The sequence below is a fragment of the Mesoplodon bidens genome (assembly GCF_964165515.1).
Source record: "Mesoplodon bidens genome assembly, contig: HAP1_SCAFFOLD_298, whole genome shotgun sequence".
NCBI classification, from domain to species: Eukaryota; Metazoa; Chordata; class Mammalia; order Artiodactyla; family Ziphiidae; genus Mesoplodon; species Mesoplodon bidens.
Window position 1 is genome coordinate 185923 of NW_027671473.1, and position 144179 is coordinate 330101.

Below are 144179 nucleotides of genomic sequence, written 5' to 3' on the forward strand. Positions count from 1 at the left end.
TGCTAGGTCTTAGAGTTCCATCCAGGTATAAAATATGCCAAGACCCCTGCCCTCAAGTAGTTCACATTCTAGTGAAGATAAGACATGTGAGCACATAGAGTATATTCACAACACAGAATAAGAAGACCTATGCCATGGACACATATACACCAGCAAACATAAAATAGATAGCTAGTGGGAAGCAGCCACACAGCACAGGGAGATCAGCTCAGCGCCCCGCGACCACCTAGAGGGGTGGGACAGGGAGGGTGGGAGGGAGGGAGACGCAAGAGGGAAGAGACATGGGAACACATGCACATGCATAACTGATTCACCCTGCCACAAAGCAGAAACCAACACACCATTGTAGAGCAACTACACTCCAACAAAGATGCAAAAAAAAAAAAAAAAAAAAAAAACAAGAGCTATGCCAGAGGGATGAAGCATGACTGTCTTCATAGACCTAGAAAGCACAGATGCAATTACCCTGGTAGAGAGGGCCTGGGCAGAGAATCGCAGGTAGGTGAACCTGTGTGCACAGAGAACATGGTATGTATGAGTAGCTGCAAGTTTTCAACATCCGTGGAGCAAAAGAGTTCTTGCAAAAGTAGTGGGAGACGTGGCTGAAGAAATTGGTTGAGGATGAAGCATAAAAAACCCACTGAAGTGTGATCTTTTTTTCCTGAGGAGGCATGGGGGAGCCCTGGAAGATTTTTAAGCTGTTTGAGGACATGGTCAATTCTCTGGGTTTCAGAAAAGTCCCTCTGGAGTCTGGGATGTGGTGAAAGTTGGGCTGGACCTTTCACCACTGGGCATGCTCAGTCGCTCAGGAAAGGTTTTTGCTTTGCCTTGGGAAATTTTTCACGCCGCTCTGGCAGAGGAGCTCGCCCCGCCCACGGCTTCTCCTCACTGGATTGGTTGAACTCAGGGAGGCTACCAGGAGGCCCAGTTGACCTCCCAACTCCACACCCCCGCCCCCGCCCGTTAACGCTCTGGGCGAGCGCTGCCTTCAGCTTTAAATAACAGAAACCTGGATGTGGGTAGATGGTAAAAATTTGGAGCCCCTCCCAAATGAACTCTAGCCATGTGGCTTGCTTTGTCTGATGAGATGTTGGCAGACACATGGCAGGTGGAGACTTGAAAAGTGTGCTTTGGGGCTTTCTCTCTCCTGTTGCTCTTGGAAACCTGTACCCACCACACGTGGCCTGGTCTGGCCTGCTGGGTGATGAGGGACCACACCAGGCAGAATCAGACATCCCAGCTGAGGCCTTTCTAGACCAGGGTTTCTCATTCTCGGTACTATTGACATATTGGATCAAACAAGTCTTGGTTGTGGGCAGCTGTTCTGTGCACTGCAGGATGTTTAGCAGCATCCCTGGCCTCTACCCCTAGAGGATAGGATCACCCCCACCCCAGTTTAACAACCAAAGTGTGTCCAGACATTGCCCAATGCCCCCTGGGTGGCAAAATCGCCCCTAGGTGAGAACCACTGTCCTAACCCAGCTTGCCTGGCAATGACCAGGCAGGCATGTACACGAAGCCACCCTAAACTAGCCCCAGCCAAACCAACCAGACCAGTACAAGGGGCCAGCTTGATGCCTGGAATCATGAGAACTAATAGTTGCCATTTTAAGTCACTAACTTTTGAGTGATTTGCTCCACAGCACAAACAGGTACATCTGACCACAGTGGCTTAAACTGATAGGATTGATTTATTTATACAACAGGATGTACAGAGGTAGGCAGTTCAGGTACAGTGCAGAGCACAGTGATGCCACTAGGCTCCCACCCAGGCTTTTCATGTCTTTCCACTCCACTGTCCTTTGAGGTGGGCTTTGGTCTCTTGCTTGTTACCTGGTGATCCCCAACATGGCTGCTCTAGCTCCAAGTCCGAGCTCCAGGAGAGGAAAAGGAGACAAGGCAAAGGGACAAAGAGAAAAACTTTCTCCTAGCAAAGCCTTGCCTTTAATTCCAGAAGGGAAGCCCTGCCCAGGGCCTTCACCTGCATGTCACTGGCCAGAACTGAACAACACAGCCAGGTCTAGCTGCAAGGGAGGCTGGGAAATGAGGGCATTTCCCGTGCTGCTTATACAGTAGAGGGAGGCAATGACTAAGGGGCTTGTAGTGTCTGCTGCACTGTCTCACTGGGGGTCGTCTTGGTTTCTTCTTCTTTTTTTTTTGCCACACGGTGTGGCTTATGGGATCCTAGCTCCCTGACCAGGGATTGAGTCCGGGCTCTTGGCAGTGAAAGCGCAGGGTGGACTGCCAGGGAATTCCCTGGGTCTTGGTTTCTTGTCTCTACCTGTTGCTTATCTATCCTGGCCATCTCTTTCTAACACTGGCTTTGTTTCTCCAAACACAGTGGGAGAAATGGCCACCCCAGCTGGGAACTGCATCAAGACTTTCAGCTCCAGGCCATTAATGACCTGTGTGGTAACTCCATGTCCCACTTCCAAATATCAAGGGCACAGGTGCTGATTGGCCCAGCTTGGGTTCGAAGAGAAACCTGATTGGTCTGGCTTGGGTAGACTATCTACTGATCAGCCAGTCAGGTGTGGCCAAGAGAGCAGCAGTAGGTAGGGTAAACCTGGTTGGGGAATGTGCATTCTCAGAGAAAGGGGTGTGTGGCTGAGGAGACACCTAAAGAACCATCTAGTTCAAGGAGTGAAGAAAGGACATTGCCATTGTGGGTTGCAATGTTGATATGATAAAGATTAACACGTCCTTTGAAAGACCTCAAATACAGTGGAGCCACATAGGCATTACATTTAACTTATGCAAATTCAAATATTTGTATTCAACCAAAGTATTTTTTTCTCACACAATTTGGCTTCCAAACATGAGCCAGCTACTTAACTACTGCCTGACCAAGTGATCTTTTCTGGTGCTGGAGATTGCTGTTTTGGATTTGGGGGATATGGTACAGTATAAGTAATATGTTCTTTATGGAAAACTGCTGGGATTTTCAAGATTATTTTTAAGGTCAGGTGATGCTCACCCTTCTCACTGTGTAAGAAGTACTTTTAGAGGAAGATGATGCAAATCATTTTTCCCATTTCCTTCTAGTTTTAATCAGTATAAAGAATGCATTTGGTTTTAAAATATCAAAATACTTTTATTGTGGCTTTTTAAAAATAAAAAATAAATGATATTCATGGCTTCTGGCTCTTCCTCCTGTTTTGTTTGGTGGTCTCTGGCTGTACAAGAAAGGCAGGGAGAGAACAGATGGCTGGAGAGAAGGCAAAAATGAGGGTCTCTTCAAACACCACGGGAAAGGGGTGTGTCCACCTGGGCAGTGTGTGTTCTTTGATGACTGGGTACTTGGTCTGTCCTGATGGCCTGGGACTTGACCTACTGGGCTGTCTTGGTGCGGCAGAATGGGCAGCGTGAGATGGAGTTAGAAACCTGGGTTCCAGACCCAATTCTTGAATTTACTAGCTGTGTGACTTTAGATGGGCCATTTAACCTCTCTGGGCCTCAGCTTCCTCATTTGTAAAATGGGGAATATAATGCTCTTTACCTCCCAGGGCTTGAGAGAGGATTAGATGAGAAGTGTTTTGAACACCACAGAGCGCCATATAAACATGACTCACTGTTATGGAAGCGATAAAACTGGTTGCTGTTCACATTTATTATAATCAATTCAGATATAAATGCACTATACCATGGCCCCAACAGCCCTGAGGTTACCATTCTGTCCTGTGGCCCCAGTACACGCCCTGGGTTTTCTCAACTGCGGGCTTCTCAGAGCTCCTTGGAGGTGTGACATTTGGGTTTGTCACTACCCAAACACATAATTGCATCGACCAGGCCTAGGAGTCTGAATTTCAAACTTATTCTTCATATGCCTGTGTATGTTTACTTTCATAATATCTGTGAAAAGAACCCCTCTCCTCACACACTCCAAAATACAGTATTGTGCAAAATACCAGTCTAGGAAGCAACACACTAGGGTAGCAACCTTTAATGTCCTAAAAAAGCATCTTAGTAGTTTGACGCAGAAGAGTTACACTGACTCATGGAGGATCACGCGAGGCCCAGCGGGACGACGTTTCTAGTTCCTTCCACCAGGTTTAGAAAACAGAAGGCTCTGGATGGATTTGCTGGACATTTCTCTCTTCAGCATCTCCCTTCCTTGGTCCATCTTTGGGGTGCCTTTTCTGGCTCCAACCTACAACAAGCAAGAGCAACAAATGCCCAAACTCTATAATTGTAGGGAGATCCCCAAATATTTCTCAAATGGCATTTTTTTTTACTGAAAATAAAATCTTTGTTGTAAAAAGTATTTATATACACACATAGACGTGAGCAAAACGAAGGTAAAATGATCCACCATTATCACACTACCCACAGGTAACCTTATTCACATTTTGGTGTACACTCTTCCCGATACACAGATAACGATTTCTTCTGACATTTGCATCTTTTTTTGAACCAGGAGTTTCTGATGATAGGCAATTTCATTGGGATGGACTTTCTCTCGAAAAGCTGTTACTGAACTGAATGCCTTATGTCTCTGATGTCTTAGGAGGGTAAAATGCAGCATACTCTAGGAGGTCTGTCTAACCCTTTTCTGAGCACTACTCCTGGATCCAGGCAGCCATGTGTGTGACTCTGTCCCTGGTCATAGCTGATCGGGCACTTGGCATGGGCTGGGCTTTTAAGATGGTCACTCCCAGGATTTGGGTTATGGGTTCTAAGATGCTACTTGCTTCCTGGGCTGGTCCTTTGAACTGGGGGACCATGAGGTCATTCCTTCCTGTCACATGACTGGAGAGAGCAGAGATCAGGGGAGCCACACAGAGACACAGAGAGGAGATACGGCCTATGTGTGCATGTGCGCATGCTTATGTGTGTGTAAAAGAGATGATGCCTGAGATCTGATGGCTTACCAGTTCTATTTCGAGGCCAGGCTCTCTTTCAGCTCCCAGTTTTTATGAGGCACTCACCCCTATATCCTTAAAAAAGCCCCCTCCACCCCCCTTTTTTTTTGCGGTACGCGGGCCTCTCAGTGTTGTGGCCTCTCCAGTTGCGGAGCACAGGCTCCGGACGCGCAGGCTCAGCGGCCATGGCTCACAGGCCCAGCCGCTCCGCGGCATGTGGGATCTTCCCAGACCGGGGCATGAACCCGTGTCCCCTGCATCGGCAGGCGGACTCTCAACCACTGCGCCACCAGGAAGCCCAAGGCCCACTCTTGGGGAAGGAGTCGCCCAAGTTACACTTGGCAAGGAACCTGGAGGAAACCTTTCTGTACTGAGGAGATCCTAGACACCAAACTTCTAAGCTCAGGCTGGAGGGCAGGGAGAATGGGAAGCTGGCTCTTTGCTCTTAGCCGAAGCACCATCTGCCCTGATTCTGTTAAAGCCAGAGGTAGCGTGAAGTTCCAGGGTGTCTCACATCTCAGAGAAGCACAATGTTCCCACAACATCTGGGGCCCATCGCAATATCTCCTCTGCCATTTCACATCCGCAGGTGGTCCTCAGACAAAACCTAGATGTAGGGCAGTTTCTGCCTACTCCCAGCTCAGTCATATATGTGAGTGAATAAGTAACAAACTTCCAGTCGTTTCCACTTTGCAGGGTGGCAAACGTCTCAGATCAAGTGGGGCCCTCAGGATGCTCTCTATCCTCTTAACATCCTGCTCTGGGGAGTAACCACCTTCTGGTCTTAGCACAAGGATGCTGGTTGAGAAGCTTCTATTTTTCAAATATATCCCTCACCTAGAATATCTTCGTTTCTTCCCATGATAATTTGGTTGCCTCAGCATGACTGTGGCCTTTTATCAAACTTGAATGTCTCCTCTCTCATATTCAACCAAAATGTGTTTGGCTTTCTAGCTTCCTGAGAGCTCGCCTCTACTGTCTGCAAAGTGGGAACGTGGACTGGCTTAATTCCAGTTCCAGGGCTGATTTGTCAATGGCAATGTTTCAACATGTTCAAGATTTCATAGTCTTAATTCTCAACTTTGAAGAGAATTCTAGAGGATGCTTCCTTGAAATTTAAGAGAAATGCCACTGGAAATGTATCAGGTTTATTACCTGGAGGTTTATAACCTAAAGGAGGAAAAGCTAGCACTCCCCTGGGTGTCAGATCTGCACTGATTCCCAGCTCTCCTACTGAGCTGTGTGGCTCTGGACAAAGAAAGTCTCTGAGCCTCTGACACCTCATCTGTAAATTGGGTATAATAACAACACCCACCCCATAGGGTTGTTGTGAAGCTTAAAAGAGATACTGCACGTCAAGTGTTTGGCTCTGTGCCCGGCACATGCCAAAGGCTCAATACATAATAGATATGGGATAACTGTCCACTGGGCTTCCTGCTGACGTCCTAGGGTTTTCTCTCTTCTCTCTTCTGGCTCACCTGGAAATGTGAGTTCTGCATCTTTGAGTTCTTCATCAGCTCTCCAAACATTCGTCTCTTTAACACAGAAAGAATATTGACAAAATTTAGCTTATGTTCTTATTTGCCTTTTGCATCAGAGAAAAATGGATTTTTCTCAACTTTCAGATGCTACCCATTTGGATGGAATGTTGAGCCTTCCTAGGTGAGGAGGTGAGGATAGAGTTCTGCAGAAGCGGGTGTGGCTTTGGGGTAACGCTACACTGTCCTGCTGCACCTTTTAGGGAATCTCTGTTCCAGATTCCAGCAGAGAAGGAGGTGGTCAACCAAGAAGGCTATGAAGGATACTGTATTCTTCTTGGAGGACAGATCTGCTTTAGCTGGAAGTAGAGCCTCCTAGATCAGTGGAAGAGGCTGTAGATGTCCAGTGGCTTTCCACCCAGTGGAAATGTTGAAAGCCCCAGTGGCTAACCTCCCTGGCAGGGACTACAGGGGCCTGTTGGGAAGCCAGCATCACTGAAAACCTGGAGCTTGCCGCTCCCCTGGGGTTTGATGACTATTGCTGACCCTGATCTGCTCAAGACCCTGCACCTCAGGGGCAGCTCATCAAAGAAAGAGCATCCCCTAGGCACTGGAGACACAAAAGTGAGAGGGAACTGGGGTCTCCCTTGCAGACTGACACTCCGCAGGTGAATGTGCAGTGGTGTCAGGAAGGAGACGTTCTCCTAGAGCCCTGAGCATCCACTGGGGTCGCCAACCTGATTCCTACAGCAGCCAGGAAAGTAAAAGAAGTGGGTGAAGTGAGCTGGGGTGGTGGTGGACAGCAGCAAACACACGAGCCCAGCGCCTTTCTAAGGGGCCTGGAAGATGGAAGCTTGTGATGGTGGCTTGTGGGTCTGTGGGCCTAGGGTCGCCAGATCTTCCAAGTTTCCCAGAGAAGATGGAAATCCAGAGTATTCCAGGAAACTGCCCTATTTTGAAATGTAACTTAAAAAAAACTCCCATGAGCCAAATGGAATATATCTGTGGGCTGCCATCTTGCGACACCTGGTTCAGAACCTCCCTGCTTGGTGTCTAGTTGGTGCTCAGTAAATGTTGGAGGGGTTGCCAGATAAAATACAGGATGCCCAGTTAAATCTGAATTTCAGAATGAAGCCAACAAATTTGTGAGTGTGAATATGCCCCGTGTAATATTTAGGACATTTATACCGAATAGCTTTTGTTGTTTATCTGAAATTAAAATTTAACTGGGCATCATGTTTTTGGTTTGTTTGTTTTCCCCTCAATCTGGCAACCCTACCGGGTAGTCACACAACTCAGGGAGGAAATAAGGCTGTCTTTTGGGACAGGGAATAGGTGCTTATGAGACTCTTCCATTCTCCCAGAAGGATGCCGACTCTACCCTCAGAGGACTGTCCGTGAAGGCTGATGGGCCCGTACTGAACTGACAATTGCCCTCCAGGCGTTTTCCGTGGAGAAGCCTCGAGCCTGCGGCCACTCGGTATTTATCACAAACTCCGTTGAGACAATCACTATCCAAATGCCCAGATATTACAGAGCAGGGGTTAGTTTTAAACCAACAGCCTTCTTCTCTCCCACCCCATCCCCCGCCTTTTTGTTTCCAGAACCGTTTATCCAAGCAAAATCCCATGAGGAACTTGGGGTATAAGATAACGGAGAGCTTCTCTGGCGGGAGAAAGGTGTGTGTGCTTTGAGAGTCACACCCTTCCATGGCACCCAAAGGCTCCAGGGAACCCCAGTTTGAACATTGCTGCAAAATTCCTTCCTGGATTAAGTTCCATCAGTGGGCAGCTGGGCACTGAGGGCAGAGCCTGGCCCCTGTGCACCTGCTTTTCCTGAACTTTACTGAACTCACTGGGATGTGATGAAGGGGGTGCGGGAGGGTCTTTTTCTTTAGCCTTCTTCTATCCGTATGCTGCATAGGCCTGGCCACATGGTTCTACTTCATCATTGTGGGCGGAAGAGCACCACCTGAAGCCCCTCCAATCCCACGCCCCTCCTACACAACATCTACCAATTGTGGGGCTTCCCTGGTGGCGCAGTGGTTGAGAGTCGACTTGCCGATGCAGGGGACATGGGTTCGTGTCCCGGTCCAGGAGGATCCCACATGCCGCTGAGCAGCTGGCCCGTGAGCCATGGCCGCTGAGCCTGCGCGTCCGGAGCCTGTGCTCCGCAACGGGAGAGGCCACAACAGTGAGAGGCCTGCGTACCGCAAAAACAAACAAAGTAACAAACAAACAAAACACACAAGTGGCACGGAGGAAGCCAGAATCTTGAGAATACCTGGGCCCAAGGAAATCTTGGAAGATAGTGAGTTAAAGAGAATAGTGAGGATAATGACGATGGTAGGAGAGGGTGAATGCTTTGTGGTCCTATGTGCTAAGGCTTTTGTATACAAGCTCCCATTGGGAAGGCTACGAGCTAGGTGCCATTTTTATTCTCATCTTAAAGAAGAGGGATCTGAGCTAATTAAGCAGAGGGAAGGTTAGGGGGTTTTCCTGGCTGAGACCACAAGGCAAAGCAGTGGTCACGCCGCTAGCCAGGACTTGATTGGCTGGAAATTTGATTGGCAGGAGAGCTGAGCGGCTTCTCCTGCCAGAAGCAGCCGGTGCCCTTCAGCCTTTCTTACACTTCAAGCCCTAAGAAAGGGCTTGCGTGCTTCCCAAGTGGCAACTTCTGTGCATTTAAAAATTTCCTCTTGAAAATCCCAGCCTTACCCATTCACAAAAAGTATCTGGGTCCTTTCTTGGCCGTGGCCCTAGTCGTATTCACCAAAGAGAAGAGCATGTCCCATAAGAGCTGGCGGCTTTGGGAGGACCGGGGAAGGCGTCGGCTGGCTGGAAGCTCCCTGAAAGAATTAGAGGAGTCCCCACCCATCCATGAGCTGCCTATTCTTCCCCCTTAGAAACGGGGCTTGTGATGTGCCAGGCACTGCAGGCATTTTGCCATTTAACCCTCTCGCTGCCCCACGCAGTAGGCCCCTTGCTAACAGTTTTGGTTGCTTTTGTAGAGGAACCTGTGATACAGAGGTCAAGCCACTTACTCAGGGTCATTCGGGGCAGCGGTGGGGCTTGACCCCTATTTGTTTGACTCCAAATCTGGCCTCTGAACTCTGAGAGACACTGCCGGCTTCTCGAGTGATGCGGGAAGTGGATTCGAGTGAGCACGGCCTGGGCCGCGGTTCCCGTCCCTCTGCCACATGGACAGAGCCACAGGCCCAGTTCGCTGTGAAGGCCCAGCATCTTATACCAAGTCTCATTTTCACAGCCAGAGATATTAGTGTGGAAATAGGACTTTTGATTCTTGAAAGGTCTGCTTGGTGAAGAGATGGTCAAACATTAAAACTACAAACTCCATTTTTTTTGGGGGGGGGCAATTCTGAAGCTTAAGATGTGTCATTTCATCTCAGTGCTTCAACCTTGCCACCTCTGTGAACGGGTGAAGAGTTTCAAAGTTTTATACAGGAGGCTAAAAAACTAAGGCTCCTTGTGAAAATACTAAGTGTAAAACTTAGAAAAGAGGAATTCTACTTTCTGTTCATTTCTGCTTAAAGACAACGAAGATCTACTCCCTGGAAGGAACGGATGCCAAGACAGATGTATACAAGTGCCCTTTAGGATCCAGCAAAACATAAAATGTAATATTGTTTTCTTCCTGACAAACAGGGATTTCTGACAACATATTAACAACAAGCCTGAAATGCAAACCTGAGTCCTGGAGTGAAACCCCCAGGAGCAATGGTGCGATGTATCCAAGGGGGCCACCCTGGTAAGGGAGACACAGAAGGAAGGGGTGTGGAAAAGTGAACCTGGGCGGGGGAGGGCAGCAGGTGGGGAGGAAATCCTGTTTCTGCCACTTAGTAGCCAGGGAAGGGTACCCTCTGTCAAATCAGCTTTCCCCTCTCTGTAAGTTGACGACACTTGCCAGCATCCCTTGCGGGTTGATGGGAGAGATGAAGCATGTGCAGTGTGGAGCAGGTGCCTGCCTCTTGGTAAGTCTTTCCCCCAGTTGTGAATTCCACGAATTTGAAAGCTACTAGCTGTAGCTCTTCTGGGGACCCTGACACAGGTTCAACTTGGCCATTTCAGACCCTTCTCGGCTGAGGGATGTCTAGCGCCAAACAGGCAGGCATGTCCCTTGCCATGCGTGTGAATGAGGCAGCCCAGGAATAAAGCATGTGAAGCCTGATTATGTAAATCCTCAGGCTTTCAGTACATGACAATGGCCTTTTTTGGGCCCTTCGCTGTCCCATTCTGTGGTCTGGTGTCTCTGCTTTGGGGCCTAGTCTGCCAAGCCCTGGGGGCGGGGGGGGCACTTCGGGGAGGGGTGAGCTCTGCAGAGGGCACATCAAAGGGAAAGTCACAACTCTGTCACTGGCCCAGCTCTCCCTGGCATTGCTTGGTGTGAAAGGAAACTGTCCTCTGCCTGAGGCAGCCCCATGTCACACAGAGACTAAGGCCTGTGATGTTTAATTCACAGCAGTGAGCACTGGAAACACTTCATCCAGGCTCCCTCAGAGCAGGACAGCCACTTTTCATTTCTGGGGCTCTAAGCCAGACAGACTGCTGTCTGGAAACCTATTGCCTGGAAGGTTCGCAGGATGGGGGGCAGGCTTCTGCAAGGAACTATCTGACCATCACCTCCTGGTTGAGCAGAAGGGCACCCTTCTATGACCTTGGCCTCCTTAGAGCTCATGCAGGCAACAAACACACACATACAAATACACACACATGCCAACACACAGCACATACTCACATGTACACACATACACGCAAGCATGCGTGTACAAATACACAGCCCCAAGTCAGAAAGACTGGAGTACTATTCTGGCTACTCAGAAGAGCAAACCCAGATCTTTATTCTCAGAGAGCTTATTCCTCGGTGTATCCCTGGCACCTGGCAGAACAATGACAGTCAGAATCGCCGCCTTTGAAAACACTCGGGCTGTTCACTCAACTGATTGTGGTCATCATTGCAGGAGGTAGGGAAGTCAGATCATGACGCTGGACACCCTTAAACTCAGTACAGTGCTGTGTGTCAATTATGTCTCAATAAAACTGGTGGAAAAAATAGTTATCTGGATAGAAAGAACAAAATAAAATACACGAATTATCGAAAGTTAAAAAAATACAGACGAGCTAGACTATGAGTCTCAGAAAGCACTGTTCACAACAGCCAGGACATGGAAGTAGCCTAAATGTCGATGGAGGAGTGGATAAAGAAGATGTGGTACAAATATACAGTGGAATACTACTCTGCCATAAAAAAGAATGAAGTAATGCCATTTGCAGCAACATGGATGGACCTAGAGACTATCATACTATGTGAAGTAAGTCAGACAAAGACAAATATCATTTGATATCACTTATATATGGAATCTAAACAAAATGATACAAATGTGCTTATTTACAAAACAGAAACAGACTCACAGACTTTGAAAACAAACTTATGGTTACCAAAGTGGAAATGTGTTGGGGAGGGACAAATTAGGAGTTTGGGATTAACATATGCACACTATTATACATAAAATATGTAATCAACAAGGACTTACTGTATAGCACAGGGAACTCTACTCAATATTCTGTAATAACTTATATGGGAAAAGAATCTGAAAAAGAATAGATATATGTGTATGTATAACTGAATCACTTTGCTGTACACCTGAAACTAACACAACTCTGCAAATCAACTATACTCCAATATAAAATAAAAATTAAATTAAAGAAAAAGAAAGTTTAAAAAAATAGAGGCAAGCTAGACTATGAGTCTCAGAGAGGTTAATCTAACACATATATATGGAATCTAAAAAAAAAAAAAAAAACAAGGTTCTGATGAACCTAGGGGCAGCCAGGAATAAAGACACAGAGGTAGAGAATGGACTTGAGGACATGGGGAGGGGGAAGGGTAAGCTGAGACGAAGTGAGAGAGTGGCATTGACATATATACACTACGAAACATAAAATAGATAGCTAGTGGGAAAGAGCTGCATAGCACAGGGAGATCAGCTCAGTGCCTTGTGACCACCTAGATGGGTGGGATAAGGAGGGTGGGAGGGAGACACAAGAGGGAGGGATCTGAGGATATACGTATGCATATAGCTGATTCACTTTGTTACACAGCAGAAATGAACACAACACTGTAAAGCAATTATACTCCAATAAAGATGTTAAAAAAAAATGCTGCCTGAAGTCACACAGTAAATGGCAGAACAAGAGTCTAAACCTAAGTCTGCCTAATGCTAAAGCTATTCTGCCACCTTCCTTTGCAAAGAGTGAATGCATTCTTTGCTGCCTGGATCCCACTGGGGCCTCAGTTGGCTGTTTCTAAAGGGAGCTGAGGGGCAGCCTCAGAGGCTCTGCTCCGAGCAGGGACCTCTCACCTTCTGCTGCCTGATCGCCCTGGTGACCCTCTTCTCCTGGTGCAGCCGCTCTTCCATGTGCGCCAGGGCCTCCTTCAGCAGCGCCTTTTCTTCGGCCTCTTTGGAGATGTCGTCCTTCAGCTTTGCCACCTGTGACTGGTACATCTGAACCGACACTTTGCTCTGCCTGAGCACACAGGAGAGACAAAGTCTCTTTTCTCCTCATCTTTCTCACTCACCACCAATGCTACCGACCTGGGAGATCCTCAGAACACTTCCATATATGCCTGGCTTCGCGGTTTCCTTACAAGTGGGGGGAAGGCTGAAGATGTGGGGACTAGAGGGCAGAATAAATAGCCCATTGGCTGTGGACGTGCAGCACGAAGGGGGCAACGGTTATGCTACCAGCCCCTCCCAATTTCCCAGAGAGGGTGGGGGAACGGATACCACTGAAAATAGGGTGGAATTACGAAAAGCACACACATGGTGAAACATCAGACACATTTATAAAAGGTGCACCTTATTCCTTAACAGTAGGGTACTTTAACTGCTGCTTTCTTGCCCAGAGACTTGGGTCCATAAGGCCCTGAGTCACCATCCCGCCTCCCCCCTCCAAACCCAGGCCTCTGTCCTCTTGTCCTGGTCCCTACGGGTCTGCAGCTGCACCGAGGTTTAGCCTGGAGAATGGAGGCCTGGGCCTTTTGCCGGGGACACGGGCCATACTTGAGCTGTTCAATGTCCTCCTTGTATCGTCTCAAAAGCTCTTCTTTTCTCTGCAGCTGGTTCTTGAGTAGGGTGATCTTATCAAACACCAGGTACAGGTCTCTTTGTCGAAGCTGGTAGACTCTCTCCCTCTCTTTTGGGGAGAGGTGTTTCATGGACACGTGACCTGACATATCTTTGATGTTCATCAAAGTCCCGAGGGTTTTGCTCATATCCATGTACTACGAGAAAGCATTTCTCAGGTAAGAGGCCTGGCCCAAGACCGCTGGTGGCCACTTTGAGGAGGCAAACATCTAACTCTGTTTCATTCATTTTCTGCAGTTGCAGAGAAGAAACACATGCTTTGCAAATGAGTGCATTTGGGGTTTTTAGTACGACTTTCATTTTCCCCCGCATCCATTTACACTATGCCTTTTTGAGAATTGGGGTGGGGGAGGGGGAATGACAACAGACATAAACATTCATTCTTACTACCCAGTCTTCCAAGGAATTGGGCTCTGCAATTTCCAGCCCATGCTGGGAAAGGAGATGGGTCTCGTGGAGCTACTGTAACAACTAAACATGTATGTGGAGTTGATGTTTAAACTATCTGCAGGGCACACAGGTTTGGACAGGAGGGGACTGATGCTGGGTATACCTACCAGGTTTTCACTGAGATCTAAAGCGTCAGCCACATCCATTTTCCCTGACTTCTCAGAGACCATGATGGACCCTGGGCTGGAAAGGCCATTTTGAGGCTGAAATTAAAAAAAAGAAGAAAAACTCTCTTGGCATTCCATTATGATTTTCTACATCCAGAATAATAACCCAAAGAATAATGGAAGAACTGGAAAGTTACTAAAGAATAATTTGAGAGAGTTAATTTTTTTAACATCTTTATTGGAGTATAATTGCATTACAATGGTGTGTTAGTTTCTGCTGTATCAAAAAGTGAATCAGCTATACGTATCCATATATCACCATATCCCCTGCCTCTTGCATCTCCCTCCCACCCTCCCTATCCCACCCCTCTAGGTAGACACACAGCAACGACCTGCTCTCCCTGTGCGATGCAGCTGCTTCCCACTAGCTATCTATTTTACCTTTGGTAGCGTGTGTGTGTATATATGTCCACGCCAAGAGAGTTGGTTTTAAATCCACTCTGACTCTGTGAACTGCTTTCTTTATGACTGTGCTCCTACCCCTTCAGAGCACAACTGCCTTTGAAATGATGCATCACTTGTGCCGTTCTTTGGCCACTGTCTCGTCCGTCTTCCCTTTAGGCCAGTGGTTCTCAACCGGGGGTGACTCTGTCCACCCTACCCCCTCCAGGACATTTAGCAATGCCTGGACACATTTGTGGTTGTCATAATTGCTGCTGGCGTCTAGTGGGTAGAGGACAAGGATGCTGCTAAACACCCCATGATGCATAGGGCAGTCTCCCAAACAAAGAGTTACCTGGCTCAAAAAATCAGTACCGCTGATGTTGAGAAGACAAGCTCCAGAAAAATGGAGACCATGTGGCTTTTGCTCACTATCTCCCTCCTTGTGCCCAGCATGGCACCTGTCACCGAGTGGTGCATAGTGGTCATGTTTGTTGAATGAACGAATGAAGGTTAAGTGGAAAATGGCCTCCCTCCTTTTTACTAAAGGAATCTCATTTCTGTGCAGCAGAAACCATACCCTCACAAAATTCGGCCCAACCTTCTCCTAGCTCTGGAACCTGGTGGGTGGGCATCCCTTCAGACCCTTTCCAGAGACAATGCAGATAGTGTTTGCAGCTGCATCTCCCTAAGACCCCAACCAGCCAGCTGGCTGCTGGAAGCCCAACTGACTGCATGGAAAGGCCACCAGACTGAATAGGGGACCTGATCTGAACGACTACAAATAACCATAACAAGCCTCCTTAAAAAATAAATTGGCTTTTAATGCTTGCCATGAGCCTCTCTTAGCCCTAGCATTTGTTGGCACTACCCTGAAACCCTCTGAGATTAAAAACAAAACAACTACAAAAATATAAATGCCCCCAAAGTGACTGTGATAGATAAGAGTGGACATATTTGTCTATGTACCTATGGAGATGAGAATAAAAGAGGGTATCTGAAGATGACAATAAACCGGGCAGATCTGCTGCAAAAAGAACCTGAGATGCTGTTCAGTGTCTTCAGCTACCCTGAGCTGCATCCTCTGTACCGCTCCAGACGCCCCCTCTTTTCCTGAGGGAAGGGTCACTAAGGAAGAGCCTGGGCTACAGGATCCAAGCACACAGTCCCCACCCGGTCTCTGCAGGCTCGCAGACACACCACCAGGGACACACCCCTGGTGTGTCTTCAATCATTATTCTGTGACCTTGGGTGAGGTACTTGACCTCCTGAAGCCTTACTTTTTCTTATCTGTTAAATGGGGACAATAATAGTAACTATGACACAAGGCTGCTACGATGGTTAAATGACATAAGGCATGGAGCCGGCTGAGCTCAACGCCTGGCACACAGTAAGCAGTTCACAGATGTCAGCTATTCTTCCTCCTGCTCTTTCCTTTAATTACTGCCAACCTTGGAGGATTGAGAGTTGGGAGGTTTCCTGCTCTGTGGTGTCAGTGGTGGGATGAGGGCTTGTTGCCAAGGGGAAGGTCAATCTTGGAAGCAGGACCATCAGGACGTGAGATCCAGCTGAGCTCCCCACCTGGAGACGGTCCCTCTACTCCCAACCTCAGAGAAGGAAGATTCGATTTTACCAGGAAGACCAACACGTTTCTGAAGACTCACATCTCTAGACGTGTGAGCAAATGTCTAGAAAAATTGTAGGAGAAAATGCTGGTACAGATAGGATGGCTTTATTATGTTTTCCAAAAGCTGGTTTAGACTAGCTGCCGCAGCAAGCCACGCTGACCTGAGCTGTCCATTGTCATGTGTCAGTCAAACACCTGATCAAACATCCATTTAGGATACACGGCACCTTCAACCTAACAATCAAATTACTTCTGAAAATCCTGGAAAACACAAACTATGCTCCCTAAGAAAGGAAGGTTTTCTTGGATAATACTCTTTAAATACTGTTTGACAATAATAACTATCATCTATTAAAGTGCTCGCTATGAGCTAGGCACTGGGATAATCACTTTACATGATGATCTCCTTTAATTTTTCCATCATCATTTTACAGCTGGGAAATGAAGTCCCAGAAAGGTTAGGAGCCTGCCCAAGGTCACAGAGCTTGCAGAGCTGGGATTAGGACACAGGTCTCTGATTCTAGAACTTGTGTCTTCTTAATCATCATGGCTCCCTTCTGCTGCCCTTTATGTGTTCATGTTTTTCAGTTTATAGCAAAAAGCAAATGTTAGGCAAGCTCATGACATACTGTTGTACATTAGCTTGTTGGATATTTTCTGCAGAATACAACATGTGATGTGAAAAGGAGGGCCCAGAGATTGACCTGGCCAGCATCAGTGCAATGCTATATCATGCTGTACATGATGGGAAGCCGCCTTTCTATTCAAACATTGGATCACTATTACGGCCAGGCACCGACCAGTCCATACAGGTGCCTGCCCATCAGGGAGGACCTGGCCTCGAACCAATGATGTATACAGTGGTGCCAGGGCACACGGCTAGTGTCTGTCCTCATGCCCACCCTCCCCACGTGTCAGTCAATGCAGAGACAAAGTTTCTTTGGTTACCGTTCCGATCTCTACTCTTGAAAAAGTTGGCAAGTCAGGTTTTACATCCAATATTTTCCGAACATTTTTTTCCATCCCGAGGGTCTTTAAGTCTAGAAATGATCCATCCATGTGGTCCTTGTGATCTATAAAAGAAAAAGTTTACACTCAAAAGAAAGGCTCAGGAAGAAGTTACTGCATGTAAAAGTCACAGCTGCTATTTACTGGACTCTTACCACAGGCCAGTACTAATTAGCTCACCATCCTCCCTTGGCAGGTGAGGCATCGAGGCCCAGAGAGGTGACATGACTTGTCCAAGGCCACACAGCTCATATGAGGCTGCAGCCTCCCAGGGCGGGGGCACTGAGGGGGAACCTTCGGCCACAGGTGTGAGGATGGACTTGAACCCAGGCTTCTGTGTCCTAGCCCAGGGCTCCACCCAGCAGCAAGCTTGGTTTCTTGAAAGCCCTATTCCCTCTAAACAGGGTATTTATCCTGGGAAGTTCCCCAAGGTTGGTCCTTGCACACCATCCATCTATGAAAGAGTCCCAGGGGAGGCGCCATCATTCACCTGGAGTGATCACTGCTCGGCTGAGGCCCCACTGGGCGTGGGCACGCGTGGGTGTGCAGAGTTGGAGGGGATGGCGTGTCAGAATGGAAGAGGTGGTTGGGTGAATGATGCCTCCCCCTCAAAGATGTCTGGCTCCTAATCCGTAGAGCCTATGAACATTACCTGACAGGGCAGAAGGACCTTTGCAGATGTGATGAGGGTAAGGATCTTGAGATGCGGGCTTATCCTGGATTAGCTGGGGGGACCCAACATAGGCGCATGGGTTCTTACAAGAAGCAGACACAGGGAGTCTGACTACAGACAGAGACGGTGTTGTGACAGAAGCAGAGAGTTGAAGGTGCTCCTCTGCCGTGAGCCAAGGAAAGCGGGGAATTTTTATTTCCTCGCCTTTTCCAGTCTAGAGACTAGAAAAGGCAAGGAAACGGATTCTTTCCTAGAGCCTCCAGAAGGAACCAGCCCCTTGCCTTTACCTTAGCGAAACTGATTTTGGACCTTTGGCCTCCAGAACTGTAAAAGAATAAATATGAGTTGTGTTAAGCCCCTATGTTTGTGGTAATTTGTTAGAACAGCCATAGGAAACTAATATGGGGGGTGAAGGCAGGAGGTAGGATGAGAGGTGGGGAAATGCAGTGCATGTTCTGGAAGAGCTTAATTGGGGTAGAGCAGATGATGGGGGAGGGGAGGAGTAGAGGGAAGAGTCGGGATGGAAAGCTGAGCTCAGTTTGTGGCCAGCCTAGAACAGTAGCCTAAAGAGTATAAACTTGATTTAAACATCACTGAAATGTCACGAGTGTGACCTGTGTGCCCGGCCCTCTGCCAAGCAATCAACGCATCACCCCACTGTACTGTCCCGCCATCGCCTCCTTTTACACACGAGGCGGTCGGGCTCTGAGACCTGTGGCTGCTGGACGCCACACAGCTGGCAAATGGCTGAGCCAGGGCTTGGGATCACAGTGGTGTGACTCCAGGGTCTGAGTCACTGCTATTTCAGCTTCTGATGGAGCAGTGATCTGGCTTAATGAAGGGTGATTTTTTTTTTCAGAAAAATAACCGGGATGTATTAGAGACGAAGGAGCCAGCAGCATTTCTCAACTGCAGCATCTCGACGTGTTGGGCTGGACAGTCCTCGTTGTGGGGGCCGTCTTGGGCACCGTAGGATGTTTAGCAGCATCCCTGGCCTCCACCTACTGGCTGCCAGGAGCAACACCCACCCAAGCTGTAATTATCAAAGATGAGAGGGTTTCAAGAAAGCAAACCGAGAGGGTTGGGTAGGCCAGAGAGAACATGGCGGGGGGAGCAAGCTGGGCCTTCAGTGCAAGGGGGGCCACGTCAGTTGCCAAAGAGGCAAAGACAATGTGGGAAGTTGGTGGTGAGCACACAGAGTGTAATGCACTTCAAGGTCTTAGTGGGACAGGAGTACAAGCAGTAGAAAAGGAGCTAAGGAAGCAGTGGTCCCAGTGAAGATACACCAGCTTGAAGTGCATGTTTGATGATGAAGAAGAAAGATGGAGTGGGAGGCTGTAGACGCTGAAGAAGGAGGTCGTGATTCAGGAGCTTGTGCACAAGGTCGTCTGGGAGGGAGAGAGAAGGGGAGACTCAGGGAGGGAAGAGCTGCATTTGGAAAGAGAACGTAGTGAGGGAAGATGGAGGGAAAGGAGGAAAGATCATGTGGAGAGAGACAGGAGGGGAGCTGAACCGGCTCGTGCCTGGGCCCTTGACCTCTGACAGTGCCACTTGTTGAGAATTTCCAGCTTGGTAGAGTGAGAATAATAATATTATAATAATAGCTATTCAGTATTAACCACTTGCCGTGTGCCAGGCACCATGCCAGAAGTTTAACACGTGATATTTTCTGATCATTACAAACAGCCCAGCAAGGAAATGTGTTTGCATTTATAGGTGAGACACAGACGCCCAGCAAGGTTCAGCTATGGAGCTGGTAAGCAGTAGGATCAGAAGAATTCAGACCTAGGTCTGTCATTCTCTTTTCAGAGAGACTAGAGGCTGGAGAGTGAAGGGCTGGGCTGGCTGATGTGAAGGGTGCGTGAGGAGAGGGGTGCTGGGCGGATCCCGAGATGGCAGAGATGGGTGATGCGGACTTGGGCTGTTGGAAAGAGGGATTTTCTTCTTTGGGAGAAGAAGCAATTCTTGATTATAGTTCTGGATACAAAAGTTACACATGCCTGTTACACAAATCCAAACAGGGCAGAAACCCATAAAGTGGAAAGTGTCCCCCCGCTGTATCCTCAGTGGCCGGCACACAGTAGGGCTGCAATAAATAGTTGTTGAATGACTGAGTGAAAGTCATGGCTCATGCAGTCTCATCATGCTGGGATAATACTCTCAACACTTTTATGTCTTTTCCTCCAGATTTCACCTGTGGTCGGATATTGGCATTTGAATAAAAAAAAAGAAAAAAAAGGGGAGAACACTGTGCATATTGTATTACAACTTTCTTTTTTTTCACATAAAAATACTGCATATCTTGGATATCTGAGAAAGAGCGATTTTCTATGTATGCAGGGAATCCTTTTATTTGCAACAAAATCTTGCAGAAATAGACACAATCAACTGAGCTTGCAAAGATCAATGTAAAAAGTCCTTTCTTTCCCTTATCAAAAGAAGCTGAGAAACCAGGCAGGAGGAGAGGGAAGCTGACTTTTAAGGTCCTCCTTACATGTTTCCTGTCTTCCAGTGGGACCACACAGTAATCCTTCACCAATCAGATTTTTTTTTTTAGGTCACAGCTTTTTTATTTTTTAATTGAGATATAGTCAATGTAAAATATTGTATGTTTCAGGTGTACAACATAGTGATTCACAATTTTTAGAGGTTATATTCCATTTATAGTTATTATAAAATATTGGCTATGGGCTTCCCTGGTGGCTCAGTGGTTGAGAGTCTGCCTGCTAATGCAGGGGACACGGGTTCGGGCCCTGGTCTGGGAGGATCCCAAATGCCGCGGAGCGACTAGGCCTGTGAGCCACAACTACTGAGCCTGCGCGTCTGGAGCCTGTGCTCCGCAACGAGAGAGGCCGCGATAGTGAGAGGCCAGTGCACCACAATGAGGAGTGGCCCCCGCTTGCCACAAATAGAGAAAACCCTCGCACAGAAACGAAGACCCAAGACAGCCAAAAAAATAAATAAATAAACAAATGTGGGGTTTAAAAAAAAAAGAAAAGAATTTAAAAAAAATTAGGAAAAACTGAAATTAAAAAAATATATATTGGCTATATTCCCTGTGCTGTAAAATATATCATTGTAGCTTATTTATTTTATACATAGTAGTTTGTACCTCTTTTTTTTAAATTGGAGTATAGCTGCTTTACGATGTTGTGTTAGTTTCTACTGTACAGCAACGTGAATCAGCTCTATGTATTCATATATCCCCTCTTTTTTGAATTTCCTTCCCATTCCGGTCACAAAAGGGTGGAACGCTTCATGAATTTCTGTGTCATCCTTGCACAGGGGCCATGTTAATCTTCTCTGTATTGTTCCGATTTTAGTATATGTGCTGCTGAAGTGAGCACAGTAGTTTGTTCCTCTTATTTCCCTACCTCTAACTTGTCCCTCCCCCTTTCCTGCTCCCCACTGGTAACCACTAGTTTGTTTTCTATATCTGTGAGTCTTTTTCTTTTTTTTGGTTATATTCACTAGTTTTATTTTTTAGATTCCACATAAAAGTGGTATCATACAGTATATGTCTTTCTCTGTCTGACTTATTTCACTAAGCATAGTACCCTCCAAGTCCATCCATGTTGCTGCAAATGGCAAAATTGCATTCTTTTTTATGGCTGAGTAGTATTCCACTGCATATATATATATATATATATATATATATATATATATATATATATCACATCTATTTTTTTGGGGGGCCACACCATGCAGCTTGTGGGATCTTAGTTCCCCAACCAGGGACTGAACCTGGGCCGTAGCAGTGAAAGCGTCAACTCCTATCCACTGGACCGCCAGGGAATTCCCTACTGCATCTTCTTTATCCACTCATCTGTTGATGGGCACTTAGGTTGCTTTCATGTCTTGGCTATGGTAAATAATGCTGCTATGAACATTGGGGTGCATGTATCTTTTTGAATTAGTGTTTTCCATTTTAGGGGAATAAATACCCAGGAGTGGAATTGCTGGATCATGTGGTAGTTCTATTTTTAGTGTTTTGAGAAACCTTCAAACTGTTTTCCGTAGTGGCCACACCAATTTACATTTCCACCAACAGTGTACAAGGGTTCCCTTTTTTCCATATCCTCGCCAACACTTGTTATTTGTGTTCTTTTTGGTGACGGCCATTCTGACAGGGGTTAGGTGATATCTTAACCAATCAGATCTTTAGTAGTGACCCCAATCTCCTGGGCTGCTCATGACATGATCCAACAATAGTTACTCAACCTGGATTTCCCTGAGGGATTTATTTCAGGATTTTACAGACCTAGCTCGTTACATGCGTTTTTTCCCTTAGGACAATATTTTAAAAGGCAGGTAGTATGGTGGTTCAGAGCAGGGGCTTTGAGGTCAGAGGGACCTGGATGGAGTCCCAGCTTTACCACTCGGCAGCTAGGAAATGCAGCCCATTGTCAAGAGCCGAGGAAGAAGGCCTGGGAAGAGAACTGAGTGCTCATGGCTAAGAAAATCTGACTAGCTGTCAAATAGAGATGCGGCAGGGGTCACAGGTAAAGGCACCTCGGCGTGAGTAAATCAATCTGCCCTGCCTGTGCGCATACCCATCTGCTTGCCATCCACATTTAGTTCACATTCAATCAACAAGTATTCAAGGCTGATGCGGATGGCAGCTACCATTTCCTAAGGCTTATGTGTGACCCCATGATTTGGGTACCACATCATTTAATCCTCACAACTACCTGGTGAGATCTTAACCCCATTTTATAACCAAGTAAACAGAGGCACACAGAAGTCGAGACCTGCTCACACAATGAGTAAGCGCACACTTGATAGTCACACCTTAACAGCTGGTCTCCAAAGCCTGAACTCAGACTTATTTGCTCTAATGCAAATGGGGCTTTGCTGGGGCGAGGCCCGCGGCACGCATCAGACACCCTTCACTCCAGGGAATGAAACTCTCAGGTTTGTCTCTGTTCAAGTTAACGACAGAACCTGTCCTCTAGGAACGGGGCATGTACCTGGTACCCCTCTGGATCTTCAGAGGGCATGTGGGGTCACAGAAAAATCACAAGTGCTAGGATCACAACGACCTCAGTTTGAGTCCTGACCCTACCATGTACCCGCTGTGTGACTTTGAGCAAGTTTCTTAATGTTATTGATACTCAGTTTCCTTACTTGCAAAATAAAGATGACAATAGTACCTGGCTCATTGGGCTGTTGGAAGATGAAAGTACACAGTACATGTAAAACAACTAACACAGTGACAAGTACCCAGGAGGAGTTAAACAAACCATCGTTCCTACCCTCCTCTTAGGAACTGTGAACACAGAAGGCTCTTAGGACTGTTTGTGTATGGTGATGAGTGACTGGGGGATCCCCTGCTGGCCTCAGTAATGGGAAGTACCTTGAATCACTTATCATGGTGGACTAACACATAAAAAGTTTTTGAGCCAGCTTCATTTTTTTTTTTTTTTTTTTACGGTACGTGGGCCTCTCACTGTTGTGGCCTCTCCCATTGCGGGGCACAGGCTCCGGACACACAGGCTCAGCGGCCATGGCTCACGGGTCCAGCTGCTCCACGGCATGTGGGATCTTCCGGGACCGGGGCACGAACCTGTGTCCCCTGCATCGGCAGGCGGACTCTCAACCGCTGCGCCACCAGGGAAGCCCATGATGGCTTAATTTCGCAACCCATGTTTCTTTACGGGAATGTATGACTAGATTTAGAGACAGAGGCTTCAGTGACTCCTGAAGCCTGGGGAGGGGACAGTGCACACATTGCTTGGCCCCGCTATTACTAGGATAGAGATCATGGTCTTTCCTTGTTTTAGTTCTGATTTTGAAGAACAGCTAGAACTGTGGGCCACATCTCTCTTGGTTTCACGCACACTCAGACTCTGCCATGATTACAACAACAGTAATACAGGGGTTGGGGAGGGGTTGGGTTGCCGGGAGAAATGCAGCGCCCCTGTTCTCTATGCTATCTGTGAGGGGCAGGCACTTACAGAAAAGTTAATCTTGATTTTGCCTTTTTTTTTTTAATACTTTTTTTTTCTTAAACCCCACATTTGTTTATTTATTTATTTTTTTGGCTGTCTTGGGTCTGTTTCTGTGAGAGGGCTTCATCTAGTTGCAGCAAGCAGGGGCCACTCTTCATCGCGGTGCGCGGGCCTCTCACTATCGCAGCGTCTCTTGTTGTGGAGCACAGGCTCCAGACGCGCAGGCTCAGTAGTTGTGGCTCACGGGCCTAGCTGCTCCACGGCATGTGGGATCCTCCCAGACCAGGGCTCGAACCCGTGTCCCCTGCATTAGCAGGCAGACTCCCAACCACTGTGCCACCAGGGAAACCTTGCCTTTCTTTTTAAACACATTTAAAAGAAATTTGCACCACCTTCTGGATTACCTTAGACATATCCTGGCTGGGGTTGTTTAATCACCGGAGTTGAAAATCACTCCTCTATTCTCATTCATTATTGCAAGAATGTCAAGTTTGTGCAGCCTCCCTGGAGAGCGCTTTGGCAAGAAGGATCAACGGTAAATGTTGGAGTTTCCCAGGTGTGGCCCTGGGCTCTCCTTTCTCATTCAATACTTTCTTCCTAGTGATACCATTCACACGTATGGCTTTAATCACCATCCATCCATCCACCCGTCCATCCATCCCATCTGACTAAGCACCCGCTATGTGGCACATGTTCTTCTGGGTTCCGGGGCCACATCACTGATACGGTTGGATATCCAGGGTGACAGCTGCGTCCTTGGCACCTCACTTTGGATGTCTACAGGCACCTCACACTCATCTTCCCTCTCAAACCTGGTCCTCCTGTGGCATTCCTTACTCTGGATTTTAGTGAAGGAACCACATCTGTACTTTTAACACAAGCCAGAAACCTGGAGACCTGTAGCCCCCTTTCTCTCCATCACTTCCCTTCTAGCCATATCTAACTCCATCACTGAGGCCTGTTGATTCATCTCTTAAATGCCCCTGGAATCTTCTCTCTTGCTCCGTCCCCTCCATTGCCACAGTGAGGGCCACCATCGTGTCTTGTGACAGCCTCCTAACTGCTCTCCTGGGGTTCTGTGCTGGCCACCTTCCTGTACATTTTCCACTCGTGGCCAAGATGACTGTCTCCAAATGCAAGCCTGTTTCATCAGTTTCTTCCTTAAAACCTTTCGTGGGCTTCTCTCTGCTCTCAGGTTAAAGCAGAGCTTCTTACCAGGGCTCTGCAAGCCCCCGGCCACAACATGATACAGCCCCTGTGGACCTCCTTCACCAGTCCCTGCCCTCCGCCTCCATTTCTTTAAGCCCCTTGAGTTCTCCATGCTTCCTTCGATCCCACCACGCTGCTCCCTCCACCCAGAATGCCCTCCCCTCCCCTCTTTGGCAAATAACTCCTATGCACCCTGCAGTTGCCCTGCCGTCCCTGACCAGGTCAGAGCCCTGCACTTCTTCAAAGCAACTGTCATGATTAAAGTTTTACATGTGAGAGATTTTTCAGTTAATGCCCCACCCTATTCCTCCCTGAGACCCTAAGATCTACAAGCACAGGGAGAGTGCCTGTTAGTTCCCCAATATTTTATAATGAAAAATTTCAAATGTACAGCGAACAGGGAGGAATTTTACAGCCAACATCCATATACCCCATAACCTGGATTCTACCTGTTTCTGACCCCATTATATTTCCATCCTGCACTGTGCCTGGTATCTAGGAGGCCTGCGATAAATCTTTGTTGAATGAAAGTGGTTCATATCCTTCCACATCTAGGATGATAAAGATAAGATGAACAGGTATGTGTGAATAATATTTATGTCAGACTCATCTATTAAGTGTGAAAAACTGGAAGCAACTTAAATGCCCATGATAGAGGACTGGCTAAATAAATTACGGTACATCCTTCAGAATGGGGTTCCTTGCCATCAGTGACAGCGATGATGTAGATCTGTGTGTATTGACATTGAAGGATGCTCCAGATGTACTGTTAGGAATGAAACTAAAGGAAATTGGGTATAATATGACATTATTCTTTTGTAAAGTTAAAAAATCAATATACGTGGATAGGTAGTGCCTATTTTATGCCAGGTACTATTCTAAGTACTTTACATATATCAATGCATTTTAAGCCTCACAAAAATCCTACGGGGTGAGTATTCCCTATTATCCCCATTTTACAGGTAAAGAAACAGGCACAGAGAGGGGAAGTAACTTGCCTAGAATCACACAGCTCTTTCCATGGGAAAATGCCCTGGAAGTTCCACACAAACTATGATAGTAGTGACGATACCAAACGCTAGTGAGGATGTGAAGCAACAGGAACTCTCATTCATTGTTGGCGGGAACGCAAAACAGCCACTTTGGAAAAGAGTTTTGTGGTTTTCTTAAAAACTAAACGTACTCTACGGACTTCCCTGGTGGCGTAGTGGTTAAGAATCCGCCTGCCAATGCAAGGGACACAGGTTCAAGCCCTGGTCTGGGAAGATCCCGCATGCCGCAGAGCAACTAAGCCTGTGTGCCACAACTACTGAGCCTGTGCTCTAGAGCCTGTGAGCCACAACTACTGAGCCCGCGTGCCACAACTACTGAAGCCTGCGCACCTAGAGACCATGCAACGCAACAAGAGAAGCCACTGCAATGAGAAGCCCGTGCACCACAAGGAAGAGTAGCCCCCGCTTGCGGCAACTAGAGAAAGCCCGTGCGCAGCAATGAAGACCCAACGCAGCCAAAAATAAATAAAATAAAATAAATTAAAATTAAAAAAAACACCTAAATGTACTCTAACCACACGATTCAGCAACCGCGCCCTTGGTATTTACTCAAAGGAGTTGAAAACATGTCCACACAAAACTCTGCACGTGGACGTTTATGGCAGCTTTATTCATAACTGCCAAAACTTGGAAGCCACCAGGATGTCCTTCAGTAGGTGAATGGAAAATGGAATATTATTGGGCACTTAAAAAGAAAAAAAGAGCTATCAAGCCATGCAGAGACTTGGAGGAAACGAAAATGCATATTACTAAATAAAAGAAACTAATCTGAAAAGTTGTATGATTCCAACTACATGATATCCTGGAAAAGGCAAAAACTATGGCGACGGTAAAAAGATCTGTGGTTGCCAGGGGCTGCGCGGGGGCTGGGAGGGAGCACAGAGGATTTTCAGGGCAGTGAAACTATTCTTTTTTTTGGGGGGGGATAGGTTCTTTTATTTGAAATAAAAATGTCCAGTTTTGAAAAGAAAAGAAGGTTTCTAAAAACATAAGTCCTCAAACCACAGGTTTCCACAGGTTGACGAGTTGAATTCCTGAACACTGCAGAGGGATTACTGGAGATGTTGATTACTTAAGGCACTAATAGGAAGGCACTGAAGAACAGCAGGGCCAGGCTTCAATCAGACAAATGTGCGCTGCCCTGGAGGAATTGCATAGGCTGGCTTTGAAGGTGGCTTCTCCTTTGCTTCTTTTTATTTTGTTAAACTTGTAGCTTTACTTTCCTCAATTTCTAGAATATCAGTTTCTAGATATTTGGGTTTATGGGTTATCATCATTTTGCTTTATTACCACGTCCCTGATCTGTAACTTCACCCACCCCACTTCCCCTCTATGGACTCCACAGGTGGCTTTTAATGAATTCTCTGTCCTTTCTGTTACTGTGTAGTTACAGAGTGACCTGAGAAGTGAAACTCATAAATCGAGTTGACCTAATACCAGGGCTTTGTGCACAGAATCCACCAATCTGCTCAGAGATGGCCTGATCTGAACCACGTCCCCCACCATGCTCCCTGGCTTCTGCTTAGGGCAGTAGATTTGGGATCAAAGGCACCTTCAGGACTGGACCATCTTCCCGGTGGAGCATCGTGATTTACAGGGCCTCTGGGTCCTCCCCGGGGTGGGCCTCATTATTGGTGGACCTGCTGGTCTCAGGACTTAATGAAGCTCAGGTTGTTGATGTCTCATCGCAGAAAGAATTCAGTGAGAGACAAAGTGATAGGTAAGACGTGGACTTATTTAGAGAGAAACACACTCCACAGACAGAGCGTGGGCCATCTCAGAAGGCGAGAAAGGCCAGGGCAGTGAAACGATTCTGTATGATATTATAATGGTGGATACATGTCATCACACATTTGTCCAAGCCCAAACCCATAGGATGTACAACACCAAGAGTGACCCCTACACAGCACTGTAAATCAACTACACTCCAATAAAATTAAAATGAAAAAGAGTGAACCCTAATATAAACCATGGACTTTGGGTGATTAGGATGGGTCAATGTAGGTTCATCAGTCCTGACAACTGTACCTCTCTGGTGCTGATGCTGATACATGGGGGAGGCTGTGTATGAGTGGGGACAGGGGGTACCTGGGAAATCTCTGTATCATCCTCTCAATTTTGCCATGAACATAAAGCTGCTCTGAAAAACGTCTCTGCTCTCTCTATGTATATATAGGGTTACTTCTGAGAGAGAAGATTGAGCATAATTTCGATTTTTCCTGTTGACTCTGTCACGTCTCCTTTTTCTCCAGTAATCACGTCGCACTTGTGTACTTGTTTCCAGGAACACTGGTTCTCAAGTGGTGAAGCAAAGTGAAGTCTGGAGAAGGGAACACTTGGCCACATACCTAAGAAGCCTCCCTCAACAGATGTCCCATCGTGATCAGATTCAACGCAATAGTTCAGTCATGTAACTATGTGAGAAAAGAGTTTCAATCACCTTTGTCGGAGCTGCAGAACTGGATCCCCATCTCGTGGAGGAGATGCTCCGTTTCCTCCAGCCAGGACAGTGACAGGCGCAAGATGTCCAGCGCCACCTTCTGGAGCCCTGAGACAGGTGGGCTCACCTGCAGGTGCTGCAGGAGGTCGACCTCCTTCTTCAGGTCATTGCTACAGCAAGACATTGTCATGCATGCCTGGAAAGAGATGAGGTCGTGAGGAGCCCGGGCACCATCGCCAGAAATACCACCTGACGCTTGTGACCCGCACAGAGCAGTGTTCTTGACGGGCCCGTGAAGCAGGCAGGGCCGTATGTTGGCCGCCCTGTGACGGCCCAGTTCTACTTCCCTTTTTTGGGGGGCGGAAGGAAGGAGGCAGCTTTTATTTCACGTGCACTCTAATTGGGACTCTGGATGGTCAAAGAGACCCTTTGTTTAGGTATAGGCAATTCCAAAGCCAAATTGCCAAGGACGATTTGGCTGAAAGGGGAAGCAAATTTGGTTACAGAATTCCTGCTGAGATCAACACACAAGCTGGTCATAAAGTGCGGTTTCCTGATTTGAAAGAGTGCTGACAAGCCAACATTTGCCCAGACTCCCCAGATAGCAGCTGCATATTTCCAGAGAAAGCAGAAGCAGCTGCCTGATGTGATAAGCTGGATCCCAGCATGGGAGCCATGAAGTGGGGGCTCTGCCAGACCCTCTGGTCCAATAAGGGTAAGAGCAGCCTTCCACTGCTGGGACAGAAAAGAAAACTGCAAATAAAGAGCAGAATGTTTCTTTGGTTTCTCTGGAAATAACACGGGGCTGTTTTTTTTTTCCCCCGGGGTCTGGGGCCTCCCAAAGGCAGTACTTGGAGTGTGTCGGGCAGCTTCTCCTTGGCCACACCAAGTTCACCTGGGAGGCATTTCTGGAGGTCCTTTGTTTTCTGATCTCAAACAGATTTCTCCAACAAGAGAAAAGGTGGACTAAAAGCAGAGCTGGACAATTTCCTGAACAAGGAGCACAAAAATGAGACACAGGGGACATTTGAGGAATGGAGAAGGGGGCACCTGGCAACGGTCTAAGGATGTCTTCAGCTTCTTGATGTTCTGGGTGATTTCCTCCTCTTTGCAGCTGCTGAGCTGGGTCTCCTTCTGCAGGGTCTGCTTTTTCTGCCAAACGTTGATATTGTCCTCTGTGACCCTGCTGCTCTTCTCTAGTAACTGGTGAGAAAAAGAAAAAAAAAAAGATTTAAAATGCAGGGTGGGGCTTCCCTGGTGGCGCGGTGGTTGGGAGTCTGCCTGCCGATGCAGGGGATGCGGGTTCAAGCCCTGGTCGGGGAAGATCCCACATGCCGCGGAGCAACTGGGCCTGTGAGCCACAACTACTGAGCCTGCGCGTCTGGAGCCTGTGCTCCGCAACAAGAGAGGCCGCGATAGTGAGGCCCGCGCACCGCGATGAAGGGTGGCCCCTGCTCGCCGCAACTGGAGAAAGCCCTCGCACAGAAACGAAGACCCAACCCAGCAAAAATAAATAAATAAATTAATTAAAATGCAGGGTGGCTCTGGGGGGAGGGGACCTGGAGGGCTTCAGCTTAAGCTCAGAGGAGGGAGGTCCTGGCGTGTTTTGGGGATGGCTCTGGAGGGTGGATATTGGCTCTGTCACCGGGGCATGTTTCCCAGGATCAGAGATGGTTTTTTAAGAGCCAAAGGCCTGTCATGTGGCCACAAGTGTGTTCTAGATTCTTCTGCATTCTGGGAGGGATTCATCACGCTGAGCCTGATGCTGTGGGCTCCTAAAAAGGAGGTCGTCCGAGAGAAGCCCGTGGTGTGATCTTGTGACCCGCGCGCTGACACCCAGGATTGGAGAGGATAAACGGAAGGATAATAAGGCATCGTTACAGCCAGAGGCCCACCCTCACTGCCATCTGCCACTTCAGGAGGAACGAGCGAGCGAGGACGCACCGTCCATGCTGAGGCCGCCCCTTTCCTCGCGGGGCTAACGGAGGTTCACCGTGCGGGTCTGCCGACCAGACACAGTCCTGGGTGGTTTAATTTGATTTTCACAGAAACACTGCAAGGGAGTTTAACTGGCTTTTACTTTAAAAGCCAGGAAATCCCAGAAAATCAAAACAAATTTCATGGTGTAGCAACAGTGTGAAAAATATGTGCCACCAACAAAAAACAGGAACATATGCTCCCAGTGTCTGGAGCCCCGGGTCCCTGAAGGAGAAAGTGGGGAAGAGAGACGAGCTGTCTGATTGGAGACAGGTTTGTCCTGGAATGGTTTCACGCGTCCGCAAGTGGCCTTGAGGACCTGACCTCTGAAAAGCTCCAGCTGCAGCACAAAGAAAGGGAAGGGGATGAGGTGAGTGGCGCAGCTGCAGCTGCAAGGCTAGGGGAGGCACCTCCATCGCTGGGTCTGGGAGAAATCGGTGAGAAGGCTCTGCACGCCTTTAGTGGTCATTATGGGTAATTAACACCTTCACCTCTCACCGGAAGGGGCAGTGCCCACACAAGAGAGGGGGACAGCAGGTTTTAATGACTTTTCAGGTGTGCCCGCTTAACCTAGCCGACGCACACGGTCAGCACACACACGTCTCGGGCTCTCGGAAGAGCCACTTGCTGCCAATTATCCAGTGGGAAGTCCAGGGCCAGGAGTGCTCTTCCGTAATTGCTACGTTGGCACCAGGCTGTGAGATAAACATTGAGGCTGCCAGCCCGGGTAACTCGTGTCATCAGCAAGGGCTCCTGGGGAGAGAAGGTGGAGCTGCCTGCTGCCGTTTTGTGCCTTAGACCTTGTGTCCTGAAGACGACGTCTCCTGTATTCCTCTCCAGGTCCCCGGAGCCTGGTGCAGTGCCTGGCACACAGCAGGCACTCAATAAACGTTCATCGAATGCTTAGAACAGAAACACCTGTCAAGTCAGATGTTCAAAGTCCTCTCCTTCAGTTCAGCCAGTTTTTACTGAGTGCCTCCCTGATGCTGGTGTCTTCATATTATGGATGATGAAACAACGCAGTTAAATTAAATAAGGGCTTCTAGAATGACGAGTTCAAGATGCCCCAGGCTCATGAGACTTGAACGGCAAAGAAGCCCAAGATTCTCTGGAAATTTCCCAACGTGATGGCCCTTGGCCTGGGTTTTTGGCTCACTGGCAAAATGTGGTCATGAAAGGCTCTAAAACAGAGCCCTGAAGGACCACAAGGGCCACGGAATCAATGAGAACGTCAACAGGTCCTAAGACACAGGAGTCTGCTGCACACCAGGGAGCTCTGGGAAGCCAAGTAGAGGAATTGTGACTCTCCTAAGGACACCTCTGCAGTCATCCTGCCAGAAGCCAGCCGGGTGATTGGAGGGACTCTGGGTCGTCTGCTGGTTTCATGGCCAAGGGAGGGTCCTAGCTCGCCTGAGGAAGAGGTTATGTAGAGAGGGCCCTGTGGGCAATGGCCCGCGTTATCACCAGAGGCGCCCTACAGGACTGCTTGGTGGGGGGTGGGGGTGGGGAGGGACAGGTCCTGCTGGACGGGCTGAGTCCTGTGGTCACTGGCCTGGGGAAGGGCAGGACTTTAGGCCGGGAGTGGGCTGTGGAGACAAGGGGGTGAAGCAGGAAGGCCCAGGCAGCGCAGAGAAGCCTCGTTCGTCCTTTCTCTCTCGAGTCTAGACCTGGAGGAATCTCAGTGTCTTTGAGGGTCTTCCTGGATGACCCCTGACCAGAGCCATGACCAGGCGCTCGGCAAGTGGCGCAGATCATGCCCTCAAGGCGGGTGTGCGCCGTGAGTGCAGAGTGCCAGCAAGGTGAGGGGTAGCCCAGGTGCACGGAGGGAAGCCCAGGCTGGCGGGCTCTCTGCCTTGCTAAGGGGTCGGCACCCTGCAGGAGAAAGGACACCGGGGGTGATGGTGTGGAAGTTGGTTGAAGAGGCTTTAAAACCTACCTGAGGGTCAGCATCGTCCTTTAACTTGTGGGTGCCTCTGAAGTTTAGCACGTGGGACAAATTCCGGTCACACTGATGGTTCAGGCTTGGATGCTACCAAACACAAGGGCTTTGGGAACTGGGCTGGGTGGGACGGAGGGCTCCTTTGAGGATTGTGGTTCTTAACCTTTTTTGGTGGTTTACAGATCCTTCTGAGCATCCAATGAGTGACGAGGTGGACTCACTCTCCCAGAAAAAGAAAAGCACAAACACATACATGCAAAACGTTCTTGGTCCCCCTGGAGCCGTGGCTGCCAGGAGAGGATGCCTCGTGGAGGGGGTCCAAGATGGGCTGCCCTCGGTGGGCTGTGTTCTGGAGGGCCAGTGCCCCGTCTTGGGTTCTCCTTTGCTCTCCCTTAGCCTTTGGTGAAGGCTCGTTTGCATGTTCTGGCCCTCATGTCTGTGCCACGTGTCAGAGGAAGGGCCACTGGGCCATCGTGGGTCAGAGTCCTGGGAAATGGCCCTCTCCCCACCCTGCCCACCTCCACCTGGCATAAGCTGTGGTATTCTGGGTTTTACTTTATTAAGAAAAGTGGCAGGACTTCCCTGGCGCTCCAGTGGTTAAGATTCCACGCAGCCACTGCAGGGGGCACGGGTTCCATCCCTGGTTGGGGAACTAAAATCCTGCAGGCCACGCGGTTCAGCCAAACAAACAAACAAACAAACAAACCAACAAACAGAAATGTGGCATTTCCCTGGGGACACTGACTGTAGCATCTGTTTGGGGTCCCAGAGGAAGAAAGATCGCTGTAAATGTCAGGACAAAAAATGTGAAGGAGAAAGTGCTAGAAACACCACCGGGGTCAAGAGCTCAAACCCTTCCCAAGAGGGAACCGCACAGCTGGTTCCCTGGGGTGGGCCTTGAGCTGGGACTGGCTGCTTGGTCAGGGTCTCAGGCAGCAGCAAACACTGGAGTGGGCAGCTTCCCAGAAGGAAAAGCCTCTTTAGTGAAATCCACGGGGACGCCGAAGCCGCACAAAGCCCTGCCCCTGAGATAAGCGGGTGAACTAAGCCAGGCCGTCTTCCTCCTCATTCATCCCTGCCGGCCGCTTGGGTGCGGGATTCCGTGGAGAGCACGGGCCCGTGAAGGGGCTCTGCAGCACGCCTACCTGACCTACTGCCCTTTCCAAATTGGCTTTAATGAGGTTTTCTCTGTTCCTCATTTCTTGCAGCTGAAGCAATTTCCTTCTGGAATCCTGCCGAAGCTTCTCTTCCACCTGAAAGGATGATGAAAGCGTGGGCTTGCTGCTAATGTGATCATCATGCCCTCTGGGGAAACTCTTCTGGGGGGGCTGCTAATGGCAGTGGGGGAGTCCCTGAGGGGTAGGGACAGCTGCAGCCCAGCAGCAGGGGTCACAGGCATGCACAGGGTGGAGGCAAACTCACAGGGAGTTGCCCCCTACGGGAAAGGGCCGAGCTCTGCACCCGGGACTCAACTATGTTCTACCGCACACTCCCATCCCAGCTCGGTCCCAAACAAGCCGTACGACACTCGGAAAGTTATTTCACTGCTCCGTGACTCAGTGTCCTCATCTGTCAAATGGGGATGATGATACTAGTATCACTGCATAGAGTTATTGTGGGGATTCAATGTTTGGAATAGTGCTTAAGGGCTCTGTGAGTGTGTTAAGTACTGTTGTAACCTAGGAAAGGTGGACAGGAATGTCCGCCGTACAGTCTCGTTCTAATAACTCGTGATGGGTACTTGGAAATGTTATGATTGGGTTTATTATCATAACTGTTTGTCGTTACCACTTTGAGCACACTCACTGGTGGTAACCTCTCTGGAGGCTTGCTAAAGCAATGTCTATTAAGAACTGCAGCCTGCCAAGGAAGGTATTTAAAGTGGAGAAGCTTGCCTACTTTTCCCCCCTTGCTTGGGTAACAGTCAACGCACGGTAGGCTTGGGAGTGCTCCACGCTACCCTTGGCTGGCCAGTGTAGGCCTCGCAGCTGCTTAATTCTTGGATGCACCTGCTGAGCCCTGGGCCCTGGCACTAACAGGAAATGAGGCAAACTCGCATAAATAAATGGAAAGTTTTTGTGCTGAAACAAATTCACAGGCTGTTTTTTTAGGGATCTGAAGAGGGGGATCACAGGGATGTAATAAAAGACCCAGAAAAGCCCTTAAGAGCTTTCTTCTGAGTAGTGTGGTCCAGTGGAAGAGCCTCTACCCAGCTCCGTTACCTTGGAAAAGTCATCTAAGCTCTCTGGGCCTTAGTTTTCTCCCAGGTCTAAACATGCTCTGACTTCTATGTCAGCAGCCTTTTTCATGTGCTGCAAAAGCCAAGTCCAGCCTTGGACTCTGCCCTTATCTGTGTTCTGCATGAACAGCCCCCGTTCCCGTCCCCAAGCCTCAGAGTCACCTTCAGCGGCCGCCCTGCTCCCTCCCTCACACTCGGTGGTCTCACGCCTGTCCTCCAGTCCCTCTAACATGCAAGCTGGACTGTGACAACTGGCCTCCTCGCCTCGAGTTTAGATTCTTCCAGTGCAATCTTAACGGTACTCTGAGAGTTACCCAGCTGTAAGGCAGCTCTGTCCAACAGAAATTTCTCCAGCGGTACAGGTACTCTGAGCGAGGCTGTGTTGTCTAATACGGCAGCCACCAGCCACATCTGGGGATCGAGCACTCGAAATGGGGCTGGTGTGACGGAGGAACTGAACTAAAAATTTTAGTTAATTTTCATTAATTTCACTGTAAACAGTAGCATGTGGCTGTTTGCTACGCCAGCGTCACTGAAGTCAGACGAACCTGGAGTCAGACAAAACCGACTGTGCCATTGGGCTAGTTACTTTACTAGTAACTAGTAGCCTTGACTTTCTCATCTGTAAAATGGAGAGGATGATTTCTAGATCACAGCGCTGTTGTGAAGATGAAGAGATGAAATGTTCAAGGGAACGCCTAGTACGTGAGAAATTGTAACGATCATTTTCACCCTGATTACTGTCCACGAATGTCATTGCATCAGCCACTTGTTCAGAAGCCTTAGGAGCTCCCCACTGCCTGTGTGGTACAGAGCCCAAGTGCCTGAACTAAGGCAAAACACCAAGCTAGGGATTCAAGAAGACCCTACGAACTCTGAACGAGGTAAATAAAACTGAATCCACCCCTAGATAAACCATAATAAAACTGCTGGAAATCAAGGGAAAAGACAATCTTAAAAGCAACTGGAGAGGGCTTCCCTGGTGGCGCAGTGGTTGGGAGTCCGCCTGCCGATGCAGGGGACACGGGTTCGTGCCCCGGTCTGGGAGGATCCCGCGTGCCGCGGAGCGGCTGGGCCCGTGAGCCATGGCCGCTGGGCCTGAGCGTCCGGAGCCTGTGCTCTACAACGGGGAGAGGCCACAACAGTGAGTGGCCCGCGTACCGCAAAAAAAAAAAAAAAAAAAAAAAAAAAAAAAAAAAAAAAGCAACTGGAGAAAAAGACAGATTATGCAAAGGTACAACAGTTAGGCTTACAGATGACTTCTAAATAGAAATAATAGGAGCCACAAGACAATAGTGACATATCTAATGCTGTATCTAATGTGCTGAAAGAAAAGAATTGCCATTGTAGAATTCAATACGCAGTCAAATGTGTTTTAAGAATGGAGGTTAAATATACATCTCCAGACAGACAAACAGGCACATTTGAGAATTTGTCATCAGCAGAGCCACCATGAGGGAAAACATTAAAGGGTATTCTTCAGACACAAGAAAAATGAACCCAGGTGGGTGATCAGAGATGCAGAAAAGACAAGCAACAGTAAGGGTAATGTGTGGATATGATACTGACTATAGCAAAACACTACTAATGTCTTGGGGGTATTAACTATCAAGAGGAGTTTAGAAAATGACAGCAATGGCTTATAAATCTGGAGGGGGTAAGTGAAGTTAAGGTGTTTGAAACTCATTGCACTGTCAAGGAGAAGGGCATAATTATCAACTACTATTGCCTCTTGGTAAGTTAAGAATGCAGGGCTTCCCTGGTGGCACAGTGGTTGAGAGTCCGCCTGCCGATGCAGGGGACATGGGTTCGTGTTCCGGTCTGGGAGGATCCCACATGCCACGGAACGGCTGGGCCCGTGGGCCATGGCCACTGAGCCTGTGCGTCCGGAGCCTGTGCTCCACAACGGGAGAGGCCACAACAGTGAGAGGCCCACGTACCGCAAAAAAAAAAAAAAAAAAAAAAGAATGCATATTGTAGTCTTCAGGATGACTACTAAGAGAATAGTAGAAGAGTGAAAAACTTAATTAATGTGTGATTTTGGTGAGTCAAGGATGAATGCTATTGTCTTACTATTACTAAAAGAATAGTAAAAAAGTGAAATATTTCCAAGCTAATAGAGGGGGAAAGTGGAATAAGAGAAAACCATCCACTCAGAAGGAGGCAAGAAAGGAGAGAAAAAGGAACCACAGATGGTACAACTGGTATTGAGCAAGAAGGTAGATTTAAACCCCAGTACACGAGTAATTACATAATATAAATGGACTAAAAGTCAAAGATTGTCAAACTGGATTTTGTAAAAATGATACGCTATTTGAAGGCATATGTCTAAACCTTAAGACAAAAATTGACAGAGAACATATGAAAAAGATATGGTATGAAAACTCTAACCAACAGAAAGCCAGTGATGAAGCTAAATGACAAAGGAGACGTTAAGGGAGAAACACTACTAGAGATGAAAAGGGACATTTCATGATGATCTAAAGTTTTGCTCTACAGGAAGTGTTAGGATTCTAAATTTATATGCACCTAGTAACACAGCCTCAAAACATATAAAGCAAACATCGTTCATATTAAAAGAAGAAACACACAAATGACAAACATGTTGAGATTTTTAAAAACATTCTCAATGATGGAACAAAAAGACAAAAAAAAATCAATATGAGAATTTAAGTTGGAAAAACATCATTGGCAAACTTGATTTAATGGATCAATTCTTTCTTAGATAATTTCACAATTAAGATTTGAAGGCAGTCTAGGGTAGTGGTTACTCACAGGAGCTTTGGAGTCAGGCAGACCTGGATTCAAGTTCTGCCACAACTACTTTATGCAAGTGAACTTGGATAACTTCCTTCACCTCTGTGTCAGTTTTCCCGACTGTAAAGTGGGGTTAATACCAGTATAGACCGCATGGGGTCATTGTGAGGATGAACAGAGATGATGCAGGTGGAGTGCTGGCCCCAGAGTGGTTCCCAGGCCGACCTGTCCCTGCCATACCTTGCTCTTTTCCTGCAGCGTCATAGAGATCAGGCTCTGCTCGGTACTGCTCCTTTTCAGCTCCACCCTGAGCTTCCTCATTTCTTTTTCCATGTCATGGATTTGCTGAAAGAGTTCCAACAACAGGGAAGTCAACTTCAGAACTCATTTCATCCGGTTCATTAAGGCAGAAACCTAGTCTGGGATTCGCTTCATTCCTTCCCTTGGGGGACAATTCCACATCTTTGAGGCAAAGTAGACTTTCTTTAAACGGATGCAGAGAAAGGGCTGGGTGAGGGAAAATTTGAGTTTCTTTTGAAGATCAGCATGGATCCTGGATTAAACAGTATAAGATACCTATCCACTCATTAGAGTCTCTTTCCTTGGGGCACATTTTTGAGTTCAATCTAAATAAGGGCTGTTTGGAAGACACAATGGGCACAGTTTGGAAGCAAAGAACAATGACATTTTTCTTTTATCTCATTTGAGGCAGAGAAGTGTGCTCCTGACAGAGAGAAGAACACACGTCTCCTTTCCCCGTCCCAGGCACCGTCCTTCCCAACGGATGGAAAACGTATGCCTGGTGCTGTGCACGAGGGTTCGGGCCGGTACAGGGGGTGAACATTTATATTGAGTTGTCATCTTTTCACTGTATTGATTTTTATGTTCACCTTCCATACAAGGCCAGTGATACATTTGCTTTTTATTTTGTTTTTATGAATTGTTGTAAAATTGAATGTATTTAAGCAAAAATAATTCAAGAAGAGTTGTGTTAATAACAGTGATCAGGGCCGTGATAAAACTTGTGACAGTGGATCATGAAAGTCTGGGCATCAAAGTCCAGGGGTAGGGACCACGTTGAATTTCTAGCAGCATACGGTGGCCACCTCCCGTCCCTTTCCCCAGGGGAATCCTGATGAGGGGCCTTGAGCCAACTGCCCAGAAAATCTGGGGAGAGTGTGTTTTCCATGGTCTTTTCACCCATCTCTTTGAGGCTAGCAAATCAAAGAATTAGGAGACTACATTAACAGACAAACACCCAGAAAGCCCCAGAGCTTGTGCTAGCTAATGAGCCAAGGAACCCCTCCAAAACACTCAAGGTCACAATCTAGGCTTTCAGTGGACACCTAGGGGTCAGGAGGTTCAACGCACGGTTTTGCAGAGTTTTAACTCTTTCTCTTGGGCTTCCCACTTCTCCTTCTGGGCATCTTCCTTCTGTAACTCTTCTTTCAGCACTGAGCACTGTGGAGAAAAAGGACAAGGCCACAGGGGCTTGGCTGGGGGTCCCAAGTACCTGTGTTCACGCCCAGGAGTGTTTCCTGCTGTATAACCCAATCACACCTCTGAATTCTGAGAGGTAAGACCATTTGTGTGATGGGAGCACGGGATCCTGCAGTCGTTCCCAGTTCACCCCTCTCATGAGTTCTGAGGAATAGAGCATCCAAATTCCTCTTCAAAGTTAGCAAACTTCACTGCAGGGGAAATCCAGCTTTGCAGAGTCTGGGTACTTAGGGTGCAGGAATTGGGATGTTTTCACGCTGTGACCGGTGAGGGTGGAGGGGCCCGAGCCAGTGAGCTCGGGTCCATCTTACGGCTTTTGTGCAGGTTGAGTCTCAAAGACACAACTGCGCCGACTGGTGTGGAGGGGTAAACGGAGCTGTCTTGCCCGAAGGCGGCTCGGCAACAGGAATTAACGGCATAAGAATGGATGTGCCTTCTTTTGACCCAGCAATTCCCACTTTAGGAATGTACCTTAAGGACAATGACTGGAGAAATAAGTACATCTGTAGTTTCAAGGATGCTCTTCACAGAATTGTCAGTAACAGTGGAAGAAAAAAAAAAAAGAGGAAACAACCCAAGTCTTGTTTAGAACAGCAGACCACTTTATAACACTGGGTACATCCAGGAGAAAGTATGTAGCTTTTAAGACGAATAATAAGAGCGTTGATTTATTAGCATGGGAAAATAGTAAGTATTTAAAATTTTTAAAAATGTGCATAGTATAAATTCACTATAAAATGATTGATTGATTGATTTCTAGGCAATATATAGAAATAAGACTGGAAGAACATACATGAAAATATTAACACTGATTTCTCAAGGTTGCATTTCCTCTCCTCTCTTTTTATTTTTTCTTCTCAATGTCATCTACTTATTTTTCTAAAATTAACACACATGATGTATGTCATTAAAAAAAAAGGCATATCAAATGTTCACAAGAGCAGAACCCTTGGTGGTGACGAGCCCTTCTTCTACTGGCCAGCACAGTCTAGACGAGAAGGGACCTCATTCCGAGGTCAACGAGGAAGGGGAAACGGGGACATAAATCATCCAAATGCATTTCAGGAGGTAGAAGAGCCAAGCAGGTGCTGTCTTTGCAGATTCCTTCTACTTAGCACCACCTCTGCATCCCCTTCCCGTCCCCAACACACACACACACACACACACCCCACATAAAACAGCTATAGCACATGCCTGGGAAGACACTCTGCTTGGGAGAAACGAATGCAGAGGGCTTGGCCAGGCAGCCAACCCAGGGCAGAGGCAGAACAGCACAACTAAAACCAGCCTCCCACTTCTCGGAAAACGATTTTGTCATCCCCATTTCACAGATGGGGAAATGGAGGCCAAATAAGTTACAATAAAAGAAAGCTCTGGGATGGGACCCTGGTCTGTCTGATCCCAAAGCTCATGCAGTGCCTTTCACCAGCTCCAAACTGGATATGGTACTACGTACCAGGTATTACTTATTGTGCCTTTTCCTTGGAACCTCAAGATCTGTTCTCACCCCACCCCCATGCAGACCTAGCTATCGGGTAGCCTCTGGGAATCTCTGAGTTGCCACCTGAGATGAAAGCTTTGAGGTTTTACCTTGATTCACAGAAACAGGCACATCATACAAATACTGAGAAATCTTATCCTATAGAGGCAGGATTCTAAAGTTAGCATTGAAGGCGAGAGTTGCAAATAGTCAGTTACATGTAAAAAACTCTTTGCTTGCCTACCACGTTCATCTTCCATAGAGACATTCTACACACTAAAGTCTAAGGAAGAAATGAGAGTCTGCGTGTTTGCATCTGGATCTTCAGATATTCTGCTTTGAAGACAATTATGAGAACCAGTGGTGCTGGGACCATGATGCAGCCGTGTGGTCATCCTTGCTCACAGAGAGATCGTATTCTGCTTAATATTAAACGTTGAAATGGCAGTATATGCTCATAGGTGTGTTTGTTGCTGGGATTAAACAAACTCATTTATAATAGGGGTTAGAAAATGTTTGCTGGATTTGAAAATATATATTGCTTATTCTGAGCCACATACACACTGTCCTTTGAAAGGCTTCAGAGAAGTTGGCCACCTGCCCAGCAGCTACCCTCCCTGTGTCCTTGGGCACTGGCCTCATCTCACCACCGTGTGTCATGTGACTCCACTGTGTCTGCTTTTTGCAGCTACAATTTGCTGATGACCCGACACTCACTCTGGAGCTGAGGGCTTCGAGCTGGTGATCCTTTTCTTTGTTCTCACTTTTCAGTTGATTCACCTCCTGTTGTAGTTGTTGAACTTGACCATCCTTTACTAACACGTCTCTTTGCAAAGATGACACCATCTCTGTAAAAGAACCAAACCAAACCAAAACAAAAGACTCATGGAGGTCAAAGAGGCAGGAAGGATTATTGGCAACACCATGGCTGTCAGCCAACGTTTGGACAAGACCTTCCAAGTCTGGCCCACCACCGGTGCCCTCCTAGAACTGGGGAGGCTTTTTCCAAGGGTCCCAGAGCAGGAATGGGAATGAGAGCAAAGTCCACGGAACAGGGTTTGAGGCTTCAGTGAGAATGAGGGGCAGTCAGCACCAGCGAGAGGAGAAGCCTTTGGGGGCCCCTTGTGGGCACAGGCCAGGCAAAGCTGGGAGGAGAGGCCACACCATGGGCCTGGGGAACAAAGGCCCAGCACAGGGAAGGTCCAGGAATTCTTCTCCAGAGGCCAGGAGACGGGCGTGTGGCAGAGGGCACTGCTGGACGCTATTGATGGGGTGGTGGTTTTCACACTCCTCTGAGTTTGGACCCCTCTCTACCACTTATTAGCTTGGTGGTCTTGGACAAGTTATTTCACCTCCCACTGTCTGTCCCACACAGAGTTATTGTAAGGGTCAAATGATGCGGTATGTCCCAAGAACTCAAAGTGGTTAAATTATGTTTGTTACAGGGCGCCTATTATTTTTCTCGGCAGCCAGCTTCCAAAATGGCCCCAATGATCCCTACCACCTAGAATTCATGCCCTGTGTAGCCCCTCCCACCCTGAATAGGGCTGCCATGGGTAACCAATATGATACTGTGGAAATGATGGAATGTTTCCTCCCAGGCTGGGTCATAAAAGACACTGTGGCCTCCTCTTTGCTCTCTCTCGAATCACTCACTCCGGGGGAAGCCAACTGCTGTGTCATGAGGACACTCAAGCAGCCCTAGAGAGAAGCATGTGTGCTGAGGGACTAAGGCCTCCAGCCAATAGCCACATGAGCAGCCATTCGGAAGGGTGATCCTCCGGCTCCCCCCGAGGCTTTAGATGACATGACTGATGCCCCAGCTGACATCTTGACTGCAACTCATGAGAACTAAGTCACCCCCCGCTCAAATTCCTGAACTACAGAAACTGGGGCAGATAATAAATATTGGTTGGGGTTTTATCCATTACATTTTGGGGTAACTTGTTATGCAGCAATAGATAACTACTGCATTACTGTAGCACCATTTTTTTAAACATCTTTATTGGAGTATAATTGCTTTACAATGGTGTGTTAGTTTCTGCTTTATAACCAAGTGAATCAGTTATGCATATACATATCTCCCCATATCTCTTCCCTCTTGCATTGTAGTATCATTTTGAATAAAAGTGGGAAGAAGGGTGCATAAATGCAGTGGTATTGGGTTATCTCCTACAGTTGTTTTCTTGAAAGAACATCAGGCCTAGTTTTAGTGGTAGGTATCAATCAAGAATGTCTATGAAATAAAGCACAAAATGCTCCAGAATTTCATTTTAAAAATGAGCTCTGCCTCCAGGACACAGTTCAGTTACTTGGAAATCCCTCTGGGGCTTGCCACACTTTGAGTGGGTCCAGCCCATCTCAAGCGTTATCCCAACCCAGGTCTGTCCGACTCCCTGATCGGAGAAGGTGGGATCTGAGACAGGCTTGATGCTTGGATGAGGTTTCACTGGGCGACATACGGGAGGAAGGTGAGGACCAGCGAGTTCATCCTTCCATTCCTGGTGCCCAGAACAGCACCTAGCCTGGGGGAGGTGCTCAGAAAATATCTGAGGACATCCCAAGTGAGGGAGGAGCATAAGCAGAGACCTGGGCGTAGCAGGGGGTGGGGCTGGGTGTGATTAAGTTGCAGAGTGAGGCAGAAGAAAAGCACAGATTCATACAGAGATGGGGATTCACGTGCGACTCAATGCTATGCCTGCCTTCTACAGCTGTGGGCATGTTTCCTGCTATGCGCTGGCTGCTTTCAGAGTGATGTGCCCCTCCGAGGCTCACTGCCTCCTCCCTGTCACCTGCTTCTCTCCCTCCCCTCGTCTGTGAGTGGTCCCTCCTCTTCAGGTCTCTAGACATGTCAGTTTCTGCTTAAAAAACTCCACTGGATTCCCAACACCCTTGGAATAAAAACGCAGACCCCCCGACGCTGCCCAGCCTCACAATCCCCTGTTCACTCCACGCAGCCTCGCTTGCCCTTGGCTTGTCCTTGCCCACCTGAAACAGGTCCTCTCTAAAAGAAGGACATAGCCGTGGAGGATGCAGCATAAACTGGTTAGAATCGGCTAGGTCCAAGGGGGTGTATGATTCGACTTCCAGGGGAACTGGAGCCTCATTACAGGCTTATTGTAATACATGAGCAAAATGACACACGCACCAGCACCAGGACTCTTCCGAGGCTGACCATAAAGGTCAAAAAGTGGGTGGTGGGGCTTCCCTGGTGGCGCGGTGGTTGAGAGTCTGCCTGCCGATCCAGGGGACATGGGTTCGTGCCCTGGTCCGGGAAGATCCCACATGCTGCGGAACAGCTGGGCCCGTGAGCAATGGCCGTTGAGCCTGCGCGTCCAGAGCCTGTGCTCCGCAACGGGAGAGGCCACAACAGCGAGAGGCCCGCGTACAGAAAAAGAAAAAAAAAAAAGTGGGTGGTGGCCCAATGCCTGGAAATCCCCGCCCCTTCCCCAAACTATTAGAGTTGTCCCAATCCTCCCACTCATTAGCCTATAAAATTACCCAGCCCATAAAAACTAACCGCCCCATATTTGGGGGCCTCTAGCCTTCTGAGATGGCCCACACTCTGTCTGTGGAGTGTGTTTCTCTCTAAAGAAATCCACTTCTTACTTTGTCTTTCACTGAATTCTTTCTGCGATGAGACATAATGAACCTGAGCTTTAGTAAGTCCCGAGACCACATGCGTGATCTCGATTAAAAGATAGTGGGTTCTGACTGGGTTCGAGTCCCAGCCCACGGGTTCAAGTCCCACCTGAGTTCCATGGTTGCACACCCACTAAGCTGGTCCCCCTTGGCCTCCCCCCTTGAAGCGCTGGCCACCACGACACACAGTTTATTTTCTCCACAGCACCATTGCTCTGTGAAGTGGGCTTGTTTATTCATCCGTTTACTTTTATTGTCTGTCACCCCCTCCCGAATCTGTGAGTACAGGAATCTGACTGTCTTGCTTGGCTCTCCCTCCCCGGAGCCTGGAACGGGGCCTGACACCTAGTAGGAGCTCAAGAAACATGTTGAAGCAATGAAGGAATCCAGGGAATCAAAGCTCAGTCACAGCTGTGTGTTGGCTGCCCCTCTCCCAACCCAAGCCCTTTATCAGGGAACCACCTCTGATCAAATTAGAAAATGGTTTCCCTTGGGCCCAAGTGCACTCGGCTGAAATGGGTGAGACAATGGGTGCCTTAAAGGAGTGACCCCAGTTTGTCCACGCTCTAGTTTGCACTCAGGCTGCTTTGTGGAACCACCCAAGCCACAAGGCGACCTGTGTTCTCCCTGGTGGGGCCAGTGCTCAGGAGACCTTGTAGCCAAGAGATACCATTCTCTCAAATATTTACCAGGCCCTGCCCTCGGAACTGGGTGGCAAGAAACCTCCACTGAGGGAGAACTCTAATGCACCGACACGGGTGATCCCTGAGGCTGCACCCAGGTCATGGGCACAGGTGTGCTGGTTGACTGGTGATGTCTGCAGGGGGAGGGCAGAAGCTCTGGGGCCTGAATGCAGAAGGGCCTCACCTGACGTGATGGCGGCGTCCCTCCTTAAGTTCTCAACCTCGTGCTTCAGGGAGGTGATTTCTAATTTTCTCTCAGACAGGGTCTGGCACAGCACCTGGTTGTAGCCTTGCTGTAGGGCACTGATCTGTGGAAGGAGGCAACACACAGTCAGAGGGGGCCAGCCAGGCCTGCAGGACACGCCGGTACTTCTCCAACGTTGGGCAAAGAGTCGGGTTGACATTGGATCGGGGTGTTGGGGAAACCAAGGTTTTCAGTTGTCACTAGTGGAAGGGGCAGGAGGGGCCTGTTCCTTCAGTGACCACCATGTCATCGGTCCTCGAGACACGAACCTTATCTTTGTGGCCACCCAGGGGCTCCGGTGCTGCTGTCTTCCTATGACCTGTGGGTTTTCAGCCATAAATAGACCAGTTGTTGGTTCCAGATCATCCAGCACTGACTGGATGCACAGCAAAGTTCAAGAGCCGGGAGCAGGTTATGAAATGAATTCCCTCTAATGAGAATAGAGGGTAGTTTATACCTCACAGAACACTCCAGAGTTTACAGAGCCCGTTCACACATGCTACACTGATACTCGTCACAGCGTTGCTGAAGGCTGACGTTCCCATTAATGTGCCCATTTTGCAACGGAGCCAGGTTGAGACTCAAAGAGGCGAGGCCCCCTGCTCGGGATCATGTGGCTGGTCAGACGTGGTGTCTGATTCAAACCCAGTCTTTAGTTGCCTGGTTCCTCCTTCCCAGGTGGCTCTAGGAATGAGCGTGAGAAGTTGGAGGCTGTAAAGCATGGCATGGACTCGGGAGCCGGACTGTGGCCTTCAAGTCCTGTCTCTGCCAGTTAACGGGCTTTGTGAACACAAGGAGGACACCATATTCTGTTTCCTTTTGTTCAGTCTGTACGCGGGGTGATGGTAGTCCCAACCTGATAGGATTGTGAGAAGTATTTTAATAAGTTAACATGTGTACAAGTGCTCAGATCATGCCTGGCACACGGCACAGGGGGATGAGCTGTGACGGTCCTCTCCTCTGACTACCCACGGGGTGTTTTTTTTGTTTTGTTTCGGGGGATTTTTGTGTTTTTTTTTTTTGCGGTACGCGGGCCTCTCACAGTTGTGGCCTCTCCCATTGCGGAGCACAGGCTCCGGACGCGCAGGCTCAGCGGCCATGGCTCACGGGCCCAGCCGCTCCGCGGCATGTGGGATCTTCCCGGACCGGGGCACGAACCTGTGTCCCCTGCATCGGCATGCGGACTCTCAACCACTGCGCCACCAGGGAAGCCCTCACGGGGTGTTTTAGCTTCAGCTTCCCTCGTCCGTCTCTGGGGAAGGTAGTTGGTAATCTTTATGTGTGCATTTGTAAGCCTTGCCAGGCTCACTTAAACGCCAGTGTGGTTGTTATTAAGAGGAAATACAGGGGCTTCCCTGGTGGTGCAGTGGTTGAGAGTCCGCCTTCCGATGCAGGTGACGCGGGTTCGTGCCCCAGTCCGGGAAGATCCCACATGCCGCGGAGCAGCTGTGTCTGTGGGCCATGGCCGCTGAGCCTGTGCGTCTGGAGCCTGTGCTCTGCACTGGGAGAGGCCACAACAGTGAGAGGCATGTGTACCACAAAAAAAAAAAAGAAAAAAAAGAGGAAATACAGGAATCGTGGGTGGGAGGACCACAGGTCGGCTCTATCTATGGCTGCTGTGAGCACCCTCTAAGTCCATGGCTCAGAGCCCCCTCAAGGGCGGGCCCCCCTCCAGGGGTCTAGGTCTACACGTGGGGTGTGGAAGGCTCTCCATCAAAGGCAACGTTGGTAAGGGCCCGAAAGTAGCTGCCAGGCCTCGGCCTCCACAGAGCAGGTACCCGAGAGGCCAGGAAAGAGAGCTGGGCCTGGAACCCCCTCCCTCTCGGTCTGATGTGGCCAGACTGCTTGTTCTGAGTGGCCAGGACTTTCCCACCTCAAGGTGCACTGTGGGCCTTTGCCCTGTGATTTTTCAGATGTGAGGCCTCAGTACTAACACAGGGACACGTTTATTGGGGCATAAATGCCACACAATCCGTAGACAGGACAAGAGCTAGCTTGTTTTGTTTTAGTATTTTTTTTTTTTTTTTGCTGTACGCGGGCCTCTCACTGTTGTGGCCTCTCCCGTTGCAGAGCACAGGCTCCGGACATGCAGGCTCAGTGGCCATGGCCCACGGGCCCAGCCGCTCCACGGCATGGGGGATCTTCCTGGACTGGGGCACGAACCTGCGTCCCCTGCATTGGCAGGTGGACTCTCAACCACTGCGCTACAGGGAAGCCCCACTAGCTTGTTTTGATAGATCAAAATGGAAGTGACAAGGAGAAGGGTGCAATTTCTTTTCTTTTCTTTAAAATAAATTTATTTATTTTATTTATTTATTTTTGGCTGTGTTGGGTCTTTGTTGCGGTGCACAGGTTTATTGCAGCGCCTTCTCTTGTTGCAGAGCATGGGCTCTAGGCGCACGGACTTCAGTAGTTGTGGCACGACGGCTCAATAGTTGTGGCACACGGGCTTAGATGTTCCGCGGCATGTGGGATCTTCCCAGACCAGGGCTCGAGCCCGTGTCCCCTGCACTGGCAGGCGGATTCCTAACCACTGTGCCACCAGGGAAGTTATGGGTGCAATTTCATTGTTCTCCTAAGGTAAGTTTGCCAGATTTAGGGGAGGAAAAATGGATGTTCACTTAAATTAGGATTTCAGATAATGAATAATATTTCAGTGCAAATGTGTCCCATGCAATATTTGGGACACACACTAAAACGAAATTCTAAAATTCAAATTTAACTGGGTGTCCTTACTTTATCTGGCAACCCCACCCGAAGAGAGTTCCTAAACTTCAGTCATTCATATACCACTTTCACCATTTTTCCCATGTCTCTTGGCTAGTCCCACTATAATTTCTTAGCATTTTTCGTAGAAGCAGCTCCCTTTTTAAACTTAAAAACGTGCATTAAATTAAATATAACTGTTATAAGAGTAAATAGAGACTCACTATCTTAAATAAAAATAATCCCTCCAAAAGAAGAAATACAGGAATTTCCCTGTTTACCATCAGACCAGGTTGCAGGCATCACACTAAAAAAAAAAAAAAAAAAAAAAAAAAAAGATTGGGGGGAGGTGGTGGGCATGCCCAGGTAATGGAGTTCGGGCGTGCTGATATGGCCACCAGATGGCGCGCACAGCCTTTGGTCTTGGTTTGTGTCCTTGGAAATCTTGTCATTATTACTCTGGTAGAATTAACAGAAGTGTCAAGGTCTCACAAGTTTTCTGACTCGTTTCATGCACCATCATGGTTCAGAGTCTAGGACATTTGGGGCAGTTACACTTACCTTTTCCCTGGGTCACCTGAGACATTACTGGTGGGGGGTCTATGATAGAAGTTGCAGGGACACAGGCCACTCTGACCCCCACTCTCCCCAAGGCTATACTTTTGCATGTTTGTGCTTTGGAAACTTTGAGTGAAACAATTCTTTCACATCTTACTTTTCTCTGTTGGGGGGAACTACAACTTTTCCATAAAAGGTCCTTGGAACACTGAAAGTGTTTGTAAGCTCTTCTCAGCTTGATGCTTTTATTTGCATGATACCAGAGATAGAACACACAGAGACAAACTTCCAGAAGGGAAAACATACGTTCCACTCTAAGACTCCAGTGGTTTTGACAGATTTAAAATATTTCAATCTGAGTGTCAGAGTTTTAGGATTTCGGATTGCTGGAAAACTCCAACGAGTCTTCAAACCTCTTTGATACTTTTACTATCAAAGTAAATATCCATATTGTTTGTAATGGCATAAATTCCAAGATGTTTAATGTCTGTTAAGCTGTGTAACAAAATGGGCACTGAATCATAAGAAAGTTAAGAGTGCTAGGAGGAGTGATTGTTTCAGGATGATAATTTGGCTTCTAATTACCACAGGTGTATAAGAGCACATGGAGGTAAGAATTTTCTAGTGATATTGTAGCAGATCGAAGATCTGCGAGAGCAAATCATTATGCACACACCTTCGGGGACCAGGGAAAACACATAAAGTAATCAGAACCATAAATCAACCTGCCATGTGGCTTACACTTCTGGTGGAATGCCCTGCAGGCAGTAGAATAGTTAAGAAACTAAAATGTCAGTGGATGAAACTCGATTTGAGTTCAAACCGATGGAGCCTCTGGTTCACATATGCCTTGCTATAAAATATTCTTCTTCAGTTATAAGTGAAGCTCCAGGGGTAGGGGCGGCAACAGCATGATGCATCAGTGTAATTATTTCTAGATAATATCTTTGTAAAAAAACATTTTTCCCCCAGATATCGGCAGCCACTTTAAATAATACTCAAATTGGGACCGGCTGATATTCAAAGATACGTGGAAATTATATAATATTCTATGTCAAATATATTTCAATTATTTAAAAAAAGGTATGTGGGGAATTGCCTGGCAGTCCAGTGGTTAGGACTCTGTGCTTCCACTGCTGGAGGCCTGGGTTTGATCTCTGGTCAGGGAACTAAGATCCTGCAAGCCGCGTGGTACGGCCAAAAAAAAAAAAAAGGTATGTGGGAATAATTCAGCCTCATCCATGTACCTGAAAAAGACATGTCATTTTCTCAGGAAAGCTCTGAAATGGGAGAATAACTGAAAGGAATATTTCAGCAAAATTGGGTTCAGTTCAAGAAAAAGGTGCTCATTAATGTGTCAGCTACATGTCAAGGTAGCTGTTTGCACTAATAATCCCTACAGGACCTGTTACTTTCATTGTTTTTTCAAAACCAGGTTTGAAGGAGAGTCATTAGTTCCTTTAAATATTAGAGCATGTATTTGTTGACTTGTTTATTCTGTCTCCCTCACTAGAGCATAACAGGGGGAAGGATCATGTCTGTCTTGTTCTCTGCTGAATTCTCAGAGCCTGGAAGAGGGCATGGCACGGGATAGGCCCCCCAAAATATTTCTTTGGATTAATGGACGGATGGATGGATGGATGAATAAAGAACAAACAAACAGCCACAGTCCTAACAGAGTTCTAGAAGGTTACTGGGCCCAACCTTTGCCTTCATGGAGCCTACAGTATCCTGCTAGAATCTCCTAGGTTCACCATACACAATCTGTGCCCTTTCTAGAGCACCATTTCTAGGACTGAAACTGTGTACCTAGAATCGGTTACAGAGGGAAAGACAGTAAACAGAGCACAAGAGAACAAAGGCCCCCAAGCACTGACTACGGTTTTTTTTTTTCTATCTCTTTTTTTAAAATGTTTATTTATTTATTTATATTTTTCTTATTAGTCACCCATTTTATACACATCAGTGTATACATGTAAATCCCAATCTCTCAATTCATCATACCACCACCCACACCCCCTGCCGCTTTCCCCCCTTGGTGTCCATACGTTTGTTCTCTACATGTGTGTCTCCATTTCTGCTCTGCAAACTGGTTCATCTTTACCATTTTTCTAGGTTCCACATATATGCGTTAATATAGGATATTTGTTCTTCTCTTTCTGACTTACTTCACTCTGTATGGCAGTCTCTAGATGCATCCACGTCTCTACAAATGACCCAATTTTGTTCCTTTTCATGGCTGAGTAATATTCCATTGTATATATGTACCACTTCCTCTTTAACCATTCATTCGTCTGTCGATGGGCATTTAGGTTGCTTCCATGATCTGGCTATTGTAAATAGTACTGCAATGAACATTGGGGTGCATGTGGCTTTTTGAATTATGGTTTTCTCTGGGTATATGCCCAGTAGTGGGATTGCTGGGTCCTATGGTAATTCTATTTTTAGTTTTTTAAGGAACCTCCATACTGTTCTCCATAGTGGCTGTATCAATTTATATTCCCACCAACAGTGCAAGAGGGTCCCCTTTTCTCCACACCTTCTCCAGCATTTGTTGTTTGTAGATTTTCTGATGATGCCCATTCTAACTGGTGTGAGCTGATACCTCATTGTAGTTTTGATTTGCATTTCTCTAATAATTAATGATGTTGAGCAGCTTTTCATGTGCTTCTTGGCTAGTGGTATATCTTCTTTGGAGAAATGTCTATTTAGGTTTTCTGCCCATTTTTGGATTGGGTTGTTTGTTTTTTAATATTGAGCTGCATGAGCTCTTTATATATTTTGGAAATTAATCATTTGTCAGTTGTTTCTTTGCAAATATTTTCCCCCATTCTGAGGGTTGTCTTTTCATCTTGTTTATGGTTTCCTTTGCTGTGCAAAAGCTTTGAAGTTTCATTAGGTCCCATTTGTTTATTTTTCTATTTATTTCCATTACTCTAGGAAGTGGATCAAAAAATATCTTGCTGTGATTTATGTCAAAGAGTGTTCTTCCTATGTTTTCCTCTAAGAATTTTAGAGTGTCTGGTCTTACATTTAGGTCTCTAATCCATTTTGAGATTATTTTTGTGTATGGCGTTAGGGAGTGTTCTAATTTCATTCTTTTACATGTAGCTGTCCAGTTTTCCCAGCACCACTTATTGAAGAGACTGTCTTTTCTCCATGGTATATCTTTGCCTCCTTTGTCATAGGTAAGTTGAGCATAGGTGCGTGGGTTTATCTCTGGGCTTTCTATCCTGTTCCATTGACCTATATTTCTGTTTTTGTGCCAGTACCATATTGTCTTGATTACTGTGGCTTTGTAGTATAGGCTGAAGTTAGGGAGTCTGATTCCTCCAGCTCCATTTTTTTCCCTCAAGACTGCTTTGGCTATTCGGGGTCTTTTGTGTCTCCACACAAATTTTAAGCTTTTCGGTTCTAGTTCTCTAAAAAATGCCATTGGTAATTTGATAGGGATTGCATTGAATCTGTAGATTGCTTTGGGTAGTAGAGTCATTTTCACAATATTGATGCTTCCAATCCAAGAACATGGTATATCTCTTCATCTGTTGCTATCATCTTTAATTTCTTTCATCAGTGTCTTACAGTTTTCTGCATACAGGTCTTTGTCTCCCTAGGTAGGTTTATTCCTAGGTATTTTATTATTTTGTTGCAGTGGTACATGGGAGTGTTTCCTTAATTTCTCTTTCAGATTTTTCATCATTAGTGTATAGGAATGCAAGAGATTTCTGTGCATTCATTTTGTGTCCTGCAACTTTACCAAGTTCATTGATTAGCTCTAGTAGATTTCTGGTGGCATCTTTAGGATTCTCTCTGTAGAGTATCCTGTCATCTGCAAACAGTGACAGTTTTACTTCTTCTTTTTCAATTTGGATTCCTTTTATTGCTTTTTCTTCACTGATTGCTGTGGCTAGGACTTCCAAAACTATGTTGAAGAATAGTAGTGAGAGTGGACATCCTTGTCTTGTTCCTGATCTTAGAGGAAATGCTTTCAGTTTTTCACCATTGAGAATGATGTTTGCTGTGGCTTTGTCATATATGGCCTTTACTATGGTGAAGTAGGTTCCCTCTATGCCCACTTTCTGGAGAGTTTTTATCATAAATCAGAGTTGAATTTTGTCAAAAGCTTTTTCTGCATCCATTGAGATGATCATATGGTTTTTCTTTTTCAATTTGTTAATATGATGTATCACATTGATTGATTTGCATATATTGAAGAATCCTTGCCTCTCTGGGGTAAATCCCACTTGATCATGGTGTATGATCCTTTTCATGTGTTGCTGGATTCTGTTTGCTAGTATTTTGTCCAGGATTTTTGCATCTATATTCATCAGTGATATTGGTCTGTAATTTTCTTTTTTTGTAGTATCTTTGTCTGGTTTTGGTATCAGGGTGATGGTGGCCTCAGAGAATGAGTTTGGGAGTGTTCCTTCCTCTGCAATTTTTTGGAAGAGTTTGAGAAGGATGGGTGTTAGCTCGTCTCTAAATGTTTGATAGCATTCACCTGTGAAGCCTTCTGGTCCTGGACTTCTGTTTGTTGGAAGATTTTTAATCATAGTTTCAACTTCATTAGTTGTGATTGGTCTGTTCATATTTTCTATTTCTTTCTGCTTCAGTCTTGAAAGGTTATAACTTTCTAAGAATTTGTTCATGTCTTCCAGGTTGTCCATTTTATTGGCATAGTGTTGTTTGTAGTTGTCTCTTAGGATGCTTTGTATTTCTGCGTTGTCTGTTGTAACTTCTTTTTCCTTTCTAATTTTATTGATTTGAGTCCTCTCCCTCTTTTTCTTGATGAGTCTGGCTAATGGTTTATCAATTTTGTTTAACTTCTCAAAGAACCAGCTTTTAGTTTTATTGATCTTTGCTATTGTTTTCTTTGTTTCTATTTCATTTATTTCTACTCTGGTCTTTATGATTTCTTTCCTTCTGCTAACTTTGGGTTTTCTTTGTTCTTCTTTCTCTAGTTCCTTTAGGTGTAACGTTAGATTGTTTATTTGAGATTTTTCTTGTTTCTTGAGGTGGGCTTGTATAGCTATAAACTTCCCTCTTAGAACTATGGGATGCTTTTGCTGCATCCCATAGGTTTTGGATCGTCGTGTTTTCATTGTCATTTGTCTCTAGGTATTTTTTGATTTCCTCTTTGATTTCTTCAGTGATCTCTTGGTTATTTAGTAACGTACTGTTTAGCCTCCATGTGTTTGTGTTTTTTACAGGTTTTTCCCTGTAATTCATTTCTAATCTCATAGCATTGTGGTCAGAAAAGATGCTTGATATGATTTTAATTTTCTTAAATTTACTGAGGCTTGATTTGTGACCCAAGATGTGATCTATCCTGGAAAATGTTCCGTGCGCACTTGAGAAGAAAGTGCAATCTGCTGTTTTTGGATGGAATGTCCTACAAATATCAATTAAATCTATCTGGTCTATTGTGTCATTTAAAGCTTGTGTTTCCTTATTAATTTTCTCTTTGGATGATCTCTCCATTGGTGTAAGTGAGGTGTTCAAGTCCCCCACTATTATTGTGTTACTGTTGATTTCCTCTTTTAGAGCTGTTAGCGATTGCCTTATGTATTGAGGTGCTCCTATGCTGGGTGCATATATATTTATAATTGTTATATCTTCTTCTTGGATTGATCCCTTGATCATTACGTAGTGTCCTTCCTTGTCTCTTGTAACATTCTTTATTTTAAAGTGTATTTTACCTGATATGAGTATTGCTACTCCAGCTTTCCTTTGATTTCCATTTGCATGGAATATCTTTTTCCATCCCCTCACTTTCAGTCTGTATGTGTCCCTAGGTCTGAAGTGGGTCTCCTGTAGACAGCATATAGATGGGTCTTGTTTTTGTATCCATTCAGCAACCCTGTGTCTTTTGGTTGGAGCATTTAATCCATTCGCGTTTAAGGTAATTATCGATATGTGTGTTCCTATGACCATTTTCTTAATTGTTTTGGGTTTGTTTTTGTAGGTCCTTTTCTCCTCTTGTGTTTCCCACTTAGAGAAGTTCCTTTAACATTTGTTGTAGAGCTGCTTTGGTGGTGCTGAATTCTCTTTGCTTTTGCTTGTCTGTCAAGCTTTTGATTTCTCCATTGAATCTCAATGAGAACCTTGCTGGGTAGAGTAATCTTGGTTGTAGGTTCTTCCCTTTCATCACTTTAAGTATATCATGCCACTCCCTTCTGGCTTGTAGAGTTTCTGCTGAGAAATCAGCTGTTAACCTTCTGGGAGTTCCCTTGTATGTTATTTGTCATTTTTCCCTTGCTGCTGTCAATAATTTTTCTTTAATTTTTGCCAAGTTGATTACTATGTGTCTCGGTGTGTTTCTCCTTGGGTTTCTCCTGTATGGGACTCTCTCTGCTTCCTGGACTTGGGTGGCTATTTCCTTTCTGATATTAGGGAAGTTTTTGACTATAATCTCTTCAATATCTTCTCGGGTCCTTTCTCTCTCTCTTCTCCTTCTGGGACCCGTATAATGTGAACGTTGTTGTGTTTAATGTTGTCCCAGAGGTCTCTTAAGCTGTCTTCATTTCTTTTCATTCTTTTTTCTTTATTCTGTTCCGCAGCAGTGAATTCCACCATTCTGTCTTCCAGGTCACTTATCCGTTCTTTTGCCTCAGTTATTCTATTGATTCCTTCTAGTGTGTGGTTTTTTTGTTGTTGTTGTTATTGTATTGTCCATCTCTGTTTGTTTGTTCTTGAATTCTTCTAGATCTCTGTTAAACGTTTCTTGCATCTTCTCGATCTTTGCCTCCATTCTTTTTCTGAGGTCCAGGATCATCTTCACTATCATTATTCTGAATTCTTTTTCTGGAAGGTTGCCTATTTCCATTACATTTAGTTGTTTTTCTGGGGTTTTATCTTGTTCCTTCATCTGCTACATAGCCCTCTGCCTTTTCATCTTGTCTGTCTTTCTGTGAATACGCTTTTTGTTCCACAGGCTGCACGCTTGTAGTTCTTCTTGCTGCTGCTGTCTGCCGTCTGGTGGATGAGGCTATCTAAGAGGCTTGTGGAAGTTTCCTGATGGGAGGGACTGGTGGTGGGTAGAGCTGGCTGTGGCATTGGTAGGCAGAGCTCAGTAAAACTTTAATCTGCTTGTCTGCTGATGGGTGGGTCTGGGTTCCCTCCCTGGTAGTTGTTTGGCCTGAAGCGACCCAACACTGGAGCCTACCCAGGCTCTTTGGTGGAGCTAATGGCAGACTCTGGGAGGGCTCATGCCAAGGAATACTTCCCAGAACTTCTGCTGCCAGTGCCCTTGTCCCTTGGTGAGCCACAGCTGTCCCCTGCCTCTGCAGGACACCCACCAACACTAGCAGGTAGATCTGGTTCAGTCTCCTATGGGGGTCACTGCTCCTTCCCCTGGGTCCCAATGCACACACTACTTTGTGTGTGCCCTCCAAGAGTGGAATCGCTCTTTCCCCCAGTCCTGCCAAAGTCCTGCAATCAAATCCCACTAGCCTTCAAAGTCTGAGTCTCTAGGAATTCCTCCTCCCATTGCTGGACCCGCAGGTTGGGAAGCCCGACGAGGGGCTCAGAACCTTCACTCCAGTGGGTGGACTTCTGTGGTATAAGTGTTCTCCAGTTTGTGAGTCACCCACCCAGCAGTGATGGGATTTGATTTTATTGGGATTGCGCCCCTCCTACTGTCTCATTGCGCCTTCTCCTTTGTCTTTGCATGTGGGGTATCTTTTTTGGTGAGTTCCAGTGTCTTCCTGTCGAAGATTGTTCAGCAGTTAGTTGTGATTCCAGTGTTCTCGAAAGAGGGAGTGAGAGCATGTCCTTCTACTCCGTCATGTTGAACCAAATCTGACTACGGTTTTAAGCAGAATTATGCACTGAGGCCAAAATTCATCAATGACCAATTGCTTTTTTATCAACTTTGTTGAGATATAATTTATGTCCAAGATCAGTGGCCAATTTTAAAGTAGTTCTTTAAAACTTAAAAAAAAAATTTTTTTGTTTTTTGGATTTAGTTTCAGGAGGAAGGAAGTTGACTGGTAAATCCAGACATTCTGGGTGGAGATGTTTTGGTGAAATTCCCTGTAAATGAACCAGCAGCTGCCTTCAGGGTTTGATAAAGGCCTCAGTGTTTGGAACACTGTGGGGTTCCTCCTCCCCACCTCCAGCTCTTTCTGGCTGGGTCCGGGTGGGTGTGAGAAGTGGTCACTGAAGCAACAGGAGTTGGGTGGAAATGCAAAGTGGGTGTGAAAGCATGAGGTGTACAAGGTGGCAGAGCTGAGCCCAAATCACATCACTGCCTCTCACTTGCTGTGCAAGCTGTAACAAGCTCCTGGGCATCTCTGAGCGTGCCTCAGTCTCCTCATCTGTAGAATGGCATCTGCCAGAAGACTGAGGTTTAACTAGCTAATGAGGGGACTTCCCTCATGGTGCAGTGGTTAAGAATCCCCCTGCCAATGCAGGGGACAGGAGTTCGAGCCCTGGTCCAGGAAGATCCCACATGCTGTGGAGAAACTATGCCCGTGGGCCACAACTACTGAGCCTGCACTCTAGAGTCCGCGAGCGACAGCTACTGAAGCCCTCATGCTGCAACTACTGAAGCCCACGTGCCTAGAGCCCATGGTCTGCAGCAAGAGAAGCCACTGCAATGAGAAGCCCATGCACCACAGTGAAGAGTAGACCCTGCTCACTGCAACTAGAGAAAGCCCGTGCACAGCAACGAAGACCCAATGCAGCCATAAATAAATAAATTAAATTAAATAAATAAATAAATAAATAAATAAATAAATAAGCTCATGCACCAAAAGCACCTGCACCGGGGCCTGAACATGGTAGGCACTTAATCAAATCTAATATTGTTCTTACAAGGCTAGAAACTTGCCAACCCTGCACTCCCTGGAACTGTACTCCTCACCATGCTGTGCTCACTGCCCATTTCTAACTACCCGGGCGGCTCCCTCCAGGCTCTACCTGAGAGCTGTCACCCTGTGCTGTGACCCAAGGCCCCGACCCACTTGTCTCTGAGCCCTACCTGGTTTTTCAAGCTCTGGATCTCTCTCTGTTGGGCATCGTCCTCTTCATGCAGAACCTGAAACTTGGGCGGGATCACCCTCTCCTTCTGCCTGGAGGCAGCTGTTTCCAACAGCTTCTGCCTCAGGTTGGCCACTTGGTTCTGCAGGCTTGCTATCACGGTGTCTTTGTATTTAGATTCAAGTTCAAAATCGGAGAGACGGCTGACTTCTTTTCCCAGCAGCAGAATTATTTCATCCTGGGTGGAGGCCAGATGGGAAATTTACTAGGTGTGGGTCTGGGTGTAAGGCTGAGCCCATTTAAAGAAAGACAGGAAAAATATGGTATCATTCTTTGGGAAGGTGAGGGCAGGCAGGGAGGGAAAAAGCAGACTTTCAAGGCTATCTCTGTCACTTTGAAAATCTCATAGAGACAAGAATTGGGTTAAAATGAGGTAATTGTATATAGACCCCTGTAATGGATGTCTATACCTCACAGGTACAGAAACTTTCCTTTCCCCGAGAATTAGACTTTCATATTAAGAACAACCATCCCACTTGGGAACTTTTGTTGCTAGAAAGTTTACTTAGAGTGTTTTCATTTATAATATTCAGCCTAGCACACCGGGGACCTAGGAAAGGTACTTAGGAAAACAACATTCTGTTTGACCACATTCTGCCTATAATGAGGGTTATTTGTTTTAACTTAAAACATTCTTAACTATTTGTTTTCCCTTTCCTCTCTTCTAATATTTCCTGCCTCTTTTGGCTATTCATGTATGAATTTTTTCCAGGTAACTCAATCTGGAAAGTAAATGAGACAGGAATACTGATTTATTTGCATGGGCTCATGTAAACTTTCGGCTGGAAAAACAAAATTGCTGGTAGACTGTACCCACAGGTATAATTAACCCTGTCCTCCATCTCTCCAGTGATAAAGCTCTGCAGCCAAAGAATTGGTTAGGTTTTCCAAAAAAGGAAAAAAAATTTCCCCCAAACTTCTCACCAGACGTTATCAATAAAATGTCAGAAAAACTGAAGAAGAAGAAGAAGAAATTCCCCAGAGGCCTTTTCCAAAGCAGTCACGGGAGGAGGTAAACGGGCAATTTCTGGGCCAGCTCATTCCCAGGAGAGCCGTGCAGTCAGCCTCACGACCTGCTAGCTCCGTGACCTGGGGAAGGACAGGGTCTCGCTCATGAGAAAGCCTGTCTGACACAGCCAGCTGCTGCCAGGGGCCTTCCTTTGGGTCCTTGTGAAAGTTGGTGGCAAAACTTCAAGAGAGAGCATCAGACATATTCCCTACTCCTGGGCAGTTTCCCCTGTTTCACCCTGTTATGATCAGCCAGGTGCTTATTCATTTTTCATGCAACAAACATTCAACGGGCAGCAACTAAGTGCCAGGCCCCGTGCCAGTGCTGGAATATAAGAAGTTTGCAGAGAGCAGTGGACAGCTGTGGGTTCTGCTTTCCTGCTGAGGGTCCCCTTGCCCTTCTTGGAGGGAGTGTTCCTCCTTCCATTTGGTCTGGGTAGGACTGTCAGTCATGTGCCCTGCTCCTTCCTGTCCCACCTCCCCATGTGCATGTGGCCCAAGCTGGTCAATCAGAGATTTCACACATCGATTACAGAGGGAGAGGATCTTGCCTTCTTTTGGATCATGTAGGCTTGTTTGCCTGAGTTTGTCTTTTCTAACACACAAAGCCAGCCTTATGAAGAAAGCCAGACACTGAGGGAAACAGAGGGGAGAAGTTGGTAGTGGGGAGGTGTTCTGATGACATTATTCAAGCTCCTGGATCTAGCCATACCTGAAGCTAGTGGCCCTTTAAATTTTCCAATAAGATGAGCTAATCAATGCTCCCCCTCAAGCTAATTTGTTTATTGTCACTTGAAGGAGTCCTGGCAAGTCAGGGTATAAACGACTTATCAAGAGAAAGAATTATTTCTATTATAAATAGAAAAAATGATAAATGGCTTATAAAAATTTTCTATAAATAGAAAAAATTATAGTGGTTGCACTATATTTCCAAGTTAAAATTGAGGCAGGTTGAAAAATGTCTACAAATACTTTGCAGTTTTGCCATCCAGTCTATTTCCTCACCCTCTAGTCTGGGCTGGCCCCGTGACTAGCTTTAACTAACGGAATGGAGTGGAAGTGATGCTGCATGATCTCCAGGCAAGTTCTTACAGGCTGTGCAGCTTCTGCTCTGACCCCCTGGGAACCCTGAGACCACTGTGCTGTGATGAAAAACCACATGCACAAAGGGGCGCACCAGTCCAGGCGTCCTGGCTGAGGCCCTAGATGTGGGAAGGAGGCCAATGGAGACCGACCACCAGCCTGGCCAAGCCAGCGGCTGACTGAGGCCGCATGAGTGAGGCCAGGGGACACGAGCAAAGGAACCTTCCAGGTCAACCCATAGATTCTGGGGAATAATGAATTGCTGTTTGAAGCCGCTAAGTTTTGGGATGGCTTGTTACACAGCGATAAATACAGAATCTGAGTGTGGCTTCTCGCCTTTCTGCAACATTTTGCAGAGTCTGGTCCCAGGATGCCTGGGTTGGAACCCCCTGCCTCCTGAAGGTTTGGATTTCCGTGTCTGACAAGAACCCCAGGTAGGTCTGCTCCTCACAAACTCTGAGAATTGCTGCAGGAGCAGGCCCTGGCCCTGAAGGAAAGCGAGATATTATAGACTGCTTCTTTTAGAGTAACTTTCAAGTCGTGTCTAAGTGGGGAGAAATTGACCTGGGCCCTTCCCAGGATGGCTTGAATCCACCTGTTCTGCTCGCATCCCTGTTTTAAACCTCTCTGGTTCTTTAACGAGTCTCTCGGCCCAGGCCTCCCTGACTTCAGGGCTCAATTCCTCCTGCTAGGAACGTGTTTTTGCATCACTGTTCCATCACTGAAGGTTGACCAAGTGATTACTGTGTGGGAGTTAGAAGTACCCGCTGAGAAGCTAACCAGACCTCGCTTTGAATCCTAACACTGCTCCTTGCATTGGACAGCCTTGAACACATTACTGAACCTCTCTGAGATTCAGTTTCCTCATCTGCAAAGTGAGGGTGATAAAATCTATTTTGAAGATGGTGAAGATTAACGAGCTAATAAATGTCAAGTGCACAGGACATGGCCCAGCACACAGTAGGTGCTCAGTACCTTGTAGTTGTAGATGTTATTTGGGATAAAATGAGCAGTGGCCAAACCTGGCTGAATGTCTTGGGAGGAAGAGGTGGTTTCTTGGAAGTAGGAAAAAGGGACAGTCCTTGAGACACAGAGAACAAGAGGCAGTGGCAATCTCTCCATGGTCCCTCTTGCTGCTGTAGCTCTGTGCTTCCCCAAGACCCCTTACCTTATCGTGCTGGGACAGGTCCTGGTCCACAAAAATTTCTCTGTAGGGCCCTGTCCCAGGACTTTCCTCGGCCACTGATTGTTCCGACAGTTCCGCGGCGTTGGTCCACACTAACACACAAGATCAACAGAGAAGGCAGAGGAGACAGTGAGTTTCCCCAAAGTCTTAAAAAATATTTTCAGATTAACCTTCACATTCATGAGACTTATGCACTGAAAGCATTACAGGAGGACTGGAAAGGGTAAGAGCTGCCTCATTTCTCTTCCCCAGCGTTAACTGCACTGATGCACTGTGGTGTGTCTCTTTCCAGACTTTTTTCTATGCCGCATAAGAGCTGAGGACCTTGGGCAAGTCATTTGCTCTCTCTAAGCCTTCGTTTCCACATACATAATTCAGGATCCCTGATAGTCTCTGTTATAAAGGGCTATCTGGAGATTAAATAGAATAATGATATAGAGCAGGGCTTGGCAAACTATGGCCCTGCGGCCAAATCTGGAATTCTGCCTATGTTTGTAAATAAAGTTTTATTGCAACATAGCCACAGTGATCATTTACATATTATTTATGGCTGCTTCCCAGCTACAAAGGCAGAGCTGAGTAGTTGCAGCAGAGACCATGTGACCTACAAGTACTAAAGTATTTACTCTCTGGCTCTTTACAGGAGAAGTTTGCTGACCCCTCACGTAGAGCATTTAGCCCTAAACATTAGCTATGTTTGTTTTATTGCAGCCATATCTTTTCAAAAAACAAAAATGCATTTACATGTCAGATGCTTATCCAGCTTACTTTTCAGCTAACAATATCAAAAACATCTTCCCATGTCAGTATTTGAGGCTGTACTGAGTTCTTTTCAAGGGTAGCATTGGGGTCCCTTGTCCAAGTGTGCCAAACCTGTTTAACTAGGATCCACTCGATAGACATTTAAGCTTTCCTATATTTTTTCTTATTTACCCCAGTATTACAAGGCCTTTTTATATGACTTTCAGGGATTATGGCATTGTGTTTGGGGGCCCCACTCTGTATCACATCAGACATCTCGCAATTCACTCACATCAACACTGAATACATTTCTTTTTATTGGTGTAGAAACGTTTGTCAAGATTTCTATAATTCTACTTGTGAAACCACTTGGGCCCAAGCAGCGTATTTTAAATTTCCAAGTGACTATGGTTTCTGGACAGTCACTGCACATTCTTATCTTCCTGTGAAGTGAGAAGCTGAACAAATTGTTTTCAGTGGTGATGAAACTTTAATGAGTCTTAACATCAATGATGGATGAAGCAGGCACTGTCATGTTTGTGGACATTCATCATCTATTCATTTTGCTTCTGCCTTTTTTATTTATGCATTTTAGAGTCAAAGATTCCTGCCCCCCAGCCAGGTCTCAAACCTCTTTGTGGACCCCAGAACCTCTAGTGGACATAGCTGATGGCCTGTGGTGCCCGGAGAATGCACAGCCTTGCGTGTTGAATGAACAGCCCTGGCCACAGTGGTTCCTGGGGCGCGAGGAACACAAGGGCCTGGAACTTCAGCAGCTGCCCATTTTCTCTCCCTCCACCTCCCCAACTAGGTCCATGATTAGAAAACTTTTATTTGAAGCTCACTGCCCCCATCTGACTCTCTTGGATCCTGAGCAGCAAAGTCCTAACTGACTACAGCAGCAGTGCCTGATAGAGAAATAATGGGAGCTACAGAATGCAATTTTCAATTTTCTAGTAGTCACGTGAAAAAGGTAAAAAGAAGAGAGGATTTTTTTAATGATCAATTTTATTTAACCCAATACATTAAAAAAAACATCATTTCAACACGTAATCGACAAAAAATATGGAGATATTTTATATTCTTTTTCTTCGAGGCATGAAGCCTTTGAAATCTGGGGTTTATTTTACACTGATTGCGCATCTCAATTTGGAAACTGAGTTTTCAGGAGGAAGATTTCATCTGTTTTCATATTCCTCAAGAAATCGGCTCCCACTGGACGAAGGTACTGCCTGGCCTGTGTCCCCAGGGAGGGCCTCGGGGTCTGACCCTAACTGGGCCCCTGTCCAGTCTCAGCTTAGAGTTCTGGCGTCTGATGCCATCTCTAGGGGTGACTCCGGCTGCCTCTGCGACCCTGTCGTGGCTGTCTTGAGGGACGCTTCCCTGCAAGATGATGGCCGGAGGGGGGACTTCATCAAACTTACAGAACAGGCTGATCGATGGGGTCCCTTTACTGGGGAAGGTGTGTTTACTCAAAGTCTTTGTGGGGCTAGAATTTGCTCTGAGACTTGCTTTCCTTACACCCAGGCAGGGAGGTGCGGGAGCAGTTACCCCTCACCTGCCCCAAACTTCTTTACCGGCTACTGTTATTTATCAAAAAGAACCTAAGGGCCATGTATGACCAAACCGGCTTAACTCTAGATGCTGGATCCTTCAGAGGTCCCAGTGGGGAGAAGCCCCAGGGAGAGTCGGGAGGGCTGGAGCGGTGGGACGGCGGATATGGGGACGCAGGCACTTTAAGAATTTTCGGGCATGAGCTGTTGGCCAAAAGGCAGGGGAGTTACTTTAATATTTTAACAACCCCCAGCTGTCCTGGTGCGCTCCAATAATCACCAGTCTGCAGGAGGGGCAGTATGTGTGCACCTTAACTGTGTCTTTAAGACATTGTAAGTTGTAAATAAAAGTTAAATAACAATCATGGTTAGGTAATAACTTAATTTTTAAATTTTAATATTTAAAATTTAAATATTAAAATTTTAAAATATACAAATTATTAAGATTGTAAAATTTAAAATTTAAATATTAAAATATTAAATATTTTAATATTTACTGAATGTTCGCTATGCACCAGGCGCCGTGCTCAGCACTTACAGGCAGGATACGATTTCGTCTTCATAACAACCCAGTGAGATAGGCATTATTATTCCCATCTCCATTTTATACGTGAGAGATATGAGGCACAGAGACGTCAAGTCACCTGCTCAAGGACATACAGCTGGTAAGTGGTAGAGTCAAGGGATGAACCTAAGTTTGTTGGATTCAGAGCCTATGCTTTTAACCACTATGTAGTCAATGTATTGAAGTGGGAAGATGTTTATGACATATTATTGAATTTTAAAAATCAGGTACGGAATTCCTTGGCAGTCCAGTGATTAGGATTCTGTGCTTCCACTGCAGGGGGCACAGGTTCCATCCCTGGCTGGGGAACAAAGATCCTGCAAGCTGAGCGGCACGGCCAAAAAAAGAAAAAAAAAGGTTACCTATGTTAGGTTCATATGGTCCCATTATTGGGAAAAAAAAAATATATATATATATGAATCAAGATGCTATTTTAATAAGTCACTCCACATATTTTCTTTTCTCAGTAATTCTTCCCCACCTCCCATGAGCTCTTGCCATTAAGATTTGGCCTTGGAGCTGACGTTTTATTGCCTTGTGGTAAAGGAAGGATGAGTATTAACTAGAACAGGGTGATTTTTCCCCCAGGCAAAATGATGTTTTGATTTTTGACAATGTCTGGAGACATTTTTGAGTACCACAGTTAGGGCGGTTGGTGGTGGTGGTGTTGCTACTGGTATCTCTGGTGGGTAGGAGTCAGGGATGCTGCTAAACATTCGACAGTGGACAGGACAGATCCTTCAACAAGGAGTTATGCGACCCACCTGTCACTGTGCCAAGATTGAGAAACCCTGACCTGATCTGCAGTAAATAAATCCTTGGCTTTGGGTTTTCAAATAGAATTTTTCAAGTCTAAAGCAAGGTGACAGTCTAACAGTAAGCCAATTTAATTGGAAGAACCCAGCTTTGCTAAGAGAGGAAAGAGCTTTCTCGGAACCCTTAAAAAGAGGTGTTTTCTGTCAAGAGACAGCATGGAGGACTGGAGCACAGAGTTTTCTCTAAAGCGTGGAGTAGAGAGGCCCAGACACAAAGGAACTCCCCATGACACGGGAAGATGAAAGTCCTTTTCTGAGGATGGCGAGAGTGTCAGGGGAACGAGGGCAAACATTTGGAAACATGAGACCTGGCTGAGAGGCTGAGGAGATAGAGCCCAGGTAGATGTGAGGGACTCTAAGCCATACGACTCATCCTTCATTTCTCCAGGGGGAATCCAAGGCCTTCAGAGAAGCCCCAAGTTCAGCATGGCACTGGAGAAACCGGTGATTACAGTGGAAAAATTTAAATGGCGGAGTGAAAAAAAGAAAAGAAACAGCCCATGTGCCATGTGTCCAAAGGACACATTAAAAAAAAAAAACCCAAACCCTGTATATATGTTCATAAGACAGAACATGATGCATACAACAAAATGAATGAATCTCAGAAATACTATGCTGAGTGAAAAAAGCCTTCCACAAAGGAACATGTACTACATGGTTCTGTGTACTTGAGATTCTAGAACAGGAATATCTAATCCATGGCGGGAAAAGAATTCAGAAGAGTGGGTGCCTCTGGGGCCTGGGGCTGGGAATTGACTGGCGAGGGACATGAGGGAACTTTCTGGGGTGATGGTAATGTTCTATATCTTGATAGGAATTTGGGTTACATAGTTGTGCACGACTGGCACAACTCAGTGAGCACATTCAAGGTCTAACACCTTTCAGGGTGTGGTAGCCAGTCTCCAAGATGGCCCCACTGATTCTTGTCTCCTGGTATTCAGACCCTTGCATCATCCTCTCCAATACTGGATGGACTTTATATTAGTTAGCTGGGGCTGCCATAACAAAACACCACAGGAGGTCTTAACAAAAGAAATTCATTTTCTCACAGTTCTGGAGGCTGGAAGTCCAAGATCAAGGTGTGGCCAGGGTTAGGCCTCTCTCCTTGGCTTGCAGACAGCCACCTTCCTGCTGTGTCCTCACATGCCCTTTTCTCTGTGCACGTGCATCCCTGGCGTCTCTCTCTCTCTTCTTACAAGGACACCAGCCCTTGGATTAGGGCCCACCCAATCATCTCATTTTAACTTACTCATCTATTTCAATACACTATCTCCAAATAGGGTCACATTCTGCGATATTGGGATTGAGGCCTCAGCATATGCATTTTGGGGGAATGCAATTCAGTCCGTAACAAAGCTTCTCTATGTAACCAAGGATATTGCAGAAATGACACAGTTTGATTCCTGAGGTTAGATCCTAAAAGACATTGCAGCTTCTGCCTCACTCTCTAGGACTACTTGTCTGGAGGAGCTGGCAGCTTGAGGATGCTCAAGCAACGTATGGAGAGGTGCACTTAGTGAAGAACTGAGGCCTCTTACCAAAAGCCATGTGAGTGAACCATCCTAGAGGAGGGTCCTCCAGCCCCAGACAAGCCCCCAGAGGACCACAGCCCAGCCACCACCATTACTGCCACCTCATGGACAAGCCTGAGCAAGAATCCCCCAGCGAAGCCATTCCCAACTTCCTGACTCAGAGAAACTAGGAGATAACAAATGTTTACTGTTGTTTTAGGCCATTACATCCTGCAGTAATTTGTTATGCAACAATAAGTAGCAAATACAGGTTTGGGCACCAGGAGTGGTGGAAAATTTAACAAAAACCCTACAATGTGGAGTGGTTTGGGATGGAACAGTGGCCAGAAGCTGGAGGACTTTGGCCAAGAGTCCTTGAGAAAGCCTGAATAGTCTTAGTAGAAGCCCGATGGCCTTTGAGGAGGCAGTGAGGGAAGGGTTCCAGGAAAGTGAGGAAAATGTTACTGGGGTTAAGGGATCCTTGTTAGGTGGTGGCAGAAGGTTTCCTAACACATTGCCTGTGGTCATGAGGAAGGTAGAAAATGTTTGTGGTGAGGCTGAGTGGTCAAGCTAAAGAGAGTCCCAGACAGAGTCTTGGAAGGTGCTGCCTGGTTACTTCTTGCTACTTATAGTGAAATGTGAGGGGGAGAGACAGTTAAAGGAAGGGCTGTTAAATCAGGGCAATGTTCTGGGCTTGAAAATTCCCTGCCTCTCCAGGTGGCAAATGAAATGTAAGAAACAGGTTCTGGGCAAAGATCAAATCAAGGGCACTCTCAAGAAAACACAGTCCAGAGAAGAAGCTGAGGGTGTGGTTGTAAAATCCTTTGTTAAGAATACAGATCCAGGGCAGTGTCCAAGAGAACCCTTCGGTCAAAGAACTGGGCTTCTAAGAAGCTTCTGTCCTTTGTCAGTCTTTGCAGAAGCCCATGGTGGAAGGGCATGTGACAAAAAAGTCTGTGGGCGTGGGTTTTGCCTGATAGGATGAACCCCAATAAGAAGCACTGCCAACTCACACTGACAGAGACCCACAAAAGTCAAAGAAGTGTCTGGACCCCCAAGCTTCTACAGGCAGGAAGCAGGCTATAAAACTATGCAGCCACATCCATGGGACACCTTTCATAGGAAAGGGAGGGCGACTCAGAAGGCGGAACTCACGGACCAGGGGCAGAGCCAAGAGCCCTGGAAAGTCATTTCTGGGCAAGAGTTGGACTGAAGCCCAGTCAAGGAACTGCCGATATTTTCCCAGCTGGACTTCAGAACTGCTTTGGGCCAGGGACTCCTGTGTGTTTCCTGTTTTTCTTCTTTTGGAACAAGAGGAGTGTATGTAGCAGTGATGCTATGTCTGTCCCACCAATATGTGCTGGGTGTGTAAGGGACAGACCCTTTGTTCAGAGGTCTTCAGATTTCTGGAAGTAGTACTTGAACTTGATGAGCTGAACGTAACGTACTACACCCATGAGCCCCATCTGTACCTGGACTTGATTTAGACGAGATTCTGGAATTTGAGCCGATGCTGTTACTGGGGTGAGATTTTGGGGGGCCTCGGGAGAGAGGAGGAGGAGTGTGAATCATTGAGGACCCGAGGGCAGGCTGTGGTAGCCGGCCTCCAAGATGACTGCTGATAATCCCCGCCTCCTGGTCTTCAGGCCCGTGTGTAGTCTTCTCCCACACTGGAGGGTGACGCCCTGGGTAACCATCAGGATATTGCAACAATGACAGAGCATGACTTCTGAGGCTTAGTCACAAGAGATGTTGCCATTTCCATCTTGTCCTCCAGGATCACTTGCTCAGGAGGAGCAGCTGCCGTGTCATGAGAACGCTCGAGCCACTCTCTGGGGAGGCCCATGTGGTGAGGAACCGGGGCCTCCTGCTGACACCCATGTGAGCAGCCGTGTTCGAAGTGGATCCTCTGGCCCAGGTCAAGCCTTCAGATGACTGCAGCCTTACGAGGGACCCTGAGCCACAGCCGTCCTGCTAAGCTGCTGCCAAACTCCTGACCCCACAGAAACCGTATAGATGATAACACATGTTTGATTTTGCTTTAGGCTACTACGTTTGGGGAGAATTCGTTATGCATTCATGATAACTAATACACATTCTGTGTTCATTTTACATGAAGGAGACAAAAAATGTTGAGTTCTAGTTAATGGTATATGTGCTAAAACATTTAGGGGGAGGACTACAGATGTGTGCTATTTATTTTGAAATGCATCCAAAAAATAAGATGGATTAATGCAGGACAAGAAGGATGGGTAGACAGAAATGTAATAAAGAGTACAGCAAAGTGTTAGCGGTAGAATTAGGAGGAGAGCTGTCTCTGTAAAATTCTTTTTGCTTTGCTGTATGTTTGAAAGTTTTCACATTAAAATGCTGGGGGGGGGCTTCCCTGGTGGCGCAGTGTTTGAGAGTCTGCCTGCCAATGCAGGGGACACAGGTTTGAACCCTGGTCTGGGAAGATCCCACATGCCACGGAGCAGCTGGACCCGTGAGCCACAACTACTGAGCCTGTGCGGCTGGAACTTGTGCTCCGCAACAAGAGAGGCCGCGATGGTTAGAGGCCCGCGCACCGCGATGAAGAGTGGCCCCTGCTCGCCGCAGCTGGAGAAAGCCCTCGCACAGAAGTGAAGACCCAACACAGCCATAAATAAAGAAATAAATAAAATTAAATTAAAAAAATGCTGAGGGGAAATGGCTGAGTAATTTCTTAACTTGGGTGGTTGGTACATGAGCATTCCTTAGATGATGATGATGATGATGTAAACTGCAGAGATACCTTTCATTTGCTCCTTAGTCTGTTTATTTCAGAATAATAACTATTATTTGAATGGCTGAGGGGAGTGACTAGGTGAGTGGTCCTGAGTGAGACCAGGGAAGGGTGTGGAGGCATCGAGAGACCTGGGGACTCAGAGGGGTCTGGGGCTGGGACACAGAAAACAGAGAATGGGACCTCCACACCAGTGGCCACAGAAGAAACCTGGGAATCATGCCAGGGACTAAGTCGACCCAGCTACTCTGCCAGTAAGCCTGGCAAGGCCAAGAGGATGGTGACAGACAGGAAGTCTCCTCCCCAAGTGCCATGAGGCCTTCTGGGGGGGAGGGGGGAGAAGGAAACCCTGATGGCTGTGTGTCCCCAAAGTGACCAGGCTGTAAGTGACAGTCACTGAGATAACCAGCCTTAAATTTGACTGAAAAGCGTTATTTTAGATTAGATTGAATACATAACCTCTGGAGAAGTAATTTTCTCCATAAGCCTCAGTCTCCTCTTACCTGTAAAATGGTAATAAAATATTTAAAAACCTCCTAAGGCAAGAGGGATTTCAGTTACCAATATGTCTGTACATCTGAGTTGAAGTATATAAATTTAGATTCTGATACAAATTCATATATATTCATATATATGTACACACACACACACACACACACACTCACCACACAGGTACTGACGTGTGCAGATGGGCAGAGCACAGTCTTGGAGGAGTTTGTACCAAAAAGTCAACAGGGAGAATTCTGGTGATAAGGGTGACAGCTTATCTTTTACTGTTTTCTAACTTTCTGCTTATCCCAATTTTTTCACATTTGATTATGTTCTACTTCAAAACCAGAGAACATAAGCAAAAGCCAGAGGAAGACAAATATCATACCATATTGCTTATATGTGGAATCTAAAAAAAGGTACAAATGAACTTATCTACAAAACAGAGATAGAGTTACAGATGTAGAAAATAAACTTATGGTTGCCGGGAATAAGAGGGGGGAGGGATAAATTGGAAGAGAGGGATTGACATACACAATACTATACATAAAAGAGATAACTAAGAAGGACCTACTGGATAGCACAGGGAACTCTCCTCAATACTCTGTAATGGTCTATATGGGAAAAGAATCTCAAAAAGAGTGGATACATGTATATGTTGAACAGATTCAGTGTGCTGCATACCTGAAACTAACACAACACTGTAAATCAACTGCACCTCAATAAAAATTTAAAAAAAAAGGGGAAAGCAGAAACTGAGACCCATCCTCCTAGCAAACGCCCCTCCCCTAAGCCGCCAAGGAAGCACCCATGAGTACCTTGCCTGATGATGGGAACGCTGTGGGCGGCTCTGTCCACCTTGAAGGAGAACATCTTCTCGCTGGCACTCACGGGCCGCCTGTGGAAGGCTGGTGGGACCATGGGGGGCTCGGGGGACCCCTGCGACCAGCTCCTCTGCACTGGCGCTGTCCAGATGCCCGGGTAGAAGGGGGTCTGTGGTGGTGAGGGTGACTGGTTCAGTTCCTGGGTGGCCCAAGGTGGCTGTGGCCTTGGCCAAGGTGCTGGGCCCCTCACCCATGGGAAGGAGACCTGCAGGGGCAGACAAGAGGGTCAGGGGAGGTTACGAGCAGCTGGGGTGGTCTTCACCTTTCTGTCCCGGCGACATAATTGCTGCCCTAGATTTCGGCGTATAAGTCACTTCTCCCAAGAATCCCTCCCACACTCTCCCCAAATTTGGGATGGCGGTCCCCACCATGGGTCACCTTGCACACTATCGCACCACCATTTATTGGGTGCAGCCTTCGTGCCAGGCACCCAGTCAAGAGATTCACATGCATTACCTCATTTAATACCCCTGATGCTTTGTGATGAGCCCGAGGCTGAGCAAGACCTAGTGACTTTCCCAGGATCACAGATTTGGCAGTGAGCGTCTGAGCTGGTACAACGTCACCTCTGAGCTCTGAGAGGCTGACAGCTTTTTGTCTACCTTGCTCAGCACCGTATCCTCAGCTCCTAGAATAAACCCTTGGCACATACACAGTAGGTCCTTAAATATTGGTTGAAAGAATGAATGAACACATCTCCGAGATTCAAGCCCAGCTCTCCAGGACACACACATCCACACTGTGTGTCTCCCTGGCACTCCCATTCCACCTCTTCCCCGAAGCCGAGAGCTCTGGGGTGGCAGGCACCCCAACTGGCTCGAAACCAAGCTGGCTCATTAGCCTGTGATCCTCAACATCTGCCACATCTGATTCTTGGCAGACGCTCCATAAATATCTATCGAGGGAACCTTTTTTCATCTGACCCGGCGGAAGATGTCTGTATCTACTTTCATTAGAGAGCACATCAAAATCCATCTACACCGGGAGAAGCAAATGCTGAGAGGTGCTGACACCTGGCTTTGTCTTGGTTAATGCTGTTGTGGCCATCCCTCCCTGTGCCTAGTGGTTAAACCGTGACATCGTGAATGCTACCATTTACTGTAATTACTCACCGATTTCTCGTGATAGCCCTGAAGGGGAGGAGCTCTCCTTATTCCTAGCTTACAAATGAGGCTTGGAGAGGTTAAGGACTTCACCAAGCTCAGGTGGTGGTGGAGAGGGTGGTGGGACTGGGGTTCTGGAAAGCTCTTTCCCTCTCTGTCTCTCTCTCCCTTCTCTGCCCCAACCCCACCCCCAGTCGCTTGGCAGAAAAAAACACACTTTTCAAGGAAGAAGCTAAGTTCAAAGGTTTGCCGCCTGTGACGGTCACGTTTCTCTTTCTGCAGACTGCAGACACAGAATGAGAAACAGGACAGAATGCTTCCGAAATAGGAGCACTGGCAGACAGAACTTCCTATAGCTCCAGCTGGATTGTATTCAAGAGGAAGGTTCTCCACTCACTCAGGTTCCCAAACCAGTCTTTTAGCTACAGTCTTTCCCAGCCAAGTCAAGAATCTGGTGAATTCCCCTGAAGACTTTTTTGGAGTCAGGGAGAACACTGTTTGGGAAAATCAAACTCCAATTGCCTGGCGACACCTGGCCCAGCATTTATGATGACACTGGCCCCGTTGAAACCTGTTTCAGGAACGGACTTGGTAGTGTTCCAGAACTCTGTTACCTTATGTGAAGATCCGAATTTCTCTCCACTGTGGCCACCTCGGTCTCCACCTAAGCTTTCTTCCTTTCTCTCCTTTCAGAAGCTGAGGTGTCCTGCTCCTGCCTTGCACTCACTTCTCCATCCATCCTATCCCTCCCGTCCTCTCCTCTGGGGCTGTCTTGCCTCAATCATTCCTACAACCTTTCCTCATCGATTTAATAAAGATTTATCGAATGAAAGGGCTGAAGGTGGGAAGGGGGAAATTTGAATATGTTTTACCCCCGCCTGATAGAAAACAAATCGAGAGACCACGGGTAGTGTGGAGGAATTCCCTTTTGTGCTGGGATGCTCAGGTAGATGTGCCTCACTGCCCACTAACTGCCAGGGTGCTAAAGGGAGTGCTCACATCTCATGCCTCAAGTGGTTCACTGCCGTAGTGGACAGGCCGCAACCCACCTGGCTCTTCTGGAAATTCCAGGAATCTCCCTCCCAATCTGTCGGCCCATTGCTGTGGGTGGGGCTAAGCAATCAACCAATCACACTCCCTGGACATACTGATTGGTTCAGTGGTGGGGCAAGTGATGCAATCAGAGCCAAGGAGACCCAAGAAGACTTGGCTGGACACCAGGATCTGGAGTGACCTGGTGGGACTTCAGAATGCAGCCAGCATGAGGGAGTGGAGCCCAGACATGGAGAGAGGGAAGCGTTTTATTTATTTTTCAAATTGTGGTAAATAACCTGCAACATAAAATTTATCATCTTAGCCATTCTAAAGTATACAGTTCAGTGGTGTTAAGTATAGTCACATTTCTGTGAGATGGATCTCCAGAACTTTTTCGTCTTGCAAGACGTAAACTCTATTAACCATTAGACAACAACTCCCCATTCCCTCCGCCACCCAGCCCGTGGTGACCAACATTGTGTCTCTATGAATTGGACTACTCTAAGTACCAAGTACCTCAAATAAGTGAAATCACATGGTACCTGTCTTTTTGTGACTGGCGTATTTCACTTAGCATAATGCCCTCAAGGTTCATCCATGTTGTAACATGTCAGAATTTCCTTCTTTTATTTTATTATTTTTGTGTGTGTGTGGTAGGCGGGCCTCTCACTGCTGTGGCCTCTCTCGTTGTGGAGCACAGGCTCCGGACGCGCAGGCTCAGCGGCCATGGCTCACGGGCCCGGCTGCTCCGCGGCATGCGGGATCCTCCCGGACTGGGGCATGAACCCGTGTCCCCTGCATCGGCAGGCGGACTCTCAACCACTGCGCCACCAGGGAAGCCCTTCCTTCATTTTTAAGGCTAAATAATATTCCACCATACAGTTTAGAGTGTATTTTTTTAATCCATTAAGCGTCATGGGCACTTGGGTGGTTTCTACCTCATGGCTATTATAACTATGCTGCTGTGAACATGGTGGGGAAAATAAGGAAGCTGGTTTTGAGCACTGGCTGGGGTGCTACCCTGAAGTGCTCCATCCCTGAGGCTGGCTAGAGCTGGTTTCTGTTGCTTGCAGCACATAGAGCCCGAACGATAGGGCCCCTAGTGGGAAGGAGCCAAAGATGTATAAACGCAGCAGAGACTCCAAGCTCTTCGGGTTTAAAAATTTTAAAATAAAGGTTTTTTTTTTTTTTTTCTCTGAAGCATGTTGGTTGTGGGTAGCTTTAGTTGGATGGTTAAAGTTGGTTTTCTCTAGTTTCCCGGCTTGTTTTATCAAAGGGAAGGTCAAGGTTTTCTCAGAAATTGCTGCTGGCAACTACAACGATACAGGCAGGGAGAAAAGCAAACATAAGAAGAAGACTCACATTAAAAGCTAGCTCTGGGCTGTACAGGAAGCATGGGGTCAAGGTCAGTTATCAACAAGTTTGTTTTTATTATTTATTTATTTTAGATTTAATTCTATTTATTTTTGTCTGTGTTGGGTTTTCGTTGCTACGTGCAGGCTTTCTTTAGTTGCCGCGAGCGGGGGGCTACTCTTGTTGTGGTGCGCAGGCTTCTCCTTGTGGTGGCTTCTCTTGTTTCGGAGTGTGGGCTCTAGGCGCATGGGCTGCAGTAGCTGGGGCACATGGGCTCAGCAGTTGTGGCACGTGGGCTCTAGAGCCCAGGCTCAGTAGTTGTGGCGCATGGGCTTAGTTCCTCCACGACATATGGGATCTTCCCAGACCAGGGCTCGAACCTGTGTCCCCTGCACTGGCAGGTGGATTCTTATCCACTGTGTCACCAGGGAAGTCTTCAAGTCTGTTTTTAGAAACTTTAGTTTAAAAATACACGCTAATGCCTTTTCTCTTTCTTTGTGTCTGTTCTCTGACCATATGGTATGTTGCCATGGTTGGGTTTTTTTGTTTTGTTTTTGAGGTAGCATATGTGATACTCCTGATTTCTTTTCCATACTACCTTTAAAATAGCAGGTTGGGGCTTCCCTGGTGGTGCAGTGGTTGAGAGTCCGCCTGCCGATGTAGGGAACACGGGTTCGTGCCCCGGTCCGGGAAGATCCCACATGCCACAGAGCGGCTAGGCCCGTGAGACATGGCCGCTGAACCTGCGCGTCTGGAGCCTGTGCTCCACAACGGGAGAGGCCACAACAGTGAGAGGCCCGTGTACAGAAAAAAAAAAAAAAAAAAGCAGGTTGTCAACCACCTGGATTAACCATGACCACATCCACGGCTGAATTTATATTAGCTTTAATAAACACAGGTCAATGATTTACTCAAGAAATCACTATCCATTTTTTTTCAAATTATCTATTTGTTCTTTGTGTTATTTCCCCAATATCTGCTTCTAACCCTGAAAAGAGTGTAAGCTGAATGGGACACCCTAAAAAAACTTCGAAGTAGTTTGCACATCGAGTGCCTACAGTACACATGAATTCTGCCAGGAAGCCCTGGAGCCTGCAGAGAAGGTGGAAACTTAGACCTTGCCCTTGGAGAGCTTGTTATGTGCTCTGCCATTTGTAAGTAATTGTGGACAATACAACGACTATGAGCCACTGTGTAGAGAAGCCACAGATGTGCCACAGACTGTGCTGGGCACTTAATGCATGTGGTCTCATCTGATCTCCAGAATAATCTTGCAGGAGGCATTTTACCCCTCATTGTGTGGATTAAGAAACTGAGCTCAGAGAGGTTAAATGACTCGCCCAACCTCTCACGGCCAGGAAGTGGTGACACAATTTGACTCCAATACCTGTGCTCTTAGGACTTCTAGGTTACTCGAAGTCATGATTTATTACCTGCTTTCCATACTCACAAATGGATCTTAGACGATTGGTTAGTGAATGATAGGATATTTTCCAAGTTAAAAAAAGGAAATGAACATTAGATGGTGTGAAAAAACACAAGACATCGCATGGGCTACTTAGAAATGGGATTTTCTAGGAACACTGACAACTGTCTTATGGAAGTGTTATTCTTTCTGGTACATGCCACGCCCTGGAAGCAGCTCAGAGGACCCCAGCCTCCATCCGGGAAGACCTGTGGTATGTTCACTGCTGTACCAGAGGAGTGCTGGGGCCAGCTGGTACCCGCCCACGAGAACTGATTGTTAAATGTCCAGGAATTTTGCCAACTGGTTGAGAAACACAGCCATTAATAAGAATTAACTTACATAAATTTACAATTAAATTATATTAGAAACAATTGGTATACAAACTTAAAAGTCACCCCTTCCTATTTTACTCTATTTTATTATTACCTATGCTCTTGAGGTTATTTCACTCTACTATATGTTTCTGTTGGAAATGTTACATAGTAATGTGTTACCACACCTCTCTTTCCTTCTCTGTATTCAGGGATGTGTCATTGGGAGCTTGAAATTGACCGTGGAGTGCGAACTACACCATAGAAATCAGGAAATGTTATAAATGAGGGATTGGTTTTTAAAAAGTTTTATAAATAGGTTTAATAATGGTGGTTCATGTAGAGCTTGATTTTGTTTCTTTGTTTGTTTTGTTGATTGCCTAGACTTAAGACGGTAATGGAGAAAATGTTAACAATGCAGATTATACAAAAGCATGTTGTGTCTTAGCCGTTATGTTATGAATAGAGCAAAAAATTGGGGAAACGTTCTTCCAGTATTTAAAAATTATTATCTGATGCAGCAACAAAGTCACTCATGTCACTGATGAACATGTGAAGTTCTAACGTCTTTCTTTTTTCACTTGTATTATTCATAAATCCAAAATATCCAAAAATACCCACCAGTGCTCAGGTTGGAAACTCTCTCATTCGTCAACTGCAATGAGAAATTGGCTATGGATACAAGAGTTCACCTAAAGTCAATGAAAGCATTCTGTGAGACTCAGCTGGCTATATAGAATTTACAAGAAAGAGTACTGTATATTTTGTTACATGGATAGACTGTGCTACACATTCTTTATATCAGTAAACCTTATGCTATGCATCCATGTACTTTACTTTTCCCAGAGAGCTGGTCATTAAATATTTACCAGCCAATTGCTGGCTGTGCTGGCACCCAGCAGAGTGCCTGCTACTCATGGTAGGTGTTCGCTGACTGAGCTGAACAGTTGGCAAATGGAGTGTAAATAAAAAGCACTTTGATTCTGGGGTTGGGATGGGGAAAACACATGCTAAGCCTGGTGCATCTTGTAACAGCAGAGAGTAAGCAAGTGCCCCAAACGAAAAGGTGGGGAGATGCTCAAGGACACAGCAAGCAATCTGAAAGAGCTCCCAGTGGCCAAGGCTGGAAGAATTTGAGCGAAGAAATATTTAATGAGTATTGGATTATAATTCAAAGTGTAAAATCAGTATACATGGATCCATACTGACATAGATACATTAGTGAGTAAATACATAAAGGAGGGAGAAGAGACAGGCTTCCTTACAGAAGAATTTAACATACATAGATGTGGAGCTTAATTCCCATGGTCTGGAAGGGCCTCGGGGGTAGGGGTGATGGTGGCGAGCAGGGACACTGACCGCAGCATGGAGGAGCCATGGACCTGGAAAGACAGAATGGAGACTAGAAAACATGGCCAGTAGATCTCAGAAGCCAGGAGAGGGTGCTACTTGGTGCCAGGACAAATGGCCTTTATCTCAACAGCTACCGGGGTGTCACCGTAACTCAGAGACGGGTAATAATTCTATGTCCCCAAGAAAAGGGTAAATCATGTACGGGGCTTCAGTGTGAGAAATCAGGGTTATACATTTAGAACACAGAACCGCCAAGTTATACATCATTTTTAGGTTTTGGAACTTAAAAGAATTAAGTCCCTTTGAGCTGTTCAGAAAAGCCATTCGTTTGGGTTTTTCCCAGCTGTGTTAAAGGAGATCTGGCCCATCTAATTTTCCCATTTTCTTGTAAATCTTCAATCTTACGGTTTTTCCTTTCCTTTCAAGTTCTAATCAGCTTCCTGGTCAGTCCATAAAATGGGAAATAGAATCTAATGAGAAAACAGCCGGATTTTTGCAAATAGCTTTTGCTACCCCTAGACTTGGCCTGCTTCAATTCGGTCTTGCCAGATAGAGAGACGGAATGAATGAATGAATGAATGATCATCAACTAAGTTCAGAGAAGGAGCAACGTGGTTCTGATTTGGTAACAAAGGGTGTGGTCTGCCAGAGGAAGCAGGACGCGGCCCGGTTCCTGACCGAGTCTGGGTTCTGTCTCAGCAGGATGCTAAGGGTTCAGCCCGCGCTCCCGTCTCCACCTCCCCCGATGTCATCTGCATCGCCTGTAGACATCTGGTGACAACACAGCCTCAGGGGTCCTTTTGTGTGAGTTTCTGCTGCAGAGGCCGAGCCTGAGGCTGTCTGCTGCCCCGTGCCCTCCACTTCACTGGTCTCGGGAAATCGCCTTTGATATAAAACACCCAGCCTCAGGAGTTCTCATCACATAAGTTAAGTCCCCACGGGACCTGTAAGAGCACAGGGTAGAGGAAATCCTACAAGGTCAGGTAGGAGATGACAAAGCTTGACCAGAAAGAGGCTTTGTTCTGAAGGGCACCATACTCTCTGGTCATTCACTCAGTTGCCGGCTTCTCAACCCCCGGTACAGTAAAGCCACATCCTCCTCAAGAACGAGCCCTATTCAGAGGTCCCAGGAACGTGGAAACACCACCCTTCTTGGGGATGGACAACTAAGGCCCAGACTCTGAGCTTCTCATCACATCAGTTCACCACAGGAGAGAAATGAGCAACTCTGCTTCCTTGGAGACTGGCCTGGGACTTTTCCAATGGAAAAGTGGATTATTCATCATTTTCCTCCCCCCAGATCCCTAGTGGCAAATCCCGTTAGGAAGGCTCCACTTAGGCAATAGGAATGCTTCCTAATGTCATGGACATCTCCTTTGTTTGTGCCTCCCCCGCATCCATTTCTTCCATCTTCTGGATGGGCACCTTAATTTTTTTGCAGGGAAGACACCCTTTCCCTGACAATCCTGAGTCCATAGAACTCTGACCCTTCCACCCCAGGGGTGAGACCATAACCCAGGCCTGGCCAATCAGAGCATTCCTGGCCCCTGGCCTCAGTGATTGGTTCAGGGGAAGCCACGTGATCCAAGCCACTGTCAATGAAGATGCTGGCTCTATCCCTGGAACTGCTACTTTGTAGGGTGCTGGGGCTGCTGGTGGCCACTTTCCTACAGGTGAGGCAAGAGTCTGTCTGAGATTGGGAAGCTAACAGGGAAGAAAGAGTCAGATTCCTGACCATGATTTGGGCGCCTGGATCCAGCTGGGCCTAAGCTGCAGCTTTTGGCCTTTTCAGTTCCATGAGCTTTTTTTTTTTGGCCTAGGCTAGTTTTAGTTGGTTTTCTGACACTTGCAAACAATCAAATTTCCTGGACAGTATGCTTACTGAGACTTTAGCATAAGCATCACTATGTACTCAGAGTGAAAGTTGTTTTAAAGGTTATGACATGCTCAAATAAAACCCACCAGACTGTCATCATGCACCAAATTTACCTTTCAACTTATAAAAGTAAAGTAGCATCTCCAGAGAAGAATGATTTAAGACCAAGGAACCAATCATAAGACAAGTAGTAAAACGCTGCTTAGAGAAACTTAGATAGATAAATAGTCCTCTAGCTACAGCAGGCTTCAGACTACAAACCCCAAATTTCTGCTTCAAAAGTGACTCAGGGAAGACATTCCATAGTTTCATTTATTTCGTTTTTTGGCCTCGCCGTGCACTTGTGGGATCTTAGTTACCTGACCGGGAATTGAACCCAGGCCCTCAGCAGTGAGAGCACTGAGAGCACTGAGTCCTAACCACTGGACCACCAGGGAATTCCCAACAGTCCACAGTTTTATTTTTAATTTTTTTTTTTTTTTCGGTATGTGGGCCTCTCACTGTCGTGGCCTCTCCCGTTGCGGAGCACAGGCTCTGGACGCGCAGGCTCAACGGCCATGGCTCACGGGCCCAGCCGCTCCGCGGCATGTGGGATCTTCCCAGACCAGGGCACGAACCCGTGTCCCCTGCATCGGCAGGCGGACTCTCAACCACTGCGCCACCAGGGAAGCCCCACAGTTTTAAAAGAAAACTTTCCAGTTGAAGAAACAGGTAAAATTTATAATATGCATCTGTTGTATATATAATATGTTAATGTCTAGTACATTTATCAGATCCATGTCAATGTAATTATATTATTACTATATTTGCAAATGCATATATATGTGTATGTATATTTAGAACCACATATTTCCAGCTCTTTTTTAAAGAGGTATTGAAAAGCCTGTTCAAAATTTAGTTTTCCAGCTTGTCTGTTTTTTCTTATTCCTCAGTAAACTTAAGCAATTAACCAGCACATTTCCTGGCACACAGTAAGGCTCAATCTGAGTGAGTTCTTTCTCCCCAGCTCCCCCCTCTATTTTAAGTTCTTCTTTTAGAAACCAAGTCAAATGAAAGAGGCAGGACTGCATAGTGTTACAGGCAGAGGCTGGTCAATGTTTTCTGTAGAGCCAGACAGTAAGCATTTCCAGCCCTGTGGGCCATAGGATCTGCCCAGCTTACTCTGCCATTGTAGCCAACAACACAGGCAATACTGAAATGAATGGGATGGCTGTGTTCCCAGGAAACTTTACAGAAACAGGCGATGGCCCGCACTTGGCCCTGGGCCATAACGTGCCGACCTCGGGTTAAGACCTTGGGATCCGGCGTCACACAGACTCTGGTCCAGCTCCCGGCTCTGCTCCGTCTCTGGGACCCTGACGAGTGTGTCATTTCTGTGCCTTGTCTGTAAGACACAGGGATACCAACAGCCATTTCTTAGTCTGTGAGAAGTGGGTGAGATAGTGCACGTGAAATGCTGGGAACACGTCCTGGTCCATAATAAATGAGCATAAAACATTAGCCACCAGGTGTGATCACCATCGTCAAAAAAGAAGAAAGGGCGCAACTGAATTTGTCCAGGAACGGCAGCAATATCCCTGGTAAAGAGTTAGTGGGTGGACTTCCCTGGGGGCGCAGTGGTTAAGAATCCGCCTGCCAATGCAGGGGACAGGGATTCGAGCCCTGGTCCAGGAAGATCCCACATGCCGCGGAGCAACTAAGCCCATGGGCCACAACTGCTGAGCCTGTGCTCTAGAGCCCGCGAGCCACAACTACTGAGCCCGCGTGCCACAACTACTGAGCCCGCGTGCCACAACTACTGAAGCCCACGCACCTAGAGCCCATGCTCCGCAACAAGAGAAGCCACCGCAAAGAGAAACTCGCGCACTGCAAAGAAGGGTAGCCACCGCTCGCCGCAACTAGAGAAAGCCCGTGCGCATCAACGAAGACCCAACGCAGCCAAAAATAAATAAATAAAATAATTAAAGAAAAAAAGTTAGTGGAGCCAGGGACTTCCCTGGCCGTCCAGTGGTTAAGACTCCACGCTTCCAATGCAGGGGGTGCAGGTTTGATCCCCGGTTGAGGAACTAAGATCCTGCATTGGTGTAGCCAAAAAAAAAGTTAGTGGAGCCAAACAAGCAAGGAAGCCAGATAACTGAAAATGCATTTTCTTCTATTATCAGTGGCTTTCGTTTTTACCCACATAATGAATCATCCCCTGTCAGCGTGTGAAACTGCAGGTTGGGCTGGGAATTGCAAGACCTTCCTTAACCGCTGGGCAGTGAAGGACCTGCCTCGGCTCTCACGGCCCCACGATGCTTCGTGCTATTAGGAAAAGGCTCCAAGGGACTCAGGAGAGCCGGCTTTTAATCCTGCCTCTGGATCTATATGCTTGATGCCTAACCTTGGGGAAGTCACTGAAACTCTCTGAGCCTCAGTTTATGCCATGATAGGGGTGGTCCCAGGGACCTCTATAAAAACAACTGAAGGGGGAAAGGGGACCTGGGATTAATGAGTAGCTCCTTGGCAGAAATTGGAAATTAAAGCTCAGAAAGGTAAAGCCAGTTGCAGCTGGCATTTCAACTTGGGTCCATCCAACTCCAAAGCCCTTGCTTTCTCAATTGTGTTCTGCAGAGCTTCCCCATTAAAGCAGCAAGGAATATTGGCCGACAGAGGGCGCGCTTCTCGCAAGACAGGACGTCATGACATTGCAGGGACAGAAGACAGTATCCAGGAGCCACGTGGGAGAGTCTGGCTGGACTGGGAACAGGGCAGAGCAGGCTACAGGGAAGGCCAGACACAGGCAGTCATGGGGATGGGCGCTGCCGACAAGGAGCTGTCAACCCCCTCATGGAACAACTCGGCACGTCATTTGTGGCCCCTGGCTTCCTTTTTCATTCTGGCCATTTCCATCAGTTTTGCCGTATTTCAGAACAGAGAAAGACATGATTGATACATATGGGTGACGTGGGTTTCCTTACTCAGCTGCCTTGTAAGAACGGCGCCACTGTGACTAGCACAACTTGTTTCCACACCTCCTTTCCCAGAGCTCAGAAAGCACGAGTAAAGGCAACAACCAACAAAACCCACAACACGGCGGCACACCTGACTCTGGGACTTCAATTTCCCACGCCTGGTGCCAAGACTCTATGGGATTAATCAACGGTTGCTTCAGGGCATTGCAGATGGCCCTGCGGGTTATGTCCTGCACAGTTTCAGTGGGCGCCATCCACATGGACTACGTTGTGAATGGTGACCCTGGAGTTGTGCAATATGGCAGCCCTAGGTTATACTTTGATGAGAGAGCTATAATTTACACAGTATGGTCCTGGGGGCTTCCCTGGTGGCGCAGTGGTTGAGAGTCCACCTGCCGATGCAGGGGACACGGGTTTGGGCCCCGGTCCGGGAAGATCCCACATGCCGCGGAGCGGCTGGGCCTGTGAGCCATGGCCGCTGAGCCTGCACGTCCGGAGCCTGTGCTCTGCAACGGGAGAGGCCACAACAGTGAGAGGCCCGCGACCACAAAAAAAAAAAAAAGGATGGTCCTGGGCACAACCTGGCTGCCAATGCACTTTGTCAAACAAGAGTTTTTCTTTATATTTTTCCATCTTGTATGTTATTCTATGGGTAATTTATCTGCAAATGTATTTATCTGCTAGCGGGGGCAGGTCTTTGGAGGTTTCCCTGTCCATAAGGACACTTACAAAGGAGGCATCTTGGCTGCTCCATGCTGGTTTGCTTGACTCTAAAGCTGAGGGTTATCACGTGCTTATTAGGTGCCAGACGCTGGACTAAGCAATTTACGCACTTTGCCCACTTAATTCCACAGTCACTCAAGGTGGTAGGAACTATTGTTACAGGAGTGGGGACCGAGGCCCTGAGAGGTAGATGATTTGGGCACGTCCAGTATAAAAGCCGGTCAAGAGCAGGGCTGGGACGGCGCTGGAGTCAGCCTGACCTCAGGACACGTGCTCTAACCACTGAGACATCTGCAAACACATCTGGATTCCTAACCGCCCGCACCTCCCCCGCCTCCCCCAATAAAATGCCGTCACACCCTCCTCTATTGGTTAGGGTCACCACAAAACCTGAAATAAATGCTTTCATTTGGGAACTCTTTGTCGGGAGAAGAACAGTTCTCATCATACTGAATCTGTATGATATCAGGGCAGTCCTCCGTGGAAACTCCATCCAAGGAGGAAACACAGCGCCCTCACCAGGGACCCCAAAATCAATTGGAAACAAGAATAGGCCGGAAGCAAGAGGGCCACGAATTTTTTAGAAAAACTGGGCTTCAAAATATTTGATGAGAGATGCTCTTCAATACCTCTCCCTTTTCCCCTCTTCCTTTCTCTTCTTTTAAACAGCCAGCAGGTTGGAGTCATCAGGAAGTGGAATTTGTAGGAAGGTGTCAGTCAGTCCACAGGCCGCCCTCACACGGACGCTGCAAAGGACCCCTCCATGAATATGAGCGTCATGGATGGAAGCTTCTCAAGCTGGGGACGCCCCGGCAGAGAGCGCTTTTGAGAAGATGGGGTTGGGGAGAGTCCTGCAAAGTGCCCTGGGCACAGGCCAGGGCAACACTTGTGCAGCTGCCTGCAGTCAACCGAGGAATGAAGCAAGGTGCAAGTGCGTGTAGGAATAAGAATTGAAAAAATCCGTGTATATTCGAGTGACCGTGAGAGTATGCTTTCCTCGGTGTGAAAACCAGTCAAGGCTACTGCTCCAGCTAGCATCAGACTAAATGGTTTTCTCCCCTCCTTTTTCCACAAGTGGGGATAGTGTTTAATTTGCACTGACAAGCTGTGTGGCCCTGGGGAAATTACTTAACCTCTCTGAGTTTCGGATTCCTTGTCTGTAAAATGGGGATCACGGGAGAACCCATCTCATAGGTTGCTGTGAGCGTGAAATAAGGGAGAACAGGTGAATTGCTTAGCACAGTGCTGTTCACGTCAGTGATTCCTCCTGCTGCTCTCCTGGTTTCTCTTCTTACAAAACATCTTCTTCCGTCTTATCTACTCAAGTTTAGAGGTCGTCATCACTGTTTCCCACAATTATATAAGAAGCACCTTGTAAAATAAAGTCCCCACTCCATAGTTGTACACCCGTGTTCATAACAAACTTACTCAAAATGGCCAAAAGGTGGAAGCAACCCAAGTGGCCATGGATGGATGAGCAGATAAACAAAATGTGGTGAATCAATACAATGAAATATTCAACTGGAATGAACCATGAGGATATCATACTAAGTGAAATAAGATGATCGCAAAAGGACAAACAATGTAAGATTCCATTTATATGAGGAACCTAGAATAGTCCAATTCACAGACACAGCATGGTGGGAGGGGAGGAAGAAAGCAGGGGGTTTGATTTGATGGGCTTAGAGTTTCAGTTTGGGAAGATGAACAAAGTTCTGAAGATGGATGGGGGTGATGGCTGCACAACAGTGTGAATAGATTTAATGCCACTGTGAACTGTTCACTGAAACATGGTTAAGATGGTAAATTTTATGTGTATTTTACCATAATTTTGAAAATTAAAAGTTAAAAACAAACCCCAAAATGAAATACCTCCAAGGTTTCTCCGAGGTTTGGGGTGATAGAAATGGATGAAAGTGTTCTGAAAGCAGGTTGTGGTGATGGCTGCACAACTCCATCAATATATTCAAATTGATTGAATTGGACACTTCAAATGGGTGAAGTTTCTGTTATGTAAATTGTACTTCAGTGAAGCTGTTAAGAGCAAGCAAGCAAACAAACACATGCTGTGATCCGGAGGAAACTTTGGAGGATGAAGGAGCTGTTCACTGTCTTGATTGTGGCTATGGTTTCACAGGTGTACACATATGTCAAAGCCCATCCACTTACAGACTTTAAACATGTGCCGTTTATGGCATGTCAATTATATCTCAAGAAAGCTGTATTTTAAAAAGGCAGAAGAGTATTCCATATATAAACAAACTCCTTATAATATATTAAACTCCTTATAATATATTAAACTATATAATTAATTAAACAATGCCTCCTTTGGATGGAAATTTAGGTATCAAATTTTATGCCCCTATCAATAATATTTCAATAAATATCTTTGTAGGAAAAAAAAAGAAAAAAATGCAGATATTATTTGCTGCTCCCCTATTCTTCTCCCCACAGGCAAGCCACAGAGTCAGAATTTCCCAGGGAGGGGGCCTGGGAACCTGTAATTTGACTGAACATTCCTGAAAAATTCTTGGAATCAGACATGTTGGGGCACATTGAATCAAACTTCATGAACTTGGATTTTCAGGCTTGGGAGTGTGAAATCCCCTTTTCTTTGATCCCTAAAAAATTCTGTAAGTGTTCCATACAAATGATTCTAAATTTCGGTTTCCCTCCTATTGGCGGTGCATCAGAATCATCAGGGAGCTTGTGAGAATGCATATTCCCAGGCCCTACTCCCAGGGAGGATGTGTATGGTTGCCAGATTTCGCATAAATAAAGAAGTGAATAAATCAATATATAATAAACTATAGGGTGTCCGTTAAATCTGAATTTCAGATAAACACCAAATAATTTTTTTAGCATATGTGGTTCCTTGCAATAGTTGGGCCACACCTGTACATAACAATTATTTGTTGCTTATCTGAAATTCAGATTTAACTGGGTGTCCTGTATTTCATCTGGGAATCCTAAGTATGAGTCCTCAGGCCTGGGGTGAAGCCCAGATCTGCACTGTGGGTCTGCTCCCCACGTGCTTCTGACGAGGGGGATCCTTAGAACCCATGTTGAGAACCCCTGATCAGGTCAACACCTTCTGGGTCAGGAGCCCCTCCTCAGGGCGGCCAGTGGATCCCAGTGCATCCCACAAGTGAGCACACTTTAATGTTGGTCCAAGGAGGAAAAGGGGGCTGAGAAGCAGCAGGAGTAAACTGCCCCAGGTTTTCAAAGTCAAATGTGGTGGATGCGGTGTCACGAGCCCTGCAGCCTGAGGGACGGTGCTCATCTTCTCTGAGTGAGTATTTAGGGCTGCCTAGGGTACCCACACCCAGGATTCTGCCTAGATTCTCTAAACTTTATTTATTTATACCCAGCCTCGTCCCAGAAAGGACTTTAAGCCTCGGAGGTCTCAGTCCATGCAGTGTTCTTGGTGCTGGCGAGTGAGGTTAACACACTATCTCTGTGGGACACACACGACAGGTATTAATTGTGTGCTCACCACGAATGGGCGTTATTCTGGGAGTTTTACAATGATAACCATCTCATTTAGCCCTCGAGATAAGCCTGCAAGGTCATTGCTGTCGTTGGCCCCATTTTGTAGATGAGGAAACCGAGGTTCCGAGGGGTCCAATGGCTTGTGCAAGACCGCACCGAGTAGGCCAGTGGCAGAGCTGGGGTTCTGACCCAGGACTGTGTTGCTAACCAGCCCCCATCCTGCCTCCCTACTGAACCAGATACTTCTTGTCACTGAGCTTTGCTGGGCGAATTTTGGGTTACGTTCCACTTAACCTGGGGCCATACTTTAGGTCCTGATCCCGGGAACATTTCTGATCCGGTGTGATAACAGCTGGCAGGCCTTGAGCGTCTACTCCGGCCACTTTGACTTTTTATACATAGATACTCTCTCAACCCCCTGCACCGCTGAGAAGACCCAGACCCAGGCACGCAGAGAAGCCTGGCAGAGGTCGCAAAGCTAGGAAGTTGCAGAGCACTGATCTGCCTAAAAAGGAAGCATCCATCTCTGCATCTTCAAAAGCACACACCTGCTTTCCACCTCCCCTCGCCAAGCTTCACTTTTCAGGAAAATGCTCTCGCTCCGGGCTGGTCCCTAGACAACTCTTGCATGTAATTCCACGAAATGCCCAGAAGAGGGCGCGAGGACTCGCTCTCCCCGGGCACCCACGCGATGGGGCTGAACTTCGCAGAATCTCGAAAGCAAGAGTGACACGCTCCAGAGGAACTCCACCTGTGGCCGTACCCGAGCCCTAGGCTGCACGGAAGGTGACACAACACGGCACCTCTGCACCCCGCCCTCCCCCCCACCTCCCGCAGGGGCCTGGACTCACCGAGGCTGGGTTTTCGATGACCAGTTCATAGGTCAGCCCTCTGGACCCAAACCTCAGGATGTCTCCGGGTAGGAGCTTCACAGCCACGTTCTGAATGTGGCACTCATTGACGAACGTGCCGTTGCAGGAATTGAAGTCATGGAGAACAAAGCTGCTTTCGGCCTCATTATATTCAATGAGTGCGTGATGGTTGTCGACGTCTGCAGACTGAAATGCAGAAGGGGGACAGTCAGAGCCAGCAATAACAGGAATAACAAGGAATAACTAGTGCCACTGACACTGGGGGCCCCAATGTGCTAACCACTTCATCTGGCTGGACAGTCACTGCAATCCTCATTTTAAGAGGAGGATGCTGAGGGTCAGAGAGGTTAAGTGACTTGCCTAAGGCCACACAGCTAGTGAGTGGAGGGTCACCAGACCCTGACAGCAGACCCAGAATAGATGCCCAGTTTTAGGGTAGGGCGTCAGGCAACACAGAGGCAAGAGGGAACTCGGGGGGAATTGGCCAGGAATTGGCCACTTGATAGTTCTCTGATCCCAATGCAAGTATCCTTTTGGTTGTCCCGAGTGGCAAGACAGCAGAAATGGTCCAACACAAACCAGAAAGGTCAGTTGGCAAGTGACAACTGTCCATTTACTGCAAGTGTTAAAGTTCAGGGGAGGTTTTGTAATAATTCTTGTTTTCATTTGTTTGTTCTATTCATTTTTAAAATAACATGTTTTTTCTAATAATGCAGAAAATGAGAACTAGAGAAAAACACAAAGAAGACATTAAAATCACTTAGACTCCCGTCCCCCAGAGGCAGGCACCGAGAACACGGTGGTTCACATCCTTCCAGTCTTTTCTCTATGCTTACAATCTTTTTAAAAAGTTTAAACACAATTGAGCTCACACCACAAAACATAGTTTTATAACTACCTTTTAAAAGCCTTGGTGTATAATGAAGGTTTATCCCATGTGATTAATTATTACTGTTGCTTCTTAAAAGCTACTCAGAATTTATCTAACCAAAGATGATCTATTTTTCAATAGGGGCCCTGGTGTGACCACATTTCCCCAAAAAGAGAGAGACCCCAGACAGTGAATTGTCAGTGGGGTCAGAAACCTCCTGTGTAACCACTTTAATAAGAAGAATGAGCAAAACTGGGCACCAAGGAGGAAATATCACATCCCCCCTGGCCCTGGCGCCCTGGACTATGGGCTGCAGGGCACGTGTGAAGTCTTCTGTCTTCTCAGGACACTGCCTATGAGCCATCCACTCCAGCCTGAGACTTTGCAATTATTTTCTAAGTCACTCTTCTCAGAGTGCCTCATCCAACTTTCATAGAGAGTACTTGGAATTAGAAATCTATACTAACGTCCCACAATATAATTATAACCAATAGCTTATATTAATAATAGCTTATAGTATATGAATAGATAATAATATAAGTGCATATATTAGTAGAATATATTAATGACACATTATGTGTAATTACACAAATGCCAGGAAATTTGCTAAGTGCTTTACGGCATTATCCCGTTTCATCTTCACAATAATTCAAAGGGATACTTCCTCATTTCAAAAAATTTAATTTTTTTATTGAAGTCTAGTTGATTTACAATGTTGTGTTAGTTTCAGGTGTACAGCAAAGTAATTCAGTTATACATATATATAATATCTATTCTTTTTCAGATTCTTTTCTATCACAGGTTACTGCAAGATATTGAATATAGTTCCCTGTGCTGTACAGTAGGTCCGATAGTTACTCATTTTTTAGATGAGGAAACTGAGGCATAGAACGATTAAGTATGCCCACAGTCAGCCACTTTGACTCGCTTGGCTTGTTCCCAGGTTTGCCTGATTCAAATGACTGTGCCTTTACCCACTTTTCAAATTCCTACGACACACTTTGGCACTTAAAATACTGGAACACAAGAAGAAAGCAGGAGTAGCTCTATTAATTTCAGGCAGAGCCAACTTCAGAGGAAGGAAAGTTATCAGGGATAAAGAGAGGCGATACATAGTGATAAAGGGGTTGATTCTCCAAGCAGACATAACAGTCCTTCATTGTATGTACCCAACAATAGAGCATCAAAGTATGGAAGGCAAAAACTGATAGAACTGCAAGGAGAAGCAGATGAATCCATCATGGTAGCTGGAGACCTCAACAGCCCTCTGTCAGTGACGGGCAGACCCACCAGGCAGAAAATTAGGAAGAATGAAGTTCAACTGAACAGCACTACCATCATCTGGATCTAACTGGCAACCACACAGCTTCATCCCACAGCAACAAAACACACATCCTTCTCAAGCTCCCATGGAACACTCACCAAGAAGACCACATTTCAGGCCACGAAATATACCTCAACAAATGTAAAAGGATAGAAATTATGCAAAGTACGTTTTCAGAACACAATGGAATTAGGCTAGAAACCAATACCAGAAAGACAGCTGGAAAATCCCCAAATATTTGGAGATTAAACAACACACCTCTAAATAACAGATGGGTCAAGGAGGAAGTCTCATGGGAAATAAAAATATATCTTGAGCTAAATGAAAATGAAAATACAACCTATGAAAATTTGCAAGATGCAGTGAAAGCAGTGCTTGGAGGGAAGTTTATGGCATTGAAGGCATACATTTGAAAAGATCTAAGCTTCCACCTTATGAAACTAGAGAAAGAAGAGCAATATAAGCTTACCACAAGCAGAAGAAAAGAAGCAATGAATGAAATAAAAAGCAGGAAAACAATAGAGAAAAGTCAGCAAAACAAAGAGCTGTTTGGCCTTTTTTTTGTAAAGATCAATAAAATTGACAAACCTCTAGCAGGATAACCAAGAAAAAAACAGAGAAGATACAAATTACTCAAATCAGAAATGAAAGCGATGGCATCACTACTGATCTCATGGACACTGAAGGGATAATAAAGGAATATTATGAATAATTCTATGCCCACAGATTTTATAACTTAATGAAGTGGACCATTTCCTTGAAAGACACAATCTACTGAAACTCACACAAGGAGAAATAAATACTCTGAAAAGACTCATATCTAGTAAAGAATATGAATCAATAATGAATAACCTTCCAAAATGGAAAGCACCAGGCCTGGATGGGTTCACTGGTACATTCTATCAAACATTAAGGAAAGAATGATACCAGTTCTCAATAATCTCTTCCAGAAAATAGAAGAAGAGAGAACACTTCCCAGCTCATTCTGTGAGGCCAAACTTATTCTAATAGCAAAACCAGATAAAGATATTACAAAACAGGAAAATTGCAGACCAATACCTCCCATGAACATAGATGCAAAATCCTCAACAAAATATTAGCAAATTGAATCCAGTGATGTATAAAAAGAGTTCTACACCACAGACAAGTGGGATTTATTCCAGGTATGCAAGGCTGGTTCAACATTTGGAAATCAATTAATGTAATCCATCACATCAACAGCGCAGAGAAGAGAAATCGCATTATCATAACAGTAGATGCAAAAAGAGCATTTGACAAAATTAAACACCATCCATGATAAACTAACAAACCACCAAAGCACCACAACAACTCTTGGCAAATTAGGGATGGAGGGGAACTTCCTCAACCTGATAAAGTACATCTATAAAAACCCTAAAGCTAACGTCATATTTAATGGTGAGAAACTAGAAGCTTTCCAATTAAGATCAGGAATAAGGTGAAGATGTCCCCTTTCACCACTCATTTTCAACATTGTACTGTATGTCCTAGCTAATGCAACAAGGCAAGAAAAGAGAATAAAAGATAGATTGGGAAGGAAAAAGAAATCTTCTTTGGTGAGGTGTTTGTTCAGATCTTTTGCCCATTTTGCAGATGGCATGATTGTCTATGCAGAAAATCCCAAAGAACCGACAAAAAGCCCTCCTGGAACTAATGAGCAATTATAAGCAGGTTGCAGGATACATGATTAATATACTAAAGTCAATTGCTTTCCTATATACCAACAATGAACTAGTGGAATATGAAATTAAAAACACAACACCATTTACATTAGCACCAAAAAAAAAAAAATGAAGTACCTAGGAAGAAATCTAACAAAATACTTAGCTATATGAAGAGGTATATGAAGAAAACTACAAAATGTTGATGAAAGAAATCAAAGTAGTCTAAATAAAAGAAGAGATATTTCATGTGTATTTGAAATTCCTTAATGATGTATGATGTTTAACATCTTTTCATATGCTTATTTGACATCTGTAGATTTTCTTTGGTGAGGTGTCTGTTGAGCTCTTTTGCCCATTTTTAAGTTGGGTTGTTTGGTTTCTTATTGTTGACTTTTAAGACTTATTTATATTGTTTATTAATTTATTTTATTGAAATGTAGTCGATTTACAATGTTGTATTAATTTCTGCTGTACAGCAAAGTGATTCAGTTATACATATATATACATTCTTTTTAAAATATTCTTTTCCATTATGCTTTATCACAGGATATTGAATATAGTTCCCTGTGCTCTACAGTAGGACCTTGTTGTTTCTGCATCCTGGATGTAACAGCTCACATCTGCTAACCTCAACCCCCCACTCCATCTCTCCCTCAACCCCCTCCCCCTTGGCAACCACAGTCTGTTCTCTATATCCATGAAGACTCATTTATTTTGGATACATGCTTACAGCATCTTTATTCATAACTGCCCAAAACTGGAAGCAACCAAGATGTCCTTTAAAAGGTAAATGGATAGACAAATTGTGGTACATCCATACAATGAAATACTAGTGATAAAAATAAATGAGTTATCAAATAACAAAAAAGACATGGAGGAATCTTAAATGCATATTGCTTAGTGAAAGAACCTAGTCTGAAAAGGTTACATACCGTATGATTCCAACTGTATGAAATTCTGGAAAAAGTAAAACTATAAGGAGAGTAAAAGATCAGTGCTTGCCAGGGGCACAGGGGCTCTGGAGCTCAGGATGAAGATGAGGGGCACAGGGGATTTCAGGGCAGTGAAAATATTTTTTATGATACTGTAATGGTGGATACTTGTCACTACACATTTGTCAAAACGAAAGAACATACAACGCAAAGAGTGAACCCTCATGTAAACTATGGACTTAGTTAATAATAGCATATCAATATTGGTTCATCAGTTGTAACGAATGTACCGCACTAATGCATGAGGTTAATAATAGGGGAAACTGTGTGTACTGGAGGGGTGGCTATATGGGAACTCTCTGTATTCTCTGCTCAAATTCCAGTAAACCTAAAACTGTTCAAAAAAATAAAGTATTAAAAAAAATGAAAACACATTAGTTCTTTGGAAAATGTCCCCCACATCATCTTCATCACCATTGCCATTGATCTTTGTGTCCTTTGAACCTTTGATAACCCAGGAATGAGAGAAATTCTGTCTGTGACATTTTGCTTGTCTCTTGCCAGGCTTCACTGCGTTCAGTTCCTCAAAAACTGTCAGGCCATTATTAAGACATCAAAGCAAGCAGGAAGTTTTCAATGACTCCACAAAGTTGGGTGAGCCTCTACCACATGTTAGGCCAGGAGACAGCTTCCTAGTTCGGCCCTATAATATCACTCGCTCCCTTTACTTGGAAAATTGCTAAGTGCTGCTCCTGGACAGACGCCCTGCTGCTAATACAGACTGAGTCTATAAGCCCCAGCCTACTGAGCTGTCCCACTATGAGATGAACTGTTATTTATTCATTATTATTTTTATTATTATCCTTATCCTCCTCTCACATATTTTGAGGGCTTCCTGTGAACTGGGCCCTGCTGAAGCATTTTGTGTGCATTTTTATCATTTAATCTGCATGACGGCCCTAAACAGGGACTCTAGTGTTATCTCCACCTTAGAGAGGAAGAAGCTGAGACTCAAAGGCTGAAGGGAGAGGACAGCATCACCTTGATCCCAAACCCAGACAAGGACACGACAGGACAACCACAGACCAGTATCTCTTGTGAACACTGACGCCACAGTCCTCAACCAAACAGGAGGAAACCGAATGCAACAGCACGTTAAAAGGATCATACACTATGACCAAGTGGGATTTGTTCTTGGAATGCAGACCTGATGGTTCAACATATGAAAATTAATCCATGTAATACATCACATTAACAGAAAGAAGGAAAAAAATGATCATCTCGATGGACGTACAAAAAGCATTTGACAAAATGCAACACTCTTTCATGATAAAAGCACTCAACAAACAGGGAATAGAGGGAAATTACCTCAACATAATAAAGGTCAAATATGAAAGGCCCACAGGTAGCATCATACTCAAAGGTGAAAGACTGAAAGCTTTTCCTCTACTTTCAAGAATAAGATAAGGATACCTGCTTTTGCCACTTCTATTCAACAAAGTACTGGAAGTCCTAGCCAGAGCAATTAGGCAAGAAAAAGAAATAAAGACATCCAAATTCGAAAGGAAGAAGTCAAATTATCTCTGGTCACAGGCAACATGATCTTACATGTACAAAATCCTAAAGAGTCCATGAAAAACCACAACCCTCTTAGAACTAAAAAATACCATTCACTAGCAAAATCGTAGGACACAAAATCAACACACAAACATCAGTTGTGTTTCTATATGCTCACAATGAACAATCTGAAAAGGAAGTTAAGAAAATAATTTCATTTACAATAGCATCAAAAAGAATAACATACTTTGGGATAAATTTAACCAAGGTGGTAAGAGATGTGTACACTGAAAACTACAAAGTGCTTCTGAAAGAAATTAAAGACACAAATAAATGGAAAGACACCCTGTATTCGTGGGTTGGAAGACTTAATATTGTTAAGATGTCATTACTACACAGCAGGATCTACAGATTCAAAATCCCAACAGCAATTTTTGCAGAAATAGAAAAATCCATCCTAAAATTCATATGGAATCTCAGTGGACCCCAAATAGCCAAAATACTCTTGAGAAAGAAAAGCAAAGTTGGAGGTCTCACACTTCATGATTTCAAAACTTACTGCATACAAAGGTACAGTAATCAAAACAGTGTGATACTGACATAAGGTCAGGCACATAGGCCAATAGAATAGAATAGAGAGCACAGAAATAAAAGTTTGCATATATGGTCCAATGATTTTTGACAAGGGTGCCAAGATTATTCAATGGGGAAAGAGCAGCATTTTCAACAAATGATGCTGGGAAAGACTGCAAAAGAATTAAGTTGAACTCTTACCTTACACCATGTATAAAAATTAACTCAAAGTGGATCAAAGACTTAAACAGAGTCTAAAACTATAAAACTTTTAGAGGAAAGCACAGGAGGAAAGCTTTATGACATTGGATTTGGCAATGCATTTTTGGCTATGATACCAAAAGCATAGGCAGCAAAAGTAAAAATAGATAAATTCAACTATATCAAAAATTAAAACTTCTGTGAATCAAAGGACACAATAAACAGGGTGAAAGGCCATCTAGAGAATGGGAGAAAATAGTTGCAAATCACAAATCTGAAAAAGGGTTAATATGAAGAATATATAGAGAACTATAACTCAGCAACAACAACAACAAAAAACCCCCCAAATAACCTGATCAAATATGGGCAAAGAACTGGAATAGACATTTCTCCAAAGAAGATATACAAATGTCCAACAAGCATATAAAAAGATGCTCAACATTACTAGTCATTAGGGAAATTCAAATCAAAACCACAGTGAGATACCACCTCATACCCATTAGGATGGCTACTATCAAAAACAAACAAACAGCAACAGAAAATAACAAGTGTTAGCAAGGATGTAGAGTAGGGGAACACTTATGTACCGCTGAGAATGTAAAATGGTGCAGCTGATATGGAAAACAGTAGAGCGGCTTCTCAAACAATTTAGAATAAAATTATCATATGATCCAGCAAGTCCACTTCCGGGTATAGACCCCAAAGAATTGAAAGCAGGAACTTAAAGAGATATTTGTACACTCATGTTTATAGTAGCATTATTCACAATTGCCAAAAGGTGGAAGCCACCCAAGTGCCCACTGACCGATGATTGGATAAGCAAAATGTGGTCCATCCATACAGTGGAATATTATTCAGTGTAGGAGGAAGGAAATTCTGACACATGCTACAACATGGATGAACCGTGAGGACATGATGTGAAATAAGTGTCACAAAAAGGCAAATTTTGTATGATTCCACTTGTGTGAGGTACATAGAGTAGTCAAGCTCATAGAAACAAAATAGAATGGGGGTTGCCAGGGGCTGGGGAAGGGGGAAACGGGGAGTTGTTGTTTAATGGGTACAGTTTCAGTTTTGCAAGATGGAAAATTCTGAGGCTGGTTGCACAACAATGTGAATAACTTACAACTACTGATCTGTACACTTAAAAGTGGTTAAGACGGTAAACTTTATATGTATTTTACCACGATTCAAAAAATGGCTAAGATGAAGGGACTCACTCAACATCAGGATGCTGGCACAGGGCAATGTCAGGGTTTGAACACAAGTCTAATTCCAAAACCTGTACCTTTGATTTGTACCCTGTGATCTTCAGAGTAGAGAGTGATTTAATAATGAGAGAGGAGACAGGCAGGACCTAATAGAGAAAACAAGTGCATTTCTTAAAGGCTCCTGCATTTTAAATGTTTAAAAATTATATAGTGAGTCCATAAAATATTGAGACGTTTAAACATCTCTTAACAATGACCATCTGCTCTGATGACTCCTGTGCTTTGAGGAAGCCTCCTCGGGAAGCTGACTTAGTTATGATGTTGCCCTGAGGTTCACTGACGTTGTCGCTGAGGTTCGACGTGTACCTGGAACCGTCCTTTGAGCTAGGTTTCAACCTTGCATCACCTGGAACTGGAAAGCCCCATCTCAGACCATAACTTCCCGCTCCCAGCCTTCCTTATCCTCTGTCTCGTCCTCTCCTTGAGTCACGTAGCCTTTGCTCCCCGTCCCCTCCCTATGCGTAATGCCCTACGCTCACCCAGCCTGGGCCCTGCTCGAGCTCACCAGCTCCTTCAAGTCCATCCTGGCCCCCAAACCCTCCTGCCACCCTCACACTTCTGTCCTGAGGCTGTCCCAGTGCCCTCTGGGCCCCCCAGCCAGCAGGTTCCTGGTCTTAGGCTTTTAATTCTACTTTGACAACAGCCTCCTAGGTCTTCATCTCCTGCACCTGCCTGCATCCTCCGTCTGCTTCTCCAGACCCTCCTCCATCCCTTTCCACAGCGCCCTCTGCCCAGTAGGCCCACCTGTGCAGCTACATCCATGGGCTGATGGGCTCCTTGCCTCTGGTTTCTGGTTGGGTTTGGCCAATGGGGGGTTAGAGGTCAGAGCAGGGAGGAGAGAGCTTGGGGTACTTACTCCCCTGGCTTCCTTTCTCTGGGGCCACACAGCTTCCCTCAGAGGACTCTACCCAGCCCTCGGGGTCTCCGGGTCCCAGGAAATGCCCCTGCCCCTCACCCCTCAGCTCTGGGGGTGGGAACAGTCCTCACTCATACTAGCTCTGGGCCCTGCACTATCCTTTGTGGTTTCTCTGAGCCCTGCCCACTCCCTGTGGAGTCCCTTCAGGAAACTCCCCTCCATCACTCCACACCCCTGTGAATGTGCCTTCAGCTCCCTGCCAGGACCTGGACTTCCCAGGCTTGGAGAAGCTCCTAGATGGGACCTTCAAGGCTTCTCTTAGCTGCCAAGGGCCTCCGGGTGGTCCTGCCTTCATCCCACCCTGGTCTGGTCCCTCTCCTCAACCATCTCCTCTTCTGCATCCTCACCTTGACAGTGTAACTTCCGTCTAACCTGTGAACGTGCTCACCACCCCCTCGGCCTGGAAACACCGCCCCTTCCCCCTTCCTTTCCTTTATTGTCAAATGGCTTCAAGAGGTTCCTCTCCCGCTGGGTCCTCAACCCACTGCCATTGCCCTCGGGGGCCTCCTCGGGCTCTCGGCCTCCCTGTGACATGTGACACAGTTGTCAGAGAGAGGCACGTGGCCTGGTGGTTCAGGGGTTGGGGGAGCAGGGCAACGTGGTGGTTATTAGACTGGGCTCGAGCCCAGCTCTCCTACTTCCTAGCAGGGTGACCTTGGGCAAGTGATACCTCAGCTTCCTCATCTGTAAGGTAACAAAAGGACAGTCTTATAAGTTACTGGTGACGTATAAATGATATCATACATACTAAAGCACTTAAAAGAGAACATAGGGCAAATGGGAAATGTTCTCTATTATGAGCAAGAGGATGGGCTCTGGAGTTAGAAAGCCTTGAGTTCAAGTCCCACCTCTGCTACCTTCCAGCTGTGCAGCCTGGGGCATGGTTCTTTGCTTCTCTTTGGTTGCTCCCTGAGCAGCAAAAATGAGTTTGATAAGCTGGGCTTCGTAGGATTGACAAAAGGTACTGCTTGGTGACATGTTCAAAGGAGTGGGAAAACATTTTTGAAATTAACTTGTGTGTGTGTGTGTGTGTGTGTGTGTGTTTTATCTATTTCTTTTAACCTTTTGGTTCTAGGCTATCCCATCCCCCAGCCCCATCCCCCCACTGCCTCCGGAAAGGGATGTAGTGCAGAAATAGTAAAAAAAAAAAATGGGGTTTTCAAAAGAATAAGGATATGAGGAAACGGCCAGGCGCTGGTGAGATGACGGGTCTGGGATTGGAAGGAAAGAAGAAGCTTCTCTGCTTCCCCGTCAGCTGGATCCTTCCTCCCCGGTCTCCCCGGGAGAGCCCTGTGGACCGGCAAGGCCTCAGGAGAGGCTGGTCCTGAAATCAGACTGCCCGAGCGTGGTGCCCAGTGCCCCAGCCTCCCTCTGTGACCTCAGGCAGGATACTCAGCCTATCTGTGCCTCAACGCCCTCATCTGTAAAGTGGGGCAAACAACATTAACCTCCTAAGGATGAAATGAGTTAATACACTCGAAAGTGCCCAGAACAGTACCTGGCACAAAGCAAGCTGTCTCTGTGATGAATACCCTCAGCCTGGCAGCAGCTCTCTGGCTCCCTCACCTCTCTGACTGCTTCCAGGTCTCCACGCCGGGCTCCTCTCCCCTCAGATGTCCGTGTCCTCCGCACTCTGTCCATGGGCTGGGGCCACTGTGCCACCCCCTCGATTCGCAGGTGTGTATTTCCAACCCCTGGTTCATCTCCAGGCCCCAAACTGCCTGGCTGCTTCCGGGATGTTGAGGTGCTCACTCAACCAGTCCTGCTTCCTGCCCTCTTGGTAACGGGATTATCACCTGCCAGCTCATCCAGCCATCTTTCTCCATGGCCTGTGGCATTGATCCTACTGATTCTTCCAGAAAGCTCTCAGACCAGTCCCAAAGCAACGGTCCAGTCAGGTGGTAGTATTAATGTGGTGGGCAGAATGGTCTCCCAAAGATGCCCATGCCCTGATCCCCAGAACCTGGGAATATGCTCCATGACGTGGCCAAAGGGACTGTGCCGATGTCAAGGTTACTAATCAGTGCTCTTAAAAGAGGGAGACTAAGGACTTCCCTGGTGTTGCAGTGGTTAAGAATCTGCCTGCCAATGCAGGGGACATGGGTTCGAGCCCTGGTCCGGGTAGATCCCACATGCCATGGAGCAACGAAGCCCGTGTGCCACAACTACCGAGCCTGCGCTCCAGACCCCACGAGCCACAACTACTGAGCCCACGTGCCACAACTACTGAATCTGCGTGCCTAGAGCCCGTGCTCCACAACAAGAGAAGCCACTGCAATGAGAAACCCGTGCACTGCAACAAAGAGTAACCCTCGCTCGCTGCAACTAGAGAAAGCCTGTGCTCAGCAACGAAGACCAAACCCAGCCAAAAACTTTTTAAAAATTTTTTAAAAAGTGGGAGACTATCCTGGGTTATCCAGGTGGGACTAATTGAACTCCACCAGTCCTTATAAGCAGAGAACTTACTCTGGCTGGATTGGAGAGATAAGTGGTGTTTCTTGCTGGGCCCCCACTTAACAGCCCCAATGCTCCTCTTCCAGGGAAAGCACCAGGTCAACATTTCCTCTTTACCCAAATCCCCCCCTAGATGGCACCACCTCAGTCTGTTACATGAATGAGGATCAGGAGAACATTGATCTCACATTTCACTGACAACCCCCATTCTCCATTCCACAGGGTGGAATTTCCCTAGCTTAGTCAATTATCTTGTTATCTCAGTTAACTGAGAATTTCCAATTTAGATATTAGATGTTCCCAAAGCTAAATTTACACTCAAAAAGTGAAGCTTCTGTTTTTAGAAGCTTGAGTCAGCTCAGTCTGAAACTCAGCCCCACCTCCCCCGACTAGCTGTGTGATTTGGGCCAGTTCCTTAACCTTTCTGAGTCCCATGTCCATGTCATCAAATGAGGATAATAATGATAATAGTAGTTCTCACCCGCACAGGATTTGTTTTGTGGATATAATTCTATAAATATATATACAGAACATACATAGGTGATGTATAAAGCCATGTGAGATGCAGTAAGTAGTCCATAAATGTATGCTGTAGCTGTTTGTATTATGTATGCTATTCAAAAGATTATGATCTGTCTTTCATCTCACATCCATCAGAATGGCTACTATAAAAAAAAAGGGAAATCACAAGTGTTGGTGAGGACGCAGGGAAAGTGGAACCCTTGTGCCCTGTTGTGAGAATGTAACTTGGTGCAGCCACTATGGAAAACAGCATGGCAGTTCCTGAAACAATTAAAAATAAAATTATCATATGATCCAGCAAGTCTACTTTTGGGTATATATCCCAAAGAACTGAAAGCAGGGCCTTGAAGAGATATTTATACACCCATGTTCATAGCATTGTTTGCAACAGCCAAAAGGTGGAAACAACCCAAGTGTCCATCAGTAGATGAATGAATAAACAAAATGTGGTGAATCCACACAATGGAATATTATTCAGCCTTAAAAAAGGAAGGAAATTCGGACACATGCTACAGCATGGATGAACATGGACATTATACTCAGTGAAAGGATATTATACTCAGTGAAAGAAGCCAGTCATGAAAAGACAAATACTGTTATGATTCTACTTATATGAGATACCCAGAGTAGCCAAGGTCATAGAGACAGAAAGCAGAACGGTGGTTGCTGGGGGCTGGGATGGGGGGACAAGGGGAGTTGTTGTTTCATGGGTGCAGTTTCAGTTCTGCAAGATTCAAAGAGTTCTGGAGATGGATGGGGGTGATGGCTGCACAACAGTGTGAATATATTTAATGCCACTGAACTGCACACTTAATAAAAGTGGTTAAGATGCTAAATTTTATGTTATGCATATCTTACCACAATAAAAAAAAATGAGAAAAATGAGATCACGATCTAGCCCTTTCCTCTGAACTTTTTCCTCTTGGAAGCCCTCCATCTGCTGGTGAGAAACTAGTCCCATCAATTGCTGTGCTGGGTACTGACCAATGAAATCAGCCGCCAGTTCCCAAACAGGGGACAAAACATTCCCTGAGGACTGGTGAGACCTAACAGGTGAACCACCAGAGCAAGGAGCACTTGGGGAGAAGCCAGGGGTGAGGTGGGGGTGAGGCGGGAGGATGGGAGCACGACCCAGGCAGGAGGACAAGCGCGATGCAGATGGGGAGCCAGCAAGTGCACCCTCCCAGGCCTGTTTCATTCCGTGGATTTCCCCACAGAGAGTCCACCTGTCACCTTCCGTCTCAAAATGCAGGTGTTCGCTTAGAATAAGAGAAATGTGAATTAAAATGACACAGGTACCATACTTCACCCCGTAGATCAGTGAAGATCCAATGGGGGGTCAGCACCCTAGGCTGGGGAGGGAGTGGGAGACGGGCGTCCACTGCTGGCAGGACACCACATCCGGAAACCTCTGGTGGGAAATTTGGCCATGCCCATCAGAGCTACAGCTGTGTGTGTCCTTTGACAGAGCAGACATACCTGCATGTCCGTGAAATTACGCAAATAATAGGAGAATCCCAGCAGCCTTGTTTATAATAATAAACAAGATTATGGTGTAGGCTCTGGTTCTTTCCTGAGAGGCAGCCCAGAACTGACAGGGGCCAGGAAAAGGGACGAGAGTCATCCGGCTGGATGGGATCTGGGGTATGTGTATGAGATCAGTCTGGCTTCACGACCCTCAGATCGCACGCGAGAAGGGCTGACACAGGCTGGAGACATGGCTGAACCCATGAGAAAGGAGATGCCTGGCAGGACACTGACCACCGAGGGTGAGGTGTGGACACCAGCATTTCATCCCCCTGTCATGTCTGTTCTTTCTTTTTCTCTTCCATCTCCACCTTCCTAGCTGCAGCCCTGCACTGACTTGGGCTGTCCTAGAGCTCAGTCTTCTAGGGATCCTGGGACTTCCCCAGGGTGGGACTGGGGGAGTCCCTGGGGAGGGGGTAGGGTCAGTCAGCCCTTCATTGTTTACCCTTCGCTTCTCTTTTCCTCAAAACAAAGTTTATTGAAAGAATACACACACACACACACACACACACACACAAGCAGGAGCTCTGCTGATCAAGAAGGGAGAGGGAGGGAGCACTGATGGTGGGGTTCTCAAAGTGTGGTCCTGGAGCCAACTCCAGGGACTCCATTCCCCCCACCTGAACCTGGGGAGCATACAAATGTGAAGATTCCTGGGCCTTACCCCAAACCCACTGGGTCAGAATGCCTAGGAGTTCATGTTGAACAACCACTCTTAAACATACGGAAAATCCAACAACCACTGGCTTTGGTGTTTCTTCATTCTGGAAGAACTGAGTCCCTTTCTCAGCAGAGTTTAAATAACAGCCATATCCAACTCTAAAAAATACAGTTTACAAGGCACATCAAATCATATAAATTATAACTTGCAAGGTTTAGCTGTGAAATGAGCAAGGCTGAGGCTTTTGAGCCATGTAAAATGGGAGAGGGGAGATTGTGAATAGAGCTCCTGATGGCTCGTCTGCACACAGCAGCCGGGATGTTCACTGGCAGGTCTCCCCCTTGTTTACAATCCTTCAAGCCTTCTTCCCACTACTTTCAGATAAAGATCCAAACCCTTATGGTGACATGAAGGAGGCCTACTTGTCCCTTAGACCTCCTCCTTCCCACTCTGACTTCTGGACGCCCTGGTTTTCTCTCAGTCCCTTGGGTTCACAATATGCTCTTCCACCCCAGGGCCTTTGCACATGCCATTCCCTTCTCCTTTTGTCTAGTTAAGTCCTCCTTGTCTTCCATATTCCTTTCCTTTACAGCCCCAATGTTGGAATGGAATTAGTCACACCTTTGTGGGATCATTTGACTTATTTCTCTCTCTCCTGGCAGCTTCCTGATGGCAGGGACCATGTCCAGTTCTGCCATCACTGTACCCCTAGACTTGGCTCGGTGCTGAGGCTCTGGGTAAATACTGTGCAATGAATGAGTGATAGCAACAGTTATCACTGTTGACTATAAACAGTTCTCACTAGCCTGGCTATAAACAGGCTTCCTATTGCCTTAGGGAACCAAACGCCTTACAGGATATAGAAAAAAGTCTGGAGGGTAAAACCCTGCAAATATCAATATTGATTTTTCCCTGAGCCAAATGATTACAAGTGACTTTTATTTTCTTCCTTATATTTTCCTTTCTCCCAATTTTTAAAAACAAGAAGCATGTAACTACCTTCCATTATCGGAAAGAGTAAATGATGTCGAAATACTACGATACCAATAGTCAAAACAACATGTCAGCCTTGCTGATGAGTAGAAATCTTTAGAAGCATGACTGCCTATTCTTTAGGATTGATCCAGGCAAATAAAACAATCTTTTTTATTTGCTAGATGTAACCTCTGGGTAATTGCAAGGATGATTTTTAGTAATATAAATCCCTGAATTTTTTTTTTTTTTTTTTTTTTTTTTTTGCGGTACACGGGCCTCTCACTGTTGTGGCCTCTCCTATTGTGGAGCTCAGGCTCCGGACACGCTGGCTCAGTGGCCATGGCTCACGGGCCCAGCCGCTCCGCGGCATGTGGGATATTCCCGGACCGGGGCATGAACCCGTGTCCCTTGCATTGGCAGGCAGACTCTCAACCACTTCGCAACCAGGGAAGCCTAGTGACGTATTTCTTAAGCTAAGTCTGAGGAGCAGTAAGCAGTCAATTATTTATATACAATGAATGCAACTCAATTTCTGTCTTGTTAATAACTGTCCTCATTAGTTCCCTTTTCCAAATGGCTTATTAATATCAGTGGGTCCTCATCTCAACCCTGTGCACCACTGAGGATTCTTCTCAGTCTCTGTTTTAGGAGACCATAATAATGATCATTGTGTCATTCAGTGAGCACCACATGCCAGGCTCTTTATATGCATTTCTCACTTAATCCTCAGAATAACCCTGTGAGGTAAGAGGTTTACAGACAGGGAAAAGGAGCTCAGAGTGATTAAGTAATTTGGTTGAAGTCACTCAGCCACAAAGTAGCCTAATGAGATTCAAACCCAGGTCTGTCTATCTCCAAAGCCTGTGCTTTTAAAAATTACTACAGTTTTCTAATATCATAGTCCGGTTCAAAACAGAGATCTCTGTCTCTACTTTAGCCAGACAGGAAATAAAACGACCCCAAATCTATGCCTTGTTAGGATAAAGAAGAAACTACAGTTCTTCTTCTTCTTCTTTTTCCTCCCACTTTGCACACTGAACAGATGTTCTGTGTCCTTGAAGAGACCATATCATGGAGGAGAATCTCACGGGGAGGTTCATGGAGTTATCTTTAAATCTGTTGCGTTTACAATAAACATTCTCAGAAAACTAGGAATAAAGGGGGAAATTTCTCACTTGGTAAGAACATGTATAAAAACCCTACAGCTAACCTCCTACTTAACGGTGAAAGAGTAACTGCTTTCCCCTAAGGTCAGGAACAAGCGAATATAAGGATTTATACACTGCTCTTGTTCAGCAGAGTCCTGGAAGTCTTAACCAGGGAAATAAAGCAAGGAAAAGAAGATTAAAAGCATTCAGATCTCCTTTTCTGAAAGAAGAAATAAAATTGTTCTTATTTGCAGATGACATGATTGTTTATGTATAAAATCCCAAGAAATCTACAAAAGCCCTTATATAAGAAAGTGCAGTTAAGGTTGCAAGATCCCAAGAAGCATACAAAAATCAACTGTATTTCTATATACTGTCAATGAACATGTGGACACCAAAATTAAAAATATAATACCATTTACAATCACTCAAAACAAAAGAGAGAGACATACTTAAGTGTAAATCTAACAAAACACGTACAGGACTCGTATGCTGAAAACTACAAAACACTCATGAGAGACACTGAATAAATGGAGAAATATACCATGTTCATGAATTGGAGGACAATATAGTAGTATATCAATTATTCTCACATTGATATATAGGATAAAACACAATTCCAATCAAAATTACAGCATGATATTTTGTGTATACAGACAGGCTTACACTAAAATGTAAATGGAAAGGCAAAGCAACTAGAAGAGGTTAAAAAATTTCTTTAAAGAAAAGTGGGAGGAATCACTCTACCTGATTTAAGACTTACATAGCGACAGTAATCAAGGCTATCTCATAATGGTAGATCCATTATGACAAATAGATCCATGAAACATAATAGGGAACTAAGAAGTAGCCCCCATAGAAAGTATGGCCAGATTATTTTTGAAAAACTTGCAAAAGCAATTCAATGGAGAAAGGATAGTCTTTTCAACAAATGGTTCTGGAACAACTAAATATCCACATGCAAGAAAAATGAACTTTGACCTAAATCTCACATCATAAACGACAGTGAACCCAAAATGGTTCATAGATTTAAAAATAAAACTATAAAACACTTAGAAGAAAACGTAAGAGAAAATCCTCAGGGTCAGGGACCTTGTGGCATGTTCTTAGACATGACACTAAAAGCATGGTCTATAAAAGAAAAAATAACTACCTGGACTTCATCAAGAGTTAAAGCTTTTGCTCTGTGAAATACTCTGCTAAGAGAATGAGAAGACAAGCTACGGATGGGAGAAAATATTTGCAAACCATCTATCTGACAAGGGACTCATATCTAAAATACATAAAGAATTCTCAAAACTCAATGGTAAAAAAACTAAACAATTCGATTAGAGACACTTAAAAGATATGAAGAGATATTTCACTGAAGAGGATATGCAGAAGGCAAGCACGTACATGAAAAGACATTTAACATCACTATCGATTTGGAAAATGCAAGTTAAGACTATGATGAGATACCACTACACACTTACTAAAACAGCTAAAATGAAAAACAGTGTTTATGCTAATTGCTGGTGAGGATGTGTCTCATACATTGCTGGTGGAAATGAAAAATGGTACAGCCATGCTGGATAAGTCTGGCAGTTTCTTTACAAACCGAATATATATAAACACATATGTTAATCCATGCAATCATACTCCTGAGCATTTATCACAGAGAAATAAAAACTTATGTTCACACAAAAACCTGTACACAAATGTTTATAGTACATTTATTTGTAATAGCCCCAAATGGAAACAAAATGTCCTTCAAAAAGTGAATGGTTAAACATAGGTGATACGTCCATACCGTAATAAAAGAACAAGCTAATAACCTAAATGGATGTCAAGGGCACTACACTGACTAAAAAAAAAAAATCAATCACAAAAGTCATACATACATGATGAAAATTATAGAGACGGAGAACAGATTAGTGGTTTTCGGAGCGTGGGGACGATGGTGGGAGGAGGAATTGTGACTATAAAAGGAGCATCACAAGGGACATGTCTGATGATGGAATACTCCTTTATCCTGAGGGCCACACCCAAATCCACACGTGGTAAAATGGCACAGGTCTCCACACATGCTTCGTGCCATTCCCTCTACTACTTGTGCATCTATAATTATTTCAAAATAAAGTTTAAAAAAATCTGTTGAGTGAAGTCTGAGAGTGGTCTGCCTTTCACAGTCCTAAAGGGATTCCATTGCATTTCTCTTTCTGCTTCAATATTTTAATCCCTTTCAAAATGGTAAAAGGCTCAAAGCCACTGTTTGTATAATTCCTTACTTACAATTTCTTCCAACTTCCTTGGCTGTCAATGAGCTGGGACTGTGGACCAAGCCACAGCTAATTCAGAGAATGGAATGAAATGAAGTGAGAGAGCACTGAGGCCATGCCCAGGGCTTACCCTGATTTACTACTTGGAGGTACGGGGGCACGGGAGGGCTCTGAGGGGCCCATAGTCTCCAGAAGCTCTGGAAAGGGCGAGAGGCCATTGCTCAAGCTGGGCACTTCAGGTGGCCGTGGCTGCCAGACGCGGAGCAGGTGAAGGTCAAGCATCAGCTCTAAGCCCACCTTCCAAACCACGCCATCAGGGTGGGACACTGCACACACAGTCAGCAAAGGACACAGGGCCCATCGCACTTTGCACTGTGCTCATTCTTACCACATGTGCCAGGGAGACCCAGCACATGCCGGGATTGGTTATTGGTGGCACACCGAGGAAGGCTGGGACTGTTAGCCAGAGGCTGTGCTTTACAAGAGACTGGAGTCCACAGAACAGTAAGGACTTTTGGTGGTGTGAGGGGTAGGGAGGGTCGGGGACTGGGTAGGAAGAGGTCTTACCTCTAAAACAAGGTCTGAATTTTCATGCCTTCCAATCGTAGTGCTTTTATTCAGGACAAAATAGCCTTCTGCACTCTTTAGATAGGCTTTCATATTCTCTGCTTTCCCTATAAAAGGTTTTCAGAAAACAATTTTGTTAGAAAAATACAGTCCTCTAATTATTCAGTGTCATATTTAGAATGAATGGAATACACCATAATGTCCACAGGAGAAGTCAGCAGAGGTAGGAGTGGATAGCTGGATTTAACAATGATCACAATGATAATTCCGCACATTTTTAAGACTGTCCTTTTAACAGTGATAGCCGGCATAGATGAGCTTGCTTCTGATCACAAGAGGACATCCTTTATGTAACTCAGAGCACAAACAAGCAATAGCAAAAAAAAAAAAAACCCAAACAAATCTGAATTCCACTGATAACCGCTCTCCACCTCCCATTAAGCTTAGTTTGGGGTTAGTTATCTGACAGAATCAAATACTCAGTGTTACTAACCCACCACTTACTAGCTCTGTGACTCTGAGTGAGTTACTTATTCTCTCTCTATGCCTCTGTTTCCTCATCTGTAAAATGGGGCTAATAATACTCTGTATCCCAAAGAGTTTTGTGAGGATTAAATGTGAAGCATCTAGAATGGTGATTGCTACACTAAACACCCATTTGTCCTACTGTGATTGTGACTGTTATTAATCTTGGGCTTCTGAACTTTGACTCAAAAAACCCCAACTTCTACAGAGCTTCTTAAAGTGTGGAAGAGTCAGTCATCGAGGAAATGGGCATGAGAAGATACTTTCTTTTTAAGTCACCACATTCCTTCATATATTTAGGTTGAAAAAAAAATGATTTCCAAAGACAAAATATCAAGATTATAGCTTGGCTGTACGGTCAAGACTCTGTACGTATCTTTTCCTGGCATTTTATTAGGAAAATGTCAAACACACAGAAAAGTTGAAAGAAGTGGATGGTGAACTTCTATAGAACCACCACCCAGATTCTACAATCAACATTTTGTTCTATTTGCTTTATCACATATCTACCCATCTATACATTTTATATTTTAATGCATTTCAAAGTAAATCCTATACATGTTTTTAAATTTTATTTATTTATTTTTGGCTGTGTTGGGTCTTCGTTTCTGTGCGAGGGCTTTCTCCAGTTGTGGCAAGTGGGGGCCACTCTTCATCACGGTGCACGGGCCTCTCACTATCATGGCGTCTCATGTTGTGGAGCACAGGCGCCAGATGCACAGGCTCAGTAGTTGTGGCTCACGGGCCTAGTTGCTCCACGGCACATGGGATCTTCCCAGACCAGGGCTCGAACCCATGTCCCCTGTATTAGAAGGCAGATCCTCAACCACTGCGCCACCAGGGAAGCCCTATACATGTTTTTTATTTTTTTATTTTTATTTATTTATTATTATTATTATTTTTTTTAGCGGTACGCGGGCCTCTCACTGTTGTGGCCTCTCCCATTGCGGAGCACAGGCTCCGGATGCACAGGCTCAGAGGCCATGGCTTACGGGCCCAGCCGCTCCGCGGCATGTGGGATCCTCCCAGACCGGGGCACGAACCTGTGTCCCCTGCATCGGCAGGTGGACTCTCAACCACTGTGCCACCAGGGAAGCCCATATATACATGTGTTTTAAAACATAAAAATGTCAGTGACTTCAGCTGGTTCCAAGATGTTGATGATAATTCACATGATATTTGAATTCTGATCCATCTCAGTGCCATGTCAAAGATAGTCTCTTTTCTTTTTTTTCCTGTTTTTTTTTTTGGCTGTGTTGGGTCTTCGTTGCTGCATGTGGGCTTTCTCTAGTTGCGGCGAGCGGAGGCTACTCTTCCTCACAGTGCGCAGGCTTCTCACTGCGGTGGCTTCTCCTGTTGTGGAGCATGGGCTCTAGGTGTGCAGGCTTCAGTAGTTGGAGCACGTGGGCTCAGTAGTTGCGGCACACGAGCCCTAGTTGTGGCTCGCAGGCTCTAGAGTGCAGGCTCAGTAGTTGTGGTGCACTGGCTTAGTTGCTCCGAGGCATGTGGGATCTTCCTGGACCAGGGCTCGAACCCGTGTCCCCTGCATTGGCAGGCAGATTCTTAACCGCTGAGCCACCAAGAAAGTCCCCAAAGTCTCTTTTCAACTGAAAGGTCACTGAAGTGTGAAGTTGTTAGACTGTGGATAAAAACAAAAATCATCTAGGTCTGACCGTAGAGGGTCTCCGGTCTGGCTCTGCTTTCCATCAACATCTCCATCATCATTCCATCACTGAATCCCTACTAAGTGCCAGGCACTGGGCTATCCTTTTACACACATGGCCTCTTTTCATCCTCAGAACCACCCTGCGAGGCAGGTGTCAATATTGTCCCGCTTTACAAATGAGGAAACTGAGACTCAGAGAAGTTAAGGTCACACAATAGTAAGTGTGTGACAACTCTGGGCCTTTGCATGTAACCAGTGTACAAACCTCCATTGCTGCTGGTGGGGCAGAGTAGGGGTGGGGGAATTGCACTGTCTGCTGACACTTGGGACATGTAGTAAAAGAAAGTCCTTGAAACCAGCATTCTATCCTCTGAAAGGAAGACGAGACCCTACCTGGGAGTAAGAGAAATAAAAATAAGCAGGATAGTTTATATTTGTAAACTTTGAGGCCTGTGGTTGTCCCACAAATATTGATGCTTTCAGATAATGAGAAATACATTTGATTAAGTTCGCTGTCATGTATACAGGGGAAAAGACATTTCCTCTTCCCAAAGAACCATGCTCTGCTGCCTTCAGTTATTAATCTTCAATTGCAGAGGACCATGTTAGCACGCAACACATTCAAGTCTAATTAAGCTAAAATGGAAACTTCCAAGAAATGTCTCTTCTGCAGGAAAACCACAGGAAACGCCACTAATCTAAAACTTAAACTTGGATCATGTGCATATTTGTTTTTTAGCTCTCACCCCAGACGTCCCCAAGGCTGGGGTCTTCTCTCTGCTCAGACGTCCCCCCTCGGGGCAACCACCTGACTGACCACTCTGGCTAAAGCCACCCTCAGTCATGTTATTCCCCTGCTAGTTTTCCCCTGCTGTGTTTCCTTCCTTGTACTTATCATTCTCTGACATGTTCTTGTTCCTTTCTTTAGTTATGCTTGCTGTTGGTTTCTCTTTCACTAACATATATGTTCCTGGAAAACCAGGACTGTGTTCATTTTGTTCAGAAGCGATTCTTCATGGGTATTTTGTGTTTGTACCCATCTTCAGAGCAAAGGCATTGAAAGATTTTGTCCTGCACTCACTTTCCGAGGCTGCTTGTATGGCACACAGCCTGGGAGGATAGAGGTAATGTTTCTAAGAAAGATAACGGCTCCTTCTGGGGCAAAAGTTGGGCAGGTTTGCTAGCAGCCCCTTTCAAAGATTGCAGTTTCCTGAGTTTGGAGTTCCTTACCTGGGACACAGACCCACTGTGCGCACAGCATCCACACTGGCTGCTCTGCACCACCCCGAGGGACTTTCAGGGCAACAGGAACCAAAGTGCATATGCAGCTCTGCTGCTTTTTATGTCAGCTGTGCTGTGAATAATCAAGTTCTTTGCTTCTGCCCCAGGAGTCTCTTGTCTTCTGCCAGGAACTATAAGCTGGGCAGGCTAACTTACTAACTTTCAAACAGGGTCAAATGTCAGACCCTTTGCAGTTCCTGCCAGTTCTGTGCATTACCCCTTCTCCAGGGCAGGGGGCGGCGGGGGGGCAGAACCTGACACATAGTAGGTGCTTGGGAAACACTTGCTGAGTGAATGAAAATACAAAGGACACCTCAAAGCAAGTCAGTACAGCCAGCTGGCTAGGAAGCTTTGATAGTAACTACCTTTCATTTTTCCTGTCAGTATCCAGCTTAGATGACTCCTTGGAAAACCTAAATTCTATCTCTTTAGCTTTTGGATTGGACAATATTTCTCCACCTTCATTTTGCCCTGTGCATCACTTCCTTGCGTGAAAACACTGTCAAAGTAATTTGAATGTGTGGAGCTCTGTGAATTCGTTCTTACTCAGCGCCATGGAGCACCATCCCACAGGAAAGAGCAAAAGGGCTTCAGTCATCTGCGTTCCCCCGACCACTTTGGATGGCTCAGAATTGGGCTATAGGAACAAACTTTCTTTTGAGGTTTACAGTGGCCTCAAAGTTCCTTAAAGAAGGGGAGTTCAGGTAAGGGGCGGGTGTGTGTGTGTGTGTGTCTCTGACCATTGGGTGGGTGTTGTCCATAAATCATGGGAAACAGGGGTTCCTCTCTTAATCCCAGCTATACCCACATGACATCCAAGAGCTGGTGCCCAGGAGAGGCTTAAAGCTCCCGTGCCGCCTCCCTTGGGGGGCGAGGTAGGGGCTGCACTTAGGAAGGAATGGCTGGTGTTGGGGCACCTTTTCTGGGGTGCTCCTGGCGACCCGAGCCTGGATCAGAGAGTTCGGACTCGGCTGGTGCCGGGTCCCCTGCCTACCCCAACGCCCTTGACCTCGCAGGGCTGGCCTCCTCCGGCCCAGGTTTCCGCCCGCCGCCTCCTCGCGCGCCGCTCTCACCTGGCCAGAGGAAGAAGCCCTCGGCTCGTCCTCCGCCGAGAGCCCTGACCTCCGCTCTGCCGCCCTCCCGCGGAGTCTCCAGGCGACAGCCCGCAGCCCGCGCGCCCGCCCGGCCTTTTTACAAACGTCGCCACGGCAACGCCATTCTGACGGCCGAGCTGGGGAGGGGCATGGCGTGCGCGGCGCCCAAGGATGAGGGGGAGGTGCGCTGGGAGCACTCGGCCAATTACAGCCCGCTGCAGCGCTGCGAGCCCTCCCCGACCTGCCCGCTAGAGGATGGAGAAACAGGCTCAGTGTTCACAGAAGTAGCTCCAAGTCTTACAGCGGGGAAGGAGCAGACTCAAGAATCCTTCCTACTGACCTTAGCTCTAGGTTCGGTGCGTTGAGGAGGGGGTGGTCAGGCGTGGGAGGGTAATGGAGCTGAGCCACGAGAAGCTTGGAGGTTAGTACCCCCATCCCACCCGAAACTCTAGTTCTCTCTGTTGTGGAGGAGAAAACAGAGTAAGCTGGGGGGGACCATCACTTCTGGGGGTGGGGGTGGAGATGGGAGATGGGTGGGGTGGAAGGAACACTTCTGAAAGAATGGAAGATTCTCCCACGTGCTAGGAAAAGGGTATTTACAAGCCCACAGCCTTACTGTTCCTGTCCTTCCCTGTCAAAACTCGCGTTTATTCATTCATGTGTTCTTTACTTCTACAAACATCACCTGAGTCCCTACAAGGTCAGACGGTGGCCCCAGTGTTGACCTGGATCAGATCCTTAAGAACCCCACCCCCGCACTCCCCATGGGCACGGGGCTGGGGGGATGGAGCGTGTGGAGAAGACATGCAAATGCCAACTATCTCCCCTCACCCCATGTCACCTTTTTCAAATCAGCCCCTTCTGTCTGGGAGCAGAACAGCCCTGCTGACTACCTACAGAATGCCTCATTTCCCTGGCAGGCAATGACGGACAAGGTGCCCCAAGACAAACTCAAAATATTCATCTGAGAAAGATGAAAGATGGCAGACTCCACTCTAGTCAATTAGAAGATGATATAAGAGAGAAAAATCATGGAAATAGATATGGGATGGAATATATGGTAAAGATGCTCCCACATGCTTAGAGGCTCTTAGAAATGCACATTCCCTGGCACAGACCTCTGAGATTCTGATTAGGCAACTCTGGAGCATGGTCCAGGAATGAATTTGTTGCATTCTTTCAAATTCCTTGTGCATTTGTTAAAAGCTTGGCAAAACCTCAGGACTTTTTCAACCCTGCAGTTGAATCGCAGAGCCCTCCCAGCACTTGTCCCTAGAAATCTCTTCCAGGCCCTCAGTCAGCCTGGAAGGTTCTGCCTGGGTTAGTTCCCTTTGACCAGAAAGACCTTAGGAATGTATGAGGAGTGACCACAGAGGCCAGGGCCCTGAGTGGTAACTTCAGAGGAACAGAGAGGGTCAGGCTCAACTCTCCAGGCACATTTCTGCCTCAGGGCCTTTGCAGTTACTGTTTCTTCTCCCTACCTGGCACTTCCCCCAGGGATCTCCTTCAGCTCCTTCAGATTTTTACTCAAATATCACCCGATTTAAAAGGGTCTTGGAATTCCCTGGCGGTCCAATGTTTAGGAATCAGTGCTTTCACTGCCCGGCTCGATCCCTGGTCGATCCTGCAGGCCCCATGATGCCACCCAAAAAAACAAAACAAAACAAAAAACACCCCCCCAAAAACATGAATAACAAAACAAACACCTCACTCTATTGCTCTTCCCTTCATCTTACCACTCCTCTAACATGCTATTTATTTAGTTTCCTTCTCTTATTTGTTGTCAGTCTCCCCACTCCCAACTCCCCCCTGCCCCCCAACTTAAGCTCCATGAGGGCAGGGATTTTTTTCTCTTTTGTTCACTGCTGTATCACCAGTACCTAGAACAGTGCCTGAATGAACGAATGAGTGAATGAACAGGGGCAGCCCTTGCCACCCGCCCACAGCCTTGCCTCCTACTCTTGAGCTGCTGAGCTGAACTGTCCTTACCCCAGGACCTAGGCTTCTGTAGCCTTGGCCCTCCCCAGCCCCACCCTCATCTCCATGCTTGTCTTCAATGTCATCAACATGAGCACAGAACGCAACCCTGCTCATTGCCAGCCAGACCCTACAGAGCCCATCCAGGCCAGCCTGGAGCCGGAGCCGCCCTTGGCCCCCTGATAGGCTTGGGAGAGCATATGTTGCCATTAGTCCATCTCTCGATGAGGAAATACTAAACGGAGAACAAAGCTGACATTCAGGCTCACTGGAGCAGAAATTGCCAAATCTTGATTGGATCCTGCCGCTCCCCACAGGATGCCACAGTCATCTCAAAGGGTGTGTGAAAGTCTTAAAACCCAGTTCCATGTCATCCACTTAAATTTCAAAAACAGAAACTAAAATACCCCAATAACTCATGGCTTTATCATAGCATGTCCTGGGCTGAGTGAGAGTTGTACTTTGCGATGATGGGGTGTTCAAAATACTGCACCTGGGGAATTCCCTGGCAGTCCACTTGTTCGGACTTGGTGCTTTCACTGCCATGGCCCGGGTTCAATCCCTGGTGGGGAAATTAAGATCCCGCAAGCCACAAGGCATGGCCAAAAAAAAAAAGAGGTTTCTAGCTTATACGGGCTCCTTGGTGATGCCTGTAATCAATCAATCTTCTTGAGCTCTGGGTGGCTACCAAGGCTGTACTGTGTCTCCATCAACATCAGGATGCTGGTGTCTGAAAGGCCTGGGTCCAGGTCCCAGCTTTGTCATTCCCAGCTGTCCTCCTAATACTGGAGAGAGTGATGTTAACTCCAGGCTTTCCACCCGCAGGGCTCTGTCCCAGTCCTTCCTGTGGATCATCTCATTTAATCCTCAGCATAACCTGGGGCAGTAGGTGTGTGTGAAACACCTGGACCTCGGAGCTCTGCAGAGAAGCGCCCAAAAGTGTCGTGACGGGTGTTATTTCTATCACGTCACTCCCACTGGAACAGGAAAATAGGGCTCAAGAGCCATGGAGGTGTGTGACCAAGGTGACACAGCCAGAACAGGATTTGAATCTAGATGACTGTGATGGGACGGTATTTTCCCCGGGGACCACACGTGACAGGTGTCACAGCCACGAGACACCCATGCTCACCACCTGCTTTCCCTCAGCCCTGAACAATCTGGGCTTCCGGCTGTCCTGAAGTTTGGGCAGTGCCTGCAGCAAGAGAGGGAGGGAGCTGAGGCCAGGAGGGGGTAGCTGGGGCTTGCCAGGGACCTCTCCTGCCACCCACTGGGCTTCTTTCCTGCAGGACCTCTGCCCCATAAAATCTCATTGGGCCGCAGTTACCTTCCCTGGGCTGTCCTTGACTGGGAGAGCCCATCCACTGTGCCCCCTCCCCAGATCTGCTTGTTGTCCCCTGCATTCCAACAAGAAATGAATGCTGGCCTCCCACCTGGAAGAGGTAAGGAGCTTGCCCAGCCTTTAAGGGGTAAGAGAGAGCCAGGGCAAGAGCTGGAAAAGGAGAAAGGGGGAGTAAAAGAGAGAGAGAGCGTTCGAGGATCAGGAAGTAGCTAAGCTGTTGAGTAGGTGACAGATGGGAGAGCAAAGGGCCATTGGAGGCTCCACAGTCCATTCATAACCTGACGCTATGGGCTAAGGAAATGCAGGTTTTTATACACACACACACACACACACACACAGGTTCACAAAAATAAATTCAAACCACAAAATCACAGCTGGTCACTGAGGCCTTCTGCGGCCGTGCTCACCCCCTTCCCCTGTCAGAAAATGAGAAGTCACCCAGGTGTTTTCTCAGATAGAGACAAGGCTGGTTGGGATGTTCATGTCTTGCAAATCAGAGCTCTGCCAGGGGGCTTCCCTGGTGGCACAGTAGTTGAGAATCTGCCTGCCAATGCAGGGGACGTGGGTTCGAGCCCTTGTCTGGGAGGATCCCACATGCTGCGGAGCAACTAGTCCCGTGAGCCACAGCTACTGAGCCTGCGCGTCTGGAGCTTGTGCTCTGCAACAAGAGAGGCCGCGATAGTGAGAGGCCTGTGCACCGCGATGAAGAGTGACCCCCGCTTGCCACACCTGGAGAAAGCCCTCGCACAGAAACGAAGACCCAACACAGCCAAAAATAAATAAATTAATTAATTAAAAAACTTAAAACAAAACCAAAAAACCACTCTCTCTAAAAAAAACAAACAAAAAAACAGAAAAAAAGCTTTGCCAGGGAGGTCAGTCTGTATGTTCTGTTTGAAAGCTGCAGATGAAGGCTGCTGATCCCACCTCTGATCGGCCTGGTTTCGTTTGTTTGTTTGTTTTATTCTGTCTGTACCTCACTTCTCTCACCTGTAAAATGGAGGTAATAGCAACATTGACTGTAAAGACCACATGGGTTAATATGTGTGAAGTAGTAAACTGTGCCCGGTACCACAGACTCCTTCTGTGAATGTCCGCGTTGCTGTCTGTCTGTTTGCTTGTTTTTGTTGTTTTCTTGATGATGTGGGAGGACAGCACCATCTCAACCCGATCACAGCCATCCTGGGGAGAGCTTTGATTTGCATCGTCTCAGTCCCAACCCAGACAAAGTTGACCTCTGAACACTCGCATATCATCTTGCTTGTTGCCCAGGGACATTTCTGGGTGTGGGTGTCAGAGGCAGGCTGAGCTCCCCTGATCGCTGCTAGAGGGATTCTGAGAATCCAGCTGGTCTCTGTGGCGTGGCACGTGCAAGAGAACTCCATATATTCAACTTGCAGGCATCCAGGCAAATCAACCTCCACTACTTTTTTTGGGGGGATTAACAATGAACCACTATGAATGAGGTTAACCAAACTAGCTAATATTTACTGAGGCTTGTTAGGTACCAGCCACTATGCCATGCACTGTTTTATTTAATTCTTGGCCCAACCCATTTCACAGAAGCGGGCTCAGAAAAGTCAAGTAACTTGCCCAGTTACAAATCTTGTAAGTGATAGGTCCAAGATTCGAACCCTAGCTGTTGGACTCCAGCATATTTTCTTTTTTGTAAAGTTTTGTTTTCAAAACATAATATACATCTCGAAAAGAGCACAACTGATAAGTGTACACTTGAAGAATTTTCACAAAGTGTATGCACCCACCCTAACCAGAACCCAGAACAAGAAGCAGAACATCACCACCCACCCCCTCCCCTCCGAGAAGACTCCCTGTGCTCATTCTTGTTACCCCCTCCCGCTTGTCTGACTTCCAATCATAGATTAATTCTGCTTGGTTTTGAGCTTCATGGAAATGGAATCTTACAGATTCCATTTGCTGCCTGGTTTCTTTCACTCAAGTATGTGAGGTTCGACCACGTTGTCTGATGTAGCTGTGGTTCATTCATTCTCACTGCTACATTGCATTACACTCTGTTATCTATTCCTGCAGAACAAATTATGGCAAACTTAACGGATCCAAAAAACACACACTTATGTCACAATTTCTGTGGGTCACGAATCTGGGCTCTGCTTAGCTGGGTTCTCTGCTCAGGGTCTCTCCCAGGCTGCAATGAGGGAGGTGGCCAGGGCTGGGGTCTCATCTGAGGCTCAGCTGGGGAAGGATCCTCTTTCCAGTTCATGTGGTGGTTGGCAGGATACAGTTCCCTGAGGGTTGTTAGTTAGTCTGAGGGCCTCACCGCCTTGCTGGCTGTTAGCCAGAGATCCTGCACTGTTTCTTGCCATGTGGGCCTCTCCATAAGGTGGCTTGCTTCATCAAAGCCAGTGAGAGTCCATAGAGAGGGTCTCCAGGCAAGATGGAAGTTACAATCTTCTGTAACATAATCACAGAAATGACATGCCCATCACCTTTGCAGCATCTACTGATTAGAAATAAGGTACAGTCCTGCCTACTCTCAAGGGGAGGGGACACAGAGGTGTGAACACCAGGGATAATTGGGGGCCGTTGTGTATGCCTTTTGGTCTGCACATGTGCACATATCTCTTGGGTATATATCTAGGAGTAGAATTTCTGGGTCACACATACGTCCGGCTTTATGAGATACTGCCAAACATTTTTCCAAAGTGCAGGTACCCTCTACACTCCCTCAGCAGGCTATGAGCTTCCCAGTTAGAGCACATGCTTTCAATACACTCCTCCCCTCTCTCTTTACAGAAGGGGTGTTTGAGCTGGGGCTCTTTGGGACGACAGGTCCTAATTCTAGCCCCATGTCAGAATCACTGAATTCCCGGGCCGCTTCGCCAGACATTCTGATCATTTGAGGGCTCAAGTACAAACTGGAAGGTCCACTCCATGAGGCGAGGATCCCTGTATCCTTGGTGTCCAGAGCAGTACCCGGCAGCAGTACCTGGCAGGTACCAGGTAGCTGGCACTCAATAAATGTTTTTTTGATTAAGTGAATGAGTTTAGGAAATATTGTTCAAGAGATGGGCCCCAGGGAGGGTATAAACTGCTTAAACGGGAAGGAAACTTTGTTGTGTCTGAGGCTGTGTGCATTTTTCTGGGAAGAGGGCTCAGAGCCTCAACCAGGTATGTCCCCAACAAAGGTTAAAGGCCGCTATGATTGGCTACTGTCCGACTTAGGTATTTTATCAGATGAAGAAAGAACTCGTCCCAGGGTTGGAGGCATGGGAATTGTGGACAAAGGTCCCATGGTCCTTAGAAGTAAAAAGCGAGACAGTGCTTGCCTGGGGTGGCTCATAAACTGAGACCTTGCTTGTTTTGACCTTTGACCCATGGTAGTTCTTTTGGTACATCTAGCCACTGCCTGGCCTCCTGGGACCCTCCCTGTGTCTGTCTGTTGAACAGAAAATTCCAGAAGGCCTCGGTGCCCTGAGTTTCCATCAGGGGCAAGCCAACATGAGCCTTAGCTTTTGAAAAACCCCTTTCAATGAATAGAAAGCCTCCCAGTTTATCTGGTTTGAGATGACCTCATCCTTTGTCACCTTCTCTCTTGTTTTCTGGAGGTTGCTCAGCGTCTTCCTGTTGTCTGCATTCTTTTCTCATGTGAACAGTGCACCTATTTTGGGCATTTTGTTGTTGTTGTTTTGGGTCATTCCTGTCACACATTTTTTATATTCCTTTCCAGTCAGATCAACCTCATGCCTCTCTAGACATTTCTTCTCAGGTTTCCTCTGAATCATTTCGTTTGGTCTAAATATGTCCAGTGTTTCCTCCTTCCTCACTGCACTCCACATAGACCCTCTCTTTTCTGCGGAACAACTGTTCTTTTCTTTCGAATCCCTGACCCAAATCCTCATCTTTCACCATGTTTTCTGACTTCTCCTAAGAACTGATTGTTTTTTGAAACTTAAGCCTCAAATATCATCCCTTCTAATCTGCGTCTGAATTTGGATCACGGTCAAGAAGCAGGGGAGACAGGAACGTGGCTGCGTAATTAGGATCCTCAGCAGAAGGGCTGAGTGTTCATCGGGGGGATCAGAGGGGCCTGGGGATGGAGCAAGAGGTATCTTCTTCTGCCTCGGGTAGGGCTTAGGGTGGGGTTGTCAGGAAAGCGCTAAGAAAAAAGGAACCATTTGACTTGAGTTTTAAGGGAACAGTAGGATTTCCGGAGGCAGAGCAGGGAGAGAAGAGGATTGTCCAAGGAAGGAGCAGTGGGAATGGAGGCTAGAAGATGAGTCATCAGAGAAGTTAGGGAAAGGAGTACAGAAGGAGAGGGGTGGCCAGGTGCTGAGACCGCAGACTGAAGGTCCATGGTCAGCCCTCAGATATGTTTGTCTGGTTTTCCCAGTGTGTTAAGACTTTTAATTAGTTGCTGAAGGGAGAGGCCTCTTTCTGTGGAGTGACAGAGAAACCTATTCAAATTGTCTTCAGCATGAATGCAAATTCACTGGTTACCAAAAATGAAAAGTCTAGAGGGAACCTCTGGGTTCAGGCTCAGATGATTTCATGAGGCCTTGGCCTCTCTCCAGCTCTCAGGGATTCTTTGAACCATGTGGATCCAACCTTAGACAGAATCTCTCTATAATGGTCACAAAAAGGCGGCCGAAGCTCCAGCCCTTACATCTTCTCAGCTTTGAATTCCATAGGGAAGGATAAGAGTCTTTTTCCTAAGCTTCCCTCGATGGCCTCACTGTTTCTCATTTTCTCTGGGTGGGTCACAAGCCCATTCCTGAGCCAATTATTGTGGCCCAGGAGACTGCTCTGATTGGCTGAGCTTGAGCCACATGCCCAGCCCTGCAGCCAGAGGTGGAATCAACACCATCTCTGAGAAACTGGACTGAGACTAGGAGAAAGGTGTTGTCCCCAAAGGGGGATCATAACACCATAATATTTTAGAAGAGAGGTCAATTGCTATTAGGTGACAAAAACCAGATGTCTACCACAGTAGCCAACATGTACAGCTCATTGACATCTGGATTTATGCCTTTTTTTGGGAAAATGGGAATATCTGGCAATACCTGGACTCTCTTCTTGTATATAGATCAACAATCTGCTGGGGCTGAGAAGAGGCTCCCTCTTTAGATACAGCCTATGTTCTGCCTGCCCAATGCACTGCTCATATTTCCTCTCTGGCTCCTGGAAGCACTTGAATTTTTATTGCCAGCATAATTTGATTCTGTAAAGAAATCTGTTTTTCCCACCAGAATGGAAGAGCCAAATGTACAGGGGTCAAATAGCTCTCCTGTGCTCCCACAAACTCCTGAGGACAAATGCCTGGCCATTTTTGATAGTCTCATTCCTTGCTCATTTTAAAAGCCTTCTTTAAAAAAAATATTGAATACATAGTGATTTTAGAATCTGTTATCTGATAATTCCAACATCTGAAGTCTTTGGGTGGGAGTGGCAGAGGGGTGGTGTCTCAATGTCTTGTTTGTTGTGTCTGCTTACTCTGGCTCATACTGACTTATTGCTTGGATGTTTAGTAATTTGACTGTGATCTCATTCTTGATTGAACTTAATCTGTGGGAATCCTGAGGGGTCTGATTCCTGGCTGCTTTGCTCTCCGAAGTCTTTTTTGTTTGTTTCAGCTGGATGCCAGGGATGCTAATAACCTCTGAACACTGACATTTATTTCCTCAACTTGGGAGTTTTCCCACTGAATACATGGAGTATAAACTTGAGCCCCAGACCCACGTGGTTACAAACCTTCAGGGTGATCATCATCATCATCAGTATTGTGGCCATTATTAGTTTTCCCCTCCAGAGCCACATTGAAAACTACAGGTTTTCATAGGCTCCCCTTTCTGAAAGTCCAGAAAAAAAAAGTTTTTAAGCCCTCCTCTTGCCAGGGTGTGGAGCATCTTTGAGGGTGCCAGCTTAATATAGGCATCTTAGACTTGGTTAGCTCATTTTTCAAGGCCCAAGGCTTAATCTCCCTTTTCCTGCACTTACTAAAGGCAAATGGCTTCCTCATTTGCTTATGCTTTGGCTGTAGCTCACTCTGTTTGTGTGTGTGTCTGTATGTTCCTTTGAGATTGCCTACATAAAAATTGTTTTTTATTCTGGGATTTTGGAAACACACACAAAACTAGAAAAGCCTGCGATTAACTCCATGTATTCATCATCCAGCTTCAACATTTTCCCAGTGTTCTCTCATTCTTTTTTCTTCCTTTTTGAGTTTTTTTCTAGGTTAATTTAAAGCAAGTTGTGTCATTTCACCCATAAAGACATCCTAACTGAAAGGACTTTTTGTTCCTTTACATTATCCCCGCCTTGACATGATCACAGCTAAAAATACTTATAATCATTCCTGAATATCATCTAATATTCAGTCCATGCTCACATTTCCTTGATTCTCTCAGAGATATCTTTTTTACTGTTGGTTTGTTAGAATCAGGATCCAGACAATGTCCACACATTACACTTGGTTGTTATGTCTCTGAAATGTCTTTAATTCTGTAACAGCAACACCCGCCCCTGACCTTTTTTATCCCCCAGCCACTGATTTGTTGGAGAAACTGGGTCTTTTGTCCTGGAGAACATTCACATCCTGGATTTGGCTGATCACTTCTTCTTGGTTTCAGTTAACTTGTTCCTCTTTTCCCCATGTTTCCTGTAAACAAATAGTTAGATCTAGAGGTCTGAGGAGATCAAAGTCTTTTTGTTGTCCAGACGCCTTCGTAGGCGGTACTGTGTGATCCATCCTGCATCACACAGTGAGCACATAATGTCTGGTCATCCTGTTTTTAACGATATTGAGATTGAATGGTAGGTCCAGTGCTAACAGACTGAGCCATCCATTACAAAGTTCCCAACGGCTTTTTTTCCCCCAATAATTCACATTTTTAATTTTTAATTATGGTAAAATATACATAACATTTACCATCTTAACCATTTAAAAATATACAGTTCGGGCTTCCCTGGTGGCGCAGTGTTTGAGAGTCCGCCTGCCGATGCAGGGGATGCGGGTTCGTGCCCCGGTCCAGGAAGATGCCACATGCCGCGGAGCAGCTTGGCCCGTGAGCCATGGCCGCTGAGCCTGCGCGTCCGGAGCATGTGCTCCGCAACGGGAGAGGCCACAACAGTGAGAGGCCTGCGTACCGCAAAAACAAACAAACAAACAAACAAAACACACAAGTGGCACGGAAGAAGCCAGAATCTTAAGAATACCTGGGCCCAAGGAAATCTTGGAAGATAGTGAGTTAAAGAGAATAGTGAGGATAATGACGATGGTAGGAGAGCATGTATGCTTTGTGGTCCTATGTACTAAGGGTTTTGTATACAAGCTCCCATTGGGAAGGCTACGAGCTAGGTGCCATTTTTATTCTCATCTTAAAGAAGAGGGATCTGAGCTAATTAAGCAGAGGGAAGGTTAGGGGCTTTTCCTGGCTGAGACCACAAGACAAAGCGGTGGTCACGCCCCCTAGCCAGGACTTGATTGGCTGGAGATTTGATTGGCAGGAGAGCTGAGCGGCTTCTCCTGCCAGAAGCAGCTGGTGCCCTTCAGCCTTTCTTACACTTCAAGCCCTAAGAAAGGGCTTGCGTGCTTCCCAAGTGGCAACTTCTGTGCATTTAAAAATTTCCTCTTGAAAATCCCAGCCTTAGCCCATTCACAAAAGGTATCTGGGTCCTTTCTTGGCCGTGGCCTAGTCGTATTCACCAAAGAGAAGAGCACGTCCCATAAGAGCTGGCGGCTTTGGGAGGACCGGGGAAGGCGTCAGCTGGCAGGAAGCTCCCTGAAAGAAATAGAGGAATCCCCACCCATCCATGAGCTGCCTATTCTTCACCCTTAGAAACGGGGCTTGTGATGTGCCAGGCACTGCAGGCATTTTGCCATTTAACCCTCCCGCTGCCCCACGCAGTAGGCCCCTTGCTAACAGTTTTGGTTGCTTTTGTTGAGGAACCTGCGATACAGAGGTCAAGCCACTTACTCAGAGTCATTCGGGGCAGTGGTGGGGCTTGACCCCTATTTGTTTGACTCCAAATCTGGCCTCTGAACTCTGAGAGACACTGCCGGCTTCTCGAGGGATGTGGGAAGTGGATTCGAGTGAGCACGGCCTGGGCCGCGGTTCCCGTCCCTCTGCCACATGGACAGAGCCACAGGCCCAGTTCGCTGTGAAGGCCCAGCATCTTATACCAAGTCTCATTTTCACAGCCAGAGATATTAGTGTGGAAATAGGACTTTTGATTCTTGAAAGGTCTGCTTGGTGAAGAGATGGTCAAACATTAAAACTACAAACTCCATTTTTTTGGGGGGGGCAATTCTGAAGCTTAAGATGTGTCATTTCATCTCAGTGCTTCAACCTTGCCACCTCTGTGAACGGGTGAAGAGTTTCAAAGTTTTATACAGGAGGCTAAAAAACTAAGGCTCCTTGTGAAAATACTAAGTGTAAAACTTAGAAAAGAGGAATTCTGCTTTCTGTTCATTTCTGCTTAAAGACAACGAAGATATACTCCCTGGAAGGAACGGATGCCAAGACAGATGTATACAAGTGCCCTTTAGGATCCAGCAAAACTTTCAAATGGATTATTGTTTTCTTCCCGACAAACAGGGATTTCTGACGACATATTAACAACAAGCCTGAAATGCAAACCTGAGTCCTGGAGTGAAACCCCCAGGAGCAATGGTGCGATGTATTCAAGGGGGCCACCCTGGTAAGGGAGACACAGAAGGAAGGGGTGTGGAAAAGTGAACCTGGGCGGGGGAGGGCAGCAGGTGGGGAGGGAATCCTGTTTCTGCCACTTAGTAGCCAGGGAACGGTACCCTCTGTCAAATCAGCTTTCCCCTCTCTCTAAGGGGCTGACACTTGCCAGCATCCCTTGCGGGTTGATGGGAGAGATGAAGCATGTGCGGTGTGGAGCAGGTGCCTGTCCCTTGGTAAGCCTTTCCCCCAGTTGTGAATTCCACGAATTTGAAAGCTACTAGTTGTAGCTCTTCTGGGGACCCTGACAAAGGTTCAGGTTGGCCATTTCAGACCCTTTTCGGCTGAGGGATGTCCAGCGCCAAACAGGCTGGCATGTCCCTTGCGTTGTGTGTGAATGAGGCAGCCCAGGAATAATGCATGTGAAACCTCATTATGTAAATCCTCAGGTTTTCAGTACATGACAATGGCTTTTTTTTGGGCCCTTCTCTGTCCCATTCTGTGGTCTGGTGTCTCTGCTTTGGGACCTAGTCTGCCAAGCCCTGGGGGCGGGGGTGGGCACCCTGGGGAGGGGTGAGCTCTCCAGAGGGCACATCAAAGGGAAAGTCACAACTCTGTCACTGGCCCAGCTCTCCCAGTCATTGCTTGGTGTGAAAGGAAACTGTCCTCTGCCTGAGGCAACCCCATGTCACACACAGATTAAGGCCTGTAATGTTTAATTCAGAGCAGTGAGCACTGGAAACACCACATCCAGGCTCCCTCAGAGCAGGACAGCCACTTTTCATTTCTGGGGCTCTAAGCCAGAGAGCCTGCTGTCTGGAAACCTATTGCCTGGAAGGTTCGCAGGATGGAGGGCAGGCTTCTGCAAGGAACTATCTGACCATCACCTCCTGGTTGAGGAGAAGGGCACCCTTCTATGACCTTGGCCTCCTTAGAGCTCATGCAGGCAACAAACACACACATACAAATACACACACATGCCAACACACAACACATACTCACATGGACACACATACACACAAGCATGCATATACAAATACACAGCCCCAAGTCAGAAAGACTGGAGTACTATTCTGGCTACTCAGAAGAGCAAACCCAGATCTTTATTCTCAGAGAGCTTATTCCTCGGTGTATCCCTGGCACCTGGCAGAGCAATGAAAATCAGAATCGCCGCCTTTAAAAACACTCGGGCTGTTCACTCAACTGATTGTGGTCATCATTGCAGGAGGCAGGGAAGTCAGATCATGATGCTAGACACCCTTAAGCTCAGTACAGTGCTGTGTGTCTATTATGTCTCAATAAAACTGGTAGAAAAAATAGTTATCTGGATAGAAAGAACAAGATAAAATACACGAATTATCAAAAGTTAAAAAAGTACAGACGAGCTAGACTATGAGTCTCAGAAAGCACTGTTCACAACAGCCAGGACATGGAAGCAGCCTAAATGTCGATGGAGGAGTGGATAAAGAAGATGTGGTACAAATATACAGTGGAATACTACTCAGCCGTAAAAAAGAATGAAGTAATGCCATTTGCAGCAACATGGATGGACCTAGAGACTATCATACTATGTGAAGTAAGTCAGACAAAGACAAGTATCATATGATATCACTTATATGTGGAATCTAAAAAAAATGATACAAATGTGCTTATTTATAAAACAGAAACAGACTCAAAGACTTTGAAAACAAACTTATGGTTACCAAAGTGGAAATGTGGTGGGGAGGGATAAATTAAGAGTTTGGGATTAACATATACACACTATTATATATAAAATATATAATCAACAAGGACCTACTGTATAGCACAGGGAACTCTACTCAATATTCTGTAATAACTTATATGGGAAAAGAATCTGAAAAAGAATAGATATATGTGTATGTATAACTGAATCACTTTGCTGTACACCTGAAACTAACACAACACTGTAAATCAACTATACTCCAATATAAAATAAAAATTAACTTAAAAAAAAGAAAGTTTAAAAAAATAGAGGCAAGCTAGACTATGAGTCTCAGAGAGGCTAAGCTGACACATATATATGGAATCTAAAAAAAAAAAAAAAAGAATGTTCAGATGAACCTAGGGGCAGCCAGGTATAAAGACACAGATGTAGAGAATGGACTTGAGGACATGGGGAGGGGGAAGGGTAAGCTGGGACGAAGTGAGAGAGAGGCATGGACATATATACACTACCAAATGTAAAACAGATAGCTAGTGGGAAGCAGCTGCATAGCACAGGGAGATCAGCTCATTGCTTTGCGACCACCTAGGGGGGTGGGATAAGGAGGGTGGGAGGGAGACACAACAGGGAGGGATCTGAGGATATACGTATGCATATAGCTGATTCACTTTGTTACACAGCAGAAATGAACACAACACTGTAAAGCAATTATACTCCAATAAAGATGTTAAAAAAATAAAAGCTGCCTGAAGTCACACAGTAAATGGCAGAACAAGAGTCTAAACCTAAGTCTGCCTAATGCTAAAGCTATTCTGCCACCTTCCTTTGAAATGAGTGAATGCATTCTTTGCTGCCTGAATCCCACTGGGGCCTCAGTTGGCTGTTTCTAAAGGGAGCTGAGGGGCAGCCTCAGAGGCTCTGCTCCGAGCAGGGACCTCTCACCTTCTGCTGCCTGATCGCCCTGGTGACCCTCTTCTCCTGGTGCAGCCGCTCTTCCATGTGCACCAGGGCCTCCTTCAGCAGCGCCTTTTCTTCGGCCTCTTTGGAGATATCGTCCTTCAGCTTTGCCACCTGTGACTGGTACATCTGAACCGACACTTTGCTCTGCCTGAGCACACAGGAGAGACAAAGTCTCTTTTCTCCTCATCTTTCTCACTCACCACCAATGCTACCGACCTGGGAGATCCTCAGAACACTTCCATATATGCCTGGCTTCGCGGTTTCCTTACAAGTGGGGGGAAGGCTGAAGATGTGGGGACTAGAGGGCAGAATAAATAGCCCATTGGCTGTGGACGTGCAGCATGAAGGGGGCAACGGTTATGCTACCAGCCCCTCCCAATTTCCCAGAGAGGGTGGGGGAACGGATACCACTGAAAATAGGATGGAATTACGAAAAGCACACACATGGTGAAACATCAGACACATTTATAAAAGGTGCACCTTATTCCTTAACAGTAGGGTACTTTAACTGCTGCTTTCTTGCCCAGAGACTTGGGTCCATCAGGCCCTGAGTCACCATCCCGCCTGCCCCCCTCCACACCCAGGCCTCTGTCCTCTTGTCCTGGTCCCTACGGGTCTGCAGCTGCACCGAGGTTTAGCCTGGAGAATGGAGGCCTGGGCCTTTTGCCGGAGACATGGGCCATACTTGAGCTGTTCAATGTCCTTCTCGTATCGTCTCAAAAGCTCTTCTTTTCTCTGCAGCTGGTTCTTGAGTAGGGTGATCTTATCAAACACCAGGTACAGGTCTCTTTGTCGAAGCTGGTAGACTCTCTCCCTCTCTTTTGGGGAGAGGTGTTTCATGGACACGTGACCTGACATACCTTTGATGTTCATCAAAGTCCCGAGGGTTTTGATCATGTCCATGTACTACGAGAAAGCATTTCGCAGGTAAGAGGCCTGGCCCAAGACCGCTGGTGGCCACTTTGAGGAGGCAAACGTCTAATTGTGTTTCATTCATTTTCTGCAGTTGCAGAGAAGAAACACATGCTTTGCAAATGAGTGCATTTGGGGTTTTTAGTTCGACTTTCATTTTCCCCCGCATCCATTTACACTATGCCTTTTTGAGAATTGGGGGGAAGTGGGGAGGCGGAATGACAACAGACATAAACATTCATTCTTACTACCCAGTCTTGCAAGGAATTGGGCTCTGCAATTTCCAGCCCATGCTGGGATAGGAGATGGGTCTCGTGGAGCTACTGTAACAACTAAACATGTATGTGGAGTTGATGTTTAAACTATCTGCAGGGCACGCACGTTTGGACAGGAGGGGACTGATGCTGGGTATACATACCAGCTTTTCACTAAGATCTAAAGCGTCAGCCACATCCATTTTCCTTAACTTCTTAGAGACCATGATGGACCCTGGGCTGGAAAGGCCATTTTGAGGCTGAAATAAAAAAAAGAAGAATAACTCTCTTGGCATTCCATTATGATTTTCTACATCCAGAAGAATAACCCAAAGAATAATGGAAGAACCGGAAAGATACTAAAGAATAATTTGAGAGAGTTAATTTTTTTAACATCTTTATTGGAGTATAATTGCTTTACAATGCTGTGTTAGTTTCTGCTGTATCAAAAAGTGTATCAGCTATACGTATCCATATATCCCCATATCCCCTGCCTCTTGCGTCTCCCTCCCAGCCTCCCTATCCCACCCCTCTAGGTAGACACTGAGCACCGACCTGCTCTCCCTGTGCGATGCAGCTGCTTCCCACTAGCTATCTATTTTACCTTTGGTAGCGTGTGTGTGTATATATGTCCATGCCAAGAGAGTTGGCTTTAAATCCAGTCTGACTCTGTGAACTGCTTTCTTTATGACTGTGTTCCTACCCCTTCAGAGCACGACTGCCTTTGAAATGATGCATCACTTGTGCCGTTCTTTGGCCACCGTCTCGTCTGTCTTCACTTTAGGCCAGTGGTTCTCAACCGGGGGTGACTCTGTCCATCCTACCCCCTCCAGGACATTTAGCAATACCTGGACACATTTGTGGGTGTCATAATTGCTGCTGGCGTCTAGTGGGTAGAGGACAAGGATGCTGCTAAACACCCCACGATGCATAGGGCAGTCTCCCAAACAAAGAGTTACCTGGCTCAAAAAATCAGTACCGCTGATGTTGAGAAGACAAGCTCCAGAAAAATGGGGACCATGTGGCTTTTGCTCACTATCTCCCTCCTTGTGCCCAGCATGGCACCTGGCACCGAGTGGTGCATAGTGGGCATGTTTGTTGAATGAACGAATGAAGGTTAAGTGGAAAATAGCCTCCCTCCTTTTTATTAAAGGAATCTCATTTCTGTGCAGCAGAAACCATACCCTCACAAAATTTGGCCCAACCTTCTCCTAGCTCTGAAACCTGGTGGGTGGGCATCACTTCAGACCCTTTCCAGAGACAATGCAGATAGTGTTTGCAGCTGCATCTCCCTAAGACCCCAACCAGCCAGCTGGCTGCTGGAAGCCCAAATGACTGCATGGAATGGCCACCAGTCTGAATAGGTTACCCGATCTGAACGACTACAAATAACCATAATAAGCCTCCTTAAAAAATAAATTGGCTTTTAATGCTTGCCATGAGCACCTCTTAGCCCTAGCATTTGTTGGCACTACCCTGAAAACCTCTGAGATTAAAAACAAAACAACTAAAAAACTATAATGGCCCCCAAAGTGACTGTGATAGATAAGAGTGGACATATTTGTCTATGTATCTATGGAGATGAGAATAAAAGAGGGTATCTGAAGATGACAATAAACCGGGCAGATCTGCTGCAAAAAGAACCTGAGATGCTGCTCAGTGTCTTCAGCTACCCTGAGCTGCATCCTCTGTACCGCTCCAGACGCCCCCTCTTTTCCTGAGGGGAGGGTCACTAAGGAAGAGCCTGGGCTACAGGATCCAAGCACACAGTCCCCACACGGTCTCTGCAGGCTCGCAGACAGACCACCAGGGACACACCCCTGGTGTGTCTTCAATCATTATTCTGTGACCTTGGGTGAGGTACTTGACCTCCTGAAGCCTTAATTTTTCTTATCTGTTAAATGGGGACAAAAATAGTAACTATGACACAAGGCTGCTACGATGGTTAAATGACATAAGGCATGGAGCCGGCTGAGCTCAACGCCTGGCACACAGTAAGCAGTTCACAGATGTCAGCTATTCTTCCTCCTGCTCTTTCCTTTAATTACTGCCAACCTTGGAGGATTGAGAGTTGGGAGGTTTCCTGCTCTGTGGTGTCAGTGGTGGGATGAGGGCTTGTTGCCAAGGGGAAGGTCAATCTTGGAAGCAGGACCATCAGGACGTGAGATCCAGCTGAGCTCCCCACCTGGAGACAGGCCCTCTACTCCCAACCTCAGAGAAGGAAGATTCGATTTTACCAGGAAGACCAACACGTTTCTGAAGACTCACATCTCTAGACGTGTGAGCAAATGTCTAGAAAAATTGTAGGAGAAAATGCTGGTACAGAGAGGATGGCTTTATTATGTTTTCCAAAAGCTGGTTTAGACCAGCTGCCGCAGCAAGCCACGCTGACCTGAGCTGTCCATTGTCATGTGTCAGTCAAACACCTGATCAAACATCCATTTAGGATACACGGCACCTTCAACCTAACAATCAAATTACTTCTGAAAATCCTGGAAAACACAAACTATGCTCCCTAAGAAAGGAAGGTTTTCTTGGATAATACTCTTTAAATACTGTTTGACAATAATAACTATCATCTATTAAAGTGCTCGCTATGAGCTAGGCACTGGGATAATCACTTTACATGATGATCTCCTTTAATTTTTCCATCATCATTTTACAGCTGGGAAATGAAGTCCCAGAAAGGTTAGGAGCCTGCCCAAGGTCACAGAGCTTGCAGAGCTGGGATTAGGACACAGGTCTCTGATTCTAGAACTTGTGTCTTCTTAATCATCATGGCTCCCTTCTGCTGCCCTTTATGTGTTCATGTTTTTCAGTTTATAGCAAAAAGCAAGTGTTAGGAAAGCTCATGACATACTGTTGTACATTAGCTTGTTGGATATTTTCTGCAGAATATAACATGTGATGTGAAAAGGAGGGTCCAGAGATTGACCTGGCCAGCATCAGTGCAATGCTATATCATGCTGTACATGATGGGAAGCCGCCTTTCTATTCAAACATTGGATCGCTGGTACGGCCAGGCACCGACCAGTCCATACAGGTGCCAGCCCATCAGGGAGGACCTGGCCTCGAACCAATGATGTATACAGTGGTGCCAGGGCACACGGCTCGTGTCTGTCCTCATGCCCACCCTCCCCACGTGTCAGTCAATGCAGAGACAAAGTTTCTTTGGTTACCGTTCCGATCTCTACTCTTGAAAAAGTTGGCAAGTCAGGTTTTACATCCAATATTTTCCGAACATTTTTTTCCATCCCGAGGGTCTTTAAGTCTAGAAATGATCCATCCATGTGGTCCTTGTGATCTATATAAGAAAAAGTTTACACTCAAAAGAAAGGCTCAGGAAGAAGTTACTGCATGTAAAAGTCACAGCTGCTATTTACTGGACCCTTACCACAGGCCAGTACTAATTAGCTCACCATCCTCCGTTGGCAGGTGAGGCATCGAGGCCCAGAGAGGTGAAATGACTTGTCCAAGGCCACACAGCTCATGTGAGGCTGCAGCCTCCCAGGGCGGGGGCACTGAGGGGGAACCTTCGGCCACAGGTGTGAGGATGGACTTGAACCCAGGCTTCTGTGTCCTAGCACAGGGCTCTACCCAACAGCAAGCTTGGTTTCTTGAAAGCCCTATTCCCTCTAAACAGGGTATTTATCCTGGGAAGTTCCCCAAGGTTGGTCCTTGCACAGCATCCATCTATGAAAGAGTCCCAGGGGAGGGGCCATCATTCACCTGGAGTGATCACTGCTTGGCTGAGGCCCCACTGGGCGTGGGCACGCATGGGTGTGCAGAGTTGGAGGGGATGGCATGTCAGAATGGAAGAGGTGGTTGGGTGAATGTTGCCTCCCCCCCAAAAATGTCTGGGTCCTAATCCTTAGAGCCTATGAACATTACCTGACAGGGCAGAAGGACCTTTGCAGATGTGATGAAGGTAAGGATCTTGAGATGCGGGCTTATCCTGGATTAGCTGGGGGGACCCAACATAGGCGCATGGGTTCTTACAAGAAGCAGACACAGGGAGTCTGACTACAGACAGAGACGGTGTTGTGACAGAAGCAGAGAGTTGAAGGTGCTCCTCTGCCGTGAGCCAAGGAAAGCGGGGAATTTTTATTTCCTCGAAAAGGCAAGGAAACGGATTCTTTCCTAGAGCCTCCAGAAGGAACCAGCCCCTTGCCTTTACCTTAGTGAAACTGATTTTGGACCTTTGGCCTCCAGAACTGTAAAAGAATAAATATGAGTTGTGTTAAGCCCCTAAGTTTGTGGTAATTTGTTAGAACAGCCATAGGAAACTAATATGGGGGGTGAAGGCAGGAGGTAGGATGAGAGGTGGGGAAATGCAGTGCATGTTCTGGAAGAGCTTAATTGGGTTAGAGCAGATGATGGGGGAGGGGAGGAGTAGAGGGAAGAGTCGGGATGGAAAGCTGAGCTCAGTTTGTGGTCAGCCTAGAACCGTAGCCTAAAGAGTATAAACTTGATTTAAACATCACTGAAATGTCACGAGTGTGACCTGTGTGCCCGGCCCTCTGCCAAGCAATCAACGCATCACCCCACTGTATTGTCCCACCATCGCCTCCTTTTACACACGAGGCGGTCGGGCTCTGAGACCTGTGGCTGCTGGACGCCACACAGCTGGCAAATGGCTGAGCCAGGGATTGGGATCACAGTGGTGTGACTCCAGGGTCTGAGTCACTGCTATTTCAGCTTCTGATGGAGCAGTGAGCTGGCTTAATGAAGGGTGATTTTTTTTTCAGAAAAATAACCGGGATGTATTAGAGACGAAGGAGCCAGCAGCATTTCTCAACTGCAGCATCTCGACGTGTTGGGCTGGACAGTCCTCGTTGTGGGAGCCGTCCTGGGCACCGTAGGACGTTTAGCAGCATCCCTGGCCTCCACCTACTGGCTGCCAGGAGCATCACCCACCCAAGCTGTAATTATGAAAGATGAGAGGGTTTCAAGAAAGCAAACCGAGAGGGTTGGGTAGGCCAGAGAGAACATGGTGGGGGGAGCAAGCTGGGGCTTCAGTGCAGGGGGGCCACGTCAGTTGCCAAAGAGGCAAAGACAATGTGGGAAGTTGGTGGTGAGCACACAGGGTGTAATGCATTTCAAGGTCTTAGTGGGACAGGAGTACAAGCAGTAGAAAAGGAGCTAAAGAAGCAGTGGTCCCAGTGAAGATACACCAGCTTGAAGTGCATGTTTGATGATGAAGGAGAAAGATGGAGTGGGAGGCTTTAGACGCTGAAGAAGGAGGTCGTGATTCAGGAGCTTGTGCACAAGGTGGTCTGGGAGGGAGAGAGAAGGGGAGACTCAGGGAGGGAAGAGCTGCATTTGGAAAGAGAACATAGTGAGGGAAGATGGAGGGAATGGAGGAAAGGTGGGTGCGGAGAGAGACAGGAGGGGAGCTGAACCGGCTCGTGCCTGGGCCCTTGACCTCTGACAATGCCACTTGCTGAGAATTTCCAGCTTGGAAGAGTGAGAATAATAATATTATAATAATAGCTATTCAGTATTAACCACTTGCCGTGTGCCAGGCACCATGCCAGAAGTTTACCACGTGATATTTTCTGATCATTACAAACAGCCCAGCAAGGAAATGTGTTTGCATTTATAGGTGAGACACAGACGCCCAGCAAGGTTAAGCTATGGAGCTGGTAAGCAGTAGGATCAGAATTCAGACCTAGGTCTCTCATTCTCTTTTCAGAGAGACTAGAGGCTGGAGAGTGAAGGGCTGGGCTGGCTGATGTGAAGGGTGCGTGAGGAGAGGGGCGCTGGGCGGATCCCGAGATGGCAGAGATGGGTGATGCGGACTTGGGCTGTTGGAAAGAGGGATTTTCTTCTCTGGGAGAAGAAGCAATTCTTGATTATAGTTCTGGATACAAAAGTTACACATGTCTGTTACACAAATCCAAACAGGGCAGAAACCCATAAAGTGGAAAGTGTCCCCCCACTGTATCCTCAGTGGCCGGCACACAGTAGGGCTGCAATATATAGTTGTTGAACGACTACGGGAAAGTCATGGCTCACGCAGTCTCATCATGCTGGGATAATACTCTCAACACTTTTATGTCTTTTCCTTCAGATTTCACCTGTGGTCGGATATTGGCATTTGAAAAAAAAAAAGAAAAAAAAAGGGAGAACACTGTGCATATTGTATTACAACTTTCTTTTTCTTCACATAAAAATACTGCATATCTTGGATATCTGAGAAAGAGCGATTTTCTATGTATGCAGGGAATCCTTTTATTTGCAACAAAGTCTTGCAGAAATAGACACAATCAACTGAGCTTGCAAAGATCAATGTAAAAAGTCCTTTCTTTCCCTTATCAAAAGAAGCTGAGAAACCAGGCAGGAGGAGAGGGGAGCTGACTTTTAAGGTCCTCCTTAGATGTTTCCTGTCTTCCAGTGGGACCACACAGTAATCCTTCACCAATCAGATTTTTTTTTTTTTTAGGTCGCAGCTTTTTTACTTTTTAATTGAGATATAGTCAATGTAAAATATTGTATGTTTCAGGTGTACAACATAGTGATTCACAATTTTTAAAGGTTATATTCCATTTATAGTTATTATAAAATATTGGCTATGGGCTTGCCTGGTGGCGCAGTGGTTGAGAGTCTGCCTGCTAATGCAGGGGACACGGGTTCAGGCCCTGGTCTGGGAGGATCCCAAATGCCGCGGAGCGACTAGGACCGTGAACCGCAACTACTGAGCCTGTGCGTCTGGAGCCTGTGTTCCACAACGAGAGAGGCCGCGATAGTGAGAGGCCAGCGCACCACAATGAGGAGTGGCCCCCGCTTGCCACAACTAGAGAAAGCCCTCGCACAGAAACGAAGACCCAAGACAGCCAAAAAAATAAATAAATAAACAAATGTGGGGTTTAAAAAAAAAAGAAAAGAATTAAAAAAAATTAGGAAAAACTGAAATTAAAAAAATATATATTGGCTATATTCCCTGTGCTGTAAAATATATCATTGTAGCTTATTTATTTTATACATAGTAGTTTGTACCTCTTTTTTTTAAATTGGAGTAGAGCTGCTTTACGATGTTGTGTTAGTTTCTACTGTACAGCAACGTGAATCAGCTCTATGTATTCATATATCCCCTCTTTTTTGAATTTCCTTCCCATTCCGGTCACAAAAGGGTGGAACGCTTCATGAATTTCCGTGTCATCCTTGCACAGGGGCCATGTTAATCTTCTCTGTATTGTTCCGATTTTAGTATATGTGCTGCTGAAGTGAGCACAGTAGTTTGTTCCTCTTATTTCCCTACCACTAACTTGTCCCTCCCCCTTTCCTGCTCCCCACTGGTAACCACTAGTTTGTTTTCTATATCTGTGAGTCTATTTCTTTTTTTTTGTTATATTCACTAGTTTTATTTTTTAGATTCCACATAAAAGTGGTATCATACAGTATATGTCTTTCTCTGTCTGACTTATTTCACTAAGCATAGTACCCTCCAATTCCATCCATGTTGCTGCAAATGGCAAAATTGCATTCTTTTTTATGGCTGAGTAGTATTCCACTGCATATATATATATATATATATATATATATATATATCTCACATCTATTTTTTGGGGGGGCCACACCATGCAGCTTGTGGGATCTTAGTTCCCCAACCAGGGACTGAACCTGGGCCGTAGCAGTGAAAGCGTCAACTCCTATCCACTGGACCGCCAGGGAATTCCCTACTGCATCTTCATCCACTCATCTGTTGATGGGCACTTAGGTTGCTTCCATGTCTTGGCTATCGTATGTAATGCCGCTATGAACATTGGGGTGCATGTATTTTTTTGAATTAGTGGTTTTCATTTTAGGGGAATAAATACCCAGGAGTGGAATTGCTGGATCATATGATAGTTCTATTTTTAGTGTTTTGAGAAACCTTCAAACTGTTTTCCGTAGTGGCCACACCAATTTACATTTCCACCAACAGTGTACAAGGGTTCCCTTTTCTCCATATCCTCGCCAACAGTTGTTATTTGTGTTCTTTTTGGTGACGGCCATTCTGACAGGTGTTAGGTGATATCTTAACCAATCAGATCTTTAGTAGTGACCCCAATCTCCTGGGCTGCTCATGACATGATCCAACAATAGTTACTCAACCTGGATTTCCCTGAGGGATTTATTTCAGGATTTTACAGACCTAGCTCGTTACATGCGTTTTTTCCCTTAGGACAATATTTTAAAAGGCAGGTAGTATGGTGGTTCAGAGCAGGGGCTTTGAGGTCAGAGGGACCTGGATGGAGTCCCAGCTTTACCACTCGGCAGCTAGGAAATGCAGCCCATTGTCAAGAGCCGAGGAAGAAGGCCTGGGAAGAGAACTGAGTGCTCACGGCTAAGAAAATCTGACTAGCTGTCAAATAGAGATGCGGCAGGGGTCACAGGTAAAGGCACCTCGGCGTGAGTAAATCAAGCTGCCCTGCCTGTGCGCATACCCATCTGCTTGCCATCCACATTTAGTTCACATTCAATCAACAAGTATTCAAGGCTGATGCGGATGGCAGCTACCATTTACTAAGGCTTATGTGTGACCCCATGATTTGGGTACCAAGTCGTTTAATCCTCACAACTACCTGGTGAGATCTTAACCCCATTTTATAACCAAGTAAACAGAGGCACACAGAAGTCGAGACTTGCTCACACAATGAGTAAGCGCACACTTGAGAGTCACACCTCAGCAGCTGGTCTCCAAAGCCTGAACTCAGAATTATTCGCTCTAATGCAAATGGGGCTTTGCTGGGGCAAGGCCCGCGGTGCGCATCAGACACCCTTCACTCCAGGGAATGAAACTCTCAGGTTTGTCTCTGTTCAAGTTAACGACAGAACCTGTCCTCTAGGAACTGGGCATGTACCTGGTACCCCTCTGGATCTTCGGAGGGCATGTGGGGTCACAGAAAAAGCACAAGTGCTAGGGTCACAACGACCTCAGTTTGAGTCCTGACCCTACCATGTACCCGCTGTGTGACTTTGAGCAAGTTCCTTAATGTTATTGATACTCAGTTTCCTTACCTGCAAAATAAAGACGACAATAGTACCTGGCTCATTGGGCTGTTGGAAGATGAAAGTACACAGTACATGTAAAACAACTAACACAGTGACAAGTACCGAGGAGGAATTAAACAAACCATGGTTCCTACCCTCCTCTTAGGAACTGTGAACACACAAGGCTCTTAGGACTGCTTGTGTATGGTGATGAGTGACTGGGGGATCCCCTGCTGGCCTCAGCAATGGGAAGTACCTTGAATCACTTATCATGGTGGTCTAACACACAAAAAGTTTTTGAGCCAGCTTCTTCTTTTTTTTTTTTTTTTTTTAGCGGTACGTGGGCCTCTCACTGTTGTGGCCTCTCCTGTTGTGGAGCACAGGCTCCGGACGCGCAGGCTCAGCAGCCATGGCTCACGGGCCCAGCCGCTCTGTGGTATGTGGCATCTTCCCGGACCGGGGCATGAACCCGGGTCCCCTGCATCAGCAGGTGGACTCTCAAACACTGCGCCACCAGGGAAGCCCCTGATGGCTTAATTTTGCAACCCATGTTTCTTTACGGTAATGTAAGACTAGATTTAGAGACAGAGGCTTCAGTGACTCCTAAAGCCTGGGGAGGGGACAGTGCACACATTGCTTGGCCCCGCTATTACTAGGATAGAGATCATGACCTTTCCTTGTTTTAGTTCTGATTTTGAAGAACAGCTAGAACTGTGGGCCACATCTCTCTTGGTTTCACGCACACTCAGACTCTGCCATGATTACAACAACAGTAATACAGTGGTTGGGGAGGGTCTGGGTTGCCGGGAGAAATGCAACGCCCCTCTTCTCTATGCTCTCTGTGAGGGGCAGGCACTTACAGAAAAGTTAATCTTGATTTTGCCTCTCTTTTTTTTCTTAAACCCCACATTTGTTTATTTATTTATTTTTTGGGCTGTCTTGGGTCTTCGTTTCTGTGAGAGGGCTTCATCTAGTTGCAGCAAGCAGGGGCCACTCTTCATCGCGGTGCGCGGGCCTTTCACTATCGCAGCGTCTCTTGGTGTGGAGCACAGGCTCCAGACGCGCAGGCTCAGTAGTTGTGGCTCACGGGCCTAGCTGCTCCGCGGCATGTGGGATCCTCCCAGACCAGGGCTCGAACCCGTGTCCCCTGCATTAGCAGGCAGACTCCCAACCACTGTGCCACCAGGGAAGCCTTGCCTTTCTTTTTAAACACGTTTAAAAGAAATTCACACCACCTTCTGGATTACCTTAGACATATCCTGGCTGGGGTTGTTTAATCACCAGAGTTGAAAATCACTCCTCTATTCTCATTCATTATTGTAAGAATGTCAAATTTGTGCAGCCTCCCTGGAGAGCGCTTTGGCAAGAAGGATCAACGGTAAATGTTGGAGTTTCCCAGGTGTGGCCCTGGGCTCTCCTTTCTCATTCAATACTTTCTTCCTAGTGATACCATTCACATGTATGGCTTTAATCACCATCCATCCATCCACCCGTCCATCCATCCCATCTGACTAAGCACCCGCTATGTGGCACATGTTCTTCTGGGTTCCGGGGCCACATCACTGATACAGTTGGATATCCAGGGTGACAGCTGCGTCCTTGGCACCTCACTTTGGATGTCTACAGGCACCTCACACTCATCTTCCCTCTCAAACCTGGTCCTCCTGTGGCATTCCTTACTCTGGATTTTAGTGAAGGAACCACATCTGTACTTTTAACACAAGCCAGAAACCTGGAGACCTGTAGCCCCCTTTCTCTCCATCACTTCCCTTCTAGCCATATCTAACTCCATCACTGAGGCCTGTTGATTCATCTCTTAAATGCCCCTGGAATCTTCTCTCTTGCTCCGTCCCCTCCATTGCCACAGTGAGGGCCACCATCGTGTCTTGTGACAGCCTCCTAACTGCTCTCCTGGGGTTCTGTGCTGGCCACCTTCCTGTACATTTTCCACTCGTGGCCAAGATGACTGTCTCCAAATGCAAGCCTGTTCCATCAGTTTCTTCCTTAAAACCTTTCGTGGGCTTCTCTCTGCTCTCAGGTTAAAGCAGAGCTTCTTACCAGGGCTCTGCAAGCCCCCGGCCACAACATGATACAGCCCCTGTGGACCTCCTTCACCAGTCCCTGCCCTCCGCCTCCATTTCTTTAAGCCCCTTGAGTTCTCCATGCTTCCTGCGATCCCACCACGCTGCTCCCTCCACCCAGAATGCCCTCCCCTCCCCTCTTTGGCAAATAACTCCTATGCACCCTGCAGTTGCCCTGCCGTCCCTGACCAGGTCAGAGCCCTGCACTTCTTCAAAGCAACTGTCATGATTAAAGTTTTACATGTGAGTGATTTTTCAGTTAAGGCCCCACCCTATTCCTCCCTGAGACCCTAAGATCTACAAGCACAGGGAGAGTGCCTGTTAGTTCCCCAATATTTTATAATGAAAAATTTCAAATGTACAGCGAACAGGGAGGAATTTTACAGCCAACATCCATATACCCCATAACCTGGATTCTACCTGTTTCTGACCCCATTATATTTCCATCCTGCACTGTGCCTGGTATCTAGGAGGCCTGCGATAAATCTTTGTTGAATGAAAGTGGTTCATATCCTTCCACATCTAGGATGATAAAGATAAGATGAACAGGTATGTGTGAATAATATTTATGTCAGCCTCATCTATTAAGTGTGAAAAACTGGAAGCAACTTAAATGCCCATGATAGAGGACTGGCTAAATAAATTACGGTACATCCTTCAGAATGGGGTTCCTTGCCATCAGTGACAGCGATGATGTAGATCTGTGTGTATTGACATTGAAGGATGCTCCAGATGTACTGTTAGGAATGAAACTAAAGGAAATTGGGTATAATATGACATTATTCTTTTGTAAAGTTAAAAAATCAATATACGTGGATGGGTAGTGCCTATTTTATGCCAGGTACTATTCTAAGTACTTTACATATATCAATGCATTTTAATCCTCACAAAAATCCTACGGGGTGAGTATTCCCTATTATCCCCATTTTACAGGTAAAGAAACAGGCACAGAGAGGGGAAGTAACTTGCCAAGAATCACACAGCTCTTTCCATGGGAAAATGCCCTGGAAGTTCCACACAAAATATGATAGTAGTGACGATACCAAACGCTAGTGAGGATGTGAAGCAACAGGAACTCTCATTCATTGTTGGCGGGAACGCAAAACAGCCACTTTGGAAAAGAGTTTTGTGGTTTTCTTAAAAACTAAACGTACTCTACGGACTTCCCTGGTGGCGTAGTGGTTAAGAATCCGCCTGCCAATGCAAGGGACACAGGTTCAAGCCCTGGTCTGGGAAGATCCCGCATGCCGCAGAGCAACTAAGCCTGTGTGCCACAACTACTGAGCCTGTGCTCTAGAGCCTGTGAGCCACAACTACTGAGCCCGCGTGCCACAACTACTGAAGCCTGCGCACCTAGAGACCATGCAACGCAACAAGAGAAGCCACTGCAATGAGAAGCCCGTGCACCACAAGGAAGAGTAGCCCCCGCTTGCGGCAACTAGAGAAAGCCCGTGCGCAGCAATGAAGACCCAACGCAGCCAAAAATAAATAAAATAAAATAAATTAAAATTAAAAAAAACACCTAAATGTACTCTAACCACACGATTCAGCAACCGCGCCCTTGGTATTTACTCAAAGGAGTTGAAAACATGTCCACACAAAACTCTGCACGTGGACGTTTATGGCAGCTTTATTCATAACTGCCAAAACTTGGAAGCCACCAGGATGTCCTTCAGTAGGTGAATGGAAAATGGAATATTATTGGGCACTTAAAAAGAAAAAAAGAGCTATCAAGCCATGCAGAGACTTGGAGGAAACGAAAATGCATATTACTAAATAAAAGAAACTAATCTGAAAAGTTGTATGATTCCAACTACATGATATCCTGGAAAAGGCAAAAACTATGGCGACGGTAAAAAGATCTGTGGTTGCCAGGGGCTGCGCGGGGGCTGGGAGGGAGCACAGAGGATTTTCAGGGCAGTGAAACTATTCTTTTTTTGGGGGGGGGATAGGTTCTTTTATTTGAAATAAAAATGTCCAGTTTTGAAAAGAAAAGAAGGTTTCTAAAAACATAAGTCCTCAAACCACAGGTTTCCACAGGTTGACGAGTTGAATTCCTGAACACTGCAGAGGGATTACTGGAGATGTTGATTACTTAAGGCACTAATAGGAAGGCACTGAAGAACAGCAGGGCCAGGCTTCAATCAGACAAATGTGCGCTGCCCTGGAGGAATTGCAGAGGCTGGCTTTGAAGTTGGCTTCTCCTTTGCTTCTTTTTATTTTGTTAAACTTGTAGCTTTACTTTCCTCAATTTCTAGAATATCAGTTTCTAGATATTTGGGTTTATGGGTTATCATCATTTTGCTTTATTACCACGTCCCTGATCTGTAACTTCACCCACCCCACTTCCCCTCTATGGACTCCACAGGTGGCTTTTAATGAATTCTCTGTCCTTTCTGTTACTGTGTAGTTACAGAGTGACCTGAGAAGTGAAACTCATAAATCGAGTTGACCTAATACCAGGGCTTTGTGCACAGAATCCACCAATCTGCTCAGAGATGGCCTGATCTGAACCACATCCCCCACCATGCTCCCTGGCTTCTGCTTAGGGCAGTAGATTTGGGATCAAAGGCACCTTCAGGACTGGACCATCTTCCCGGTGGAGCATCGTGATTTACAGGGCCTCTGGGTCCTCCCCGGGGTGGGCCTCATTATTGGTGGACCTGCTGGTCTCAGGACTTAATGAAGCTCAGGTTGTTGATGTCTCATCGCAGAAAGAATTCAGTGAGAGACAAAGTGATAGGTAAGACGTGGACTTATTTAGAGAGAAACACACTCCACAGACAGAGCGTGGGCCATCTCAGAAGGCGAGAAAGGCCAGGGCAGTGAAACGATTCTGTATGATATTATAATGGTGGATACATGTCATCACACATTTGTCCAAGCCCAAACCCATAGGATGTACAACACCAAGAGTGACCCCTACACAGCACTGTAAATCAACTACACTCCAATAAAATTAAAATGAAAAAGAGTGAACCCTAATATAAACCATGGACTTTGGGTGATTAGGATGTGTCAATGTAGGTTCATCAGTCCTGACAACTGTACCTCTCTGGTGCTGATGCTGATACATGGGGGAGGCTGTGTATGAGTGGGGACAGGGGGTACCTGGGAAATCTCTGTATCATCCTCTCAATTTCGCCATGAACATAAAACTGCTCTGAAAAACGTCTCTGCTCTCTCTATGTATATATAGGGTTACTTCTGAGAGAGAAGATTGAGCATAATTTCGATTTTTCCTGTTGACTCTGTCACGTCTCCTTTTTCTCCAGTAATCACGTCGCACTTGTGTACTTGTTTCCAGGAACACTGCTTCTCAAGTGGTGAAGCAAAGTGAAGTCTGGAGAAGGGAACACTTGGCCACATACCTAAGAAGCCTCCCTCAACAGATGTCCCATCGTGATCAGATTCAACGCAATAGTTCAGTCATGTAACTATGTGAGAAAAGAGTTTCAATCACCTTTGTCGGAGCTGCAGAACTGGATCCCCACCTCGTGGAGGAGATGCTCCGTTTCCTCCAGCCAGGACAGTGACAGGCGCAAGATGTCCAGCGCCACCTTCTGGAGCCCTGAGACAGGTGGGCTGACCTGCAGGTGCTGCAGGAGGTCGACCTCCTTCTTCAGGTCATTGCTACAGCAAGACATTGTCATGCATGCCTGGAAAGAGATGAGGTCGTGAGGAGCCCGGGCACCATCGCCAGAAATACCACCTGATGGCTGTGACCCGCACAGAGCAGTGTTCTTGACGGGCCCGTGAAGCAGGCAGGGCCGTATGTTGGCCGCCCTGTGACGGCCCAGTTCTACTTCCCTTTTTTGGGGGGCGGAAGGAAGGAGGCAGCTTTTATTTCACGTGCACTCTAATTGGGACTCTGGATGGTCAAAGAGACCCTTTGTTTAGGTATAGGCAATTCCAAAGCCAAATTGCCAAGGACGATTTGGCTGAAAGGGGAAGCAAATTTGGTTACAGAATTCCTGCTGAGATCAACACACAAGCTGGTCATAAAGTGCGGTTTCCTGACTTGAAAGAGTGCTGACAAGCCAACATTTGCCCAGACTCCCCAGATAGTAGCTGCATATTTCCAGAGAAAGCAGAAGCAGCTGCCTGATGTGATAAGCTGGATCCCTGCGTGGGGGCCATGAAGTGGGGGCTCTGCCAGACCCTCTGGTCCAATAAGGGTAAGAGCAGCCTTCCACTGCTGGGACAGAAAAGAAAACTGCAAATAAAGAGCAGAATGTTTCTTTGGTTTCTCTGGAAATAACACGGGGCTGTTTTATTTTCCCCGGGGTCTGGGGCCTCCCAAAGGCAGTACTTGGAGTGTGTCGGGCAGCTTCTCCTTGGCCACACCAAGTTCACCTGGGAGGCATTTCTGGAGGTCCTTTGTTTTCTGATCTCAAACAGATTTCTCCAACAAGAGAAAAGGTGGACTAAAAGCAGAGCTGGACAATTTCCTGAACAAGGAGCACAAAAATGAGACACAGGGGACATTTGAGGAATGGAGAAGGGGGCACCTGGCAACTGTCTAAGGATGTCTTCAGCTTCTTGATGTTCTGGGTGATTTCCTCCTCTTTGCAGCTGCTGAGCTGGGTCTCCTTCTGCAGGGTCTGCTTTTTCTGCCAAACGTTGATATTGTCCTCTGTGACCCTGCTGCTCTTCTCTAGTAACTGGTGAGAAAAAGAAAAAAAAAAGATTTAAAATGCAGGGTGGGGCTTCCCTGGTGGCGCGGTGGTTGGGAGTCTGCCTGCCGATGCAGGGGATGCGGGTTCAAGCCCTGGTCGGGGAAGATCCCACATGCCGCGGAGCAACTGGGCCTGTGAGCCACAACTACTGAGCCTGTGCGTCTGGAGCCTGTGCTCCACAACAAGAGAGGCCACGATAGTGAGAGGCCCGCGCACCGCGATGAAGGGTGGCCCCTGCTTGCCGCAACTGGAGAAAGCCCTCGCACAGAAACAAAGACCCAACCCAGCAAAAATTAATTAATTAATTAATTAAAATGCAGGGTGGCTCTGGGGGGAGGGGACCTGGAGGGCTTCAGCTTAAGCTCAGAGGAGGGAGGTCCTGGCGTGTTTTGGGGATGGCTCTGGAGGGTGGATATTGCCTCTGTCACCGGGGCATGTTTCCCAGGATCAGAGATGGTTTTTTAAGAGCCAAAGGCCTGTCATGTGGCCACGAGTGTGTTCTAGATTCTTCTGCATTCTGGGAGGAATTCATCACGCTGAGCCTGATGCTGTGGGCTCCTAAAAAGGAGGTCGTCCGAGAGAAGCCCGTGGTGTGATCTTGTGACCCGCGCGCTGACACCCAGGATTGGAGAGGATAAACGGAAGGATAATAAGGCATCGTTACAGCCAGAGGCCCACCCTCACTGCCATCTGCCACTTCAGGAGGAACGAGCGAGAGAGGACGCACCGTCCATGCTGAGGCCGCCCCTTTCCTCGCGGGGCTAACGGAGGTTCACCGTGTGGGTCTGCCAACCAGACACAGTCCTGGGTGGTTTAATTTGATTTTCACAGAAACACTGCAAGGGAGTTTAACTGGCTTTTACTTTAAAAGCCAGGAAATCCCAGAAAATCAAAACAAATCTTTATGGTGTAGCAACAGTGTGAAAATTATGTGCCACCAACAAAAAACAGGAACATATGCTCCCAGTGTCTGGAGCCCCGGGTCCCTGAAGGAGAAAGTGGGGAAGAGAGACGAGCCTGCTGATTGGAGATAGGTTTGTCCTGGAATGGTTTCACGTGTCCGCAAGTGGCCTTGAGGACCTGACCTCTGAAAAGCTCCAGCTGCAGCACAAAGAAAGGGAAGGGGATGAGGTGAGTGGCGCAGCTGCAGCTGCAAGGCTAGGGGAGGCACCTCCATCGCTGGGTCTGGGAGAAATCGGTGAGAAGGCTCTGCACGCCTTTAGTGGTCATTATGGGTAATTAACACCTTCACCTCTCACCGGAAGGGGCAGTGCCCACACAAGAGAGGGGGACAGCAGGTTTTAATGACTTTTCAGGTGTGCCCGCCTAACCTAGCCAACGCACACGGTCAGCACACACACGTCTCGGGCTCTCGGAAGAGCCACTTGCTGCCAATTATCCAGTGGGAAGTCCAGGGCCAGGAGTGCTCTTCCGTAATTGCTACGTTGGCACCAGGCTGTGAGATAAACATTGAGGCTGTCAGCCCGGGTAACTCGTGTCATCAGCAAGGGCTCCTGGGGAGAGAAGGTGGAGCTGCCTGATGCCGTTTTGTGCCTTAGACCTTGTGTCCTGAAGACGACATCTCCTGTATTCCTCTCCAGGTCCCCGGAGCCTGGTGCAGTGCCTGGCACACAGCAGGCACTCAATAAACGTTCATCGAATGCTTAGAACAGAAACACCTGTCAAGTCAGATGTTCAAAGTCCTCTCCTTCAGTTCAGCCAGTTTTTACTGAGTGCCTCCCTGATGCTGGTGTCTTCATATTATGGATGATGAAACAACGCAGTTAAATTAAATCAGGGCTTCTAGAATGACGAGTTCAAGATGCCCCAGGCTCATGAGACTTGAACGGCAAAGAAGCCCAAGATTCTCTGGAAATTTCCCAACGTGATGGCCCTTGGCCTGGGTTTTTGGCTCACTGGCAAAATGTGGTCATGAAAGGCTCTAAAACAGAGCCCTGAAGGACCACAAAGGCCACGGAATCAATGAGAACGTGAACAGGTCCTAAGACACAGGAGTCTGCTGCACACCAGGGAGCTCTGGGAAGCCAAGTAGAGGAATTGTGACTCTCCTAAGGACACCTCTGCAGTCATCCTGCCAGAAGCCAGCCGGGTGACTGGAGGGACTCTGGGTCGTCTGCTGGTTTCATGGCCAAGGGAGGGTCCTAGCTCGCCCGAGGAACAGGTTATGTAGAGAGGGCCCTGTGGGCAATGGCCCGCGTTATCACCAGAGGCACCCTACGGGACTGCTGGGTGGGGGGTGGGGGTGGGGAGGGACAG

General features: G+C 46.4%; 1 protein-coding gene across 1 annotated transcript; it reads right to left on the reverse strand.

Annotated features, from left to right (window-relative positions):
- Window positions 1-4033: 4033 nt before the first annotated feature.
- On the reverse strand, window positions 4034-106481 carry LOC308611314 (forkhead-associated domain-containing protein 1-like; the record flags this gene model as incomplete). The annotated part of the gene is made up of 19 exons (XM_081260141.1): window positions 105809-106481; window positions 86349-86555; window positions 69764-70034; window positions 60490-60599; window positions 57172-57408; window positions 44865-44988; window positions 41073-41203; window positions 38747-38836; window positions 37616-37720; window positions 33525-33632; window positions 30712-30780; window positions 29514-29666; window positions 28464-28659; window positions 19096-19199; window positions 17079-17198; window positions 14063-14158; window positions 13422-13642; window positions 12720-12885; window positions 4034-4150 (listed from the first exon to the last, which is right to left on the reverse strand). The coding sequence occupies exons 1-19, from the start codon at window positions 105899-105901 to the stop codon at window positions 4034-4036; spliced, it is 2718 nt and encodes a 905-aa protein (XP_081116267.1). The 5' UTR covers window positions 105902-106481.
- Window positions 106482-144179: the final 37698 nt, after the last annotated feature.